Raw genomic sequence first — 136,966 nt, forward strand, 5'->3', positions numbered from 1 at the left:
AAACCTTTGTTTGGTTGGTTGAACTGTTGGGTAGAAAAAAATTCTTCTTAAGCTTATTTTTTGTTCCTAAGTTTATTTTTGTTCCTGTGGTTATTTTGGGATGGGATGAAAAGGCAATCATTACAAAAGTGGGATTAAAAAATTCACCCCACAAGTAATCATTACAAGAGTGGGATTAAAATAAACCTAGTGCTAAAAGGCAACCAAACATGGGATGGGACCAAAATTTAACGAACTCTTCCCGGGATAAAAATTTAACTGGCAACCAAACGGAGCACACGTCATCTGCACTAGTGAGCCCAGCCTCATCCTTTCGCCTATTGGGTTCGACTCCAGATTTTGGCATCAACAGTGAGTAACCACTGAGTCTATGTTTGGCTGCCATGAAATTTTTCTCCACGGAATTTTAGTTTATGAAGTGGTGAGAGACGGCTAGGGAGGGTGGCTGAAAACAAGGAAAAGAAAAAGTCCAATAAATAAAATAAAATAAATTTTCTGTTTTTTCAGCCACATCATCTTACCTTTTTAGGGACATCTTACCCTCTCCCTCAGCCTCTCAAGTCTCTTAATCTCCCATCCACCTCCATAGACCCCTCTCAACACTTGATAAACTAATATTCCATGGAAAAAAATTTCATGCTTGCCAAACAAGCGGCCTGAGTCTAATCGAATGCATTGGCTCCCATTATAATTGAATGATCCTATAAGCTTTGATTGATAAGGAATCTTTTTTAGCACATCAAGAAAAGTTCAACAAATGATTTTTGATAGTCTGGGCCCGTGGTCATGAGTCAGATCAACGAATCTGATCACATATACATGGTACACATGGGCCTAAAAAGTGTCTTATAGCCTACCACCTTCGTAGCAATTTTTATAGTTAATTAGGCCCTATTTGGATAGTAGGAATTTTATGGAAAAGCTTGGAAAGGAAGAATATTCCTGAAATTTTCTACTTTTATTAGGCACCAAAAAATAAATTGAACCAACCCTATTCAACTTTTAGTTTGAAGGGATAGTAATCAATACCCCTCTATATTAACCAAAATCTTATAGTAATTTTGTCGGAAATGTTTTTCTTGCAATCCAAACAAGGCCTAAATGGCAAATTAAACAGACGTGGCTTTTCCATCTTCAACTAGGTAAATAATTAGTCAGATTAGTGATGACAATCAATTCTAGAGTCCGACACACCGAGACATATAAATCCAATCAAGACCGTTGATCTTGTAGAACATTGTGAGGCAACGTACATGCCCTTGGTGCCAAATAGAACAAAAATCAAGCATTGAAGCTTTTGAGCATTTGTTGGCAGAACTCTAGAGGGGCTTTAATTGTAGACTTGTAGTGACAGTGTTTTCCAAAAAATGCTGTACGGCCCATGCCATAGGATGATCCAAACCGTCCATTGATGGGCCATAACGTAAATAGGTTTACCCCAAAAAACCAATTCCATAGGATTGTCTTAGCCCTTGGATCGATAAAGGAACAGCATATTATGGAAATCTTTGTAGAGCGGAGGGTTGGGATCATCCAATGGAAATGAGTTTTGGGGCATAATTCATTTACGTGTTCGCCCATAAAATGGACGGTCTGGATCATCCTATGCGGTAAAGCCGCAGAGTACTTTTAGCAAATCTGATATTTGCGGTCCTTTCTTTCCATTTCAGGAAGGGACGCGAGTTATAAAGATTTTTTCCGATATTTCCACCCCTCTCGTCGCATCATACGTGTCTTCGAGTTTTTATATAAAACGGTCGACCGATAGCGTCACCCTTTTCAAAGCCAAACCTTAACCCCCCTCTCAAACCCTATTCCCCATCATGCCTCCATCAAAACCCTAGAATTCTTCTTACAATTTCTCCAAAACCCTAACTTTTTTGTCAAAATCACGTAGATTTCTAACAAAATCAGTCGATTTCATCATGCCCAGATTCAAGAATCTCAGCCTTGAAGGTTCTTCAAGGGGAAAGGAGAAAGCTAGTCAGGATCAAAACCTCTTTAGAGATGATGATTCAAAAGAATGTTGGGCGAGGATATGTGCAAAGAAGATTCTTCCTGGGAGGTATGTTGTTTCACGTGATTTTAACGCATATGAGGTTGAAAAATGTTTTGATTTGTTGGGATGGACTCCTATTCTCCAAATCCGTGAGAATGTCTACCCACAATTGGTAAAACTATTTTATGCCAACCTTAGGATAAATACCTCTAAAAATATCATCACTTCATATGTTCAGGGTTTTCAGATAAACCTCTCATTAGATGATCTATGTAATGTACTTGATATTTCAAGAAAGGGAAATAAGATATACTTTTGGCCTAATGATAAAATTAAGGAGACGGGTTTTGAGCGTAATGAAGTTTATCAAAGGATTACCACCAAGTTCCACCATGGGAAGAAAGTGAAGGCAAAAAATCTAACCCATGTAGCCCGAGTTATCAACCTAATTCTCCAATTCAACATCACACCCAGAGGAGGAAGTAGGGATGATTTGAGGCCCTTGGACGCGTTTATCATTTACTCTCTGTTAGAATCAAGGCCTCTCAATCTTGGGTATATAATCATTAAGTTCATGAGTGAAGCGCGAACTAGGTCCAAATCCTCACTTCCTTATGGCATGCTTCTTACTAAAGTGTTCAAGCACTTCAATATCAACCTAGAAAGAGAATACGTAATGAAGACTCCTCCTCCGTTCAATCGTGTTTCTCTGAAGAGAATGAAGATTATACGTGATGAAGAAGAAGTCGAAGAAGCAGACACTGAAGATGAAGAAGAAGAGGCAGTGGAAGAAGAAATGACAGTTACTGAAGAGGCGGAGGCGGCCCCTAGTGCAGAGGCAGCCCCTAGTGCCGCTCGAGGAATCACCATTGAAGATCTGGCGACCTTTCAGGAATCCATCTCCACTGAAATCAGTGATCTTCGTTTCGTTATGAATTATAGGATGGACAGGCTGGATGGACGCTTGAGCAACATGGCGGCCCAGCTTGTAAAGCTGAAGGAGAAGCAGGATTCCTATGCTTCACCTTATCGTCATACTCCTTAAATTAGGAATGCTTTGGATGTGTGTCTTCTGAGACTTTATATTTTATTTCTTTATGGTTGTGTGTGACTTGAGACGTATGTCTTTATATTTATCTGACTTTGATCTTGATGATTATGCTTAATTTTGATATGTTACTTAGTTCATCTCTCTTTTATTACCAAGTGCGTGGAAATTTATTTGCTTCATGTCTGTGTTTGTGTTTAAAAGTCAAATATTAATGTTCTCTGCCTTTTTGTTGATGACAAAAGCGGGGGAAGTATTATGTGATTTCGCGTGCTGGATACTTTATTTATGTTTATGGCATGTTTTCTATATGACGAAAAGGGAAAATTAAAAATTAATTTTCTTGATATCTTAGAAATGCCACGTGCCTTGAATGTACTCGATCGTAACTTTCATTCGACAATTTCTCTCGGAGTACTACAAAGATTGTACCAAAACAATTTCATATGCGTAAATTGAGGGGGACTCTGTAAACCCATGTTTTGATGATAACAAACCCAAATTGATAATTTATTTAAACTAATAGACTAATGCTATGAATGTATTTAAGTTTGTTCTTAAAACTTCAGAGCAAGTTCAACTAGGCTTGGACCAAAAAGCCGGAGCAAGAGCTAGAAGGGAAGATCCATATATTGGAACTAAAGCATGAGTGACAGATGGTTCAAGTATTAGTCCCTCATAGATTCTTTGCAAGTCATGCCACACCACACACTTTAAAATGGATATAACATCTATTTTGTTTGTCTATTTTCGTGGGAAATGGGGTTATAAAGAGGTTTTCCGTAAACTTGATATTTCTAGTCCTGTCTTTCCATTTCATGCTATATAGTTTGTCCATTTTGGTTAAATTTTTTAGGGGTATGCTAAACTCATGGGTGCCCTTGCAAAAACAAGCTGAACGGGTGCCCCCATGGGCTGCACATCACCAAAGTGTATTTATCTCGTGAGGTGCAGCCAATGGGGGCGCCCTTTCAGCATGTTTTGTAAGGGTGTCCCTCAGTTTAGCATTCCTCTAAAAGAGGAATGCTAAACTCAAGGGCGCAGCACAAAAGGGGGAAAAAAGAACCTGGCCCTATTTGGATTGTAGTAATTTTCTAAAACATTTTGGAAAGAAATATATTTCTAAAATCCCTACTTATTTATAGTTGAAAGGGAAAAAAAATAGATAACATGAACCCATCAGTTGAAGTATAAATGATTAAATAACAGCTTAAGCTTTCGGAGTAATTTGTCGTGTAGTATTTAAAGGGTTCTAAGAGCTTTTTGAGAACCGTAATATCCTCTGACATCCTTTTAAATACTACACGACAAACAAGTGGAGTGCGTGTTTATCAAAACACTTGAGCGCAGAAATCATTTTTCCAATTCTAAGAGCTTAAGCTTTTGGAGTTATGGCTTGTTTCACACCACAATATTCAATTTTAATTAGCAAGGCCGTTAAATTTATGATTATATCTCTCTAAATTAACCATATTTATATCATTTCTCTTCAAATCTTGTAAAGAAAAAATCCCAAGATTGTTTTTTATTCATCATAAATATTTTTACTGCAATCCAAGGAGGGGCTTTCACTTTATATACAGTATCGATGAATCTTAATTCTTTCTTTAATATTAGATTATTGCATTCTATTGGTGCATATAGGTTAATAAAATTTATCAATGCAATTGAAGACAAGATTGACTCAACTTTTTGAATTTTATGTCTTCCTTGAGTACGAAGGCATTACAAAGAACTTGGTCAAACATGGCCAAAGTCTAACCCAGTGCATCTGGTCCCAATATATTTGAATTATCCTACAACCTTTGATTCATAAGGAGTCCTTTTTAGCGCATCAAAAGAAGTTAAACAATTGTTTTTTGTTAGGCAGGGCTTGTGGTCATGAGTGAGATCAACGGATCTGATCACATACACATGGTACACACGGGCCTAAAAAGTGTCCTAAAGCCCGATCTTCTTAGCAATTTTCATAGTTAATTAGGCCTGATTTGGATTGTAGGACTTTTATGGAAAAGTTTGGAAAGGAAGGACATTCCTAAAATTTTCTACTTTTTTTACGCACCAACAAAATAAATTGATCCAATAGTTAGAGGAGATAATAATCAGTATCCCTCTACATTAACCATAATCATATTATTTCTCTCGGGTCATGGAAAAATATTTTTCCCCAAAAGTAATTTTGCAGTCCATTTAGGGCCTGTTTGGATACCTCATTTTTTGTATTTTGGATTTGGAATTGAATTTTGAATACAAAATGAATAGCTCCACCCGCTCATGTTGAGGGAGACAAAGAGGGAAGGGGGTACTTCTTACTGGAGGGGAGAGGTTGAGGAGCAAAGAGGGTGAAGGAAACTGCCAGATTTGTGGATTTCCAATTACTTATTTCCCTAGCATATTTGGAAATCTGATTTTTTTTCACTGTCCGTCATTGATTTGGAAATCTAAGGATTTGATCAGGATCCAAATCACAATGCAAAATGGGTTGCAAATGTGAGAAATCTAAATCAAAATCTTCTCCGCATCCAAACGGGCCCTTAAGGCATTAGGGAAGTGCAAATTAAACAGATGTGCCATTTCAAACTCTCTGGATTTCATTTTATTAGTTTTACTAGGAGTAGGCAAATGGTAAGTGAGATCAGTGATGACTGTCAATTCTAGAGCCTCACACTGAGACATATATGTGCAATCAAGACTGCGATCTTGTAGAACATTGTGAGCCAACCCACATGGCATTGGCCCCAAATACAACAAAAATCAACGATTTAAGCTTTTGGGCTTTTGTTGGCAGAACCCTAGAGAGGCTTAATGGATCAAGAACCTAGTCTCACCCGATCAAACTGTTTCTCAATGGCGTATGGCCTGACTTGTGATGGCCGGGTAGACCAACAAATCAGATCACATAGATGTATCTCAAACAGGGCTCTATGAGTCTTTCAGGAGCAACATATCAACCATGTGGTTCTAGCATTTTCTAATTTTATGGTGGGAATGATATTTCTGCCCTCTTCATTTTTCCCAGCATTCTAACCCTCTACCCTTTTTGTTTGTCCATTGTAGAAGGGAAGTAATTTTCATGAAATGACGAACAAAAGGTAAGAGATAGCATGAGTTAGTGCAACCATCAAAACATGGTTGTGCTGATATCATTTCCCTTCGCTTAATGCAATCTCTTTCTTCCAATTTGGGGTGTCAAAGGATTGACTTTGGATCGGATCCACCTGTCTCGGTCACGCTCCATTCAAATCTTGATCGGTCGGATCGGATTAAGAGGGTTCTTTGGATCCTACTTATTGTGTCTTGGTCACAATCCATTTCAAATCGGAATGTCCATCAGAGTGTCCTAGTAGGTCCTACTAACATTGTATGTAGTTAAGTTTTCTAGAAGACTAGGGAGAGGGTATGTGCGTGCCGCAATGGCAGCACCATAGTGGGTTAGGGACAGGGTCAACGGTTATAGAAGGAAGAGAAGAGGGCGACACATGATTTGAGAGATAAATGATAAAATACCGAAACAGGAATAGTTTTAAAAAATGCATATGCCTTATTTTTACCAAAATACCCCTAAGACAATACTTAAAGTTACGAAAAGGTAAAAGAGTATTTTTCTAAAACAATATAATAAATTCGGATTTAGAACGGTCCCACAGGCTTTTGTTAGTTGTCTAGATCCTGGATCTAATTGGAAAAAAAAATTCGGATCCTACGGTAAGCATCCTAAATGTATCGACACATGGGCGTAGGCACATATAGCATGAGTAGGGCCATGGCCCCCAATGACTTGCAAAATATCTTTTATGGTGCATGGATTTACATGCATGCTTAGCTACTTCAGTGGCGTTGTCCCACAATGACCAATGAAGGCAAGTGTAAATTAGTCGCCCCCCCCCCCCCTCAAAGTGTAAATTCCTGGTTCCGCCTCCGCCTCTGCATCGACATATCCTGATATTGTGTCTAGATCCTACCTGTTGTTTAAGTTCGAATTCAAATGATCCATCTGACCGTCTAGGTCCACTGATACAGTACTTCCATATGTGTGCTGGCGTAGGATGCAACTCGGGGTTGGGTTGAAGCCAACCCAAAACTCTAAACCGTTAACTAGAACCCGACTCGACCCGACTCTCAACTAAAATATGGTAATTTTTTTTTTAAATGTCGGGTTTTGATGCCGGTCAGGTCAACCCGACACCTCAATCCGAGCCCAAGCCGTACCCGACTCAGGTTCAACTTCCTCAACCCGAACCCGACTCAAACACAAGCCAACCCATGTTGAACCTGAGGGGTTCGACCGGAGCTTTATCCCTATGGGGGGCTTATTGTTGGACTTGGTCCTCGATTATTAGACGTGTATAGTAGTACAAGATTGAATTCACCCTGTCTCTCTCTCTCTCTCTCTCTCCACGGGGGAGAAAAAGAAGAGAGGTGAAGAGGACAAATGAAGAAAATGAAACACAAAAGTCAAAAACCTCGCTTTTTTACTACCTTTGAAAGTTAGAGGATTCCATATTAAAGTCGTCGAACCAACTTTTTTCAAACCCCAAATCCTCCTCATCCTCTACAACAAACCATAACCCCCTCTCTCTCCCTTTCTCTACTTTTGGTAATCTCTCCAATACCCATTGTTTTCTTTTCTTAGTTCTCCACGAAAATAACCTCATCAAGTTATCATTATTATTCTTTTAATACCCACCCACCTTGTTTTTGATTCGAGGGTTTTTGTTTTTTCATGAAAATCGATGATATTGATCTTTGTTTAGAGGTAGGGCAAGGATACATATGGGTTCTGCTTGTTTTTTGTTGTTTTGTTAGTTTTTGATCTGCAGTTTGTAGGTGTAGTTTCATTGCTTTGAATTTTGAATCTGTTAAATCCCATTTGATGGGTTTGATGAACGAAAGTCAAAATTGGGTAAACAGAGATTTGGGTTTTTTTTGGTTTTGATCTTTTGCTGCTTTTTTGATGTCCAATTGCTTATGATGGTGTTGTTTGATGCTGCAAACTGTGAATGTTTCAGGTTTCCTTTAGGCCCTGTTTGGATTGTAGGAGTTTTCTAGAAAAAGTTTGGAAAGGAAAATTTTTTCTAAAATTTCATACCTTTATTACATACTAAAAAATATAACTTGAACCAACCCTATTCAATTTTTACTTAGAGGGATCTTTCATTTATGATAATATCCTTCTAAATTATCCATAATCATGTCATTTCCCTATAAATTGTGGAAAGTAAAATTTTTCCCAAGAAAAAGATTCCATCTTAAATGTTTTCTTTCAATCCAAACATGGCATTAATGGGTTTGTTTATCAATTACAGAAAATTGATTACATTAGGCCTGTATCTAGTCTTTGATTCATGATCTTTTATCTAGATGTAGTCTTCTCGAGCTAATATCGAACTAACAATCTTGCAACTAATCATTGTTATGATTTCTTCTTCATTCTTTAACTCATGGATCAAACACCTCATCTTTTACATGATATTGGTAGTAGAGAGCAAAGTATTTTGGACTGACACTCAAATATTTGTGGTTTTTTGTGCTGTTTAGAGGTAGCTGGTTAAGGGAGTAATATGGCCAATGCAGCAATGTGTGTGGAAAGGGCAACCAGTGACATGCTGATTTCCCCAGACTGGGCAATCAATATTGAGATCTGCGACATTATTAACATGGATCCAGGGTATGATTCTTGTACTCAGTTTCTTCTTTTCGTGCATATTATTTAGTTGATGGATAGGACAACTTTTTTGTTTGTTTCGAGGTTCATCCTCAACTAGTGTTACATGAAGTGGAACCATTGCTTGCTCAAAAAAATGAAATATATTACCTGAATTACCTTTTGGATTGTTGTTATTTATGTTAGTGTTATACGCCCTCTTAAACCAAACATTTGAATATTCTCTTTTTAATTTATTTGAGATACTGTTTTATTGACATTATTATTTGCAAACATGATCCTTTATGCGCATTTGGGAATTTTGACATTAGGAAACATTGCAAAAATACCATCCCTATGATTAGAGAATTTATGATTGGAGATATGGTGTTTCAAATCTGACCACATCCATTTTCAACACCCATTCCCATCACCTTCCACACATGAAACCAAATTCCCATCTTCCTATAGTAGATGTAACCAAAACCCACATGTCGACTCCTTCAAAACTCCATTCCTTCGCCCTCATTCAAAATCACAAACCACCCTTTTTTCCTGGTTTGATTTTCCTCTTCCCTTCAACATTCTCTTTTGTTTCTTTGTCTCTCTAGTCTTGCTTGAATTCAACATGTTATGGTTAATAAACTTGGTTGCTACTTCAACAATTTGACACACCATGATGTTCATGCATACATGGGATAAACCTGATCAAATTGATGAGTTCAGTCCATTGTGGCTGTTATGGTTAATAAACTTGTGACCTTAAAACTTCAAAATTTAAGCACTCAAGACAAAAGACATCAAAATGGTGTTTAGATTTGAATGCCTCCAACGATATGACTAGAGTGCAGCAGTCTTTCTACATTTTAGAATACATTGGTATTTATCAAACTGTTATGGCTAATGGTAACGTACTACCTATGTCTGGACTTGTTACTGTTTCCCTTCCCATTCCTTACGGCCAATCCCTTCATTTGAAGGATGTTTTCTTTGCCCTCATCAATCTGCCTATGAAGAACTACACTTCTAGAGTGTAGGAGGGTTATAAGCACCAAATATTTTAGTTGAAGAAAAAATTTCTTTCACCATGACAGTTCTTATTTAATTTGAGAAAGATGCAATATAAATTGTAAAGCTTCCAGATAGGGCAAATCTTGCAATTTGACCAGGAAGGCAATGCTAGAGTTGACGTTTATCAAACTTTGTAGTTACTTATACCGAAGTTGTGACTTGGTGTTGTGGTGTAGTTTTTCGCTTTTTGGTATTCTATCTGTTTTCTAATGAATTGTTTTCACTAGCTAATGAGAAATATTGGTGAGATCTATGGATGGGATGAAACAAATGGTATCGATTTTCTACTTCAGTTATCAGCATTGGCCATTTAACTTGTAAACAAGGTTTTAAATTTCGGTTTCGGTCGGAACGGAAAGGGAGTGGAAATTTCAATGGAAATCTTATATAATCATGTAAACGTACGCAAATGATGAAACTTTGAGATGAAACTTTGGGAAATGCTAGAATAAGCACAAATACATACTTAGAAACCATCACATAAGCAAGAAAGCCATCCATATGGATTAATCACATCGAACACCTAATGACCTGCGTTGCTGCACATGTTTGGACAGTAAAATCAATAACAAAGCACAATGTAACGAAGTTTAAGTACAATGGTCAGTCTCCCCTCCAAGGATCCCAACTTTATGTCAATACAATGTAAATAGGTCTATATGATGTCAATCACAACGCCTTTCCATTTTTTATTGTTCCGACCATTTCGGTTGAATTTCGATAATTTCGCTCGAATTTTGGAAACTGCGGTCGAATTTCAAGGTTTTTAGTTGAATTTCAGGAATTTTGGTCGGAAATAATGACGTGGAAGGAATTCGTTGTGATTTCGTTTTGGTGGATGTGGAAACAAAAACATTTTGGTCATTTAGGGGAAATTTAAAACCATGCTTGTAAAATAGGCATTTTTTTGCAAGATTTTGAGAGGATAGCTTGGGATTTATTTATGATTTATCTTTGTTTATCAAACTTTGTGGTTACTTATAATGAAGTTGAGACATGGTGTCGTGCTAGCTGTGTAGTTTCTCTTTTTTGGGTATTCTATCTGTTTTCTAATGAAGTGTATTCACTTGCTAATGAGAAATATTGGCGAGATCTATGGGTGGGATGAAACAAGTGGTAGGGTTTTGTACTTTAGTTATCAGTGTATTGCTCAATTAACTTGTAAATAGGCATTTTTTCCGCAAAATTTTGAGAAAATAGCTAGAGTTTTATTTATGAATTTTCATCTCAAACAACTCTTATTCCATTACTTGTCATGCTTTAGCTTTTATAACAAATTGCCTAGATGTGTGCTTGGCATCATTTTTTACATGAATTTGCTTGAGTGCAGGCAAGCTAAGGATGCCATGAAGACACTTAAGAAGCGCTTAGGAAGTAAAAACCCTCAAATACAACTTCTGGCTCTCTTTGTGAGTATTTGTTACTTCATTCTGCTGCAATTGTAAATATGGTTTTTTTCATACTCGTTTATATTGGAAATTAAAAATGTTTCTAGGCTCTATGATACTATTTATATGTTAGACAGTCTTGATGTTGTACAGAGTAAATCTATTTTAGTAGGATGATGTGATTGTTTCTGATCTTTATTAATCCCTTCTTTTATGACCTTTGGAGAGGCTATCACCGCACATTATATATGTACACATGGAATACCATCAATTTGTTTCATGCATGTTCTTCTGCTACAAAATTGCTGAAAATTTTGGGCATGGGGGGATTAGTACTTCCCTTTTTGAAGTGCAGCATATCCTGTACACTTAAAGTGGTTGATGAATGCATATACAGGGAATATGTGTAAAGCACTTAATGTTGCTCCAAAGGGATTGGTGAATGCATATTCAGGGTACATGCGTAAAGCTTAAAATTAAGGACACATCTATTAAGTATGATGGGTAACCTACTAAATGATGCTTTTCAATAGTAAATCATCTGCATAACTGCATATCTTTTCTCCTTGGTAAGGTAAACTGGTAAAGAGACTTTTCTCTTGTCATGCCTTCAGTCTGGACTTTTACTTGCACGAAGTGTTGACAAATTCTGTTTTGTGAAGAGCAATACTCGATATGTTATCGTAAAGTTTTTGTTGGGAAAAAGTTCTTTATATATGCTAAGTTGTATAGGAAAGATATGTGAAAACCATTAAACAAAAAACATGAGGTCATTATTTGTCCTTAACTTACAAAATACAAGGAGGGAAATATGTTGGGATGAAATCTAGTATTCTTCTCAAGTATTGTATACATAAGGTGAGCTCACATGCAACTGCCATGGAGTTTTTTGAGAACTGTTTGAGACCCCTTTAAATGCAAGCAATATTACGAGTTCTCATGTTATAGATATTTGATGTTGGAAATGCTGATCCAGGTGTTAGAAACTCTCAGCAAAAATTGTGGGGATCCCGTGCATCTGCAAATTATTGAACGAGATATTTTACATGAAATGGTGAAAATAGTGAAGAAGAAGGTTATCTAGTTTCTCCTTGTCTTTGTTAATATTTATGTTCTATCATCTATGTAATATCTATCTGGTTTTGTTTACCTGATCTCATTTTTTCTCTACTGATCTCTTCAAATTTGCTCTCTTCAGCCAAACTTAAATGTAAGGGAAAAAATATTGATTCTGTTAGATACATGGCAAGATGCTTTTGGGGGACCTGGAGGGAAGTATCCCCAGTACTATGCTGCATATCATGAACTTAAGGTGCTTAATTGAACTTTTATTTGTTCCCAGTACTGAAATATTTTTCTTTTAGAGCTGTAAGTTTTTTTATATATTCTACTTGGTACCTTCAATACTCCTTGCTGAGCTTAATTATTCATTAGGCACTGTATTGGTGGTATCGTATATTTAGGAAGGAATTTGGCTTCCTATTGAATTTTTTTTGGACATATTGCTTTTAAATTTTTTATAATTTAGTGCTGATCTCTCTTCATATATGTTTATGTACAATCAGGTTAAAGTATGATTTACATACACATATTTTTAGCTCATTGTTCTATATATTTCATTATCTCTGTGTATTTTAGTCTACACTGGTTGAAATTAATTTTCACTTCTAGCTCCTTTCTATGTTTACTAGGCTTAGATAGAGTCATTGCGAACCCCTCACATGGAGGTTCCTTGTCATTGATTGATTGATGAAAGGTAGCTTTAGCTTGCCATTGATTGACGGTAAAGGTATCATGAGAGCTGATCCACTTTGTTCTATCTCATTTTTCGCTTCTATCATGTTTTTCTCTTTGCCTCTAATGACTAATCGATCTGCTTTAATTCCAAAACTGATATAGGGATAAACTTTCAGAAAATTAAAGAATATTGCAGGTAATTTTAACAGCAATAAAACCCTAAATCTCCAATTGAATAGAAACATATCTTTCTCTAGATTTCCAGCACAAATCAAGAAATTATTTAATCATACAATCAACATTTCCAAATTTCAGTGATCATACCAGACAATGAAAAAAAATCCCTCCTATGCGGTTTGAGACATATGTAATTGGTAAACTGAGATTACAATATTGTTCGAAAGAGTTCTAGAACAATATCAAACCATTTATTAAGCCTATCTTGTTACTACAGAATATAGAGAAAATCAAGAATTTTGTTCTTATCTGTGGTAGTATGGATCTGTGATGCAATAGTTTGGTATAGTCACCAAGCTTCTAATAATATGATCCCCCTCCCAGATTTGATCTCCCAGATCTTCTGTATTGAATTACCAACTAATAATATGCTTTTATGAGGATTTAATATTCTTTCTCTAATCTTTTCTGAGATATGCATCTAGTACCTTTTATCTCAGAATCTTGTTGGGTTTTTTCATTTTTTGTTTATTTCCAGTGATATTATGTCGAAACATTCCATTCAATCAAATCTAATTATGCATTGCTATTTTAATGCTAATAATTTTTTTGATAGGTTTTAATGGTGATAAATTGATTTTTTTTTTCTAGATCCTCAAAATCTAACTTCACTGGGATCTGTTCTCATTGATAATTTGACAGTCCGCTGGAGTAGATTTCCCACCCCGGACGGAGAACGCTGCACCATTGTTTACTCCCCCCCAAACCCATGCTCTAGTACCCCACCCTGATCCGTCACTATATGATGGTGCTTCTGTTGAAGCCTCGCTTCAGTCCGACGCTTCTGCTCTTAGGTATTTTTGCATAATTTGCTTTATCCAATTCTATTAATTTCACATCCTGCATAACATTGTCTCTATACTTCACATTTTTCCTTGCTGTTTTCAATCTTAATTTCAAATTTCGGTAGTATGTTATTGTCTGTTGAATCTAGTACTATTTCACAAATATCATTCTGGAGAATTTCCCGGCAAGGGAAAATCTTTGGATATATTATTATTTTTTATATATTTTTTAGGTTTATATCGGGAAAAAACAATAAAATAAAATTATTTAAAAATATATAAATTAAGAAGAATAAAAAATAAAAAATATCGTAAAATATCGTAAAATATCATAAAATTATTGTGATATTATCGCAATAAATGAAAATATCGCTATATTTTTTAAATTCTCGAGATTATATTGGGATTTTGTCGTTTTATCAAAATATCGCAATAAAATTGCTATATTTTGAAAATATCGGAGATATTTGTGACATAGATCTAGTATGATGCAATTTTTTTATATGGAATCGGTTGCAGAACAAGATGATTCATTTTTGGATTGCATTGTTTTCCGCTTCTCTTTCTCTCACGATTTCTGCATTTTCCATTATTTGTTTTGCTGTGATAGCATCTGTTTTTTTTTTTTTATAATTTTCAGTGACTGATGATCAAAGCAATCTATTACTTTTGGTCTTGACTGAGTAAAATATCTGGCAGATAGACTCAATACCAATGAGACATGTTTTAGTTGGGGGGAGGACAATTTTCGGCTGGCTTTTAATCTGGTCTTCTTTTTTACTTTCCTACAATTAACTGTCCTGAATACGTGCATTGAAATTTTGCCCCCCATCCGATAGTACTTTAACCAAAGCAAAGTTGGACGGAGTCTCCAATTATTTCTTGATTGATGATTTGCCTTTTTTTGAGGCCAGATCATGAAGAGATTCATTTGAAGTAGGTATTTTCAGTTCACCATCAGTTATTGGGATCTGTTCAGATTTCAGAGAGGATTTAGATAACGGTCATCTATATGACTTGAATTATCTTTGTATTTTTTCGATGTCTAATTTCACGTGTTAAAAAAACAGAACGAAATTGGATGAACTATGAACTTTGACTATTTATCTTCCTAGTCTATCTTATTTTGCTTTGTTGCAATTCATCAGGCCTTAATGGATAAGATAGATTGGAAAGGACAACTTCTCTTGAATGTTTTTTTTTTTCTTTTCAATCTTGTAAAGAAATTACAAAGAGTTTGACAAGGTTTCTTATTCTCGCTTGAATAATTTGGTGGAAACGGATTAATGAAAATCTATGGAAGCGACTCTGAGTCACTTCGCAGAATCTCATCTTTCAATCGCACAAAAAAAGGGTGGCCTTACCCCTGCTTTTCAGAGAGGCTGTTTCCGTGACTCGAACCCGTGACCACCAAGTCACAATGGAGCAACCTTACCGTTGCACCAAGGGTCGCCCTCTTTGCGGGTCAGGGATGCCAAACAAGATTTTCGGGATTCTTAGTGCTTTTCATTCTCTGCACCTAAAAAATTGCTGGAATCCCTTACTATAATAGTTGCTGAACACGATCTTAAAAACTTACTGTCCATTTTTCAATCTCATTTTTACAGTCATTTTGGGTCCTTGTTAGTGCCATAGTATAAATTGTCTACAACCTAGATTCAGTTGGTGGTAGGTGTATTGTTCTCAAGGCGATGGATGTGTAAGTGACTATTCGAATATGACAGTAGTGGCTAGTTTTAAAGCACTTCCCTTGTATGTTGCTTTCATCCATTTTTTTTTGAATGTTAGCTTTAATCCATTTTTATTCTAATAGGGCATTTAACTTTAACTTTATGGAAATAATCATGATTATGTTTTGATCATCTAGCTAATGTTGTTTGCAATTCAGCTTGGCAGAGATTCAAAATGCTCGAGGAATCGTGGATGTGTTGACGGAAATGCTTAGTGCCTTCTATCCTCGAAATTCCAAGGTATTTTCATCATCTCTTTGACTTCTTTGAAGCAATATAAAAATTGTAGCCAGTGTGGATTTCGAGCGAGAGTTGCGCATTCATTAGTCATTAGATGTACAGCTATATTATTTAGTGGCATAATTGTGCGCTAATTATAAATGGAGGTTGAATTAAGTTTAGGTAAATTGATTTTGAGATCATGTTTTGGTTGTGTTGGGCACCTGGTATTCTAGGAGGGTTTTGCTGAGGATAACTTCAATAATTTATAGGTGGACCGAACTAGTAGTTTGACATTCACTGTTAAGGTGTTGAGAAAAAAAAATATTTTCTTGGTTTGTAAAGAATTCTATGTGCTACACTGTAGTTACAAAAGAAAGCACATGGGAGTGCTAAATGGTAATAGAAGCTTATTTGATGGCATTTTGGGCTTTGTTAGTGGTACACTGGTACCATAGTTCGATGTCCAAATGTGTATAATATAATAAGGGCCTGTTTTGTCATGGAATATAGGCAATTAGATTTATTGAATGTCATGGGTTTGTGGCTCTTTCTCTTCAGGGAGCATATGTAACAATAAAATGGAATCTATTCTCTGTAGGTTGGACTTGATCCTTGTTTATAAAGAGTGTAGTACTTGTTCTCTCCGTCAATACAACTACCTTGACAATGTTGACTCTTACCCACTGTTGTCACTTTTGCATTGTTTGAATCCTCCTCGAATCAAGCGTGTGCTCAGACTCCCTTTTACCATGGCTGAGTTCTTGTTCGGATCTCTCATTCGATACAAAGTCATTCGAAATTCTGTTGGCATGTCCGAGTAAATGAAAAATTGACCACTTTAATCATTGACTCTCCCAAGTCGGCTCCCTTTTAGATTAGCGAAGTTCTCATCTTGTTTTTAAATTTTCACTGAAACTGAGTGGTACCATAGTTCGATGTCCAAATGTGTATCATATAATAAGGGCGGTTTTTGTCATGGAATATAGGCAATTAGATTTATTGAATGTCATGGGTTTGTGGCTATTTTTCTTCAAAGGGGCATATGTAACAATAAAATGGAATCTATTATCTGTACGTTGGACTTGATCCTTGTTTATGGAGAGTGTAGTACTTGTTCTCTCTGTCAATGCAACTACCTTGACAATGTTGACTCTTACCCACGCATTGTTTAAAGCCTCCTCGAATCAGGCGTGCGCTCAGGCTCCCTTTTACCATGGCCGAGTTCTCGTTCGTATCTCTCATTCGATACAAAGTCATTCAAAATTCCATTGGCATGTCCAAGTAAATGAAAAATTGACCAATTTAATCATTGACTCGCCCAAATCGGCTCCCTTTTAGATTAGCCAAGTTCTCATCTTGTTTTTAAATTTCCACTGAAACCGACACGAAATGACCGAATGTTTTTTGTTTCCATGCCCACCGAAACCAAAACTGAAACGACCGAAATACATAAACCAAAATATTATTGGTAATAGTGGTATACTATATCAGTACGTATTGCATAATTATATTTATGACTTGTATGTGAAATGTGGTGCATGTATTATGTATTAAAATTTATATGATTTTTACACGAAATTTGGCATGTGCTAAATTATCTAACATACGCAACAATGCATGTCACTAGGTGTTCGATGTTCTTAATCCATTATGAATGGTTGTCTAGCTTATTTGATGGTATCTAAGTGTGTATTTATATTTATTCTAGCATTTCCTAAAATTTCTTCTTAAATCCTATCATTTGCAAATATTTCCATATATTTCTCTGATTTTATAGGATTTCCACCAAAATTTCCAACCTAAACCGAAACAATTCTGTTTCCCTAGTGATCGTAATCGAAACCGAAATTTCAAACCTTGGTTCTCATCCTAGCTAATGTTTTGAAAGATTGCGTTTTTGTCACTGAAGGTTTGGTCCCGTTTAGATTTCAAAATATGCAATTATTACATTTGAATTACAGGAGTTTGTGGATGGGAGTGTAATGAATGAGCTTGAAATAGAGTGAAGAAGGTTAGAGAGAAGAGATGGAGACCTTTCGTCTGTAGGAGTCTCTAATTAATTCCTTCATTAACATCATAAACTGTGTATACCAAAATACCCTTTTTGAGCACCTTTAGCACTTCCCTCATGCTGAACTGTTTTTTGAAACATGTTCAGCTTGTTAACATAGCTTGGACGAACTTCACCTTACTCAACCTTTCCTTGAAGAGTAGGTCAATATGCCTTATCCTTGCATGAAAAATAAGATCTTGGGTAAACTTGATCGTAGTTTGGTTATCACAATAAATAATGTATGAGTTTGATCTTAAATGTAACTTATACATGAGATAACTCAGCCAGGTAAGCTTTGTTGTGGTTGACCCCACGGATCTGTATTCTGCCTATGCAAGATGTCCTCTAGTTTTAGAACTCCCCCGCGTCCCCGTCGACTCCACTGAGTCGACTCCCTTTTACCCTGGCCGCATTACGCGCTGCCCCACATCCGCATCGCCTTGCATCCGCATTCCGTGTTTTGCCCTACAGTGTCAATAAAAACTTCCTTGACTCTCCCAAATTATGACAACGTCAACCGAGTACTCGGCCGTATTAACCAAGTACTCGGCCGTGTTGTGCCAAGTCCACTCTGATTTTTCTTCGGCCACGTTCCACGCCGCATTTGTGTTTTTGAACACTGTTCCGAATTAAAAGCTGGTGCTAGTGTGTGTGAAAGCTCTTCGAACATCATTTAAAAGCTCACCTAAGTGATTTCGTATCAGACGGTCAATATATAACTAATATGAGAAGAAATTTAAGTTCAGATTGTGCTAGAAGACTCCCGGGTTGGATTTACTCTTCTCACATGTTGGTAAGGATGTTCAAACATGCATGCGTACTAGGAAAGGCTATTGCTTGATGAAGCTAATATTGCTTGAACTTTGCAGCATAGTTTGCTACCAACTTACTAGATGTTCTCTACATTGTTTCTGGTCATAAGTGTGAGTAGAAAATTCAGCATTTTTTTCAATAAATATCTTATGTTTGAAGATACTGTATTCATCTCTCTAAGTTGAGCCTATTATATGTGCCCCCGACTTATATAATATTTAATTGGAACATAGGTTAGACGTGATATGAAGCTAAAATGTTTGCCCAGAGGCTAATCACACTCTAAGAGTCTAAGTCACAAATATCATTCTCGGGAATTTCTCGGCAAGGGAAAATCTTGGGGATATATTATTTTTTTTTCTGGATTTATAGCGGGAAAAACAATTAAATTAAATTATTTAAAAATATATAATTTAAAAATATGAAATAAAAATATCGCAGCATTATCGTGATCTTTTCATGATAATTGATGAAAATGAAGATATGGCTATATTTTTAAATCTCAGGATTATTTTGGGTGAAAATGGCGCGATAAAAGCACTATATTTTATCGCAGTATGTATTGAATAGAATTGACAAATTACATACTCTGATTGTAGGTTCTATTGCAGTATCAGGAGAGAGTGCTTCTATTGCTCTAATTTGTCTGATTGGTTTCATTGGGGGAGTAGGAGTTTGGAAGGGATGAGTTCGAAGGGGATAAATGCATCTATCTCCTCAGTCTCGCAAGTCCATACTTTTAAGGATTTAGGCTGTTGGCCAGTTTCTGAGTGGTGGCATAATCTCGCATAGGTGGTACATAATTGGGGGTTGGAAGATGTTGTAAAGAATACAGTTTTTAGGAAATACAGGGATGAAAACAAACTGATATCAATGTTCTGTTGATCTTTTGGACTGGTGTCGGCATGTCGGCCCAATCTACCTTAATATTCTGTATTGCAGGAAGGGACTACTGGTCCCGATTGCCATCTTAATATTAATGAATTATGTCAATTTTCAAAAAAACAAAATCACTATATTTTGAAAATGTCGGGGATATTTGTGACAAAGATCACACTAGGCGACTGTATTCTTATACTTTGGTGCATTTCTTGGGTGATGATAATAGCAATAAAGCTTAAATAAATTCATATCTGCGCTATGTGTGTGTGTGTATGTGTGTGTCTCAAATTTCCATTTGCTAACTTCTCTTGATTATGCTCTCATTGGCAGGAGGACTTAAAGCAAGAAGTATTCGTTGACCTTGTTGACCAGTGTCATACACACCAAAAGCGTGTTATGCTCCTTGTGAACAATACAGGGTATGGATATTATCCAAATCTTTTATAGATTCCTATCATTTAAAATTGTTTAACCATGACGGTGTTAGTTGATTATGATACAGAGATGAGGAACTTCTACATCAGGGTCTGATACTGAATGACGACTTGCAGCGTGTTGTTTGCCAATATGATAACATGTTAAAAGGAACTTCCACCATAGGAGTAGTAGGAGCAACAGAGAAATCAGATGCACCTCTTGTTAATGTCAACCATGAAGATGATGAGTCAGATGATGATTTTTCCCAGTTGGCTCATAGGTAACATAGTTCTGAACTTCCTCCTTTTCTTAACATCAAAGGGCTGTTTGGATACGTGGATTTTAGAATTCAGGTTTTAGTTTGAAAGCGGTGTAGAATTCTGGATTTTACAATCCATTATGCTGGATTTTAAGTAAGAAATCCAGGTTTTAGAAATCTCTCCCCTCACCCTGAGATTTCTAAAACCTGGAAACACGGGATGATCTACTATCTCGCTCGACTGAAAGAAGGGCAAGAAATAAGAAAACAATGGACGGTCTCCTTCTCTCATCTCCCATCCAAGATTTAGAGGAAATCCAAGATTCTAAAATCCGCGTATCCTAACGGCCCCCAATGTCTAGTAGATTAGCCTGTTATGAATATCACCTGTGCTTCTCTCCAAATCCTTTTTTTAATACCCTGGAACAAATTATGTAATGTGCAATGAATAGCAGGCCATTTTTGTAGTTGTTATTTTGATGCTTAAGGCATTTCAGCTCACGATTTTTCACTTCTATTTCTTAGCTTGTCATCCGGCTTGTTCATCAAGGAATGACTAAGAGGCTTTGTTAATAATAAAAAGAAAAGTGAAGGGTGTGTCATGTAACACTCATGCTTCACAAAAAAAAAGGGCGGCCCAGTGCACGACGCTCCCGCCATTGCGGGATATGGGGAAGGGCTAGATGTGCGCAGCCTTGTACCAGCCAACAACGGGGGACACCGTCATCTGAAGAGACAAGGTCGACAGCGGACATGACATCGCCTGAAGAGATAACCAACCGATGACATGGGACACAGTCGTCTGGAGACAAGGCCGACGACAACTCATCGCCTGAAGAGATAACCAACCAATGACGGGGGACACTGTCGTCTGGAGACAAGGCTGAGAGCCACGATAATGACCGAGCATATAACCTGACAATGAGAAGTGGATTGCAACGCAAACCACGATGAATGTGTAATACTACGCAAGGGAACTACGCGAACGTGCAGAAGAAGAATCAACAAGCAGAAGGAACAACGAACAATACGAAGAACTAACAATGCGAAGAAGCAACTCACAACACTGAGGACTGACAATGGGAAGAAGAGGCCAAACAACCAGAATGGTGAACAACATCAACTAGACAAGAAAAGGGAACCACGACGAATGGTGATACATCAACAAGACAAGAAAATGGAACAGCTAATAACACTCCCCCTCGGGCGAGACTACATTAGCCCGGAGACAACAACAGGACAAGACAAAGAACTTGGGATTATTTCAGGATTTTGTTGTTTTATCAAAATGTTGCGATAAAAACGTGATATTTTGAAAATATTGGAGATATTTGTGACGTAGACAAAGAACTCAAGGAGACAGAGCATATGAAAGCGTTATCAGAACCGGCAGGCTCCCAGTAATCTGCAGCAACATAATATCTTCTAGTATGCATTAAGCTATTTCCATTGATCCCTAAGGCTGTAAGAGATACATATCTTTGCCTTGCACAGACTCTGCTGGCAGGAAGAATCTGCAGGCAAAGGATAATGGAATTCTCATCGACTTCCAATAGTTTACAATGCGTCTCATAGAAATAGGCCAAACATTTCACAGCTCTGCTTCATTGGTTTAAGCTTCTACTAACACATGTCGATTGCAGCCGACATTTGTCGACTTCTGTGGGGGCCAAATTCCCATTTGTTTCCTTGCATGCACCCACAGAACCAAGAAACCCCACATATCCATAAATATTGTTGTTCAGTCCAATAATAAGATGAGTATGCTGAAAAATAAAAGAAGTGACTTTCAAAATACGTGAAATATCTATATTTAGAATGAATGTTAATGTTGCAGACATGGGCAACAATGCATGCCACTAGGTGGTAAATCTTGTTAAACCATTATGGATTGGTTATCTTGCTTGTGTAATAGTTTTAGATGTGCATTTGTGTTTTCATTTCCTAAAGTTTCATCTTGAATTTTCATAGTTTGCACGGGCTTCCATAAATTTTCATAATTTTACCAGAGATTTCCATGCACTTGCAAATATTTGTACGGAGTAATTTCACTTCTGTTGGGACCGAAGTCCGAACCAAAACCAATGGTTGCCAATTTACTACACCACACATAGGTCCTCCTCTGGTCCTGATTTGCATAATGTTATCATCAAATTTTTCTTGGTGTCTTTTTCTTAGCAAACTTAGCTGTTCTTCTTGAGCCTTTCTTCCACGCTGATTTAGTTTATCTACTATCCTTTGATTTGATGATATTACAGGTCATCAAGAGACAATGTGCAAGGGCAGGGTAGGAAGCCTACTAGCACCAAGAACGAACAGGTGTATTCTACTCCATTCCTGCCTCCACCACCATCATCAAAGAAGACTAATGCAGATTCTGTTACATATGATTATCTAAGTGGTGATGACATCTACAGATCCGAAGGACCCTTGGAACTATTAAACCCGACGTCCATTGCAGTTCCACTTCATACCAATTCTCACGTCAGCCCACCATCAACGCCTAAATTAACCCTGTCTTCCCCTCCTCGTGTAATAGATTCAATTTCATCTCCAGGATTCACTAAGCTGCCCAATCATATTGAACCTTCGCAAACAGCAAAATCCTTCGAGGAACGTCCACTGGCTCCATGGGAGGTCCAGCCTTCTGGTTTCCTACCACCGCCGCCATCAAAATACAATCAAAGACAACAGTTTTTCGAGCAACAGAACCAATCTTTATCAAGCGGTACTTCCCCTGCTAGTGGGTCAGGGAGCTCATATGATGGATTAGTAGGACGGACCCAGAACCTCTCTCTCGATCCTTCTGACTTGCGGGATTCATCACCCTCAACCAAACAAACCAAACCCGAGGACAACCTCTTCAAAGATCTGGTTGATTTTGCAAAGGCCAAATCATCGCCTTCGTCTAAACTCGGTAGTCAGAGGACACGCTGAGCTTAGTATGGACTATTAATTACCTTGCTGGAACAATGGACTTGAATATACTTGAATAAATGGGACTTCTGGTAGGCTCTTCATGTTCTACAAGTTGGGTTTAAGTTTGAAGGACGTGGGCTGCTTTCCACCATTTGGCAGTGTTTCCTGAGAGAGGCAGCCTTCATTTGATATTCATATCCATGTCTATGTATTCTGGTGTTGTTGGGGTTCTGGTTATGTGGCTAATGAATTTAGAAAACTATCAGATTGCACTTATATTCATGTCTAGGTATGCTAGTGTTGTTTTGGTGGTGGTTACATGGTTCATTAGTTTAGAAAATTATCAGATTGCACTTCATGCTAGGGACCATAGCAGAAAGGCATTATGCGGCCAGCTGTTGCAGGTGAGAGCAGCCACCTCGGATGAATTAAATGAATGAGACAATCTGTTGAAATGCGAGCCTGTGTGGCTACTCTCATGCAACAGCTGGCCGCGGAATGCCTTTCTGCAATGGTCCATAGCAAATCCTTTTTTTTTAAAAACATGTTTTGCCGTTTAATAGTAGAGCTGTCAAAGGACCCACGGATCGGATCCACCTATGTCTTTGTCCCTTATTGGTAGGATTAAGAGTGCTCTTCGGATCCTACTTCCCATGTCTCGGTCATGATCCATTTCAAATCGGACTATCCATTGAAAAGCTCTAGTAGGTCCTTACATCGTACAAGGTTAAAATTCTTTGAAAAGGGCAAGTGCGGTGCAGTGGGCAGAGAAGGGAGTGAAATGAGGATTGAGAGAGATTATTAACAAAATACTGAATAAAAATTGTTCGAAAATATCCAGACAACTTATTTTTTAACTAAAATACCCTTGAAATAATACTTAAAAGTTATATCGGGTCGGGTTGGCCCAGGGCAAAATCAGAAAAATAAAATAAAATACCAAAGATGGATATTGGGTTTGAGGGTCAGATTGGGTTTGGGTCTCAATAAATTAAATTAGGGAGACGATGTCGGGTTGCCCAAGGACTCAACCCTAGCCCAACTCACAATTTAATAGGGTTGGCTTTTCCCAATCCAACTTGATGGAAGGCCAACCCAACCTGAGCAGAAAATGGGTTAAACCCTTAAACCGTAGGGTACGGGTTGGGCTCGACCCAAGTTGTCGCCCTAAAAAAGGAGATGATATTTTCACCCTCCCTGCATTACGCGCACACTCCCCTGATAATAAGATTTGACATAAAAAAGAGTTCAAAGTTGCCCACTTTTCACGACAAATCACTTTATAAGAAGCATGCGCATAATGCTGGGGGGAGAGGGGGGATTGAAAATGTATCTTCCTAAAATTTGGATACGACAGAAAAGAGGAAAGCAGTGCAAACAATTGAGAAGAAAAGGAAAAACTCTCATCTTAAAAGAACTAGATCTATATCTCCTGGCACTTGTTTTGAGTGTATTTAAATAAAGGGGAAACTTTAACTATTAGTATCTGACATATCAATAATAAAACTTGGTAGTTTTCATGGTCCCAGAGACAATTCAACTGAAATGCAATAGCTTTTTCACAATTCCTCCTTTCATCCATAAACTTCTGAATATTTTTTCCAAAAAAAAAGTGCATTCCTCATTTGAAAATGTTTCCCTTATAGGCCAAGAGAAAGCTCTAATAACTTCATAGGGCCCATTTGTATACCACCACTCTATCACGACAACCCAGCATCTCACCACCATGGCTCTGCCTCTCCAATGCAATGGTTGCAATTTCTAAAAATAAGTTACCAAATCAATAGATTTGGAAATCCAAGTCTTCGAATTTTTTAGTCGCCAAGCAGAGGATTTAGAAATCCTTATTTTGAAATCCTTGTAAGCTTATAATGGATCCAAATAAGTAGTTTCTAAATCAAAAGATTTCAAATCCATTGATTAATAAATCTTCAGATCAAATCCAAAATCACGATTACAAGGCCATCCAAACTGCCTTCAATAGATTCCTAAAGATCCCTTTAACCCTAATCAAGCTCATATTAACATGAGGATTACAATCAAAATCTAGTTTTCAGGAATTAGTAGGCAACTATCGTCGTTAACTCAACTACAGTTGAAATCTACCTTTTCATTCAGACTGTCCACTACCTTCTAAGGGTGACACAAACTGAAAAGCCTCGACCTTTTCCTCTTATATGCCCACCAACGATGGTCAATTTTGTTAATGATTTTCCTCGATATAAGAGTAAAAATATGACGTACCTTGATTTATGTGAAAACAAAAATTCAATGAGTTTTAACCCTTTTCGATGCAGCGAGATGAGGCATGAACAAGGTCACTCTCTTTAAGGTGAATGTGTGTCTTTGTGAAAGAAACTCCAGAAAAGTAGATCCTAGCACAATCACTCCCAGGATACAACAGCTCGACGCACCATCAATCTCTGTACGATATGAGTAAAAATATAAAGAACAAGAAACCGAAGAAGGTAAGAGAGGAAGAAGAGAGCGTTTAAAAGAGGGTATTTTGCCAAGCTAGTTTCGACCAAGAGCGATTTTAATCTTTTCATTTGTGTGTAAAAACAAAAGACAACCCCTTATTATTGTATCAGTTCAAAACAGCCTTTGAAAACAACAATTAAATTTAAAAATCATTTTTAAACGTTAGTTAGATACATTTCCAAATTAAAAAAATGGACATGCGATTTCTCGTGGTTGTTGGAGTTTCAACTAGCGCCTGATCCAACGGTTAGATTTCGTACTCAACCACCAGACGATCAATGAATGGTCACCTTTATAAGAAATCTAATTGTCAGATTTTCATAAAAACATTTTATTAAATTTGTAAAATAAAAAATTAATAAAATCTTTGGTCACACATGCACAACCGAGCTGGGCCCAAAAGACGACAGTCAAAATCCCTACGATAGGCCCACATTATGGCCCATCTTGTCTTCTAAGTTTTAAGTAAGAGTAATGAGAATGTGATGCTTTATATACCCATGAAAATTTCTCCCACTTTCAATGTGGGACTAAAATTTTTTGGAGGGTTACTTAAGTACCAATAAACTATTGGAAATTGGGTGGCAAAACATAAACAACTCAAAACTTAGAAAAAAAAAACGATTTTTACTAGGGATTTGGCTAGGGACCATCACAAGAACGCATTTCGTTGAACGGCTGTTGCATGAGAGGGCAGTCACATAGGCTCAGATTTTGTCTTATTCATTTAATTCATCTGAGGTGGATGAACTCTCATTCAACAGTTGTTCCACAAAATGCCTTTGCATGGTCTTTAGCAATTCCCTTTTCATTAAAATACTAACAATCTTCCAAATGCTTAGGGCCTGTTCATTAATAAACGATTGTGACCCCAAACCGATTATTACTGGACGCATAGTCCAATAATTGGTTTGGGCTCACAGTCAGCTTCTCATAATCTTAAACAAACAAACGTTGGCCTTGGGCCTGTTTGTTTTGGATTATGAGAATCAATTTTAGTCCAAAAACTGACTTATTGACTCATAATTAAATGCAATTTTGAGTCCAATAATCAGTTTTGGAATCAATCGATTCTCAAAATCCTAAACAAACAGGGCCTCTTAACTACTCATGACTTTTTGATGAGCACATCAAAAGGTTCAGATTCTAGCACCTTCAAAAACAACTTTAGAGCCAATCCCATCATAAAAGGTCTTCTCACTGAAGCAGATGGCAAGAACACTAAAATTCAGGATGATCATTGGATTCCAGTCTAAGATCTCAATCCCCTCATTTTTTCAATTACTCCAACCACCTACCATGGGTGCATCCATGGATCCAATCAACAACTAGCTCTTTCTCTCCCTATTCATTATCTGGACAACGTAGAAAACAAGAAACCCAATTGTTTTGCAAATTTTTCAATGTGATCTCCAAATTCTCCATGAAATGATAAGAAAAGGAGTTGCAAAGTAATCCCAACTTTTCCTCAAAGGCCTACTCAGAACACTTGGCCATTGTATCATTTGGCTGAATGTATTGAACTTCTTCACAGTCTAGCAATGACAACCTCTATTCAGATGAAGTAATTGTGAATTGAGGGAGATTCAAAAGCATTCTGCAAGAACTCCGCATCGAAATGGCAAGCAAAAGACATAAAAGAAGACTGCCAGACTCGTTTAGTTAAGCTCAATAGTTGGACTGGTACTCATAATATTGCGAAACAAATAAAGTAGAAGAGATCCTCGCTAAGTTGGTGGCCACTTCTAATAATGAAGGGTTACGAAGAATGATAGAAGAGTCTTTAGAGGTAGTGGGATATTCATGGAAGTCATTGGTAATGCATGCTAATAGCTCAGAAAATTCAGTGTGTTTACCAAGAGGAAAAAGATTCATTCTCAAGAATGGAATAATAAAGAATGGTTGGCTTCGGAAGCAAGAAATAAAGATCATGTTCTAGAAGTGAGCTAATAGGCGGTTCGAGGTTCAGATCAATGTCCAATCGAGAATTAGCAGCCTCTCTAACCAGTTTACTCCGTGATCCCTAACTGCGAAGATACCCGACTTAAAATACACCCAATGGTGGATCCTAAGACTAAGATCGAATCTATAATAACTCAGTTCGAAGATCACACTCCCCTCCAGTAGACATTTTCTGGCGTGAGAACACATAATATATAGATATGTTTCCCTGACCTCGAAGAAAACATTGAAGCGAAGAAGGAAGTGTATGAAAATATTTGAGAAGGCTGACACATTCTTTAGGGAAGTTGATCGTGAAAAGAGCAAACCAGGATTGGGATTAGGTAATAGGTATCATTCAGAAAGGACTACACTGCAGGCACTGTAAGGATGGCTGAAATAACCACAAGAGTGATTTTTTGCTATGGCATCTTGACATGAGCCCATCAGATGAAGGGTCCAGATGATGATGGTGGATGTCATAGGAACATTCCCTAGAGATTATTTTTTGAAAGATGAACATTTCCTAGAGATAAAGATGCTTAGATGAAAAAAAGGGTAAATAAAGGCCAGAGGAAGAGAGTTACAAGCACAATAAAGATTGTATACATTGAAAACCTGCGTAAAAATGAAAAGGCATGTAAAACACAACACCGTGTGTAAGAATGAAAAGGCATGTAGAACACAACACCATGTACATAGCATGCAAAAACATGCCTCAAGGTTCTAAGTACCCGCGTATTTGAAGAACTTCCCGAGCTCCGCGAAGAGAAACTGTTGGTCCTCAAATGAAAGGTTCCCTTATCTGCAACATAACAATCCCACATATTTACCATACACTATAAACAAGAAGGGAGTACAATCCAGTGTTTTAGTTGACAATGTACGCAAGTGGACCCTTGAATGATGGAAACGAAGGCTCACCATATGCCCCCACCTCAAAAAAGCTAGCAAGTATATATGAAGTGGGCCGCATCATAATGGGCCCAGATCTTGATTATCACAGTTTTGGTAGACTTGTCCCGATGATTCTTTAAGTGAGTCAACCACTAGATCATTTCCCAAAAGAAGAAGGAAAGAAAAACAAATGCAGAATGAACAGTGTGTTTTTACCTGGTCGAGGATCATCTCAACTGAATAGCTTCGCTGCATGACAAATGATTGATGATAGATGTATGCAAACACGGCCATCACCATCTACAGAAGGAATAATCCAAAGAAAAATACATCACATCAATCTGGAAGGGCAATTAGCAGATAGGTGTCATGAGATATCCCAAAATTGAATCAGAATCATGAACAGCAAATGTGTCAACCAACAATAAGAGAACACCCAACCATTCAAAAAAGAAAAAGATAAAAAAAAAGACAGAGAACAACCAAATATGGGCCTCATATTGAAACATTTTTTTTTTTAATGGTAGGAAATTCATTGAAAACCCGAAAAGGCCGAGGCCGATACAGAGCAGAATAAAGAACGTACAAAAGCTTTTTTTTAAAAAAATTAAAAGGCAAGAATGTACAAAAGCTACAAAGGAAAAATAAAAGCTAAAAGAAATTCTTAAGGAGGCAAATGGTCATAATAAAGAGCTAAGCCTTCCTTGGCCTCATATTGACTAGTAAAGCGTGCTTCGACACAGATAAACAATAAAGCAACACAAACAATAATAGCGCGGTGTTCCACTTCAAGGATAAGCAAACATCATACAAACACTAGAAAATGAACAGCCAGAACAGACGCTTTCTATCTATAAATCATCATATTTTGTAAAGAGGCCGTTTCACCTACATCGCGACACACTTTAATGCGCTTCGTTGCCATCTCATAACCGTCGGATCTTTTGGACGGACGAGATTTAATGGCTGTAAATATTAGGGTCTGGAAGGAATTGCGTGAGGGAAGAAAACCCAAACCATGCCTCTCGGTCAGCCGAGTTCCTACTCGGACTGCTTGCCAAGGCTTTGGTAGGTCAACTGAGACAGCCAACCGAGCATGGTTTGGTCGGCCGAGCAAAACCTGGTTGCGTTGACCAGGTTCGCTTCTCCGACTTGGATTTTTTACCTCTGAGAGACCCTTTAGGGCAAGTTTAAGCTCTCCAAACCTACAACAAACCCTAGGTCCTAATATACGGATTATCTTGATTTTTAAGTAACAAGTTCATGGACGTGAGCGTGCCAGGGCCTTTCAACAAGGTCCGATTGCGACCCCAACGTATCTATAAGGTAAAGCTTAAGGCCAGGTCAATAGATCAGGAGTACCACCATGCCCTAAGTTGACTATTGGAGACTATATATCGGGAAATGATATTCCTCCCCCTTTTAAATGGATAAAATCCCGCCCTTTAACGGTTTCTGTGAGAATGGTTCATTGCTTGAGGATAAATTCACCCCGTTTAACGTTTTTCTTTATCTTTAAAACTCAACGAATAACGTTAAATGGGGGGATTTTAGCCGTCAGAGGGGGGGAAATATCATTCCCCTGTATACCCAAGTATTTTAAGCTTCTGCCTCCTATGAATCTTGTTTTGGGGGTTTCACCTGGTCCTGCTTATTTTCTGTGGATTTATCATCTCAATCTGGGATTTGATAACATATTGGGCTCTTAAATAAAATCTGTTGATATCCAAAAAACAGAAAAAAGAAATAAAAAACTAGAAGTACGAATGCCAAATTCAATATACAACAAATGAGAACATTGATCCGATCACAGTTTGAGGTCTCAATAGAGGTGTTTTCGAACGAGGCTTCCAATTCAGATAATGGTCTTGAATGACCAAAATTTAGAAGCAAACCATGAAATATAACCCAAATTGGAATAGAACAGAATTTCATTTCTCCAAGCTTTACATCAAATGACCAACGTGACTCCACATTTCTAAAACTACAATGCAGTCTTTAGCTCTAATGACTACGAATAAAAAGAATCATGTGGGCAGGTTACACTTTCTTCCATTCTCTGTTTTTGGTACAATGAATTGTAGTTTCATTTCTTAATTGAGTTGAGCTTTGGAACATAAAAGACTGTTCCGGCTTCCAGACACAGGCCCAACAATATAGGATCTGTTTTCAGGAATTGTATCTGAAATAGGAGACTCAACATAGATATGAAGAAGGATTCGAGAACAGAAGGGTAGGCGACAAATGGTTTTCCTGCCTTTGAATAACAAAATCACTGTGACTAAAAGAACTTGATTCTATTGGCTTGATAGTTGATAGGTTTATTGGGTGCTACAAGCGAGAGATAGGAATGTTGAGAGGGAATTGAGAAGCTGAAATTAGAGGCCGAACTTCTCTTCTTTTGGGGTTTTCCTTCAGAGGTTTTAGAAAATCATTATGGGAGGATACACGAGAAGAGGATGAACCAAAGCACTGGAATATGGCTGCTAAAAAGAACACCATGGTGTTTTTTTCCTTTCTTATTTGTGGTTGAAATGCCATAATCTTGTATGGGTTTATATAGTTGTTTTGGGTTTCTTGATGACCACGACTGTGTTTCACTGTTGTTTTCCATGTCTTTTAAAATTCAAAGTATGACCAAAAGCTACATGAGAAGCCTTGCACCTCAAGACAGTTGTTTTACTCGTGGGATCCCAATGCAATTACATTTTTAAAAATAGAAAAGTTTCCCAATTTTCATGAAAAATTGCAAGCTTACAATGCCATAGATTGTTTTCACATGGAGTATAGTCTCCGAGTGTACCTTTTGACATAGCATAGGTGGGGCCCACCATTTACTCCTCATGTTTTTATCTGTTTTCTAACTATTTCACACCTCACTTTTTGATAGGTTAGACTTAGGGTCCACCATCTCCACCCAAAGGCATGCATAGGGTGGGGCCCTCAATTTGACGCCTCTTGTTTGATGGGGCGGGTCCCAGCATCGCCACCCAAAGCGATGCATAGAGTGGGCCCACTGTTTTACACCTCTTGTTTTTATGGGGCGAGGCCCACCATTTTACCCGGAAACATAGCATGGGAGAGGAATGCTAATAGACAATAGAAGTTAACAAGACCCACATGGTAATGCATATTTGGTAGAGAGAGAGAGAGAGAGAGTATGGAAAAGGCTCAGGCGCATTCTTGTCATTCCAAAGAAAAGTTAGAGAGTAGCCGGGAAAAGGCTTACTGGCATTCCTGTTATTCCAAATAAAAGTTACTTTAGCTTTAAATCAGTTAGGCACCTAGGCATTATGACAAACAGTTTAGTTAGAATTTTGGCGTAATTTGAATGAGATGATGTAAATTCTGTCGTAACAAATATAGTTTCTGAAAAAGTGAACTACTAAACCATTTCACATTGCTGACGTTATTGTATTCGTTGCTGCTCAAATGTGGCTCTCATGCTCAAAGGGGTCCCACCCTCGGTCTCATCAGCCAAAGCATGGTCGGACGGCGGGTAGATGGCTTCATGCCCTGCACTTACAGACAAAGGTTAAGGACACACGCACCCGGAGTTGGAACTCCGGGGGAATCCTTCGACACTCAAGTCAGGCAACGGAATGAGAACTAAGCACAGAGTGAAAGTTGGTGGTGGAATCGCTAAGCGTGGCGGAAGCTAGTTTGCGTAAAGAACAAAAGTTCTTGATTCCAACTAACTCAGCCAATATCCTAGTTAGTATATTCATATTGGTGGTGAATTGAAACAATTTAAAATGTAAAATTGATTACCATTGGTATGATAATTGCTGCTCGATCTACTCTCCGCTATGTGTGCTCGATTTCTCAAACTTGAACTAACCCGTAAGTTGAAGTAGTGGTTTCTAAAGCTTGTGAGATCGCAAAGGCAACCCGAGAGGGGGGTGGGGGTGAATTGGGTAATTAAAACTTTTTTCTAAATCAAATTAGCTTTTTAAAAAGAACAAAGTAAAGATATTACCAAGCACCAATGAAGAAGAGAACCTTCTCACTACAAATCTTTGAGCAACGAAAGAGAAAACAATCTTAGCCTCTTTAATAGGTTTGTTGTACAAATGAAGCTCTCAAATCTCTCCAAAGTAGACATACAATGAAGTCCTATGGAGATCTTCCTCAAGTTGATTCACAAATTCAAAGTGTATGGAAGCTTTTCAAAGAAAACTTGTAAATTTAAAAGCTGAAGCTCAAAAATTGATTTTCAAGTGTTACAAAGAAGATTTAATGTCCATTTAATGTTGTATTTATAGCCATGGGGGGGTAATATCATTCCCCTATATACCCGAGTATTTTAAGCTTCTGCCTCCTATGAATCTTGTTTTGGGGGTTTCACCTGGTCCTGCTTATTTTCTGTGGATTTATCATCTCAATCCGGGATTTGATAACATATTGGGCTCTTAAATAAAATCTGTTGATATCCAAAAAACAGAAAAAAGAAATAAAAAACTAGAAGTACGAATGCCAAATTCAATATACAACAAATGAGAACATTGATCCGATCACAGTTTGAGGTCTCAATAGAGGTGTTTTCGAACGAGGCTTCCAATTCAGATAATGGTCTTGAATGACCAAAATTTAGAAGCAAACCATGAAATATAACCCAAATTGGAATAGAACAGAATTTCATTTCTCCAAGCTTTACATCAAATGACCAACGTGACTCCACATTTCTAAAACTACAATGCAGTCTTTAGCTCTAATGACTACGAATAAAAAGAATCATGTGGGCAGGTTACACTTTCTTCCATTCTCTGTTTTTGGTACAATGAATTGTAGTTTCATTTCTTAATTGAGTTGAGCTTTGGAACATAAAAGACTGTTCCGGCTTCCAGACACAGGCCCAACAATATAGGATCTGTTTTCAGGAATTGTATCTGAAATAGGAGACTCAACATAGATATGAAGAAGGATTCGAGAACAGAAGGGTAGGCGACAAATGGTTTTCCTGCCTTTGAATAACAAAATCACTGTGACTAAAAGAACTTGATTCTATTGGCTTGATAGTTGATAGGTTTATTGGGTGCTACAAGCGAGAGATAGGAATGTTGAGAGGGAATTGAGAAGCTGAAATTAGAGGCCGAACTTCTCTTCTTTTGGGGTTTTCCTTCAGAGGTTTTAGAAAATCATTATGGGAGGATACACGAGAAGAGGATGAACCAAAGCACTGGAATATGGCTGCTAAAAAGAACACCATGGTGTTTTTTTCCTTTCTTATTTGTGGTTGAAATGCCATAATCTTGTATGGGTTTATATAGTTGTTTTGGGTTTCTTGATGACCACGACTGTGTTTCACTGTTGTTTTCCATGTCTTTTAAAATTCAACATATGACCAAAAGCTACATGGGAAGCCTTGCACCTCAAGACAGTTGTTTTACTCGTGGGATCCCAATGCAATTACATTTTTAAAAATAGAAAAGTTTCCCAATTTTCATGAAAAATTGCAAGCTTACAATGCCATAGATTGTTTTCACATGGAGTATAGTCTCCCAATGTACCTTTTGACATAGCATAGGTGGGGCCCACCATTTACTCCTCATGTTTTTATCTGTTTTCTAACTATTTCACACCTCACTTTTTGATAGGTTAGACTTAGGGTCCACCATCTCCACCCAAAGGCATGCATAGGGTGGGGCCCTCAATTTGACGCCTCTTGTTTGATGGGGCGGGTCCCAGCATCGCCACCCAAAGCGATGCATAGAGTGGGCCCACTGTTTTACACCTCTTGTTTTTATGGGGCGAGGCCCACCATTTTACCCGGAAACATAGCATGGGAGAGGAATGCTAATAGACAATAGAAGTTAACAAGACCCACATGGTAATGCATATTTGGTAGAGAGAGAGAGAGAGAGAGAGAGAGAGAGAGAGAGAGAGAGAGAGAGAGAGAGAGAGAGTATGGAAAAGGCTCAGGGGCATTCTTGTCATTCCAAAGAAAAGTTAGAGAGCAGCCGGGAAAAGGCTTACTGGCATTCTGTTATTCCAAATAAAAGTTACTTTAGCTTTAAATCAGTTAGGCACCTAGGCATTATGACAAACAATTTAGTTAGAATTTTGGCGTAATTTGAATGAGATGATGTAAATTCTGTCGTAACAAATATAGTTTCTAAAAAAGTGAACTACTAAACCATTTCACTATTCAACTACTAGCTCTTTCTCTCCCTATTCATTATCTGGACAACGTAGAAAACAAGAAACCCAATTGTTTTGCAAATTTTTCAATGTGATCTCCAAATTCTCCATGAAATGATAAGAAAAGGAGTTGCAAAGTAATCCCAACTTTTCCTCAAAGGCCTACTCAGAGCACTTGGCCATTGTATCATTTGGCTGAATGTATTGAACTTCTTCACAGTCTAGCAATGACAACCTCTATTCAGATGAAGTAATTGTGAATTGAGGGAGATTCAAAAGCATTCTGCAAGAACTCCGCATCGAAATGGCAAGCAAAAGACATAGAAGAAGACTGCCAGACTCGTTTAGTTAAGCTCAATAGTTGGACTGGTACTCATAATATTGCGAAACAAATAAAGTAGAAGAGATCCTCGCTAAGTTGGTGGCCACTTCTAATAATGAAGGGTTACGAAGAATGATAGAAGAGTCTTTAGAGGTAGTGGGATATTCATGGAAGTCATTGGTAATGCATGCTAATAGCTCAGAAAATTCAGTGTGTTTACCACGAGGAAAAAGATTCATTCTCAAGAATGGAATAAAAAAGAATGGTTGGCTTTGGAAGCAAGAAATAAAGATCCTGTTCTAGAAGTGAGCTAATAGGCGGTTCGAGGTTCAGATCAATGTCCAATCGAGAATTAGCAGCCTCACTAACCAGTTTACTCCATGCCCTTTGCTGTTGTAGAGGCACAGGGGCAGGCAGTATTTTTTTTTTTTGGGGGTTTTTTGTTAAACGGAAATAAATGAGTTAGTAGTTGGTAAAAAAGCTGCATGAGAGCTTTTTAAATGAAAAAATATAAGCAAATGGGACTGAACTGGCTAATTTTGAGGAAGTATCAGAAATGATACTATGAGATGCATAACACACCTTTCGATTGCGTCCACCCACTTGATATCAGCATGATTGAAATCTTCCATCTAGTGATCCCTAACTGCGAAGATACCCGACTTAAAATACACCCAATGGTGGATCCTAAGACTAAGATCGAATCTATAATAACTCAGTTCGAAGATCACACTCCCTCCAGTAGACATTTTCTGGCGGGAGAACACATAATATATAGATATGTTTCCCTGACCTCGAAGAAAACATTGAAGCGAAGAAGGAAGTGTATGAAAATATTTGAGAAGGCTGACACATTCTTTAGGGAAGTTGATCGTGAAAAGTGCAACCAGGATTGGGATTAGGTAATAGGTATCATTCAGAAAGGACTCCACAGGCACTGTAAGGATGGCTGAAATAACCACAAGAGTGATTTTTTGCTATGGCATCTTGACATAGCCCATCAGATGAAGGGTCCAGATGATGATGGTGCATGTCATAGGAACATTCCCTAGAGATTATTTTTTGAAAGATGAACATTTCCTAGAGATAAAGATGCTTAGATGAAAAAAAGGGGTAAATAAAGACCAGAGGAAGAGAGTTACAAGCACAATAAAGATTGTATACATTGAAAACCTGCGTAAAAATGAAAAGGCCGGCATGTAAAACACAACACCGTGTGTAAAAATGAAAAGGCATGTAGAACACAACACCATGTACATAGCATGCAAAAACATGCCTCAAGGTTCTAAGTACCTGCGTATTCGAAGAACTTCCCGAGCTCCGCGAAGAGAAACTGTTGGTCCTCAAATGAAAGGTTCCTTATCTGCAACATAACAATCCCACATATTTACCATACACTATAAACAAGAAGGGAGTACAATCCAGTGTTTTAGTTGACAATGTACGCGAGTGGACCCTTGAATGATGGAAACGAAGGCCCACCATATGCCCCCACCTCAAAAAAGCTAGCAAGTATATATGAAGTGGGCCGCATCATAATGGCCCCACATCTTGATTATCACAGTTTTGGTAGACTTGTCCCGATGATTCTTTAAGTGAGTCAACCACTAGATCATTTCCCAAAAGAAGATGGAAAGAAAAACAAATGCAGAATGAACAGTGTGTTTTTACCTGGTCGAGGATCATCTCAACTGAATAGCTTCGCTGCATGACAAATGATTGATGATAGATGTATGCAAACACGGTCATCACCATCTACAGAAGGAATAATCGAAAGAAAAATTCATCACATCAATCTGGAAGGGCAATTAGCAGATAGGTGTCATGAGATATCCCAAAATTGAATCAGAATCAGGAACAGCAAATGTGTCAACCAACAATAAGAGAACACCCAACCATTCAAAAAAGAAAAAGAAAAAAAAAAGACAGAGAACAACCAAATATGGGCCTCATATTGAAACCTTTTTTTTTTTAATGTTAGGAAATTCATTGAAAACCCGAAAAGGCCGAGGCCGATACAGAGCAGAATAAAGAATGTACAAAAGCTTTTTTTTTTTGAAAATTAAAAGGCAAGAATGTACAAAAGCTACAAAGGAAAAATAAAAGCTAAAAGAAATTCTTAAGGAGGCAAATGGTCATAATAAAGAGCTAAGCCTTCCTTGGCCTCATATTGACTAGTAAAGCGTGCTTCGACATAGATAAACAATAAAGCAACACAAACAATAATAGCGCGGTGTTCCACTTCAAGGATAAGCAAACATCAAACAAACACCAGAAAATGAACAGCCAGAACAGACGCTTTCTACCTATAAATCATCATATTTTGTAAAGAGACCGTTTCACTTACATCGCGACACACTTTAACGTGCTTCGTTGCCATCTCATAACCGTCGGATCTTTTGGACGGACGAGATATAATGGCTGTAAATATTAGGGTCTGGTAGGAATTGCGTGAGGGAAGAAAACCCAAACCATGCCTCTCGGTCAGCCGAGTTCCTACTCGGACTGCTGGCCAAGGCTTTGGTAGGTCAACTGAGACAGCCAACCGAGCATGGTTTGGTCAGCCGAGCAAAACCTGGTTGTGTTGACCAGGTTTGCTTCTCCGACTTGGATTTTTTACCTCTGAGAGACCCTTTAGGGCAAGTTTAAGCTCTCCAAACCCTACAACAAACCCTAGGTCCTAATATACGGATTATCTTGATTTTTAAGTAACAAGTTCATGGACGTGAGCATGCCAGGGCCTTTCAACAAGGTCCGATTGCGACCCCAACGTATCTAAAAGGTAAAGCTAAAGGCCAGGTCAATAGATCAGGAGTACCACCATGCCCTAAGTTGACTATTGGAGACTATATATCGGGAAATGATATTCCTCCCCCCTTTAAATTGATAAAATCCCGCCCTTTAACAGTTTCTGTGAGAATGGTTCATTGCTTGAGGATAAATTCACCCCGTTTAACGTTTTTCTTTAACTTCAAAACTCAACGAATGACGTTAAATGGGGGGATTTTATAGGGAGGGGGGGTAATATCATTCCCCTATATACCCGAGTATTTTAAGCTTCTGCCTCCTATGAATCTTGTTTTGGGGGTTTTCACCTGGTCCTGCTTATTTTCTGTGGATTTATCATCTCAATCCGGGATTTGATAACATATTGGGCTCTGAAATAAAATCTGTTGATATCCAAAAAACAGAAAAAAGAAATAAAAAACTAGAAGTACGAATGCCGAATTCAATATACAACAAATGAGAACATTGATCCGATCACAGTTTGAGGTCTCAATAAAGGTGTTTTCGAACGAGGCTTCCAATTCAGATAATGGTCTTGAATGACCAAAATTTAGAAGCAAACCATGAAATATAACCCAAATTGGAATAGAACAGAATTTCATTTCTCCAAGCTTTACATCAAATGACCAACGTAACTCCACATTTCTAAAACTACAATGCAGTCTTTAGCTCTAAAACTACACTTTCTTCCATTCTCTGTTTTTGGTACAATGAATTGTAGTTTCATTTCTTAATTGAGTTGAGCTTTGGAACAGAAAAGACTGTTCTGGCTTCCAGACACAGGCCCAACAATATAGGATCTGTTTTCAGGAATTGTATCTGAAATAGGAGACTCAACATAGATATGAAGAAGGATTCGAGAACAGAAGGGTAGGCGACAAATAGTTTTCCTGCCTTTGAATAACAAAATCACTGTGACTAAAAGAACTTGATTCTATTTGCTTGATAGTTGATAGGTTTATTGGGTGCTACAAGCGAGATATAGGAATGTTGAGAGGGAAGTGAGAAGCTGAAATTGGAGGCCGAACTTCTCTTCTTTTGGGGTTTTCCTTCAGAGGTTTTAGAAGATCATTATGGGAGGATACACGAGAAGAGGATGAACCAAAGCACTGGAATATGGCTGCTAAAAAGAACACCATGGTGTTTTTTTCCTTTCTTATTTGTGGTTGAAATGCCATAATCTTGTATGGGTTTATATAGTTGTTTTGGGTTTCTTGATGACCACGACTGTGTTTCACTGTTGTTTTCCATGTCTTTAAAATTGCAAGCTTACAATGCCATAGATTGTTTTCACATACTAGTATAGTCTCCCAATGTACTTTTTGACATAGCATAGGTGGGGCCCACCATTTACTCCTCATGTTTTTATCTGTTTTCTAACTATTTCACACCTCACTTTTTGATAGGTTAGACTTAGGGTCCACCATCTCCACCCAAAGGCATGCATAGGGTGGGGCCCTCAATTTGATGCCTCTTGTTTGATGGGGCGGGTCCCAGCATCGCCACCCAAAGCGATGCATAGAGTGGGCCCACTGTTTTACACCTCTTGTTTTTATGGGGCGAGGCCCACCATTTTACCCGGAAACTAGACCTGGCAAAAGTGACCCGTGCCCGCGGGTCGACCCGGCCCACCCGCAAATTTGCGGGCACGGATCTAAGTTTCCGTGACCCGTCAAAAACCAACCCGCGGGTGACCCAACCCGCAAAAACACCGGTCGGGTCGGGTCAACCCGCGGGCACCCGCATTTTTACAGTATTTTTTAATCTTTTTGAGAATGTTATCATCACTGCTGTTTGTTTTTTATGAGTTACTCCTCACTTTATAAAAAGTACGGTATGTCCTGCACCGTAGGATTATCCAAAGTTCCAAACCGTCCATTAGATGGGCCATACCCTAAATAGGTTATGCCCCAAAATTATTTCCATCGGTTGATTCTAACCCTCCGATCTATAGAGGGTTAGGATCAACCCTCTAACATTCAGATTGGAGGGATAGGATCATCCTATGGAAATGATTTTTGGAGCATAACCTATTTAGGCTATGGCCCAACTAATGGACGGTTTGGATCATCCTATGGTGTGGGCCATACATAAAGTGAGAGTGCCCAGTAGTGTTTATAACATTTAAATGTGGTTTTTATTTTATTAGAATTTGCTATCAAGCTTCTCCTCTGGCAATTTCTCGGCAAGTGGCCTTTGTGTATGCAAAATGCGCGCATCCAAATGTTGCTAAAATGTTCCTAGTAAAAAAGTAATCATTACACCACAAAAAGTAAATTAGCTAAATTATAAAGTTTTGAATGAAAAATTACCTAGAAAGGGTTATAAAATTTAAAAATTACGAAAAAAATACCAAATCACATATCTGTCAAATCAAAATAATTATTACAATCCCATATTTGCGGCATATTTGCGGGTGACCCGCGGGTTGACCCGGCCCACCCGCGGGCCGCGCGGGTCACGTAAATTTTGACCCGCCAAAATGCGGGTCATTTTCTCACCCGACCCGTGGACCCGCACCCGCATCACCCGCGGGTTGACCCGGCCCGACCCACCCGTTTGCCAGGTCTACCGGAAACATAGCATGGGAGAGGAATGCTAATAGACAATAGAAGTTAACAAGACCCACATGGTAATGCATATTTGGTAGAGAGAGAGAGAGAGTATGGAAAAGGCTCAGGGGCATTCTTGTCATTCCAAAGAAAAGTTAGAGAGTAGCCGGGAAAGGGCTTACTGGCATTCCTGTTATTCCAAATAAAAGTTACTTTAGCTTTAAATCAGTTAGGCACCTAGGCATTATGACAAACAGTTTAGTTAGAATTTTGGCGTAATTTGAATGAGATGATGTAAATTCTGTCGTAACGAATATAGTTTCTAAAAAAGTGAACTACTAAACCATTTCACATTGCTGACGTTATTGTATTCGTTGCTGCTCAAATGTGGCTCTCATGCTCAAAGGGGTCCCACCCTCTGTCTCGTCAGCCAAAGCATGGTCGGACGGCGGGTAGATGGCTTCATGCCCTGCACTTACAGACAAAGGTTAAGGACACCCGCACCCGGGTGAATCCTTCGACACTCAAGTCAGGCAACGGAATGAGAACTAAGCACAGAGTGAAAGTTGGTGGTGGAATCGCTAAGCGTGGCGGAAGCTAGTTTGCGCAAAGAACAAAAGTTCTTGATTCCAACTAACTCAGCCAATATCCTAGTTACTATATTCATATTGTTACTATATTCATATTGGTGGTGAATTGAAACACTTTAAAATGTAAAATTGATTACCATTGGTATGATAATTGCTGCTTGATCTACTCTCCGCTATGTGTGCTCGATTTCTCAAACTTGAACTAACCCGTAAGTTGAAGTAGTGGTTTCTAAAGCTTGTGAGATCGCAAAGGCAACCCGAGAGGGGGGTAGGGGTGAATTGGGTAATTAAAACTTTTTTCTAAATCAAATTAGCTTTTTAAAAAGAACAAAGTAAAGATATTACCAAGCACCAATGAAGAAGAGAACCTTCTCACTACAAATCTTTGAGCAATGAAAGAGAAAACAATCTTAGCCTCTTTAATAGGTTTGTTGTACAAATGAAGCTCTCAAATCTCTCCAAAGTAGACATACAATGAAGTCCTATGGAGATCTTCCTCAAGTTGATTCACAAATTCAAAGTGTATGGAAGCTTTTCAAAGAAAACTTGTAAATTTAAAAGCTGAAGCTCAAAAATTGATTTTCAAGTGTTACAAAGAAGATTTAATGTCCATTTAATGTTGTATTTATAGCCATGGGGGGGTAATATCATTCCCCTATATACCCGAGTATTTTAAGCTTCTGCCTCCTATGAATCTTGTTTTGGGGGTTTCACCTGGTCCTGCTTATTTTCTGTGGATTTATCATCTCAATCTGGGATTTGATAACATATTGGGCTCTTAAATAAAATCTGTTGATATCCAAAAAACAGAAAAAAGAAATAAAAAACTAGAAGTACGAATGCCAAATTCAATATACAACAAATGAGAACATTGATCCGATCACAGTTTGAGGTCTCAATAGAGGTGTTTTCGAACGAGGCTTCCAATTCAGATAATGGTCTTGAATGACCAAAATTTAGAAGCAAACCATGAAATATAACCCAAATTGGAATAGAACAGAATTTCATTTCTCCAAGCTTTACATCAAATGACCAACGTGACTCCACATTTCTAAAACTACAATGCAGTCTTTAGCTCTAAAACTACACTTTCTTCCATTCTCTGTTTTTGGTACAATGAATTGTAGTTTCATTTCTTAATTGAGTTGAGCTTTGGAACAGAAAAGACTGTTCCGGCTTCCAGACACAGGCCCAACAATATATGATCTGTTTTCAGGAATTGTATCTGAAATAGGAGACTCAACATAGATATGAAGAAGGATTCGAGAACAGAAGGGTAGGCGACAAATAGTTTTCCTGCCTTTGAATAACAAAATCACTGTGACTAAAAGAACTTGATTCTATTTGCTTGATAGTTGATAGGTTTATTGGGTGCTACAAGCGAGAGATAGGAATGTTGAGAGGGAAGTGAGAAGCTGAAATTGGAGGCCGAACTTCTCTTCTTTTGGGGTTTTCCTTCAGAGGTTTTAGAAGATCATTTTGGGAGGATACACGAGAAGAGGATGAACCAAAGCACTGGAATATGGCTGCTAAAAAGAACACCATGGTGTTCTTTTCCTTTCTTATTCGTGGTTGAAATGCCATAATCTTGTATGGGTTTATATAGTTGTTTTGGGTTTCTTGATGACCACGACTGTGTTTCACTGTTGTTTTCCATGTCTTTTAAAAGTCAAAGTATGACCAAAAGCTACATGAGAAGCCTTGCACCTCAAGACAGTTGTTTTACTCGTGGGATCCCAATGCAATTACATTTTTAAAAATAGAAAAGTTTTCCAATTTTCATGAAAGATTGCAAGCTTACAATGCCATAGATTGTTTTCACATACTAGTATAGTCTCCCAATGTACTTTTTGACATAGCATAGGTGGGGCCCACCATTTACTCCTAATGTTTTTATCTGTTTTCTAACTATTTCACACCTCACTTTTTGTTAGGTTAGACTTAGGGTCCACCATCTCCACCCATAGGCATGCATAGGGTGGGGCCCTCAATTTGACGCCTCTTGTTTGATGGGGTGGGTCCCAGCATCGCCACCCAAAGCGATGCATAGAGTGGGCCCACTGTTTTACACCTCTTGTTTTTATGGGGCGAGGCCCACCATTTTACCCGGAAACATAGCATGGGAGAGGAATGCTAATAGACAATAGAAGTTAACAAGACCCACATGGTAATGCATATTTGGTAGAGAGAGAGAGTATGGAAAAGGCTCAGGGGCATTCTTGTCATTCCAAAGAAAAGTTAGAGAGTAGCCGGGAAAAGGCTTACTGGCATTCCTGTTATTCCAAATAAAAGTTACTTTAGCTTTAAATCAGTTAGGCACCTAGGCATTATGACAAACAGTTAGTTAGAATTTTGGCGTAATTTGAATAAGATGACGTAAATTCTGTCATAACAAATATGGTTTCTAAAAAAGTGAACTACTAAACCATTTCACATTGCTGACGTTATTGTATTCGTTGCTGCTCAAATGAGGCTCTCATGCTCAAAGGGGTCCCACGGTCCCACCCGGTCTCATCAGCCAAAGCATGGTCGGACGGCGGGTAGATGGCTTCATGCCCTGCACTTACAGACAAAGGTTAAGGACACCCGCACCCGGAGTTGGGAACTCCGGGGGAATCCTTCGACACTCAAGTCAGGCAACGGAATGAGAACTAAGCACAGAGTGAAAGTTGGTGGTGGAATTGCTAAGCGTGGCGGAAGCTAGTTTGCGCAAAGAACAAAAGTTCTTGATTCCAACTAACTCAGCCAATATCCTAGTTACTATATTCATATTGGTGGTGAATTGAAACAATTTAAAACGTAAAATTGATTACCATTGGTATGATAATTGCTGCTTGATCTACTCTCCGCTATGTGTGCTTGATTTCTCAAACTTGAACTAACCCGTAAGTTGAAGTAGTGGTTTCTAAAGCTTGTGAGATCGCAAAGGCAACCCGAGAGGGAGGTGGGGGTGAATTGGGTAATTAAAACTTTTTTCTAAATCAAATTAGCTTTTTAAAAAGAACAAAGTAAAGATATTACCGAGCACCAATGAAGAAGAGAACCTTCTCACTACAAATCTTTGAGCAACGAAAGAGAAAACAATCTTAGCCTCTATAATAGGTTTGTTGTACAAATGAAGCTCTCAAATCTCTCCAAAGTAGACATACAATAAAGTCCTATGGAGATCTTCCTCAAGTTGATTCACAAATTCAAAGTGTATGGAAGCTTTTCAAAGAAAACTGGTAAATTTAAAAGCTGAAGCACAAAAATTGATTTTCAAGTGTTACGAAGAAGATTTAATGTCCATTTAATGTTGTATTATAGCCATGGAGAAAATATGACCGTTTAGAGGCACAATGGGCATTTTTTAATCAAAAAACCAAATAGCTGTTATAGCCCAACGATGATATTCTCGCTGCAGGCAGACGTACGGGCAGATGTTTGCCGTAGCTACTAGAGAGGCTTTTTACAATCTGTTGCTAGACAGGCGTTCCGGTAGACGTCTGGCCCAAGGTCTACGAATGATTGAAATTCTGATTTTCGTCTTTTGTTGGCCAAACTCTTTGGTAACCTCCACGGCTATTCTTTTGGGGTTTGTGTAGACCTTTGGGACCTTTTTAAATGATTTTTTCACGAAATTCACTGAGTTCTAAGATGGTTTTTAAAATGGGATTTTAAAGCAGTTTGAAATGCAAAACCACTTGAGCTGATATCCAATACAATATAAAAAATAAAAAATAAAAGTACTTTGGTCCTTGGATTTCATTGGCCTTCAAAAGGTCTTCTTAGGCTTGGCTTGCTCCCATGAACACTGGGTTTTGAATCGGTTCATGTGAGTCCACCACTTGATGAATCCTTTACTTTGAGTTGCATGAGTAGGTCACCGACATTGGTTCATCTCCAAGCTTTGTGCTAGTTGTGGATTCCAAATGTAACCTTTCTGATGCACAACTTCTTAGAAAGCCATTTTTCTTTTTGTATGGTTGACTGATGAAAATTAATTTAAAATTATTTATTTGAGCCATTGAGTCACACTGTATGTACTTGATCGAATGAGTAACGAATCCCAATCAAGGTGTAGTTTCCGAACCATGCCCAGTCGATGGCAGTAAACGTGGGGAAACATAATGTTATGCAGGCAGGTCCCAAATATATTAGGATAAGTTCATTTCTCTCATTAAGTCATTTTCTGTTGTACATTCTTCAACTTAATTGCTTGCTAGCAAGAAAACGAGAGTTTTAGACATGGCCGTACATTCAAGTCACTTAGCCAAGGGAAAACCAGCCAAAGAAGGCATGTCCTGGAGCTCTGATTTAGCCTGCCACTTACCTGTTTGGGATGTGTTTTATGTGATAAAACAACATGGCCCTCCATGGATAAACTTAATGAAGCCTGAGAAGTGTATTTTAATCAACTCAATCACAATCTACGGAAATCTTAGCATTACAGCCAAGTCATGTAACAAGCATGGAATAGAAAATGTGCAAAGAGTGCTCTCTTATCAAGCCATTCATGGCAACTCCCTTGTATAAAAATAGCTACCAAGCCTCATATCCATCCATCCAATTCCAATTCCCTTTAGAGCATCTCTGCAACATGCACGACATGCCTTACCCATATCTCTCTCCATCACCACCTTCACCTTCATACCACACTCCACCACCAGCATACCCACCACCAGAATACACACCACCAGAGACGCCATCGCTGCCAATTACGGCCCCACCACCACCCTATTCATTTTCGCCGCCACCAACGGAAGCCCCACCGCCTCCAATTACGGCACCACCACCACCCTATTCATTTTCGCCGCCGCCAACGAAAGCCCCACCACCACCAATTACGGCCCCACCAACTCCCTATTCATTTTCACCACCACCAACAAAAGCCCCACCACCTCCCTATTCATTTTCTCCACCACCTCCCTATTCATTTTCTCCACCACCTACGAAGGCCCCACCACCGTCGATTATGACCCCGCCACCTCCCTATTCATTTCCACCACCACCTCCCCATTCATTTCCACCAATACCACCTCATATAATCCCCCCACCAACACCTTCGCCGCCATCAAACCATTCGACAGTTATAGTCATCGTATTCGTTTCATTAGGCGGGCTATTCTTCCTTGCATTCATGTCGATTGGTCTCTGTTGCTTCATCAACAAGAAGAAGAAGAAGATGGTGGTTCAAGAAACAGATATTGTGAACATCGAGGAGCATAGGAGAATCCAGGAGGCCATCGTCCCTGGCCCACATGGCGAACAGACTGATTTTATCGGTGGAAGACGATATTCAAATTCAAGAAGAAATCAAGAAGAGTGAAATTGGCGAAGGGGAGTCGTGCTTCATGCCTACACACAGCACTTCTCATGGGCATGACATGGGGGGCGCATCTTTAGGTGAAAGTCGCCGCCAGCTACTTGAGCAAAAGGCGCCTTGTTAAAATTTATTATAAGGTTTATATGTGAAATAATCTTCTTCCTAACAGAAGTGTGTTTTAATTTTTTGCATCATTTGTTACCCATTTGATAGTAAGTATATGACGCTCAATTGGCTTCTCATGGATACTCACAATCTCCTCCTATTAAGACTAATCCGCATTAAACTAGCCCTTCTCTACCTTAACTAAGATCTATACGAAGTTAGATTGCCCTTAAGCAGCCCACTAACCCAGCACGATAAAAGGAAGGCTAATATTTCCTGATCACAACAGAAGGGACCTTCCATTAGAATTATACTAGCTATCAAATGAGACCCCAACATCAATGACTAACCGAGGCTGATTAATGGCCAACAAATGGACGGTTTAAAAATCAAATAAATTTCCTTGCATAGTAAATAATAATGGCACGTCAAATAGGCCCAAACGTCAAGGGGTGATCACACTAATGACAATAATCTAAAGGATTCAATCCCAGGTTTCCTACAAAAAACTTTAAAAAAAAAATAATATAAAGGCGATAAACGATTTTACATGCTTGTTGGGACTTAAGAGATATATTAATTATTTCATGAGATGTTAGAGATATGATCCCTTACGTGAAGGAGTTGTTAGCAGAGTCCTTTTTAAAATAGTAGCTGCTTTGTTAACAATCATTTTTAACATAGTAGTTGTTAGTAGTCCTCATTAAAATAGTTAAATAGTTGTTAGCAGTGTCTTTATCAAATAGTAGTACGAGTTGTTAGTGGTCCTTAATTATTAAAACAGTAGTTGGAGAGTGATTTATCTATGGAGAGTCCTTTAGTTTTAGGAGTAGTAAGTTTTTAATTTTGCTAGGGTGTAATTGGAGGAATCAAAAGGGAATGCGATAAATGTAATGAGAGTGTTTTCTTTGAACAAGACTCTTTTTGGCACCCACAAAGTTTGAGATTCAAGCACAATTTTACCTATCTCCCACGGCGAATCCACTTTGGGAAGCCTAGGTCCACACTGATTGATGCGTTGGACCGCCGGGAAAGCTCAGACCACCTAATGGAATGTCACCGCAATCAAACGACTGTATCAACCACGCTGTAAGGGTATTGCCTGTTAGACTATATGCCCTAAAAGCTAGTCATAACGCAATGCATAAGATTAAATCAATGAAATTCATAACAGATAATGGGTACATTAAAGGAATGTGTTACATGCTTTATACATTGACACACGTTTGTCCTTAGGCAGCATCGGAGGAATATCATGCCCATGGATTCACAGATCCTAAGGGGTAAGGAGATATGATATTCCGGTTCTTTTCAGACCTAAAAGTTCCTAGTTGGGGTTGAGACCGGACATCTCTTCCTATACACAACCATCATCGAACCTTGGCTCCATACACGAATTTGGGTGGCCTATCTTGGATCGATCAAGGCCTCGGATTCAATATAGAACAAAAGTTTTCTTCCCTTGACCGAAATCTAGGATGCCTAGGTACTAGATTTTCCATTGTGGTCAAAATTAAATTAAGGAGATTAAGAAAACGAACCAAGTTAGTTACCTGACTAGCAACCTCTGATTGATCTACTCCTCACTTAGCTTTTCTCAAGAGATGAACACCTCGGAAGTCAAAATGATGGCCCCTCTTTGATTGCTTGGACTATGGAGCAATCTTGAAGAACTTTCTCTTCAATGGTTTGGACAAAGGTCACAATCACGCAAGGGGAGATAACTCTAAAAACCTATCCTAAGTTCGAATGGTAGGCTGCAACTCACCTGCATGAAGTCGGAATCTCTAATAATCGCCAGTCGCCATACAACGGTGAATTCATTTCCAGGACTGTAGATCAACCTATAAATATGAAAATTAATAATAGTAGTGAAATTTTTGAGCAATGGTGATATGTACCGCAGTAGCATATATAATATATGGTAGGCTGGCTCTCAAGCATAGTTATAAAACTCCCTGCGTCATTTTCAACTCGCCGAGTCAACTCCCTTTTACGTTGCCCACGTTTTTTGTCCGAGTCTGCATTTTGCCCCACAAAATCAATTAAAACTCCTTTGACTCTCCCGAGTTATGGCCCCATCAACCGAGTACTCAGAATGCACTAGGTTGGATGATGACATGTTGCAATTGTTGTGCATTCTAGCAAGATAGAGTTGTCTATTATGCCTTGTGAAATACTAGCTCTATTATCCAAAATCCAAAGCCAGCATCATCAACATTATTAGCTTGCAAGATAGAGTTGTCTATTATGCCTTGTGAAATACTAGCTCTATTATCCAAAATCCAAACCCAGCATCATCAACATTATTAGCTTCCCTCTAGTAAGTAATGTGTTTTTTATTCTCCACGGTCGAGAAATGACCCTCAGAAAAATCTATGCACTCTAGCACAGTGGGACCATCTAGATACACCTTATACAATGCAAATTGAACTATCCATAATCTTCACACAACATCACTGAATTTGAAATTTGCTCTAACATCTCTTGTATTTTCCTTATCTGTGGATGTGAAGTGTCCCGTTGGTAGAATCTGTGAACTTTGCCCTTCACAGTAATCCAACTACACCCAGGAGTCTTAACTAAACCCAATTCTTTCATCCTCAATCTGATCCTTGAAACACCATCCAATCTGCCAATAGCGTCATAGATACTACACAATGCAATATAGTTGCTAGAATTTCCCCTCTCAAGTTCAAAAAGCCGGTAGGCAGAAATTTCTCCATGCTCCACATTCTTGTGCATCGTAGAAGCACCAAGCAAGGCCCCCCAAACACTCGATGGCGGCTCCAGGGGCATCCTCTTTATCAAATCTAACGCTTCCCCAAGATGTCCAGATCGGCCTAAGAGATCCACAATACAAGCATAGTGCTCTACACTAGGTTCAACTCCATAATCAGAACACATTGAATAAAAAATCATCTGACCCTGATCAATAAGACCTGAGTGGCTACAACTAGCCAAAACAGCGGTGAACGTAATACAATTAGGCATAAATCCCTGAGCTTTCATTTTTTCGAAAAGAATCAAAGACTCTTCTCCCTTCCCATGAATCCCATAGCAAGATATCAATGACGTCCAAGTAACCAGATTCCGATCATGCATGTTTGTGAACACTCTACGTGAACCATCCAGAGATCCGGATTTTGAATACATATCAATCAAAGAATTCCCAATTGGCACATCAAAATTAAATTCTAGACTTTTTACTACTTGACCATGAATTTCTCTCCCTTTCATCAAATCCCCTTCCCTCGCACAAGCATTCAGAATGCTTGGAATCGTCATCGAATCCATCTTTACTCCTTCCGACTGCATTTTTCTGAAAATATCCAATGCTTTTATCGTAAACTGAGCTCTTCCAAACCCGGAAATCATTGAATTCCAAACAACAATATCTCTCGGTGACATATCCACAAACAAGTTATGTGCATCAATTAAACTCCCACATTTCACATACATATCTAAAATTGAACTCCTTATAATAACATGGTCTTCAAACCCATATCTAATGGCCCAATTATGAAGCGTCTTTCCAAGACAAAAATCTCCAACTCCCCCACAGGCCTTGAAAAGGGCCGGGAAGGTGAAGTGGTCGGGCCGAAGACCCGCATTAAGAAACCAATTAAAAACACTAAAAGCCTCATTGTAGAGAGAATTATGAACATAAGAAGAGATTAAAATGTTCCAAGAATGCATATTCTTTGTTGGCATTTCATCAAACATTCGGCGAGCGTCTTCGAGATGGTCGCAATTTCTGTACATTAATAAGAGATCGGTCTGAAGGGTGACGTGGGGAAGGACGCCAAAGACGAGGATTTGGGCGTGGGCTTGTTTTCCTTGTTGAGCTGCGGAGCAGTTTCTAAGAAGAGAAGACATGGTAACAACATGTCGTTGGGACATGTTCTAGTTTTCAAATTCAAAGTCAACGGTTGGGAACAACCTTCAAAGGTAGGGGTGTCAATAGATGGATACCCCGAATCCGAGCTTTGATGGATACGGTCGGGAACATACTAGAAAGATCAAAGATCTGTCTTGGATCCTCATCATATGATCCGAAACTTTTTAGGATCGGATCCGGACACTAAAGGGCCCGTTTGGATACCTCATGCATTTGTACTTTGATTTGGATTTGAGTTTTAGATACAAAACACATCAATCATCTTTATAATCATGTTTTAAGAGAGAGAGAAAGAGAGGGAGGGATGTCTCGCTGTTTCGGAGCAACATCGAGGAGCAGTGATGGTGAAGGAAGTTGCCATAAATATTGATTTCCAAATAATGTCTCGCGGAACAGATTTGAAAATCGGAATTTTTTGCGCTGTTGTAGCTGATTTGGAAATCTAAGGATCTGATCCAGTTCAAAATATCAACTAAATCTAAATCTAAATCTAAATCTTGTTGGTATCCGAACGTAGCCTTATAGAATATACCAATCCTAATTCAATATAGAAGTTTCATCATAACACATAAACTATTACAACTTACATAGATTGGAGGGCTGGGATCATCCTATGGAAATGATTTTTAAAGCACAACGTATTTTCGTTGTGGCCCATCAAATGGACGGTTTGGATCATCTATGGTGTGGGGCGTACTTTTTGAAAAATATTGGACTATATGGTCACACCATACAAAAACTCTACAAAAGATACAAAACCATGATTACAACAAATCCAGAAATAATTTGGGATTGAGCTCCTATCTCCAATGGTCAAAGCTTTGGTCTTCAACCTTGAGGTCGGAGGTTCTATCCCAGCTTACATTCAGCCCAAAAAAACAGTGGGGCCCACATTATATGGGTGATCCAAACTATTCATTTGTTGGTCCCTGACGTAGATTGGGTGTGCCTATAAAGTCTTATTCATAGGATGATCCTAACTCTACTATCCGTCGAGGTTTAAAATGGGCGCCACAGTATGTAAACCTCCATGCATCGAAGGGTTAGGATCATATGTGGAGAACATTTTCAGGGCACACCCTATCTACGTCAGGCCCAGAAGATAAATGGTTTGGATCACCCAAATAATGTGCACCATATAATTATTGGATCTGATCTGTAAATATTAAAGGAACCATAATAGTTATAAGCACAAATCAGATGTATACATGGCATGAGAAGTCACTTTAGACACATGATCTATGGAGTTTTAATCCAGTAAAATAGCAAATAACAGAACAGCTCTATGCAACAGAATGCTAAAATTCATCAACGATTAAATGGTAGGATGAGTTGGTAATCCACCAAAAGTTGTTGTGGTATGTCAAAATGTCAACTCCATGGCATACACAAGCTAGCCAGCACCCATAGTATCACGCCAAAGCTGTAGACCATAAATCTGCAAGAAATTAGTGTCCTCTTCAATATCAATTACAGACAAAATAAAAGGAATGAAAGGGAGCTCCTTATCAATGGTTCGTAAAAGAAACACAGCTAGTACTTACTCAGTGGATGTTTCATTTCTTAACACTTCTGGTGCCATCCATTCTGGCTGCAATTAAATGGAAAACACTTAATTTTGATATTACAATTGAAAAATAACAAAAGAAAGATACCTTCATTAAAGCAAAATTCAGATGTCTTAGACTAATTTTAAAGAAAGATAAGAAATTGCCTTATCCTGAATACATAATATTACTACCTAACAGTGAAATCCTACCTTTGAAAAAGTTGTTCCTAGACTGGAAATTGACTCAATAGACTATAGAAGATTAACCTTTATATGTAAGCGAAAATCTGTAAAATATGTGAATTGTTTAGCAAAACATAATTTGTTTTGGTTTTGAAACAAAAAAGTATCCGATTTTGGATAATTTCTTTGGACCCAACATATTCATATAGAGAAGTTGACCACGTTCTGAGGACCACCTGCACCACTAGACAATCAAATATGACTCAATGTAACTATATGCTTGAGAATAATGAGATTTAACCTTCGACTAGATCTCCCATTATCACATCTGCAACAACCAGCACTATTTACTTTGATCAAGGTGAAACAGAGTAACAGAAATATCACAATAGTCCTATTTCTTTGGAGCCAATATATTCATACATAGAATTGATCACATGAAGAGGATCACTGCACCACAAGATGACCAAAGCATTTCATTATAAAAAAAATTGGTTATATTCTCGAATGTCTACTGATCTAAAAGACAGCAAATCATAAACAGACAACATGAGTTCATAAGAAAAAAAGGCTTTTAAATCTGTAACACTAGCAACCAAATTGCTAACACCACATCAAGCAACTGAAGCAGCACATTACGAGCAATGATGCAACAGCAAGTGCGGAGTGTTAACGATAAACTCACCGGGAACATTTTCCTCCAACAAATCATAATTTGACAATTCAACAATAGCAAACCGTTCCTACAAGATCAAAAGGGCAAGTCCCATTCTGCATACTTACTGTCAAATCCAATCTGAGTTACAGCATTAAAGACAAGGGCAACAACAACTCTAGCTTTCTTTGTGGAAGAAGAGTCATTAAAGTCTTGGTTTCTTAAACTTCACCAAAATCAAATGGGTGTCATCAACATCTTTTGGAAACACAATATCCATTATTGAAAATTCATTCCATATAACAGTTAAAATCACTGGTAAAAGTTGGATTGGCATATCACCTTCAGTCATCTACGTCAGTACTTGTTCAAGTCGATAAAACTCAAGCAAGATTTGCCCAGTGAGTAGATCCTTTTCAAGTAATCCCACATCTCTAAGGTGCAGATTCATTAACCGAGTAATGAATACTCTAACATGCAGAGTTGAGCAAAATTGAATTTGAGAAATGTACAGTAAGATTGAATTTGAGAAAGGATTAAAATGAATATAGCAACTTGTTCTTCTACAGACATTTTTAATGTGTCTTGTAATAGATCTATTTCTCTAAGACAACAACACAACTTAATAAATACAGGTGGCTCTGTACAGCGGACATATTTACTTCTATTTTTATGACTGGAAGGGACTTGAAACCTTTAACTCCTCGCCCGGGGGGGAGGGTGATGTAGGTAGGATTTGGCCAGTCTAATCCGCACCATCAATAGAGATCATCATGCGCCGTCCAAGCTAACTATGTCGATCGAGGGGTGGAGAAGGAATTGTTCTTGCCTATGGCTATGGTGTTTTGTAAAAGAAAATAGAAAGTCCCCTGTGAAGAGAAACTGTGTTGTGTATGTAGCAGCCCCATGAGCATTAGTGTATCACTTAATAAGGGGTAAGTGAGCACGGCATGGGAGTTTGGTGATGTAGATGAAGGATGGATAGAGGCTGGCCAATTGGTGATTGTTTAAAAAGCCCCTATGGTGCTGGATGATCAATTGGAGAATGAGGGAGTCTTTGCAAGTTGCTGCCACATCACCCGCCAAGTAAGCAAAAGTCCAGCCATATTGTAGCTGCCCATGTGGAGTTTGTTACAACAATCTAGTGCCACATTAGCACTACTTGCATAGCTGTCAAGCCCCGACCCCACTGTGTAAATATTGTCCGGTTTTGGGTCTTCCCACCCTCGCCGGTTTTGTTTTCCAGCAGCTCTAACTGTGCCCGACCCATTCCACAGGGCACGCCCCTTGGAGATACTAAAAACACGTCTACACAGGGAAGAGAGTTCACATATATAGCCCAGGAACTTTCTCTCCCTTTTCGATGTGGGATATTCCAAGAACTACCAAAACAACTTGTAAATAACTACCCCAAGTGAAGTTTCTTGCTAACAAACCTTGCCACATCAGCAAGGTCCAGCTGGCCTTGAGCTGGCTTGCAAGTGGCCCAACTCTAGGATCTTCCTTCACTCCCTATAAATAGAATATAGCAAGAACATTTTTCTGTTGTTTTTTCTTTTCCATACTAATTTTTCTTAGTTTTGATGAATTCCGTTTGCAGGCTGTTGAGGACTGGTCGCAACATAAGAATTTTGCATTAGTTAGGTTGTTTACGTACTCTGCTGGCTCTTAAAGGTTATGTCAAAGTGTGGCCTGTTTTTCTATTGGAAACCCTTAGATCTGTATTTGAAAGTTGCATCGAGAAACAATGCGTGAGTGTTACAGTTCAGATCTTACTGTAACAGAAACAAATTTGTTTCTCTGATGCCTGTTCATCCTTCCTGGACTGAATTCAAGTCTTTATCTTAATATTGCTTGCTAGGAAAAGAACTAGTGTTAATCCATGTAACAACATACAAGCAGTAAGGATTTTAAACTAGTTCAAAATAATCTTCACTCCAGCTCTAACAATTCCATGATCTTTCCTCTCATTGAAATAATGAACTTGTTTTCATTCTGATCTTCATTCCAGTCCTCTCTAACTGGCATTCAATACGATTTTAACATGTGCTATGTTGGCTAACTCACGAGTGTACCTTTAGCTATTATTCCTCCATTTTTTTTTCATTTCAAAACAATCAGATTTTAAAAGTCCAGAAAGGATTACTGTGTAGTAACCGTATCAAAAGAGGCAATTAAAGATCAATGCACTTAAAATTCTAGATCCAAAGTTCAATCACAATTGTGAAAACCTAGAACCTCGGATCATGTAAATTTCGTGATCCTTGTTGTTACGACCCAGAGATCGGTTAATCTTGTCATTTCACTATTCTTGGTTCAAGATTCAAGAGCTTGAACTTCCTGAGTAGAAATAACACTTGAGTTCTGTTAGACTTCATTGAGTTAAATCTCTGTCGCCGATCTTGAATAATTGTATGGAATATTTTTCTACTAATCTTTTATCATTTCTTTTTTCTTCATCGTTATACAGTTTAATTGCAAATTTCTGCTTTCCATCCAGATTTTTTTCTGCCAAACTTGTAATCTCATAATTGGAATTCATGTTAATTTCTTGAATTAGCTCAACTCTCTTCACTTCAAGTTCTGGTTGAACTAGTTCTTTACATACACTATATCAAACAATTTCTGTCCGATTGCACAGTGAACATAACAGAAACTTCAATCTTGACTGTATTTTTTGGGGTTCTAATCCAATTCCTTGAATTCATGAACCCTGTCTTGTAGCCTGTCATTTCCTCTATATCATAATTGTTTGGTTAATTGTAATCCCTTGATAGTGTTCTTGTAATTTTGTGCTAAAATTTCAACTTGCTAACAACCTATCTATTTACAGAAATTTTTCTAATTCCCTGAGGAGTTTTGAGCTCTAACTGTTCACAGGATTCATCAAAATAAACAAGTTTCTGCTCAAATTTATCTACATCAGAATCAATCCACACTAAATCCTCTATTCTATTCACCTATGAGTTTCTCCACTCATATACCTGATAGGTTCAGGGAGGATATGAAGAAATATGACAGAATTCCATGGTCCAAAATCTACAATGTGCATGCGGTTTCAACATAGAACCAGTCCCCCAAATATACCTCCCATGCTGCCCATGTATTTGAGGTCACAATTGCATTTTCTTGTTTTTTCTTTGAGGGAGACTTGAGTCCTAACAGAATTTAACAGTCACCTTATGTCACAGGAAGTTTGGACTTCAAATTTTGGATAGGACTTTCTGACCAATAAGACGGCCTTATTAGAGCAGAAGTTCAGATATGTGCATTTGATTCCAGACTAGTAATTGACCAAATGGTTAAGTCATTTGCGTGGACAGTTGTGACATAATCTGCTTAGTGTAATTGTGGAATTGTTTTCTAAATTGGACTTTTACCAGGACAGCCCTCTCAACTTGAGAATAAAGCAATTGTAGTCATTGTTAAAAGCAAAGAGCTATCAACAACCGAGAGGACAGCTACAATTCAGATTTTGGGTTAACACTTCTTATCGGTACTCATGCATTGGTTAGCCAATGTGGATCGGGCTGACACATCTGGACACAATTTCCAAGCATTACTTGAACAATGCTTCTGCGTGTGAGTACTGAATCAGAGATCAGAGCAAAAAATAAATTTTTGGGTGCCTCATGGGGACATGTGCGTGAAATCGAACTGTTGGGATTGTATAGGGGTGCGACTTGGGTCGGGTCGGGTTGAGTTTTTGCTAAAAATTGAATTGGAATCAACCCAAACTAGACCTGATTTTATCATAAGAGCTGAACCTGAATTCCCAAAATCGACCCGAGTTCACACCTAGTATTGTATAACAGCACGAGGCAATCCACATGTCTTGGTCCCATGCAGAACAAACATCACATGCTTAAGATAAAAGGCCTACAAAGAAAATGAACGATTTAGGGAAGATATCTAAATGATGCTCGATTGATCAATAGCCTAAGATCATCTGATCAAGGTAGTCTCAAATGCATTTGGCCGGACCTGCAGTCGCAGGTCACAGGTCAGATCACCAGATCTGATCACTTACATATATGGCACAAGTGGCAACCCAAAAGGTGAATGCTAGGAAGGAGCTTACAACCAGTGTCATTTAAGCATTTTTTATGACTTAAAAAGAAGACTCCATTGTCACACTAATTTTTTTTCTGAATGTTGTTTGAGTTAATAAAAAGCCGGATGACCAAAGACTCCAAGAATGTCATCAACTTCATGCCATGTTGCCACACTATTGAAGATAGATAACTAATAATTATATACTTAAAAATGAAACAAGTTCTGCTTTTCTACATCCTTGTCGTAGCAAGCAGTGACTCTTGCCTTGTTACCTATAAATCCCAAGAACTATTGATCAAAGACATGAGGGTTGCCACTTTCAAGCAAAGGTTCTAGACTCAATATGATCTGTTGTACTTCTTCTCCTTTGGTCGAAGAGAGAGGGGGGGGGGGAGGGTTGATTCGATTTGAAAGGGATAAGTTAATTTAGGCATTACTGAAACTACAAAACCAACTCTACAAGATCCAAGCTTTTGATCTCCCTTACTAGAGGGCATGACACACTTAGGCCTTGTTTGTTTTGGACTTTGAGAATTAATTTTGAGTTCAAAACAGATTATTGGACTTAAAATTGTATTTGATTTTTAGCCCAATAATCAGATTTGGTCTCAAAATCAATTCTCTTAAAATCCAAAACAAACAGGGAGTTAATGGATTTGATATAGAAAAAAACAATACAGCATCAGAGAGTCTTATCACTTTTCTTATTTAGGATATCATCCTCTCCACTTCAGCTTGAAAAATGTGGCATTAAAAGGATGCAATCTGGCTGGGGATGGCTTGGTCTGTCTCATATTTAGATTGAAATTGTCGGCTTAATTTTCATGGGCATTTACTTATTGAGCCAAAAGGACCTTGAAAACAAAAGCCGATCCTTGAGAAAAAAATGATTTGTTAGCAATAACATAAGCATTTCCTATGCATCAACATCATGCAGACTGCCTATACCTAAATGTAAACAGATGCAATTGTCAAGCTTCTAACAAACATAATATCAAACACGTAAGGGGTTGTGCTTTTAAGCTAAAATCTGCTTCAAAATGGAATACCAAATTTCTTATTACTTTGAACATCCTTTGATGGGTAGAGAACTGGATGCATAATGCAAAAGAACAATAAGAACTAAGAGAGAGTGATACAACAATAATAATAAATTTAATCATAATAACAGAGTTTTTTCATGCTCTATAAGATAAGGATCGTGGAATCCATGTTGTAGTAACTTGGAATGCTATTATCTCTACAATAAATTAAAGGAAACACAAAAGGCATAATACTTCATTAGATAAGAAAGGAAATGAAATGAAATTTACCTCTTACTAAAACTGCAGTTACCATCACTCTGGAAATGGATGAAAAAGAGGTTGGAGGCGTGACATGTCAACTTCGTCCTCCCACTCCAACCCTTGAAACCATGCTTCTTGTCCTTGAATCTCTTCAAGTTTAGGTGCGTTGTTGGGTCTTACCGGAAACCTCTTTACATTCGGGCAATACGATACCCAAATAGATATCAAGGAAGGGAAATGGAGAAATACATTGGACCCTCCTCCTTTATTGCGATGGCAGCAGAGACTTGTAAGCTTTGGGAGTGCAAATAAGAATAAAGTCTCTAATCGAGGGAGCAGAGTCTCTTTATCCACCACACCCAATTCCTCTCCACTTATTATCACCTCTATTTCTTCACACCCATATACATGGAGGCATTCCAATTGTTGGAGGCCACGTGCTATGTTCCACGAGAAGACATCCTTTAACCTGGGGCAGGTTTGGATGGTTATTGTTCGTAGATTTCGGAAGGTTAGAGGTGGCGGCAATGAGGAGAAATTCTGTCTTGTCTTATTCACTTCCTCATCCCAGATTATTTTCTCCAATCTTAAGCAACCTTCAACACAAAGTAGCTCCACTTGTTGAAGGCACTGTGCGAGAACAGGGGAGAATAGACATCGCAAGCTAGGGCAGTCAACCGGGTTAGGTTGTGGAATGTCCCAGTTGATGGTATGGCCCCCTTCCATATACACGACAGTTTGGGCAGATATCCTAATTCCATTTCTTTCAATGCAGAGAGAGGTGATGTAGTAATAGCAGCATGAATCTCTTCTCTCATCCCCTCTTCGTACTCAAATACCTCCTCTAACTCTTCACAATTTTCTACTTCGAGTTTCTCCAAGCTTTTCAATCCTTCAAGCAGATCATATGATAGGATATTTTTTAATTTCCTGCAACTGTCAATGTTGAGCTCTATCAGGTTCCCAAAGAATCTTATAGGAAGCGGGCCGTGACAGATTTTCTCTAACTTCTCCATGCTTCTGAGGTCCAATCGTTGCAATATCCTAAAGGCATTTGGTGGAACCCGATGAGATTCTTCCACCGTATTGATGAAACGTTCCATTTCGTCACAGCTATAGAGATTGAGGTGCTTCACGCCGTTGAAACTGACACCTTCATCATCCAGGAGGTGTACAATATTGGAATCGGAGACGCCATTCAACTCAATTTGTTCGCTTCTTTCTAATAAGAGTCTAACCCACTTTGATAAAGGGTATGAAATTATGCTGATGGATGTAGACTTCTCGTAGTCGTAGTCGCTAGACGAGTACCTTCCTTCCCCACGCAGATGCGGAATTTCTTTAGTTTGTCCCAAGGGCCTGGGACTTCTAGAGATAAACGATTCACGTCTTCAACATGGATGTATAGAACGGTCAAGCGAGCCAAAGATGCCACCTCATCAAAGCTTGCTTTACTTCCATCACCGCTGCTGCCTCTTACCTCCCACTCATTGAAGCTATCTCCCATGTACAGTTCTACTAATTGAGACAAGTTTGAAATGACATTCGGTGCCACCATTGTAAGATAATCACTCCCTGTCAAGTCCAAAACCTTCAGATTGGATAATTGCCCCATTTCTATTGGTAATTCTTTGATCGCAGTTTGTCTGAGGCTAAGTACTTCAAGTTTCTCCAAACCTCCGAGTAGAGATATGTCATCTAAACACTTGCACTCATCTAACCCTAGTGTCTTGAGGGTTTTTTAAGTACCGTAGTGATGGGCGCAATGATGAAATCTTGGTATCACTTAGATCCAAGACGACAAGGGCTTTCATTCCTTCAATGAAATTATTTGGAATTTCTTCCCAACCATTCATTTGTTGTAGCAATAAGGTTGAGAGACGTGGGCAATTCGGCAGCTCAGGGAACATACCAATTGAAGTTTGCACAAGTGAAAGCCTCTTACATTCATCCAAAGTCTCTGGCCACTCTGTCAATTCCACTCCCACTTTAACTAGAAACCCATGCTCTTTTCTTGATGCGATCAATATGGCCACATCTCTAACAACAACGTGCATTTTTACACAACCTTCGGTGTCACCGTCTAACAACAAACAAGAAGCCTTAAGTTTGTCAACCAAGGTATGTATTCTATTCCACGCTTTCTCAAAATTGTTGACACCCTTGAAAACCCTCTCCCCCATCATGTATCTCATCAATAGACCCACTTTAATGTTGTGATCTTAGGGAAAGACGCAACAAAACAAGAAGCATAACTTTGCTTCCTCACTGTCGATGTAGTTGTAACTCAGCTCGAGACGAGAGTACACCTCTTTTTCAACACCCTCTATGTGTTCTTGCAGAAGATTGCTTTAATTCTTCAAGTGCATTAGCCCAAATCGAAGAGCCTTTGCCTTTTAGTGCCCTTGCAACTGTGACAATGGCTAAAGGCAAGCCCTTGCACTCTTTGGCAACTTCCCTTGCCAAACTCTGCAATTCATCAGTTTCAGCAACTTCTGCTTTCTCTTTGAATAGTTTCCATGAATCGTTTTTAGATAAGACTTTGACTTCGATATTTTTCTGGCAATTCATCGTGGAACAGACATCTAATCTCCGTGTTGTCATTATAATTTGGCAGCCCTTTTGTGTACCTCCACAAGGGATTCCGACCTTTGTTAACTCCAATCTATCCCACAAATCGTCCAAGATTATGAGTACCTTCTTTTCTTGCTTTAATCTCTCCAACAGCCGGCCGGCCCGCCCTTCTTCATTATTTTCTTTCAATTCCATGCCTAATTTCTCAGCAAGTTCACCTTGGATCTTTTGCAAGTCTTGGTTTTGGGAAACAGTGACCTTTACAACCTCATCACACAACTTTTTATCTTTAGCTTGCTTTCCCACTTGTTCCACTAGGGTCGTCTTGCCAACACCTCCCATTCCATATACGCCGATGATGTTGATTCTCTCCTCTTTTAATGCCTTGATGATCAGCTTCATAGCTGATTCTGTGGATTCAAAAGGCTCAAATTCTCCTGCTGGGTTAAAGCTTGGACAACGGAGGAGAGGTGATACATGAGTGAAATTCCCTCTTGCTAGTAGGCCATCAACATCAACCATCTTCTTCGTTGCTTCTTTACCAAGAGAATAGCGCGAGCTGAAATTGGGACACCATCCCTTGAAACATCTCTTGTTCTCCATCATCCCCTCATCCAATCTCTTCGTGATTGGCTCAATGTCATCTACTTGTTGTAGCCATAACTGCACTTCACCAGTGATTTCTTCTCCCCTCTTATAAGCAGCGTCCACTAATCGTTGCACAGTGTCTCTCCTCAACCTTAGATTTTCAGCTTTGAGTTTAAGATTTTCAACACTCCTTTTATAGTAAACAAGATAATCAACACAGCTCTTAAGAGGAGCAAATGAAATCTTCACCGCTTCTATGATGAGTGTAGGTAATGTTGACTTTTTATGTGAAAAAAGTCTTTTTGTAATTCAAACTTACAATGGGGTGTTTTTAGTCATTGTATGTATGCTTTTGGGCTTCTCATTCAAATTGCTTGGGCTTCCCTCCAAAAAGCCTAAAGTCATGAGAAAACTTTAGTCCTAGATGGGAAGTGTGAGAGGATGAGAGTGACCATATATATACTTTCACTCTCTTAGCCTTGTGAATGAGCACGAGGTCATGGGGATCCTACGCGCACGGATCTCCCACTTGGGTCCGGTGGGTTTTTGATCTTACCACACACGCGCGCCGCCCGGCCCGGCGCGGCTCGGGCGGCCGCGCGTGTGGACCTAAGGCTTTTCTTTTTCTAATATTTATTTTTCCTTTTAACGGTCAATAATTTATTTATTTTGTTTTAACTCTTTTTTACCGTTTGAGATTCCTTAATCGTGGTTTAGTGACCGTTTGAAAAATGTCTCTCACGCACTAAAAGAGTGCGACGTTTCACCCTAACGTGTCGATTACCTTTCTATATAATCGGTTTTAGAGAAAACAGAAACATATCATTGACGGATTCTTCTTCTGCTCTTTCTCTTCTCTGGTTTTCTCTCTGGTTTTCTGCTCAAGGCTTTTGGCAAATATAAGTGAGTTCTTAGGCATCCGGGCTGCGTGAGTGCACACCCCTGGAACGAGAGTTGTTGTATCATGGAGGCATACGCCGAGACGCCCATCTGCACCGTTGATTCGTCATAGTGGGGGCGATATTTGCCTTAAGGATAGCGAAGATTCTTCGTGCCTCAACTCGATAAGTGATCTAACAATTTCTCTTTTTCTTTACAGATTATTATTGCAGAAAATAGTATTATAGATCTGTGTCTTTAAGTTGTGAGGTTAATTTGTTATAAGGTATTCTCGAATCCTAAATTACAGATTTGCACATCAATTTTCTAACAGGTAAGACACCCATGATGTTGGACAAAACAAGGGATCTCAAAGAGGAAACTAACGGTGGAAGGAATAGCGAGTAGATGAGAAGTCAAAGGAACTGAAGAAATGCCTGTGTACGTGAGTTGTCTTTCTTCTTGCAAGAGATCACATTGAGAGGCAATAATAGAACCTTTGACAGCTGTAAAGAAAGAAGAAAAAGTCTCAAAAGCTATGCTAAATGATGAGTCTATCTCCACCATGCAATTTACAAACATTATGATTATTGCATACTTTCTTTTTCGACTCTTTCATTATATCCTTTTCTTTGCCATAATAGAACCTATGGCAAAGTGGTCTCATCTTTGATTGATCGGAACCCACCATCTAATAGGCCTAAATTTGGATCTCATATGGCAAATAAATCATGATTTTTTAAAGGCCTATCTAGGCTTTCCATTTATCACAATGGGGTCGCTCGATTTGTACAAGCTTTCAACTTAGGTTTTGCCTTAATATAAAAAGATTTTAGGAGTGGAGGTTTTTATATGGTTTAATCCCCTCTAGTCAAGTATTTTTTAAAATGTTCTGTACGGATTACAGTCTAGCATGACCCAAACCGTCCACTTGATGTGCTACAATGTAAATATGGTGTGCCAAAAAAAAATCATTTCCATAGGATGATCCCAGCCCTACGATCATTAGAGGAAATTCATGTTATTAGAACCTCTATAGATAGGTCTAGCCCTATGATCATTAGAGGAACTTCATATCATTAGAACCTCTATAGATAGGTTGGTTGGGATCATCCTATGGAAATGATTTTTTGCGGACAATGTATTTACGTTGCCGCCCATCAAATGGACGGATGGTGCAAGCCGTAAGGTACTTTTTTGAAAAAAAAATGGGAGTGAAATACGGGCTTACCCCATATCATTTCTATTATTTTCAAAAAATGGTATAAGCTCTTTTTTTCTACTAAAAAATGGGAGTGAAATTTGCTTTACGCCCGTGGAAGAAATGCAGTCTAGATAAAAATGGTGATGCTATGGTCCTGAGTTGGAGCCCGCCTAGCTATGGCACTAGGTGGGACCGAGCTTTATGTGGGATGGGACAGGTCTCTAAAGAGCTATTACGCCGTAGACTTGGCAAACGCGACCCGTGTCACCCGACCCACCCGCAAATTTGCGGGCACGGGTCTTAGTTTTAGTGACCCGTCAAAACTAACCCGCGGGTGACCCAAATTTTGGTATAGTTTGGTTTCGGACTTGACTAAAATCTGAAATTTCGGTTCGGCCCAATTTTAAAACCATGGCTATGACACATGCACGAGAAGACAAAGAAGTGAGCATGAATCCCCACGGAATGTCAAAAGCACTATGAAAATGAACGAATAGTCGGTCATCTAACACTTTCAACTTTATTTTATAAACGGAATTCCGTTCTAGAAGTGTTTTCCGAAACGAAAGCTCAACAGAAAAGTCATCTCCACAAATCAGAGTGTTAGGATTGTTTATTCGGGGAGGCATTTTATTTGTGGCACATCCATTGTTAGGCCAATAGGCCAAACCGTTAACACCATTTAATTAAAGCGTTTACTTTCTCAGTCACAACTCCTCCCTCAAGGTTCCTTGGCCCTTTTTTTTCTTCCTTTCAAAGCAACATAAGGTAAAGGGGGTTTTATCTTTTTGCCTCTTGTATTATGGTGGGTTAGAGGCAAGGTTTTGTGTCATCTTTTAACTTTTGTTCTCATTTAATAAAATTTAAGTTGCCACACCACACCACACCCACGAGTTCCCAAGTAAATTCCAGCTTAAAAAACCATGACAATTATTTCATGATTTTTTTCTTGTAAAATTATTTTTACCAAGTTTTGGCTAACCCCTTTTGTTAGGACTTAGGAGAGGGAATGCTAAAGTGTAGGGTGTCCTTGCAAAAATCAGCCTCAAGGAAGCCACCATTGGATTGAATCAGCAAACATTAGCAAATGCATTTAATATTCTTTGACTTTTACACTTTTTTTTTCAATGCTTTATAAATGAAGAGAGGTGATTTGGATCCAATGGCAGGTGAAATTTGAAAGTGTGCCTTCAATTTTGCACTTTCCTTTGTCACTGATGTTAATTCAGGTAAAACTTTCTATCGTGGTTGGTTTAAAAGTGAAATAGTTTTTACCCCTACTTGGATTGCAAGAAAAGTATCTCTGACCAAAAATTTTCTTGGGATTTTTTTTTCTTTCATCAATAGAGAATTGAAACGAATCAATAGAGAATTGAAACGATTATGGTTAATCTAGAAGGATGTTATAAAAAATTGTAGGTACCACTAAATGATGGCCTAATCATAGGCTGCCACTTGTCCAAGGATAATTAAGTAATCCAATCCTATTTGGAAGGTTCTAGGCCAAATCCTTGCCCAACCACAAATTGACACATGTCCAAGGGTATTAGGGTAATCTCATTCCTAATGCTCCCGAAGCCTCTAACTATAAATAGACTTTTAAGGCTTAAATCGACAAAAGCTATGAGTGAGGATCACTCTTTCGTAATAAACATTCTCTTCTATTTTATTTTAATAAAGATTTAGTTAAAAATTATTTGATAAACGTATGATATAGACAGCCGCAAGGTAAACGAGGAAACGTGTTTCAATCTATACCGATAGTCATAATGATTATCTATGTTTGTAATCAAGGAAAATGATATGGAGACCGAGAGTACCACCTAGCAGGGGACCTGCAATGAAAATGTGCCATGTGTTAAAAAAGATTTACTTTTTTATGATTTTCCGTAGGCCACATTTGGATACCTCATGGTTTTGTATTTGGATTTGGATTTGAGTTTTGGATACAAAATAAAACGTCAAAGAGCAACGAGGGTGAAGGCAATTGCCATAGATATTGATTTCCAAATAATTTCTTTTCACAGTTGTAGCTGATTTGGAAATCTAAGGATCTAATCCAGTTCAAAATCTTAACTGCAAATGTGAGAAATCCAAATCTTGTGGGTATCCAGACATGGCCTTAATTTCCCTATATTTAAGGGAAATCCCATGTCACTTGTGATGCTATGGCGTCAATCAATTTGTACGGTCCCTTTTTAGAGTCAGGCTTAAGGAGAAATTATATCGTGTCTTGCACTAGCGGGGCATCTGCCCTTGATATTGGATCCAACAACAGCCCCTTAAAAAAGTTGAAAAAAGTGGGCTGCTGTTAGATCAAATATCAAGGGTGGATGCCCCGCCGTGGGCAATGGGGCACCTTATAAAATCTCGGGTTTATGAATTTCAGGTTTACCCGTAAAAGAAGTGACCCAACCTGACCTGAGGTAAATTCTTAGGTTGCTTGAAAACCGACCGGTCTGACCCAAGTTGCGGCCTACATGGTTAGATGATCCAAACCATTCATTTAACTGGTCTCAACGTAAATATGCCGTGCCCTGAAAATCATCCTCATAGAATGATCCTAACACTCCTAACTAACTGTTGAGGGATGACAGTCTATGGAAACCACTTCATATCAAAGGGTTAGGATCATCCTTTGGAGATGATGTTTGAAACAGTATATTTAATAGTTTGGATAATCCACTGCTCACTAAATTTTTCTGGTTAAGAATTGTATAAAAATGAGGTCACCCTTTACTTGGGTTTTTATCATAGATTAGATGTTGTTTACAAAGGTGCATACCACAGGCACCTTAGACTCTTTTCATCACTATTGCGCTTCTTTGCTACAAAAATGCATAACAACCAAACATCTCAACCTCGGCAAACTCCTTCACTCCCTCCTCTTCAAAACCTCTCTAAATCTCGACATTTTCCTAGCAAATCGACTTATAGACATGTACGCCGAGTGCAGCTCCATTGAAAGTGCCCACATAGCCTTTTGCGATCTACCCACTAAAAACACCCACTCATGGAACACAATCATCTCAGTCTTTGCTACAATCGGACTCTTCCAAGACGCCCACAAACTGTTCGACAAAATGTCCAAACCAAATCTCGTTAGCTATAATTCGATGATTTCGGGATTAACCCGTCACGGGCATCACCAAGAAGCGATCAGTGTCTTTCGTAAGATGCAAAAACAATCTGAAAATCCTCTCATCGACAAGTTCACGCTTGTCAGCATTTCGAGTGCTTGTGCCGGCCTTACGGCAGCCAAATTGCTAAGGCAAGTCCATGGTGTGGTCATTGCAACTGGTTTGGAACTAAACCTTATAATGTGTAATGCGTTGGTGGATTCATACGGGAAGTGCGGTGATGCAGACTCCTCGCGCAGAGTTTTTGATCAAATGCTTGTGAGGGACGTTGTGTTGTGGACCTCGTTGGTAGTTGCTTATATGCAGGCTTGCAGATTAGAAGAAGCTTGTTGGGTGTTTGATCAAATGCCTTTTCGAAATTCTGTCTCTTGGACAGCTTTGGTATCTAGGTACGCGCAAAATGGACATGAAGAGAAAGGTAGCTGGAGGAAAAATGGGGGATCATCATCTTATCATAAGGATGAGGTTCTTCAGGAGTACGTGGCTCACAAACAGAGGACCATCTCAAAAAAAAACACTGAATCGAAGGTGGGCGCTTCTGAGAAAGAGACGGATTTGGCTCAGCCCGGTCAGACAATAGGATCACTGAATCCGCATGGAAATCTGCCCTCTTTGGACAAAGAAATGGATAGAGAGGGATCTCTGAATGTTTTGATGAGGGTGGATCCTAACAAATCACAGGTTGGGGAGGAGGCTCTTATGACATTGAAAATTCCTGGGGAGAAACTCAAAACAGATGAAGGTGTGTTGTCGTCTCCTACTCGATTACCACTCTGTTTCTCGGGTGTGGTGGGCGACGAGATCTGTGGAGATGATGGTACGGAAAAGCACCTTGCTGGTCTATCATCATGTCCTACGGAAAGTGTGGACAAGGGGAACCCAATGGAGATCAGGGGGGATAATTGTGGGGGGTCGCTGAATGAAACCATGTTGGGTGGCGATACGAATCACTTCCCCTTGATTCCGGTTGATGAAGCGGGGACAGAGAAGGTTTCTCAGGAGTCCTCGGCGGGTGTGGACTCTATGGAAATTGAGATACTAAACAAAATCACTGATTGCTTAAAGGATGTGGAGGACGGGGTCTCATCTGAGTCAGCGAGCAATACGGACAATGTTGATGCCCTGCTGAACATGGGTCGTGATTTTGGAATCCTGTTTGAAGAGAATGTTTCCAAGATTAAGGAGATGGCAGAGGCGATTGATAATCGGGAAGGAAAGAATAAAGCATCTGCCATGAAAGAGGGTCGAGGATCGAGGGAACTAAGGCGCCTTCAATAAGGGCTTTGGGGTGAGGGTGCTGGAATTTCTTGACGTTACAAATGAAGGTTATTTTCTGGAACATAAGAGGGCTGGGTTCGGATAGAAAGAAACTGGCCATCAAAGATCTCTGCCTTGTTAGAAAACCGGACATTATAGCAATTATTGAATCCAAAATTGAAGGGGTCACTGAACAGCTGATTGATGATATCTGGGGAAGATCAAACCGAAGGTGGGAGGCGAAGGATTCCAGGGGATCGTCTGGAGGAATAATCATAATATGGAGGGACAATATTTTCGATAGATTGGATTCTGTTATCAATGAACATTCCATTTCGATCAGGTTCAGATGCAGGGCAAGGGGGTGTCAATGGCTGATGACCACGGTTTACGGTCCATCTAGGGCAAGAGAAAGGAGGCTCCTTTGGCCGGAACTTATGAGTATCCGGGAGCAGTGGCAGGGGGCATGGCTCATTGGCGGGGATTTTAATACGGTCAGATTCCCTTCGGAGAAAAGCAGGGGAGGCTCGATTACAACCAGTATGAGGCGGCTCTCAAACTTCATTCAAGAAAGCGAGCTGGTGGATCTTCCTCTCGAAGGTGCAAAGTTCACATGGACTAACAACCAGGAGTCGCTGGTATTAAGCAGATTGGACAGGATTTTGATATCTAAGGAATGGGATGAGGAGTTCCCACGGATCTGTCAGCGAGCTCTTCCAAGGCCCATATCAGATCACAATCCTGTGATGATTTTATTGACGGAGTTTAATGGCAGACCGAAACCTTTTCGTTTTGACATGGGCTTATGTGATGTGGAGGCTGTCAATTCCAAAATCCCGGAATGGTGGAACGCTGTACAGGAGGGAGGTTGGAAAGGTATTGGTGTTTGTCAAAGATTAAAAGTTCTCAAGACACAGATTAAAGAGTGGGCGAAACATGCTAGGGAGGAAAGAGACTTCAGGAAGGGAGAGGTGTTGTCTAAAGTGGGCCACCTGGAATATAAGGAGTCTGAAGCAATCTTGGATGAGGAGGACAGACAGGCTCGTGTGGAGTTGATGGCTGAGTATGAGGAGATCATTCGCAGGGAGGAGATTAGTTGGAGGCAGAAATCTAGAGTCACCTGGCTTAAGGAAGGGGATAAGAACACCAAGTTCTTTCACCGGATGGCCTCTTTGCGGAGGAGGGTTAATGCAATTAACTGTATATCAGTGAACGGAAGCCTACTGGAGGAGGAGGAGGCCATTCGAAGCCACATAGTGAACTACTACCAAAATCTGTACTCCTCACAGGTTAGTTGGCGCCCTAAGCTAGCAGGTCTTAATTTTCAAAGGATATCTGGGGATCGGGGGAGATGGCTGGAAAGACCTTTTTCTGCTGACGAGATTGAAGCGGCGTTGAAATCCATGAGGAAAGACAAAGCGCCAGGACCTGATGGCTTCCCTATGGCTTTTTATGAGCGACATTGGGAAACTTTCAAAACGGAAATCCTGGCATTCTTCACTGAGTTCCATGAAAGAGGGATTTTGAACCGTGCCATCAACACAACCTTTATTTCACTTATCCCGAAAATTGATGGAGCCGTAGAGATTAAAGATTACCGACCAATCAGTTTGGTGCATGGGGTCTACAAAATCCTTGCAAAAGTGTTGGCTGGAAGGCTTAAACTGGTGATGGGAGAGATTATATCAAGATTCCAAGGGGCCTTTGTGACTAAGAGGCAAATGTTGGATGGTGTACTTATAGCTAATGAAATCCTTGATTCAACGAAGCGCGATGGAGGCAGCGGGCTTATCTTTAAGGTGGATATTGAAAAGGCGTACGACCATGTGGACTGGGGCGTTCTTGATTATATCATGGAGTGTATGGGGTTCGGTTCAAAATGGAGGCAATGGATGTCTGCTTGCATATCTTCGGCCACCTTCTCCTTACTTATCAACGGATCGCCGGAAGGTTTTTTCAATTCATCTAGGGGCATTCGACAAGGGGATCCACTCTCGCCATATTTGTTTATCATTGTGGCTGAAGTTCTGAATAGCCTGTTTGCAATGGCTGTTGAAAAGAGGTATGTGGAGGGGCTAAAAGTGGCTGAGAACTCACCGGGTGTATCTCATCTGCAATTTGCGGATGACACGTTGGTCTTCATCCGGAATAACGCAATGCAGGTCTCCAATATAAAACTTATATTCAGATGGTTTGAGATCTGTACAGGCTTGAAAATTAACATGTACAAGAGTACATTAGCTGGGTTGTGCGGCTTCTTCACTACCAATTTCCCATCTGGGGCTGCCGTTGGGATCCGGAATCTCGACAAAATCACAGTGGGATCCGGTGGTGGTGAGGATCGAAAAGAAACTAGCATTGTGGAAGAGGAAATATCTGTCGTTTGGCGGGAGGATTACTTTGATTAAGGCTGCTTTGGCAAACATACCGGTTTACTATATGTCGTTATTCAAGATTCCGGCTTCAATTGCAGCAAAATCGAGAAAATGCAAAGGGATTTCTTGTGGGAAGGTGTGGAAAGCGACAAGAAACTCAAACATCTTCTCAATTGGGATACAGGTTGCAGATCAAAGCGTAACGGTGGACTTGGGATTGGGAAGCTGCGATTAAGAAATAAATCACTGTTGGGAAAATGGCTGTGGCGTTTCGGATCGGAAAAAGATGCGTTGTGGCGGAATATCATAGGGAGCAAGTACGGTAAGGGATGGGGGGACTGGATATGTAGGGATCCATCGCGCGGCAAAGGATCGGGGGTCTGGAAATCAATTTGTTCTGTGAAAAACCAATTTCTGCCTCTCATTCGGTTCAAGGTGGGTCAGGGCGCGAATGTTCGATTCTGGCAAGATCTCTGGATTGGGACACAAAAGCTCATGGATAGATTCCCGGACCTATTCAGGTTGGCCCTTAACAACCTTGCATCTGTGCAAGACAACTTCCATAGAAGGGCAGGGACTGATAGCTTGGTGTGGGATGTTAAGCTACGGAGAAATCTGAAAGATGAGGAGATCAATAATTACACCTTCCTCCTCCAATTATTGGAGGGCTGTTACATATCCTGGAATTCTGAGGATTCAATTGTCTGGCAGCCAGAAGCGGAAGGTGAGTTCACGGTTCGTTCATTCCTACAACAAATGAACAATGAGGTAGGGGCTGAATCTCAGTATAACACCTTTTGACAGCAATCAATTCCGCCTAGGATATTGGCTTTCGCCTGGTCGGTCACCCATAGGTGTCTCAATACATGTGACCGGTTGAAAAGACGTTCCTTTCATCTCGCTAGTAGATGTGTCTTATGCGGTATGGAGGAGTCGTCTCTCGATCATATCTTCATTCACTGCTCTTTCTCAACCAGATTATGGAATGCTATTTTCCAGGCTTTTGGAGTTCAATGGGTTTTGCAGGCGCGAATATCCGATGTATTGCTTAATTGGGGAGGGGCCTTCCAACATTGCATAGGTGAAGCATTGTGGAAACCTCTTCCGATGGCCATTACTTGGTACATTTGGAAGGAACGGAACAACCGCATCTTCAATGACAAGGCGAGGCATTGGAGGCTCATTACTCTGGAAATCAGATTAGCCCTTATCTCCTGGGCAAAGGCGAACAGAAGCATTCCATACTCTACTGGTCTGGCATTGCAAAACTGGCATGTGATGGCACACGAAAGGCTACCTCGGAGGGAGATAACACCGATATGGGTTGCACCGGGGGAGGGATGGCTAGAACTTAATTTTGACGGCAGTTCCCAAGGCAACCCTGGACCTGCTGGTTTTGGGGGTTTGATTCGCGATTCATCTGGGAGAACTATAATGTCATATTCCGGACCCGCAGGGATTTGCGACTCGAACGAAGCCGAGGCTAGGGGTCTGCTTTTCAGACTCAGATGGTACTTCTCTCATAACTTTGGGCCTTTAATGGTGGAGGGGGATTCCTCTAATGCCTTAGCATGGGCGACCAATAACGGTGGAGGGCCATGGAGATTACATAATATCCTTGATGAAATCCGGGACCTTGTAAGGGCCATTCGCCCCACTCTCACACATCGTAGGAGAACTGCCAACTCCTCGGCAGACACGCTGGCAAAAGAGGGTGTCATCTTAATGTCTGTCATTGTAATATTTTCAGAGGCTATGACCCTGCATTGATCTGCTGTATAGTTTAAAACACCTTTATACTGGGACATCTTGTCCCCTCTCTTCTTTTTAATAATATTTCTGCTATCTTTCAAAAAAAAAAAATGGACATGAAGAGAAGGCAATAGATGTGTTTAACCAAATGCATGGAGAAGGAATCCCACCAAGTGTTTTAACATTTGTCAGTGTTCTTAGTGCTTGCGCAAATCTACCTCTTATCGAACGTGGAAAACAACTCCATGGACACATTTTGAGAAGTCCTGGTGGATGGGATTTTGATAATGTATTTATGCACAATGCTTTGATTGATATGTATGCCAAATGTGGAGACATGAATTCGGCTACAGCATTGTTTGAGGGAATGCGAGAAAGAGACATTGTCTCTTGGAATTCACTAGTAACCGGATTTGCTCAAAATGGACGTGGGAAAGAGTCGATCTTAATTTTCGAGAGAATGATCGAATCGGGTGTTATACCAAATCATGTAACGTTTCTTGGGGTGCTAACCGCTTGTAGTCATGCGGGTCTTGTGTCTGAGGGACGCCAGTTCTTAGATTCAATGGAGAGGAAATACGGGGTATGTCCAGGGTCGGAGCATTATGGATTCCTAATTGATGTTCTCGGGCGAAAAAATCGACTCGAGGAAGCAATGGAGTTGATAGAGAGTGCGCCCGGAGGGTCTGATAATGTTGGAATGTGGGGCTCACTTTTGGGTGCCTGTAGGATCCATGGAAACTTGGATCTTGCTAGGAAGGTTGCTGAATTGTTGTTTGATTTGGAGCCTTGGAATGCTGCAAGATATGTTATGTTGTCGAACATTTATGCTTCGGCAGGTAGATGGGACGATGTCCGGCGGGTAAGGGGGCTTATGAAGGAGAGAGGTTTAAGAAAAGAACCAGCTATTAGTTGGATTGAGGTAAGGACTGAAAGGTATGGGTTTGTAGCTGAAGACAAGTCACATGACTATACAGAAGAGATATATGAATTGCTAGCCAACTTGGTTGATCCTATGAAAGATGTAGGATATCTGTCAACCCAAAGACAATTTTCAATTTCTGATGATGAGGATGGACTGTTTTGATCAAAGTAAGGTGATTGTTCCATATGAAGCTGAGATTAGGGGCATTCTTTTCAACTGTACATTGTAATTTAAAGAAATATCTAATCTATATGTATCAAACATTCTGAATTTTAAAGAAATATCTAATCTTATATAGCTCTGGTTTATGTGCTTACTGGAAATTCTGAGCCAGGCGAGTGTGTATAACCTGCTGTAAGACATGCTGGAATGGTAGTAGCCCTTTTTTAGCTTTTGATGGCCAGCCAAGAAATCCTTACAAGAAGCCCCTTTTTAGAGAGAGAGGTAGACAAAAAGCCAAAATTGTTTTGACAAGATAGATCAAAATCTCATAAACGATGCCATATCGGCCTTTATTTCCCTACAGGAGATGATTTAGAAGCCAAATGACAAACAAAGCACCACCAATCTTCTACAGAAAAAGAAGCTTAAGATACAACCAATGACGCATTGATTACAGACACTATACAGTCGCAGAAATGAAAAGAGCACTTAAGAAATGGGAAAACACTTTGAAATGTTTTCCTAACTATAAAATAACGATGTTGTCCACAAATAACCCCCAAAATGATACATTTCACTATGTAACCCTCCACTTATATAGTTTCTGCTTTAATTGAACAAAAACAATCCAATATCTTTTCTAACTTAAAAAAATCGCATGTAAAACTTTAACCCTTCTACAAGGAACCTCATGCACTGCAAATATACAATGCATGTTTTAAGAGATTAAAAAATGATTTTGTATTGAGGAAACTTTGAATGCTCGTCTTTGAAGGGGATTAGAGCTCTTTAGATTGGGTAACTAAGTCAGAAATGGACAGTTTCAAATTTCAGTGAAATCTACATATTTACAGATAGAAATGGGTGATATCTATAAAAACCAAACAGACCACATTATCTACTTGAGTAAAGTAACACATGAAACATGGCTTAACTCCAAGATTGTTTGACTAAACTTTGAAGAGACTTCCCATAATTAGCATTGTTTCTGCACCCAACTACTCCCAAGACGTCTCCAACACCAACTACATCCGAAATCCATTTGCAAATACAAACTAGTCCAAAATGTGCATTCCCATACATTGTTTTAACCTTGACCATCCAGACCAACATAATGTTTAGTTCATCCTACAATTCTTTCATAAAAACATAACACAAGTAAGAAAATAACGCTAGACTTGAGCATTGAATCCAAAAACACCCGAAAAACCAACTGTGATGTCTTTTGTTTTCCTACTCCATTAAGTTGGCAAAGAAGATACCAAAATGTTGAGCATTTACCATCTGTAAATTCGAACAAAAAGTGTCGCCAACCTCCCGAAAAAAAGGGTTAACAACATTGCCACTGGGAGCCCTACGATGAGATATTGTCCCCTGAAATGGGTGATTATTTTCTTCCGTTGCCAAGATTTTGTCATGGGAAAAGACCTTCCAATGTCCATTGCGAACTCCTTCGGAATAAACTGCAACACAAAAACCCGAGTGATAAACAATATCTCACATGAATGCATGCATTAAACACTTTCAAGTTAACTCGACTCGGACTACTTCCAGGTTGAGCTGAGTCTCTAGTTTTTGAACAATAACTTTGAGCATTTTCTAAAAATAAATGTCGCATTGGACCCATACCAGATCAAGTTTCATTATGAAAGCTAAACCCAAATTATCTAAAAAAGATCCGAGATTCACCCTGGTCCAGACTCCTTGGAAATACACGACAATTTCAATGCAAACATTCATGTAGTTCCCGTCAAAGAGAAGAGAAAAGTTTAAAAGACTAACCATGAAGGGGAATAATGCTACCAGAAATCTTGACATAAAATCATAGAAAATCCTGAGCACCCATATGTTTTTACTGTAATCTGGACCCTTCATTACAGAGGCCATATTCTCCAGATGACACATTCAATTAAAATATTAACAGATTAAACATAGTGATTTTTCAAATGGCTTCAGCTTGAAATGATGTGGATGGTGCCAAGAAAAGTTTCTTTCCTACTTAGAGCTTTTCTAAAGTCAAATTACCGGTTACAGAAAAAGTCACAACCCTTTGAAACATGCACATGTCTCTCATGCTTCCTTTCTCTTTGTTTTTCCATCTCTTTCTCATAACGTTTCTCACATGTAGTTTTGTCAAATACAGCAAAAACCATATACCCTTGGTATTGAACACTAAAATCTCCCCAGAACAATTGTCATGGTCTGTAGAGATTTTGGTGTTCCGATACCAAGGAAAGATGACGATCTGCTGCAAAGTAGATGGTTGTGGGGAAAAGCTCTTGATTGGATTGACAAATGCACTAAATTCCAAGTGGGACATGGATGAAGGCTTGAGGAGCTCAGAAAATCAATGTCAAACTCTGAAAAAAACATTATCATTGCAAGAGAGGCAAGGCCTTTTCAAAAGGTCCTGAAATGTTGCACAAAGCAGGATAAGAGCCAGAGGTACAATACTTTTTTGAAGGTTCTGAAATGTTTCACAAAACAGGAAAAGAGACAGCAGTATGATACGATAAGATTGGCTTTATTATGGCTCTGAATGGTTGTACAAAAACAGGAAAAGGCATCTACTCCAAAGAATTCATGAAAAGTGATATTTCACCAAATAGGAAAATCCTTAGAGATACAGGTCAGAACGTATACTTACAGAAATATTTGAAATTCAAGGTGGGATTAAAGAAAAAGGAAAGTAGTATAATGTTGATCATGCTGACTCCTTGACAAAGGGAAGAGCTTCCAAAGCTCAAGAGGTAGAGGAAAAGTTAGGGGAAACCCCACCAAACGAAGACAGGGAAGACAAGAAAACAAAATAGAAAAAAAGAAAAACAGAAATGGTGCTCATTACTCTCAAAGCTGGAATTTATTGCACCATGTGAAGAAAGACAAGCAGCACTGGGCCCGTTTGGATACCTCATGCTCTGTATTTGGATTTGGAATTAAGTTTTGACTGCAAAATGAATAGATCCGGCAGCTGATGTTGAGAGAGAGAGAGAGAGAGAGAGAGAGAGAGAGAGAGAGAGAAGGGGGTACTTCCTAGTGGAGGGGAGAGGTTGAGGAGCAAAGAGGGTGAAGGAAACTGCCACATCTGTGGATTTCCAATTTCTTATTTCCACAGCAAACTTAGAAATCTGATTTTTTTCACTGTCAGATGGTGAATTAGAAATCCAAGAATTTGATCCCATCCAAATTACAATGCTAAAAGGGCTGCAAATGTCAGAAATCCAAATCAAAATCCTCTCGGCATTCAAACGGGCCCTTAATAGTTGTGAAAAGGACGATCTAGGGTTGGCCGGTTAGGTGGAAATCCAAAATAAACAGAAAAAAAATAAAAAATAAAATCAAACAAGCACATACTATAAGACGAATATTTATGTGGATCAATGGTGCCTATGTCTATGGGCGAAAGTGATCAAAGAGTTATCTATGCAATAATTATAAACTTATCTACAACCAAGACCGCCTATACCTAAATGTAAACAGATGCAACTGTCAAGCTTCTAACAAACATAATATCAAACACATAAGGGGTGGTGCTTTAAAGCTAAAATCTGCTTCAAAATGGAATACCAAATTTCTTATTACTTAAGCATCCTTTAATGGGTAGAGAAGTGGATGCATAATGCAAAAGAACAATAAGAACTAAGAGATAATGATACAACAAGAATAATAAATATAATCATAATTACGGAGCTTTTTCATTCTCTAAAAGATGAGGATTGTGGCAGTATTGGAACACTATTAGATCTACAACAAATTAAAGGAAACACAAAAGGCATAACACAACATTAGATACGAAATGAAATGAAACTTACCTCATAGCCATGGCTGAAAAAGAGGTTGGAGGCGTGACATGTCGCCTTCGTCCTCCCACTCCAACCCTTCAAACCATGCTTTTCTTCCACGAATCATTTCAAGTTTAGGTGCATTCTGGGGTCTTACCGGAAACCTCTTTAAATTCGGGCATCCCAATACCCTAATAAAAATCAAGGAAGGAAGATCGAGAAATACATGGGACCCTCCTCCTCCTTTATTGAGATGGCAGCAGAGACTTGTAAGCTTTGGGAGTTTGTCTAAGTGTATAATCTCTAATCGAGGGAGCAGAGTCTCTTTATCCACCACACCCAATTCCTGCTCCTCTTCCTCTCCACTTATTATCACCTCTATTTCTTCACACTTCTCTACATGGAGGTATTCCAATTGTCGGAGGCCTCGTGCTATGTTCCACGAGAAGACATCCTTTAACCTGGGGCAGTTTGTGATGGCTATTGTTCGTAGATTTTGGAAGGTTAGAGGTGGCGGCGATGAGGAGAAATTCTGTCTTGTCTTATTCACTTCCTCATACCAGATTATTTTCTCCAATCCATAGCAATTTTTAACATGAAGTTTCTGCAATTGTTGAAGGCACTGTGCAAGAACAGGTGAGAATAGACATCGCAAGCTAGGGCAGTCAACCACAGTCAAGTGGGTTAGGTTGTGGAATGTCCCAGTTGGTGGTATGGCCCCCTTCCATATACACGACAGTTTGCGCAGATATACTAATTTCATTTCTTTCAATGCAGAGAGAGGTGATGTAGTAATAGCAGCATGAATCTCTTCTCTCATCCCCTCTTCGTACTCAAATACCTCCTCTAACTTTTCACAATCGACTACTTGGAGTTTCTCCAAGCTTTGCAATCCTTCAAGCAGATCATATGATAGGATATTTTTTAATTTCCCACAACGGATAATGTTCAGCTCTATCAGGTTCCCAAAGAATCTATTAGGGGAGAATAGACATCGCAAGCTAGGGCAGTCAGCCACAGTCAAGTGGGTTAGGTTGTGGAATGTCCCAGTTGGTGGTATGGCCCCCTTCCATATACACGACAGTTTGGGCAGATATCTTAATTCCATTTCTTTCAATGCAGAGAGAGGTGATGTAGTAATAGCAGCATGAATCTCTTCTCTCATCCCCTCTTCGTACTCAAATACCTCCTCTAACTCTTCACATTCTTTTACTTGGAGTTTCTCCAAGCTTTGCAATCCTTCAAGCAGATCATATGATAGGATATTTTTTAATTTCCTACAACCGGTAATGTCCAGCTCTATCAGGTTCCCAAAGAATCTATTAGGAAGCGGGCCGTGACAGATTTTTTCTAATTTCTTCATGCGTCTGAGGTCCAATCGTTGCAATATCCTAAAGGCATTTGGTGGAACCCGATGAGATTCTTCCGCCGTATTGATGAAATGTTCCATTTCGTCACAATCGTAGAGATTGAGGCGCTTCACGCTGTTGAAAGACACACCTTCATCATCTAGGAGGTGTACAGTATTGGAGTTGGAGACCCTCATCAGATCAATTTCTTCGCTTCTTTCTAATAAGAGTTTAACCCACTTTGATAAAGGGTATGAAATTATGTTGATGGATGTACACTTCTCGTAGTCGCTACCCGAGTACCTTCCGTCCCACACGCAGATGCGGAATTTCTTTAGTTTCTCCCAAGGGCCGGGGACTTCTAGAGACAAACAATTCACGTCTTTAACATGGATGTATAGAACGGTCAAGCGAGCCAAAGATGCCACCTCATCAAAGCTTGCTTTACTTCCATCACCGCTGCTGCCTCTTACCTCCCACTCATTGAAGCTATTTCCCATGTACAATTCTTCTAATTTAGTCAACCTTGAAATGACATTTGGTGCCACCATTGTAAGAGAACCACTCCCTGCCAAGTCCAAAACCTTCAGATTGGATAATTGCCCTATTTCTATCGGCAATTCTTTGATCTCAGTTTTTGTCAGGCTAAGTACTTCAAGTTTCTCCAAACCTCCTAGTAGGGATATGTCATCTAAACACTCGCACTCATCTAAGCATAGTGTCTTGAGGTTTTTTAAGTACGGTAGTGATGGGGGCAATGATGAAATCTTGGTCTCACTTAGATCCAAGACGACAAGGGCTTTCATTCCTTCAATGAAATTATTTGGAATTTCTTCCCAACCATTCATTTGTTGTAGTAATAAGGTTGAGAGGCGTGGGCAATTTAGCCGCTCGGGGAGCATACCAATTGAAGTTCCCATAAGTGAAAGCCTCTTACATTCATCCAAAGTCTCTGGCCACTCTGTCAGTTCCAGCCCCACTTTAACTAGAAACCCGTGCTCTTTTCTTGATGCGATCAATATGGCCACATCTCTAACAACATCGTGCATTTTTACACAACCTTTGGTGTCACCGTCTAACAGCAAACAAGAATCCTTAAGTTTTTCAACCAAGGTAAGTATTCTATCCCATGCTTCCTCAAAATTGTTGACATCCTTGAAAACCCTCTCCCCCATCATGTATCTCATCAATACGCCCACCTCAATGTTATGATCTTCCGGAAAGACACAGCAAAACAAGAAGCACAACTTTGCTTCATCACTTCCAATGTAGTTGTAACTCAGCTCGAGACGAGAGTACAGCTCTTTATCAACACCCTCTATGTTTCTTGCAGAAGACCGCTTTAATTCTCTCAATGCATTAGCCCAAATTGATGAGCCTTTGCCTTTTAGTGCCCTTGCGACCGTGACAATGGCTAAAGGCAAGCCCTTGCATTCTTTAGCAACTTCCCTTGCCAAACTCTGCAATTCATCAGTTTCAACAACTTCTGCTTTCTCTTTGAATAGATTCCATGAATCTTGTTCTGATAAGACTTGGACTTCGATATTTTTCTGGCAATTCATCATGGAACATACATCTAATCTCCGTGTTGTCATTATAATTTGGCAGCCCTTTTGTGCACCTCCGCAGGGGATTCCGACCTTTGTTAAGTCCAATCTATCCCACAAATCGTCCAAGATTATGAGTACCTTCTTTTCTAACAACCGGCCCGCTCGCACTTCTTCATTATTTTCTTGCTTCAATCTCTCCAACAATCGGCCCGCCCGCACTTCTTCATTATCTTCTTCAAATTTCAAGCCTAATTTCTCAGCAAGGTCACCTTGGATCTTCTTCAAGTCTTGGTTTTGGGAAACAGTGACCTTTACAACCTCATCACACAGCTTTTCATCCTTAGCTTGCTTTCCCACCTGTTCCACTAGAGTCGTCTTGCCAACACCTCCCATCCCATATACCCCGATGATGTTGAGTCTCTCCTCTTTTAATGCCTTGATGACCAGCTTCTTAGCTGATTCTGTGGATTCAAAAGCCTCAAATTCTCCTGTTGGGTTAAAGCTTGGACAAGGGCGGGGAGCTGCTAGATGAGGGAAATGCTCTTTTGCTAGCAGGACATCAACATCAGCCATCGTCTTCGTTGCTTCTTTACCTAGAGAATAGTGCAAGCTGAAATTGGGACACCATCCCTTGAAACATCTTTTGTTCTCCATCACCCCCGCTTCCAATCTCTTCAGGATTTTCTCAATTTCAACTACTTGTTTTAGCCAGGACTTCGCTTCACCAGCCATTTTTTGTCCATTCCTTTCAGCAGCGTCCACTAGTAGTTGCACATCATCTCTCGTCACCCCTAGTTTTTCAACTTTGAGTTGAAGTTTTTCAACACTCTTTTTACAGTGAACAAGATAATCATAACGGCGCTTAAGAGGACCATATAAAATCTTCGCCACTTCTAAGATGAATGTAGCTACATCAGCCATGATGTTGGAGAAAACAAGGGATCTCAAAGAGGAAACTAACAGTGGAAGGAATAGCAAGTAGATGAGAAGCTAAAGGAGCTGAGTTGTCTTTCTTCTTGCAAGAGATCACATTGAGAGGCAATAATAGAACCTTTGACAGCTGTAAAGAAAGAAGAAAAAGTCTCAACAGCTATGCTAAATGATGAGTCTATCTCCACCATGCAATTTACAAACATTATGATTATTGCATACTTTCTTTTTCGACTCTTTCATTATATCCTTTTCTTTGCCATAATAGAACCTATGGCAAAGTGGTCTCATCTTTGATTGATCGGAACCCACCATCTAATAGGCCTAAATTTGGATCTCATATGGCAAATAAATCATGATTTTTTAAAGGCCTATCTAGGCTTTCCATTTATCACAATGGGGTCGCTCGATTTGTACAAGCTTTCAACTTAGGTTTTGCCTTAATATAAAAAGATTTTAGGAGTGGAGGTTTTTATATGGTTTAATCCCCTCTAGTCAAGTATTTTTTAAAATGTTCTGTACGGATTACAGTCTAGCATGACCCAAACCGTCCACTTGATGTGCTACAATGTAAATATGGTGTGCCAAAAAAAAAAATCATTTCCATAGGATGATCCCAGCCCTACGATCATTAGAGGAAATTCATGTTATTGGAACCTCTATAGATAGGTCTAGCCCTATGATCATTAGAGGAACTTCATATCATTAGAACCTCTATAGATAGGTTGGTTGGGATCATCCTATGGAAATGATTTTTTGCGGACAATGTATTTACGTTGCCGCCCATCAAATGGACGGTTTGGATCATCCAATGGTGCAAGCCGTAAGGTACTTTTTTGAAAAAAAATGGGAGTGAAATACGGGCTTACCCCATATCATTTCTATTATTTTCAAAAAATGGTATAAGCTCTTTTTTTCTACTAAAAAATGGGAGTGAAATTTGCTTTACGCCCGTGGAAGAAATGCAGTCTAGATAAAAATGGTGGTGCTATGGTCCTGAGTTGGAGCCCGCCTAGCTATGGCACTAGGTGGTACCGAGCTTTATGTGGGATGGGACAGGTCTCTAAAGAGCTATTACGCCGTAGACTTGGCAAACGCGACCCGTGCCCGCGGGTCGACCCTACCCACCCTCAAATTTGCGGGCACGGGTCTGAGTTTTAGTGACCCGTCAAAACTAACCCGCGGGTGACCCAACCCGCAAAAACACGGGTCGGGTTGGGTCAACCCGCGGGTCACTTGGCTTTTTTAAGGGTGGTGATTTTGTTATGCTAATCTAGTTAGATGGGTTTTTTTTCTAATGCAAAGGATGGTGATTTTGTCATGCTAATCTATTTTTTAAGGGTTTGATGCCTGAATAGGTTATGGCTAGCACCATAGGTTGATCCCAACCCTCCGATTTGATTGTTAGAGGGTTGATCACTTGATCCTAAAGCTCTATAGATCGGAGGGTTAGGATCAACCTATTGAAATGATTTTTGGGGCAACACCTATTTAGCCTGTGGGTCATCTAATGGACAGTTTGGATCATCCCACGGTGCCGGCCATACCGCCCTCATCAAAATCTAGTGATAACATTTCCCAAAATAAACAACTGTTTGAATTTGCGGGTGACCCGCGGGTTGACCCGGCCCACCAGCGGGCTGCGCGGGTCACCTAAATTCTGACCCCCAAAAATGCGGGTCATTTCCTGACCCGACCCGTGTGACCCGCACCCGCATCACCCGCGGGTTGACCCGGCCAAACCCACCCGTTTGCTAGGTCTATTACGCCGGTTGTCGCCTTGTGGGGTACTCTCTCTCTCTCTCTCTCTCTCTCTCTCTCTCCTATTATTCTTACTTTAGTCACCATCTATTGGGAATTTGGGCATCCTCTTTTCCCATCTTTTTTTTTTTTTGAAATAGCACTTTTCCCATCTTTCTTTATTCCTTTTCTTTTCTTTTTGGGAATTGGACCCCCAAAACATTGAACATTGCAGAATAAATATCTTGTATCAGAATTGCATACATGTTGCTTGCTTTAATTCCTAGTTGGGCGTGTAGTTGATTTGGATAGTTGTTACTGGATTTCCTCCGAAATTTAAGGGATTTCACCCAAAAATCTAGATTTTGAATAATTACTTAATATTTTCCTTAAATTTTGGCTGAAATTCTATACGGGATAAAAGTTTCTTTATTGTATTTCATTGGATTTCTAACGAATTTTTGAGCCCAAATTCGGCCGAAATTTCGTTTTCGGTGAAGGCTGAAACACATTCCGAAACCAAAATTTGAAACCATGGGAAAAATTGCCAATGAGGAGAACAAAAACGTGAATTGCCAACAAGGGACACTTTTGAAAAATTATAAAGGGGGTCAAAAACTGAATTTGCCGGAAAACCTTACCAAAATACCCTAGGGGTTATCAAGTCAAAAATGGGGCTATCAAGTCTAAAAAAGGATTATCAAGTTTATAGAGACTTGATAACCCCTGTTTAGACTTGATGTTGTCGCGTTGTGGGGTAATTTTGATGTAACCGCATACAACAGAAGTGCGAAAATAAACCACAAGAATAAGAAATCGTAGTACTATGATAGCAAAATAGAGAAAAAAAGAAGAAAACTCCAAGAATTGATGTCTTCTCTCTTAATTCATTAATTGATAATAAAAAACAAAAGTCCCATTACATGTCTCATTCACCCTCTTTTATATTATGAGGGATTATAAAAATGGAATCATACATGCAAAAAAGAAATATCTAAAATCGGCACCTTCATATTAAAGGCAACTTAAAAAGTAAACTCAATCATAAATGACCTTATTTATTTATGTATGGAATGGATATATTCCTTATTTGGCCAAGAAAGTAGAAATAAATCTGTCGGGCACAAAACAAAATGGAAATATATCTGTCTAATTGGAATGTTGGAAAATGGGAACAAATCAGCCCTACCATTTGGGCTGCATCAAATCTCTCTCTCTCTCTCTACTAGACTATTATTCTAACTTTAGTCACCATCTATTGAGCATCCTCTTTTCCCACCTCTCTTTATTTCTTTTCCTTTCTTTTCGTTTCTTCTTGGGAAATGAACCCAAAACATTGCTGAATAAATATCTTGTAGAATTACATATACAGTAAGAAACCCTGTACCACGCACGCACGGGGAAAAAGAATACCTCAGAAAGAGTGGAATAATAAATTGTCCCAAAAAAAAAAAAGCAAATGAAGGATTGCATTTAGTAATAATTTCCCCTTAAAATCACCCATCCTAAATTAGTAATTGGATGAGTAACTAAAATGTTTTAAATCACATACCATACCTAAATCTATTTCAGATAGTGCAAGATTATAAGGATGGTTTGGAGTCAATTTCAATTTCAATTTCATTAACTTTGTTAAATGGCAAGGACATAGATGAACACATGCTTTTTCAATAAAGGAAAGCCAAGTCAACAAAATAAGCTGGTGTGAATATCAACTCGTAGAGAAAAAAAAAAGAAAAAAAAAACTACATGGCAAGTATACTGAGGATGAATACCAAGAATGTTGTTAGGAATGCACTGTTCTTTGTACCAATCAACAGACCTGATTATGTGATACCATGACTATCTAGCATAGAATAGATGAAAAAAGTGCAATGCTGATCTTTAATTACCAATCTTCAAGTAGCATATGACCAGCCTCCACGATCATGTTAAGTTTGACAGCATCAAGGTTAACAAAAGCTAGAAATCGATAATTAGAGATTACATGTTACTGTGATTAAAAAGAAAGTAAATTTGATTTCCTTGTATACATGACAAAAGCAAACTCCGTATTATAGCAAATAGGCATATCGGTTAGGGACATCAGAGAAAAATTCAAAAAGGCAAATAAAAAGAAGATACAAAAGGCCATGATCATCCACCTGTTCCACAAATTCAGAGTTGACCCTCCCAATCTAGAACTATAATCCCATTTCAAATACACAGAAATATGGGTCCTGAGCCTATCAACTTATAAGAGAGGAAAACATAAAAACCTAACTTCTACAAACCAAAAAAAGGATGACACTGAAGAGGAAAAGATGAATCCCAAGAACATTCAGAGGCATCTCCTTACTATAAGAGTAGAATCTGGAACAGATGCATCACAAACAATCAGAGATTAAAAAACAGATTTAGAAAGAGAGAACATGAAAACAAAGGTATTATAGCAAATTGGTGACACCACATGGGAAGAAGTTGAAGTAAATTTTTTTCAAGAAATTTAAACTTCTGTTGATGTAGTAAAGAAAATTCCTATCAGCCATCAACAGTCTCAACAAAATAGTTGAAAAGCATGGAACTACATGATTATGTCATATGTAGAATAAAATGCATATTGAGAATAGTTAAAAAGGGAGAACAGTTAATGTAATCTAGACTATTCCATCTAGTGATCAGCATGATGGATGGACCATGGTCCAAATTAACATCACACCAATCGTATGATCCTAACCATCCGATCACAAAACTTTTGAGGAGCACAAATGCTCAGTTCAGAAAATTTTGAGCATTTGACTACGGTTATTTGTTCCGAATGGTAACCTTGTCCACAATCAACGGATAGAAATCCTCTAGTAGCAGAGTTAGGACAACATATTGGTGTTGATTTGGGATAAACTCCATCCATGATGCGATTCACAAAATTAAGAGTGTAGATCATCAAAGAATGAGAAGTATATATATATATATATATATATATATATATATATATATTATAGCAGAAGAGAAATTAGAGAATGTTTTTGATTTGTTTGTAAAATCTGTGGATTTAACACGTTAGCTGTCTTTGCTTTTCTCACAAAATACCCCTCCTTCAGTCCTACCCTGTAAGGCGATACGACAAGTCAGACATGTTGTTTTCCTTTTTCTTCAAAAAAACCATTACTTTAACACATGTACTCTCAGATGAATTAAATGCATGAGAGGAAAAAAACAAAAAAAGTGGCAAACAATGAAAGGGAAACCCATTTCGTCCTTGTCTTTTGCATGGGAAGGCATCCAATCCACATCAGCTGAATTATAATGCATAAAACAAAAACTTCTATATGATGTAAGTTCATATAGTAATACTCTTTAACCTCAATTGTTGCTCATCAGATGGGCGGTTTTGATCATCCTATGATATGGTATAATTCTAAGCTTTTATATGATGTAAGCTCTTAGAGTACTGTATGTCCCAAAAAAACTTACACGGAACATATGATAGGATGATCCAGACAGTTCATGTGATGGCTGGCAATGTAAATAGGTTGTTCTTCAAAACAAAGTTTCAATAGCTTATAAAAGAGAATTACTAGGGTCCATCGTAAAAGGCATTTTGCCCTGTCTGTCGCATAAACTTTTAAAGGGATTCTGTAGCCAACATCCAAGAAAGCTACATTGTGGCCCATGACATGGACGGTTTAGATCACCCTATGGAGTAAGCCTCAGTATTTTTTGAAAAACGCAGGACGATATGGGCTTACCGCATATAAAATCTCATGAAACAAACTCACCTTGGATTTCCCTTTCTAATTGGCTGCTTTGAGTTCTAATAGATTTTACCAACTGTTAAATGTGAAATATGGCTTTCAGGTCATTATAAATCATTGACGCTCCAAAATCAATGTGAAAACTTGAATCAAGATTTTAAAGATTTTATATGGTGTAAGCCCTTATAGTCCTATATTTTTCTAAAAGTATTGTACAGCCTCAACCACAGGATGATCCAAACCGTCCATTTGATGGGTGTAAATACATTGTCACCAAAAAATCATTTACTTATGATGATTTCAACCCTGCCATCTAGAAAGGTTTTCATAATATGCATTCCCTCTATAGATCTAAGAGCTATGATCATCCTTTGGAAATAATTTTTTGGGCGCAACCTATTTACATATTGGCCCATCAAATGGATGGTTTGGATCTTCCTATGGTGCAGGTTGTACAGTACTTTTAGAAAACATACGGGTTTATAAGGCCTTCCAGTATAGGCCGATCTTTTGTTGTAATGGAAAGATTTTTGATCATGTAAGCCCTTCGGTCCAATATTTTTACAAAAGGTAAAGTGCAGCCTCCTTTTAACCTCTTTAGATCAGAACTTCCTTCTCTTTTATTCTTTCTTATTGAAATAATTAGAATCAATGCATTTTTTTCCCTTCTTTTTTTTAACGAACAGTATTAAGGCTTCATTTTATAACTATTAAGTTTTTTTCCTCGCTTGCGCATCGCGTAGGGTGCTTTACTCTTTTTGACTTTTTTTTTAACAAAGGCACCCATTCAACACACATATTTTCAATTCTACCCCCTCCTTAATTCTTTTTAACAAAGGCACCCATTAAAGCCAAATAATTTCAATCCTACCCCCCTCCTTTATGCTTTTTTAATAAAAAAATCTATAGGGTGATCTTAACCGTTCGATTTAAGAGGAACAACATATTATGGAAACCTCTATAGATTGGAGGGCTAGGATCAGCCTATGGAAATGATTTTTGGGGCACAACCTATTTATATTGTGTTCCATCACATGGACGGTTTGGATCAACCCGTGATATGGTCCGTACAGTTCTTTGTCGGCCCATGCATCGCACGGGGTTTTTTACTAGTATATATATATATATATATATATATATATATATATATATATATGAGAAAAGTGTAGCTACACATACGTGTAGCTAACTTAGCTACACTGACGGCTTAAAATACAATGGGCTCCACATTGTTTGGGTGGTGCAAACCATTCATTTGATGGGCCCTCACATAGATAGGGTGTGCCCAAAAAATCAGCTCCATAGGATCAGCCCAACCCTACGATTTGTGGAGGCAAAAATGGACGTGTAAAAACCTTCACAAATCTGTCCATTTTTGCCTCCACAGTTTGAAGGGTTGGGATAATCCAATGGAGCTGATTTTTTGGGCACACCCTATCAAAGTGAGGGCCTATCAAATGAATGATTTGGATCACTCAAACAATGTGGGCCCACTGTATTTTAAGCCGTCGGTGTAGCTAAGTTAGCTACACGTATGTGTAGCTTCACTTAACTCTCTCTCTCTCTCTCTTTATATATATATATATAGAGAGAGAGAGAGAGAGAGAGAGAGAGAGAGAGAGAGAGAGAGTTTCTGCGCTCGAGAGCAGCTAAGCTTAGCTGCACTCGAGCACAGAAACAGGGTGGGGCCACATTTTGGGTGGGATCCAAAGCATTCATTTGATGGGCCCTTTCATGGGTAGGGTGTCCACCAAAAATCAGCTCCATTGGATCACCTTAGAGTGTCCATTTGTGGGGCAAAAAATGGACAGATTTGTGGACAAACAGCAGCTGTCCATTTTTTGCCCCACAAATGGACACCCATTGGTGATCCAATGGAGCAGATTTTTGGTAGGCCCCCCATCCATGATGGGGACTTCCAAATGAATGGTTAGGATCACCCCCCAATGGCCCCACCCCCTTGTTACTATGCTCGAGCGCACTGCGCTCGAGCACAACAACCTTTCTCTCTCTCTCTCTCTCTCTTTCTCTCTCTCTATATATATATATATATAACTCTCTCTCTCTCTAAATATATACAACTCTCTCTCTCTCTCTCTCTATATATATATATAGAGAGAGAGAGAGTAACAACAGTGAGAAGCCAATTAAATGAGTGAAAGACCAGTGGTCGAAGTGCTATTATCAGAATATGCTAGTATGGATATCATTAACCTTATATATAATGGTGACATTTGATGAAATGAAAAAGAAGAGGAAAATATGAGATTGGTGTGTAGGATTTGTCAAGGCCGGCAAAGAAGGAATCAAAACGGAGAAAAAAAAGTTTAGTCGTAGTATAGCCATTATAGGAGCTGCAAATTAGTTCTATAGCATTCATCCCATTTACCCAAAATTTTTAGTGGAAGTCCTTATTTTATCAATTACGCTCCTGCTTGTGGATTAATCCCTAGATCGTTTGAAGGTTCCATTTGCAAGTCATCATGTATAACTATAAATGGATTACAGAAGTACCGTCTTAATAAATTGAGCTCATCAATTAAACACATTAGTGTGGGAAAAAAGTCAAAAACCCAACAAAAACAGAAAATAGAGGAAATCTACTTACCTGAGAATAAGCATCAGAACCTGTGCATACACATCGACGCCACCTTGATTCCATCAACTAAATTCTCACCATCTAACTCCTCTACTAAACCCAAAAAAGAAATTCCACAAAACAAAGTGAAGGAAACCAAGATTCCTTCACGAAATCCAAAAACAGCATTAAAAACGTAAAACCTGGTCAAAATGAGAAACAACCCAAAATCATAAAAGTTAAATAAAAAGCAGAATTGGGTTTGCCAAAAAAGTATGATTTATAATATTATCTGGCTAAACCATCATTATAATAATTTTTAGTTCTATTAATAACAAAATTGAGGACGCAAATTAATAACCAGGAATAGTTAAGAACCAGAAGCAAAGTTTCTAAATGGCAATGTTTTCCAAAGCAAAACCATTTTCAGGTGAATGGTTTGCTGGCATCTACGTAGAGCTGCACATTAAGTGAAAAATAAATGCAATTAAGGAAAATATGCATACAACAAACCAGTAACCATTAAGCAAAAGTTATGAAGTATGAAACAGTACTAAAAATATAGATAACTCAAATTAGATAGGTCAGCTGCATAGCAGAGAATTACAAACTGAATGATCCTTTGTTCAATTACAAATGAAAAACAACAACTTAAACCATCCAAGTTGAAGTTTTAATTAGAGATGCCTTGAATTTACAATCATATCGCTTTAAATAAGCCATACCCATATCATTTCCCTTTAAATCATTGGAGAAAAGATGATTAAAAAAATTCTGCAAGACACGGTTTTCTTGCAGGCATTCTTTAAGAATAATCGAGTAAAATTCCATTGGAAATGGCAAAACAACAAATTTAAGGGTACTTCTTCAGAGAAGAGAGGGTCTCAACTGATTGCAAAAGCTTCATAGTGACGCGACTGTGTGAAGCGATATCTCCATCCTATTGTATTGTTTCTTGCAAAGAACCACTGAAACAAAAATTGGTTAATCTCCAATAATCGGTTTATCAGTCACAATCGGTTTTCATAAAGTGCAGAAATTAGATGAGATATGCAGAGCACTAAATGACCCAAATAATGTATTGGAGAACTGGGATATGAATTCAATAGATCCTTGTGGGCGGAGAATGGTTGCCTTCTTTGCTGACGGCTGTGTCTGCTCTGTAAGATGCTAATCCAAGCTCCTCTCTAACCTTCTGCTATACAACACAAAGTAGAAAGAACACCGACCATTATCCAATAGAAATGATCCTCTATGGCATGTTTTAGCTTATATATAGACACAATTCTTTAGACAGCTAAAATGGAATAGATAATGGAATATATAGACACACTTCTTCCTAGCCAATGAAAACTGTTGTTTGGAATAGTTGGGGGCCTTAATAAACCATCAGCTCTGCAAAATTTGTAACTCATGCTAGCAGAGTAGGCAAATCTATAAAATTGGAAGGCAAAACCAAGGTGAAATCTAAACAATTTCACCCGCTGTGTGAAGTAAGTTCAGCCCCTTCCAATAATTCTCTTTAAGCCACAAAACTAATTGCAGAAAACCCTATAGTTTAAAGACCACTTGCAAAAATACATGATCAAGGTCTGAAAAATAATCAAATTAAGAGCCCACACCTTGATTTGAAATTATCAGGAAAGATTAAGCCAAAGTGAGACAAACACATGCAACAACTTTAAGAAAATAGTAGATAGTTCGAATTGAAATGAAAGTTTCAATTCCCTATTTGATTAACAAATCCAAAACCAAAAAAAAATGCCATAGGTAGCTCTTGAAATTACCACAAATAAGAAAAATTAACGAAGACCCAAATATTGTTGGATTTTGTTCCAATTAATTAGTTTCAAATTATCAAAATAAATTAATGAGGCTTTAATGGTTACTTTTCATAGTTATGGATAAGTGAATGAGTTGTAGCAATGAATCTATGTAATGGCTCATATTAATAGGTTCATGAAAGCTTTGACTCTTTGTGAGCAACTCTTCACAATCCATGAACCTTTGGATTAGCCATTAATGGTGACTCTTGGTTTTGAGTACCCCCATTAGTGATGACTCTTGGGATTAATTAGAGATTCATGTATGACTCGTAGTAGACTTTGACCCTACGAAGAGTCATCTAGAATTCTATGAATCCATTAAATGTCACATTAAATGGGTGTATCTCTTCAAGGAGTCCCCTGGTTTTCCAATGAGACCTTTGGGTTGCTATTTGAACTCTATAAATAGAGCCCTCATTCTAGCATCCAAGAAAATAAAAAAGAGACTACTCAAGAGCCTCAAGAAAAATAGAAAGTATTCAATAGAGAGCTTGCCTTATAGGATTGTTGAGTGGTGCATTACAACAATTCATTCTCCTGCTGTTCCTGGAGGTGGTTCGGCCATGTGATCCTTGCACTGGATTTGGGCCGAATAACACTTTAAGGTGGGTGTTCAAGGACGTACGGCAATATCGCAATCAAGATCGTTATTATTCCATCCTTCATTCAAGTCAGTATAATTTTATATTTTTGCATTATTTTTCATTATTAGATCCATTGTTTTCAACCGCTTGCTCCAACAAATATTTCTTCGTAGAAGAAGAAATGCCAAATATCCAAGGGTAAAACCCCACATCAAAACCCTTTTTTATTACTGTATTCACATGCAGAGAAAAAAGAAGAAATGTTTTTGTAATCACATGCATGCAGAGAATTGAAGTAAATTGGAGGAAGATGACTTCAATAATTGGGGGTTTAAAAAATCAACCAAAACCCAAAAAAGTTAAAGTAGAATACAATACCTCCAAGAGTCTCGAAGTGGCACAGAGAAGGTAGGCGATGCTTGCGGTGGCCGGGGGTTTTTCATGCGCTGAGGCGTGGGAGGGAGGGAAGAGAGAGATAGAGACAGAAGAAGAAAAAACTGTCTATTTTTCTTCCGATATCTATCTTCTAATAGCGATGAGTCTGACATGTGTTTGGTTAAGCGGAGAAGAGAAAATATCTCTTGACGTGAGAGAGAGAGAGAGAGAGAGAGAGAGAGAGAGAGAGAGAGAGAGAGAGAGAGATGAGCGGACCGTTCACTTGCCTTCTTGAGAAAGGCTCTGTTCACTTGCCTTCGTGAGAAAGGAAAGGAGGAGAGAAAGTAAGCCAAATTTTCCCATGGTTTGACATTTTCCGCCGTTCACTCGTTTTCTCGGGAAAGCGGAATTACAAAGGAAAATAATTTCGTGGGAAAATTTGGATTAAGCGGAGAAGAGAAAATATCTCTGACGTTGAGAAAATATCTCTGACGTTCGACAGAGAGGGAGAAATGAGCGGATCGTTCACTTGCCTCCTTGAGAAAGGCTCTGTTCACTTGCCTTCGTGAGAAAGGAAAGGAAAGGAAAGGAGGAGAGAAAGTAAGCCAAATTTTCCCGTGATTAGACATGATTTGACATTTTCCGCCGTTCACTCGTTTTCTCGGGAAAGCGGAATTACAAAGGAAAATAATTTCGTGGGAAAATTTGGATTAAGCGGAGAAGAGAAAATATCTTTGACGTTGAGAAAATATCTATGATGTTCGACAGAAAGGGAGAAATGAGCGGACCGTTCACTTGCCTTCTTGAGAAAAGCTCTGTTCACTTGCCTTCATGAGAAAGGAAAGGAGAAGAAAGTAAGCCAATTTTTCTTGTGATTGGACATGATTTGACATTTTCGCCGTTCACTCGTTTCTCGAAAATATTTCCTATCCTAAATTCTGCACGTGAGTGACATTCCCCTCCATCCATCTATTATGAAAGGAATTTTCTCACAGTTTCTTTTCCTTTCTTTTCTAGTTTTCCATATTAGATTCTTTTCCTTTCTTTTCTTTTCCTGCAGTTAGAAAACTAGTGAGTATAGCAACCCCGGCCTAAATAAGGAAGTGGAAAATTTTAGAGGGGTAAAGGGGAATGTCACTGACGGGTTAAATTCACAGAATTTAGGATAGGAAATAATTAAAAAATTCCTCCTTCTCTCTTTTTATCCCATCTGTCGTCATTAAAAACCATATAGATATATGAATTATTTAGGGGCTAAATGGTCAAAACATACGAGAGAGAGTGCAGGACAAGAATCGAGAGTTAAAAAACAAGAAAACCTTTTTCTTCCGGCTATATTGTAGTGGATGTTGCTTGCTTTAATTTCTGGTTCGCCGTGTATTTGATTTTGAAGGGTGTTACTTTTTCTTACTTTTGATTTTTCTTTACTATCTCGGCTAGGCAATCTGCAAACATGATCATTGTTGAAGACTTTCTCTTTTGACATTTCCTTTTGTGTTTTTGGAAACCCTTTAAAGGAGGGTTTTGCCTTGTTCTCAATTTTTACGAGTGGAGTTTTTATACGTGTAAGCCCCTAAAGTCTAGTATTTTCAAAGAGTAGTGTACTACACTCTATGATGATCCAAACCGTCCATTTGATGGGGTACAATGTAAATAGGGTGTGCTAAAAAAATCATTTTCATAGGATGATCCTAGCCATATGATTATTAGAGGAACTTCATAATATGGTCTATGATGATCCAAACCGTCCATTTGATGGGGTACAATGTAAATAGGGTGTGCTAAAAAAATCATTTTCATAGGATGATCCTAGCCATATGATTATTAGAGGAACTTCATAATATGGGAATCTCTATAGATCGGAGGGTTGGGATCATTCTATGGAAATGATTTTTGGGGCACAATGTATTTACATTGTGGCCCATCAAATGGACGGTCTGGATCATCCTATGGTGCAAGCCGTACAGTTATTTTTGAAAAATACTGGACTATACGAGCTTACACCATAGCATTTCTATTATTTTGTAGTTTTTATATGGTGTAAGCCCCCATTTTATAATGAATCACTGGTTTGGAGAAATCTTCATCTATTGGTCTCACAATTGGTCATGGTGCAAAAATACCTCCAATAAATAATGATAACCCTCTAATTTGTGGAGTTTTTTTTGGCTTTTATGGTCATCCACTTTCAAGTGGAGAATTATTTTGGAACACGGCTTCTATTGATAGTGAGACTGACAAATCAATGGTTAGGATCATTGGAAAAATGGTTCTTATACTTTACGCGTACTTATTTCTCATTGTGCTAGATTTGAGTTTGTTTGGATGTACACAATATTGAAATAGAAGGAAAAAGAAGAAGAGAGATTCTGGTTACTTTCCTTTTCTTTATTTGGAAAAAGAGAGCTTTCATTTGGGAAAATTACAACCAACAATTACCATCGTGTGAATAAGGAAAAAAAAAACTAGAATTTCCATATTTTTGATGCAATCAAACGGAGACCCAGTTGAATTTCTGTTAAAAAGTTTCTTCCTATACAAGTGGAATTATAGTTGCAGCTTTCATGGTGTGCATAAAATAAAACATTGTTATTATAATTTAATTATCTTTTTATAGAGGCAAATTCAATTGGGGCCGATATGTTTGTCATTTTATGACCTCTTTAGTACTTCCGGATAAAATTTGCACATAATCATTAGTGGAAAAAGTTTATATAAGTTATATGTGATTATTTGGAAATAATGTTAGGGCCCGTTTGGATGCCTCATGCATTTGTATTTTGATTTGGATTTGAGTTTTGGATACAAAATACATCCATCATCTTCATGAACATGTTTTGAGAGAGAGAGAGAGAGAGAGAGAGAGAGAGAGAGAGAGAGAGAGAGAGAGAGAGAGAAGGAAGTTGCTACAAATATTGATTTCCAAATAACGTCTCGCAGAACAGATTTGAAAATCGGAATTTTTTGCACTGGAAATCTAAGGTTCTGATCCAGTTCAAAATATCAACTAAATCCAAATCTCAATCTCATGGGTATGCAAACATGGCCTAAAGAAAATCCGATGGATAGTCACGATCCAAAATATTTTTACAAAAATACCCTTATAAAGTCTGTAATAACATAAGAAATGTGTAGGGTATTTCTGTAAAAGCGAATAAATTTCACATTTCTGCAATTACGTGATTCACTTTCCTTTTCCTCCATTTTCATCGATGATATAGCTCTTCCTCTTCATCCACGTTTTCTTCCAATAACCCTAATCTACTCGGCCAATTCATTCACGCCATTGCTAGTCGCTCACCCATTCACCCATTCAATAACCCTAATCCACTAGACCACTCCATCCCGTCAATAGTCACAATCTTGGCTTGCATGTGCTCCATCCGAGTTTTGCAATCTTCGAGTTTTAGTCAAGATAAAAAAGAATCACATTTTTATTCATTTGTGTATTCAAAAGACCTGTTTCAATTTCATTTGGTGAACAACTCTGGTCATGGATTTCCATCATTGTGCAAGTACTATAGCTCTTACTCATTTGGCAGATATTACATATCACATGATCCAGTAAAGGATAGTGGTTTACTTATGGTCAACTAAGCATTCTAACTTCCTTTTAACATTTTAACCATGTACAATGTAAGTAGGACATACTAGAACTCTCCGATGGACGGTCCGATTTGAAACGGTTTGTGATCGGGACACAGGAAGTAGGATCTGAAGAACACTCCGAATCCGATCTGACCGATAAGGGATTTGAATGGATCATGACTGAGACATAGGTGGATTCAATCCGAAGTGGATTCGTTGACACCCTTATTCATAGGTAAGTGCTTAGTGTATCTAAAACGAACAGGGCCTTAGAATTGTTTCATCTTCAATTATAGAACGAAAGAATAAACAGATGTCAGACCTAGTTCACCAATCATCCAATTAGAAAGTATTCTTTATATACAACTTGTTGTGAATGATCGCATAACGTTCCAAGTATTAGGTTAATGAATTGCAATAGGTATTTAAATGCAATCTTAAGTACGACCTTCTATCAAACCCACGCACAGCAGTTGTATTTCAGACAGGCAATCTGTGTACTGAACAAACTATGGGATAAGTAATAAATTATAAAATGTGTCAACTCCATTTTTTTTTTTCATTTAAACATCAAACTCTTTTAAAAACATCTCAATTAAATGACTAGTATGTCCTCTATAACTATTAAAAGGGAAATGACGACCCACTTGTCTTTAATAATGACAATTATCTTTTTACTTTATGCTTTTCCAATTAGAAAAATGGTTTATGTTCTTCCCAAAAGATCACTTTTAAGAGGTAGCATGTGCAGTATGGAACTAATAGAGTCCTTGATGACCCTCTGGCAAGCCTCGTTTAAGGTTTTGTGCTCCTAAATAAAATCAAGTGTTGATTTAGTATTCCATCACCTTACACATGGGGTGTCCGTGTCCTTTCTGCATCTGACCAAGACCATGGGTCTCACCCATTCAACACTTCAAATAAAAAATTCAAAAACCTGGTGTGCACGCGTTTTTTATTTTCTATTCTTCGGTAACCCAGTGTAACCTATCCAAGTTAATATCTTCTAAAGAAACAATGGGATGGTATTAATTTAAGTATGGTACTAAAGGTTTAAAGTCTTTTTAAATAAAGGGATTTGCTGAGGACCATCGCATAAGGCATTTCACGGATGGTCTGTTGCATGAGAGAGCAGCCACATAGGCTCTCTTTTCCATGGAATTTGCCTTTATTCATGATGTGGCTGCTCTCTTGTGCAACAGACCGTCCGCGAAATGCCTTCTGCGATGGTCCCTAGCAAATCCCTTAAACATCTCTTTTAAATAAAACCAAGGCAGTATAGTAAAATAGGAGCAATGATAGATACAAGGGAACCCTTGCATGAAGAGCCGCAGAAGGGCTCTTGATTGGATCCACGTCATCTTCGGTTATATTTTAAAATTGGTTGAAAAAGTAAAATCAGTTACATTTGATGACGTGGATCCAATCAAGAGCCCTTCTGCGGCTCTTATGCAAGGGCTCCCTTGTATCTATCATTCCTCTAGTAATAGTTATTCTTTTAAGGAAGTATTGCAAAGTGTTACATCATTTTTAGGAAGACCACTCAGTTGAAACTGCACCACCAAGTCTTACATCCAATTGAAATTAAGGATGAACTCTCTTAGTAAATTTTCCTTTTACAAATACATAAAAAAAATTTGAAATTAATAAAAATACGAAAAATATTTTAAAATAATAACTTTTTAGTGTATTAACTTAAGCTTAAGCTGGAAGTTTCTTCCCATAAGAAACCAATCGTGTGTGACAGTGGCACGAAGTCGAATGAATCATCCATCCAATATTCCAAAGGCGAATAAGGGCCATTAGGTCATCACAGCCTTTCACCACTATTGCGGTCAAAATCAGAGCGCCGGTCACATGACGCCACGGGGCTCCCGAGTCCGCACGAAGCCTTGACACCAAATGGCAGGACGTCACCACTCGGCATAACGACCTGCGAGGGCAATATTCTTCTCCAGCACGGCACCGCCAAAAGCCCGTCCAAGATCTGAGCAGACCAGCGACGCTAGCAAAGTCACTAATGCCAGCCATCTCCGTAAATAGGTTATGCCCCCATCAAATGGACGATTTGGATCATCCTATGGTGTGGGCCGTACAATTCATTTTGAAAAATATGGGTGGGGCCTACCATGTTCAAAGATTTCAACAAATTAGGCCCAACGGTGTGAGAGAGAGACATGGCATGACAACCCAACGAAATTATGAAAAATGATTTTATTGGGGATTGTAAAAAAGTCAAATGACAACCCAAAGAAACATGACATGATTATGATGTATGATAGATGCGATCTGCTAGCTAATTTAGTGGAAAGCCATTTTGGGGCTGACTTTTGCATTAGCGAACAACCACTTCAGATGAATTAAATGAATAAGACAAAATCTACTGATTAGTGAGCCTGTGTAGCTGTTCTCTCCTGCAAAAGTCAGCTGTGAAACATGGTTTAAAATTTCAATTTCGGTACCGGTTTTGGACATTCCAAAAACCGAAATTTCGAATTTGGGTCAAAATTTGGTAATAATTAAAAAATAATATTTAATTCATTTCAAAATTTCGGACGGACCGAAATTCCGAATTTCGGCCGAAATTTGGTAAAGGCCGAAATTCAGAATTTCCGGAAATTTCGGCTTCGGTCCGTCGAAATTTAAAACCATGCTGTGAAATGCCTTTCCACGAAATTGCCTACCAAATCCCATGATGGATATAAAATATGCTAAACCATACAGTGTTAAGAAACCAGAGTTGGTTTTATTAAGGCTCGTAGTATATAACATTCAATACGACAATGGTTTTGAATAAAATAATATACTGTCTCGTGTATAAAACGCTCCCAAGGACTCAAATCTCTCTCAAATTCGAGCTAAGAGACTTACAGAGCTTTTTGAAAGAGATTAAGAAGAAGAAGAGAGATACATGCAAGAGATGTCGAGCACTGCTGGTCAGGTTATAAAATGCAGAGGTGAGAAACAGATGGTTCCTTTGATTGGTTTTTGATTCTTTGTTTGTTTCTTTTCATGGAAAAGAAAATGATTAATTCGTTTATTTGTTTGGCTCCTTATAAAGATTGGGTATTTGGTCTCCTCATTTGGTCTTTTAAGATTGTAATTAGACTCTTTTAATTTCAGATTTTGTGTTTCTCTTATTGAGTCCTTAATTTTATTGATGGGTTTTTTATTTTGTTCACATCTTTATCCAAAAAAAAAAACCCATTTAATCGATTCTTTGGCTCGGCTTTACATCTTGTAAATGGGTTCGATTTGTATATTTAGTAATCTACTACTTACTCCTATTGTTAATGCTTTTTCTTAATTCAAATTCACCTTGGTCATTTTATTTATCAGTTAATTGATCTTTGTTTTTTTTAATATGTTTCATTTTGTGGGGGCATTAGCTGCTGTTGCTTGGGAGGCAGGGAAGCCACTGGTGATTGAGGAGGTTGAGGTGGCCCCACCACAGGCCATGGAGGTCCGTTTGAAGATCCTTTACACCTCTCTCTGTCACACTGATGTCTATTTCTGGGAAGCCAAGGTATAAAAATAACTCTCTCTCTCTCTCTCTCTCTATTTCTGTTTTTTTTTGTGATTTTGGATACATGGATTTTCTAATCCTGGATTTTACAAGCTAAAACTTGGATTTTATAAGCTAAAACGTTGATTTTAAATGCAAAAACCTGGATTTTAAACGCGTAATTAAGGTGTGTTACCACTCAATCTCGTAAAATCCATGTTTTATCATATAAAATCCAGGTTTTAGCTGGTAAAATCCATGTATCCAAATGGCTATCTAGCGTTGGATGACTGAATGAAATTGGATTTGAATTTTGCAGGGTCAGACGCCCATGTTTCCTCGCATCTTTGGCCATGAAGCAGGAGGGTATGGCATTTTTATTCATCTATTTAATTTTTAAGTGCTTAAAAATTGTTATTGTTATGTATTTTCCTTTCTTTTTTCTTTTATGGCTCTTTTTCAAAATTTTTAGCTAGCGTGGTATACTGGTATTAATCAGATCATAATCATTCTCTGTGATCTCAAAGGGAAAGATTGGTCTTTGCATTAGAATGAGATTTTTTTTTTTTTACCAAATGAACATTAATATTTTGAATCTTTCATATAGATATTAATTTCAGCAATTACTGTCATTTCATCTTTTCCACTGTTGGGATGATCCGAGCTGCAATTATTCACGTTTTGAGAAGCAATTGTAAAGATAAATTCATAATCCAATAAAAGTGGCGCAAATTATATATTTATCCTGTAGAAAGGTCACAATTATCTTTTAGACTAAAGCATACTCATTTTGGTGTTCCTCTAATATGTCAAGGAGATCTAAAGTAATATTTCTATTTCCGAAAATATACTAGTTGTAAAGATAAATTCTTAATCCAATAAAAGTGGCACAATTTATATATTTATCCTATAGAAAGATCATAATTCTCTTTTAGATTCTAAAACATACTCATTTTGGTTTTCCTCTAGTGTATCAAGGAGTTCTGAAGTAAAATTTCTATATCAGAAATAATACTGTTACAGTGAATGAAAAACATAGAATTACAATTTCTAGTAAATTCTGGTTCATACACACAGAAAATTTGTTTCTTTATTCTACTTCATTTATTCATTCTTCTGAACTTATTAGAATTGTGGAGAGCGTCGGAGAGGGCGTGACAGAGCTTGAACCAGGAGATCATGTCCTCCCTGTTTTCACTGGGGAATGCAAGGAATGTGTCCACTGCAAATCAGAGGAGAGTAACATGTGTAATCTCCTCAGGATAAACACTGACAGGGGAGTTATGATAGGCGATGGGCAGTCGAGATTCTCTATCAAAGGAAAACCCATCTACCATTTTGTTGGCACCTCCACCTTCAGCGAGTACACTGTCATACATGTTGGTTGTGTTGCCAAGATCAACCCCTTGGCTCCTCTTGATAAAGTTTGCATTCTTAGCTGTGGGATCTCAACAGGTGAACCACCATTCCATCCAATTCCATTTGCTAAATTTATTTCCCAAATCAAGATTTTGATTGAAATAGATTTTCTTTTCAGGTCTTGGTGCCACTTTAAATGTTGCAAAACCAACAAAGGGTTCAACTGTGGCTGTTTTCGGATTGGGAGCTGTCGGACTTGCTGTGAGTTTTTTTTTTCCTTCCCTTCATCCCTCTCTTACTATGGAGGAAATTCTATTTGTATTCCTTATCCTACTATATGACATTGTATTATGTTCTTAACATGATTAGGCCGCGGAAGGGGCTAGGATAGCCGGGGCTTCGAGGATTATTGGTGTTGATTTGAACTCTATGCGATTCGAGGAAGGTGAACTACTGCAACTACCAATCAATTCACACTTTAGCTAGAAATGTTTAATCTGCTTTGCTATTAGGTTTGATAATAGTATTTCTCAATTTTACTATATTAGGATTTTGATTTGATATCTATATGCTTTTTTGATAAAATAAATATTACTTATCATCAATAATTTTTTCTGTTGACAGCCAAGAAGTTCGGTGTTACAGAGTTTGTAAACCCAAAAGATCATGACAAACCTGTTCAAGAGGTTTGCTTCTGATCATTGCCGTATAACATCGTACATTTGTAGTGATGAAAATCTTGTTTCTTATTGTTTTGTGTTAGATGGGTTTTCACTAAAATACATTAATTTATAGATTTCTTTAGCTTAGTCTTTTTGCTAGGTGTAGAATGTGATTCTAGTTAAATTTAGTAATTTCAAACTATTGGATTTCATCAGGTGCTTGCTGAGATGACTGGTGGTGGAGTTGACCGGAGCATCGAGTGTACTGGGAACGTTGATGCAATGATATCCGCATTTGAATGCGTTCACGATGTAATTTTCTGCCCTCCTAATTTCCTCTTTTAAGTCTAAAACCAATCCATAGTATATAACATTTTGTTCATGATGTTGTCAGGGCTGGGGTGTTGCTGTTTTAGTCGGCGTTCCTCACAAAGACGCTGTATTCAAGACCCACCCCATGAATGTGTTGAATGAGAGGACTCTCAAGGGAACCTTCTTCGGAAACTACAAACCACGCTCCGATCTTCCTTCAGTCGTTGAAAAGTACATGAACAAGGTACATGATCTAGACAATATAAGATTATATTTGGTATTTTCTCTATTTCTAATTAAAGTTATTGTAAGAACCCAGACATTAAAAAAAGTTATTCTAAGATCCCACATCAGAAAGGGCGAGAGTTTCTGGGGCTATATATGTGGACTCTCCCTCTCCCCATGTAGACGCAATTTCAGCATCTCCAAGGGGCGGGTCCCTAGTGGGTCAGGCACGGTTTGTGCTGCTGGAAAACAAAACCGAGGGGGGGGGGGGGACCCAGAACCGGACAATATTTACACAATGGGGTCGGAGTGTGACGGTTAGATTACCTGACGAGCTAGAGGGAGGTTCAGTAAGTGAAACTCCATAACAAATGGATTTCAATCAATGCAGTTCAAGGGGGAGGTTCAGTACCTGACGAGCTAGACGCAATTTCAGCATCTCCAAGGGGTGGGTCCCTACTGGGTCAGGCACGGTTTGTGCTGCTGGAAAACAAAACCGGCCGCGGGGGGTGGGGGGGGGGGGGGGGGGGTGGTCGGGGAAAACCCAGAACCGGACAATATTTACACAATGGGGTCAGATTGTGACGGTTAGATTACCTGACGAGGTAGAGGGAGGTTCAGTAAGTGAAACTCCATAACAAATGGATTTTCAGAGTCATACATAATGCATTTCACAAACTACACTTTAGTAGTAAAATTCAGAGTATAATAGGTATTTTATCATTGCTTTGTTTGTGGGTTGCATGGTGCAGGAGCTTGAACTGGAGAAATTCATTACCCATGAAGTCCCTTTCTCTGAAATCAACAAGGCCTTTGAGTACATGCTCCAAGGGGATGGTCTTCGGTGCATTATTCGCATGGATGGATAGAAAGGACTGCAACGGCATGGAATCAAGCTCAGATTTCCTTGGAAAATAAAAGATATGGAATAAAGGATGTATTAGTTTGATAGTCAGTACATCTAGATTTATAAGCTCTTCATTTGATCATCCAAAACAGGTAGTTTGGACTTTCAGATGGAAAGTTTTTTTTTTCTCTCCCATTTCCCTGGTATTGTGTTTATAACGGAGGAAGAATGTGTAATGTTATATGCAAGTTTTGTTAACTACTGTAGTTCCTCTCTTTTATAATATTCCAGTTTAGTGTACATATGTCTGTTTGGATGCAATAGACTTGGAGAGTAGCGTAATAAGAAGTCTACAGGGAGGAGACGAGCATTGGATTTGCCTGGAGTTATCTCGAAGAATAGTGGTAACTTGTGTTCGGTTGCGCAGCATAAACTAATAGAGTAGGAGAATACGTAGACGGGAGAGAGAGAGAGAGAGAGAGAGAGAGAGAGAGAGAGAGAGAGAGAGAGAGAGAATTTTACCTTACCAGATAGAAATGCAATAATTAGCTAGGAAACATGCGAAGGAATCTCCTGGGAGTTCAATGCGATATTGGCAGCCCTACAAGGAATGGCATTTGAAATTCCTTCAAAATCCTGACGGCGAGAGTTTGTGCAACCAAATTAAGTTTGAAGGTACCGATTTACAGGGTATATGGGACCCTATAGTACACCATATTGGCCAATATATCGTGAGTATGACAAAATATTCCTAATATATTGGCATATTGGACTCCCTCCGGGATAGTTATCCATATGCGAGTCCATATTTGGCGATAGTTAAATACATGATTTTAAACTATACATCCCAAATTTGTAAAATGAAGTCCGACAAGAAAACAATGCACTCTATGCCCCAAAAAGCTCTCTAAAAAACCAACTTAACCCAATAAAATCACAAAGAGCAGGTAATCAAAATCGAAAAAGGTCAAAGGCCCAAGTCCAAAAGCCCAAAGATGAGGCATCCTCCAAGCTCGTGACTTGCATCCAGCTCAAGACTGCACATCTTAACCATTAAACCCAAGTGACTCAGAGCATAATATTATTGTATCTTGGTCTATCTGGCCGACTAATACAGTTCAAGATAGTGCTACTCATTGCATTTTAGGGGCCCGATATGGCAAAATCATTTCATTTCAATGGCCCAAGATGGCACATTTATTACATTCAACGGGTCAAGCTTGGCATTTTTTCGTCTCACAGTAAGACCTTCAGTTTTGTAGAATAAAAGTCTGGTCACAATTCCTACTCGAATTTCACCACAAGAAATGATGATTGTATGAAAGATATCATCGTTGAAAGAGCGTCTCGGTCGACCGTGCGTCATGGTAGACTGCAAGTGTCTTTGTCTTTAGGGATCGATTCCCAATAGAGAACATCTCGGTCGACCTCATGGCACAGTCGATCTTGCGCGTGTCTATTCGCAGTGTCTTTGTCTTTAGGGATCGATTCCCAATAGAGAACATCTCGGTCGACCTCATGGCACAGTCGATCTTGCGCCTGTCTATTCGCAGGGTGTCGGATTTTGGATTTGTCCATTTTTTTTATTAATTTTGTGATCTCTTTCATAGGGAATAGTGGAATACACCATTTAAACCTCTTGATTAATGGAAAGATTATGTTTCTTTGACCATTTGTCCAAATTTTGCGGTGTCAGCGTTGTTGGACTCGAGAACACTGGTAATCACTAACCCCTTTCTTTTGTGGCTTTTTTGCTCTTTCTTCGGTCTGATTTCTCTCTCTGTTTTATTTTTTGTCTTTTCTTTATTCTTGTATAAGCCTTCTCGACAGTGCTCTCGTTGAAGTTTTCACTTAGGGGCTCCCATAGCTTCACGCCAGGTGACTGTGCCATCACTTGAGGAGGATTGAATTTTACCTTACCAGACAGAAATGCAATAATTAGCTAGGAAACATGTGAAGGAGTCGAGTTCAATGCGATATTGCCAGCCATACAAGGAATGGCATTTGAAATTCCTTCAAAATCCTGATGGCGAGAGTTTGTGCAACCAAATTAAGTTTGAAGGTACCGATTTACAGGGTATATGAGACCCTATAGTACACCATATTGGCCAATATATCGTGAGTATGACAAAATATTCCTAATATGTTGGCATATTGGACTCCCTCCGGGATAGTTATCATATGCGAGTCCATATTTGGCGATAGTTAAATACATGATTTAAAACTATACATCCCAAATTTGTAAAATGTAGTCCGACAAGAAAACAATGCACTCTATGCCCCAAAAAGCTCTCTAAAAAACCAACTTAACCCAATAAAATCACAAAGAGCAGGTAATCAAAATCGAAAAAGGTCAAAGGCCCAAGTCCAAAAGCCCAAAGATGAGGTATCCTCCAAGCTCGTAACTTGCATCCAGCCCAAGACCGCACATCTTAACCATTAAACCCAAGTGACTCAGAGCATAATATTATTGTATCTTGGTCTATCTGGCCGACTAATCCAGTTCAAGATAGTGCTACTCATTGCATTCTAGGGGCCCAATATGGCAAAATCATTTCCTTTCAATGGCCCAAGATGGCACATTTATTACATTCAACTGGTCAAGCTTGGCATTTTTTCGTCTCACAGCAGTAAGACCTTCAGTTTTGTAGAATAAAAGTCTGGTCACAATTCCTACCCGAATTTCACCACAAGAAATGATGATTGTATGAAAGATATCACCGTTGAAAGAGCGTCTTGGTCGACCGTGCGTCATGGTAGACTGCAAATGTCTTTGTCTTCAGGGATCGATTCCCAATAGAGAACATCTCAGTCGACCTCATGGCACGGTCGATCGTGCGCGTGTCTATTCGCAGGGTGTCGGATTTTGGATTTGTCCATCTTTTTTATTAATCTTGTGATCTCTTTCATAGGGAATAGTGGAATACACCATTTAAACCTCTTGATTAATGGAAAGATTATGATTTCTTTGACCATTTGTCCAAATTTTGCGGTGGCAGCATTGTTGGACTCAAGAACATTGGTAATCACTAACCCCTTTCTTTTGTGGCTTTTTTTGCTCTTTCTTCGATCTTCGATCTGATTTCTCTCTCTTTTTTCTATTTTGTCTTTTCTTTATTGTTGTATAAGCCTTCTCGACAGTGCTCTCGTTGAAGTCTTCACTTAGAGGCTCCCATAGCTTCATGCCAGGTGACGGTGCCATCACCTGAGGAGGATTAGGATGTTGAGAAAGAATTTCTCTAAACATCTTCATTATATTCTCTTCGAGGGATTGAATTCTCAATTTGATCTTTGCCTCAATGGCTTGGATTCGTGTTTCGATTCGCGCTTCGATCAGCGCATCCCTTGGATCCAACTTTGCTTCTAAGGCAAGTTCTTCTGAGGACAACACATTCTTATTTCCTGTAGTCATGGAATAAGCCTTCAAATCCTTGATACCAATCTTGTTCTTTTGACGGTGAGCAATAGGCATCCACCAGTAAACCGCTCTCATACCAACTTGATAGAACACCGTTCTATCAGAAAAGAAATTAGGGAAAAAGATGATAGGAAAAGATCGAAAGAGTAAGTTAAATCGAGGAAACTCAAGCCTCCAATGAGCTAAATCGAGGAAACTTGGCCTCCAATATGCTAACTACACTAAATTTGATTATCTCTTGCTGAATAGCCATACAACATTTGTATTATATAGAAATTAGGGGAAGCAAAATAAGAAAACAGAAATCAGCAGAAAAATACGTAAAAAGAGAATAAAGAAACCTAATATAAGGAAATAATAACGTAAATAAGGAAAGCAGCTAAATAAGAAAATTTATTTTTGACGATTGGCCATGTGGATCCCGTCTATATGATATGTGTAGGAACAAGTTCTGAACACCTTGGGCAGTCGGTGATAGCAATAACATGCCTTTTGGACTAGGCCAATGACCTTGAAGTGGATTCGTTCTTTATTCAACTTTGTTCTTCGAATGAATATGATATACGCATCTTTTGTCTTGATGCCTATGCTCCAAAGTTTGGGTTGACCATGCTATTCTTTTGCTTAGCAAATACAGGTGATCTATGTTACTTGACTCACGGCATTCTTCTCATGTGAACGCTTTGTACATTAATGTGACTCTGTTGATGGACCTTGTTCCTTTGCTCCCTTAGATCCAACTGAAGTAGCACATTATTATGTACTGGGCTTTGGATGGCTGTGGATTTACAATTTTTCAGATTTTGAAGCCCATAAATTTTCATATTTCGATCCCCATAGTGCGAACGAGGGAGCAGAGGCTTAGCACTTTCTATCATTTTATTAGTTCTATTTGAGTCATCACACAATGAATATTTTGTGAACAAATTTTAAAAGACAATGTTTAATTACTTGTGTTAGGGCTATTTCAAAAAAAAATTACTTGTGTTAGACTGTTAGGTAGAGAGAAAGAGGGTAAGAGATTTGTTATGTTATGGATTTAATTAGATGGATATGATATTGTTCACGTATGCGACGTTGTTATGTGCTGGGCCGTGAGTACGGATTGGGACGTGACAAACGGCTGATATATCAAGCTTAGCTTCTCAACAAAACCCATTTCCCCTCACCATGCACCTTGCTAATTCCACCACCTCTCTTTAGTGCAAGCATTTGAAGCAAGCTAAAATCCCAAGATAGCAAGATCTACGAGAAAAGAACTTCCTGAAGCTTCCTTGCCACGTACCTCAATGTATTCATTACCTTCCTTGAACGATCCTTCTAGGTAACGAGAGAAGGAGGCTCTCCTTACCTAGCCAAAAGAATCTCTCCTTCAATGCATTACAGCCCATGTGAAAGAAGTAATTCTCGCCCTTTTTATCAAATCGTTTCCTCCTTATAGAGAAAAGAAGCTTCGCTTTCCTTCTTCCTTTGCCATCTCCATTTGATAAAGCTCTGGTTAAAACCGTGGGATCGATACAAGTGAGGTTCCTTTTTTTAACGTGTACTAGGCCTCATAATTACTAATTCCTTCCTTCTTGGGTCACCCATCAAGATGACATTGAAATATACTTAGAAATAGCACTCTTTTGCAATCAAAATCTGTAGCAAATCCCATTCTTTAATTCCCAATGGGATCTTTACAAGTATTATCGGTGTAGAATCGTATTTTGAATGGACACTTGTTCATTATTTCCAAACAGATTTCCACTCACACTATTTCCTCCCTTAACTCAATCTTTTAAAACCTTTTTGGCATTCCATACGGCTCTCTCCATACTAGGCTACCTGATACTTTTTCCAATCCCTTTTTACTACAAACACAAGATTTAGTCCATTATTTGTCATTTAATCACAACCGTTTTCGTATTCTCTTTCTCTAAATAAAATCAATTAGGAAACCTCTCTTTCTGTTGGTTAAAAACTTAAAATTTTAATGAAAAGGTACCCAAAGTAGGCAAGCAAATCTTGAATTCTTAGGAGCCATTTTGATATAGACCCCCTTACAAGTTTCCTAAAAACTTCAGCTCAGTTTTGATAATGGCACCACATACAAGCTTTAAAAATTTATACCTAGTTTCTGATAAAGACACCCATTTAAAATAACTTCCTAATGGTGGGTCTCTCTCTCTCTCTCTCTCAGTCACACACAGTCACACACACACCCACACACACACACACCCCATTTGCTAGTCCTTGTAAAAGAGAAGCAGTTCAGTACCCTTTATTTTTTCCATTGCTCAAAAGTTCCCTTTCTCAGTGAGACTTTTAGCTTTTGCAGAGCCCTAAACTCGCAAAAGTAAAGAGGTCAATTGGAGACCCTTTTTTGATTCCAGGATTTTTTTCCCACAATTTAGTAGGAAATGATCAGGGTATGGCTTATTTAGATAGACATCATTCTAAATAGAAGGTCCTCAAGTTACTACTATCTTACATGAGTAATCAAACAATGAGAAACACGTTATTTTAAAAAAAGTTTTTTTTATCCTAAATGATTCAAGAAAATTCAAGCAATCCAACATATTAAAAGTAAAAAATGAACAAAAAGAGCTTAACGAAGACTTTCCATACAGAGGATATCATGATTTTTGGATATCAAATAAAAATATTAGAGGAGGAATCATGAACTTGTGTGTGATGATTGGTTCAAAGTCAAGAAATATAAAAGCAAAGTTGATGAAATAATTCTACTTTTCTTGAGTCAAATATTTGATACGAAGATCCACCGAATAATCCATTACATTATAATCCAGAAGAAATAATTCTACTTTCTTTTACCCTAATGATAACCCATGATACTATCATTTCCCTTTCGGCTACCACTAAACCATGTACTAAAACATAATCGATCACCTTGGAGGGAATGTGTCGTGTCAGATTACGATTAACCCTAACTTTTCTGGCCATTGTCTAGCTAGAGTGCCTCCATTTCTACAGTTTGCCTAACTCTAGAAATCCTAAAATTATGGATGCTGATGGTGGGGTCTTGCTTCTACTTTGGACATCTGGTTTGTGGGGAACATGTTGCACCATGTCTCGGGCACTAAACACCTTGGATTCTACCTTGGTGGTTCCCTACTGTTTTATTCAATGACAGTATCTTCCTTTTCATAGACCTAAGAAGATGTAGTAGAGGAGGGTGACTGGTAAGGAAACTAGCATGCCAAAGATGACCCTGCAAAAGCACAAGAAGAGAAAGTTGAGTGAAAGCATATGTAAGAAAAGAAGGGAAAAAGTACTAAATATCTAAGCACTTTTCGTGTTGGTTACTAATATTTTCATGGCAAAATGGTGTCTACACCCCATGTTTTGGTAATAACATACTTTACTAAACATGTTGCTAATAGTTTTTTTGGTAGGTTTTGATAATTATAATAACATTTAATAGCTAATCAAAAAATCCATAAAAAGGGAATGGAGTTTCATAGAATTTCTACTCATAAGATGAATAATGTGTGAAACTTACCCGGTGCTTAAAATGTCTGGATGCAAGCCATATTCCCTAGCAAACACAAACGGTACAATGCCTTGTGGAAGAGCAGCCTGTAATTTAAATAATAGTTTGTGTAAATAGAGATTACTGAAAACAATAATTGATGAATTTCAAAAATAAATGATTCCACTACAAAGTGAATTGAGTGAGTTGCCTCAACCTAGTCAGTAAACAGTTGATAACAGCTTGCCGGAAGTATTCGAGTGCAATATATACATAGATACTTAGAATTCTATATATTTTTCATTAGCACCTAACTTCCCATTGATTTAAGTTCACTCGGCCGAGTTTTGAGTTAACTCGTTACTTTCAACTAAAGATAATACAAAGTTGGTTAGTAGATTTGTTTGATAAATCAAGCAAGCATAAGGTTAAATGAGTATAACTGGACATATAAATCTATTAGTACCTGAACAATGGCGGTGCGTAGTTGGACTCCTCTTAATCCGACGGCAACCGATGCTGCTGACATCAATGTGGGTCCACTTACGAAACGAATCAACATCCCTAAGACTGCCATTTTCGCACCACAAGCAATGATCCTAGGCTGAAGAGCCATGAACAAACCTGAAACCTTCACTTGTTAGTTTATTCAGTGCTTGACCAAACAACAAGAGGTTGAAATGCAAGGAAAAGGTGGTGGAAATATCATTTCCATTAGTTTTTTTTTTTTTTTTGGGAGTTGCATGTGATGATATATACCTAGACTGAACATGGCCATCCCTAGCCCGGCATCTGAGATTATCTTGATCGAAGATTTAATTAGACTTGGCATGCCTACGTCCCACCTGCCCAATTAATGCATAATCATACCGTTATTTGCTTACAATCTCATATTATACGGCGATAAATCAAGGGATGTGCTTTTTTTATATTGGCACCCTCTTTATTCTATACTATATATTTTGATTAGATGATAGCGGTTTTGGGGGTTTATAACAGCCTTTAATAGGTTGGAACTATAAATGATTAAAGAACTCCGACTCGCAGTAGGCCTTGGTTTCAAAACCCAACAACACCTCGATGTTAAAAGTCCACGTGTACAAACAACCAAAAAAAGAGGGGCCACACTTGAGGAGGGAGTCTTGAAGTATAAATGATTAAGTAACACCAACTATAACAGATTAAGTTTTCGGCAACATGTGAAATGCAAGTAAAGAAAGTAGTTCCATTATTAAAAGAAAGGGTGCGGAATTCAGCTCCCTTAATCAAATAATATGCTACTATACCCTGGTTGTTCTACCCTCTTCCTTAGACATTATTCAAAGGATTGGGCAATGATCATGTTCCTGCTATTGTATCAACTTTCTTTATTTAATATACTGATAGGGGTCCGTCTAACCCAAGCCCACCCATAAAAAAATAATAACATGCTACATCCTCGCTCAATGAAAAGATGAGTCCTTTACCTGAAAGAAATCAAAGACCAAAGGAGGCCTAAAATGCTCGAGTAAGTGTTGGGATTGCGAGATAACTTCCTTCCAACCATAATCAATATCAACCTCACCAAAACGAGAGCACCTGGCATTTCTTGATTTGATGCCGTCTTGTTGAGCTTCAAATCTTCTTCCTCTGTTTTTATTCTAAAGCTGATATCTTTCTCTGCAAATCAATCAGAAGATAAAAAATGAAGAAGAAAATGTGGAGGGTCATGTTCAGAACAAGAGAGTGTTGAGGGTCATAGTCGACTTGGCACGATATGGTCGACTACTCGGTTGACGCGGTCATAGTTTGGGTAAGTCAAAGGAGTTTTAATTAACTAAGTAGCGCAAAATATGGTACAAAAGGGCAAAATGCGGACGCGGCCATGGTAAAAGGAAATAGTGGAGTTCACGATGACACGGGGGAGTTTTAAAACTATGGTATATAATCGGTAGAGAAATTTACCTGTTAGAAAAGGTACTAAATTTAGGAGACTCATGTTGTCACTAACATATCTGATGACGCACTATTCCCATGTTGTCAAACTATTTTATTGGATGTTGATAACACGTCTTGGGTATTGAGTATTGCAACAGCCGTAAAATGCTAATTAAAAAAGTGTAAAACAAATTTAATAGTGTCATTATGAAAATATCGTAGTGTGTATCTCCCCTTAATTTAATACCTAAATTAAACTTCACAATTATAAGGTTTTAAATATTCTTAAACATAAAATAGATTTATAATGTTCAAAGGAAACTTCACATCAAGGTTTTAAAGTTCGGTTTATAAATTCAAAATAGGAAAAGTAATATTTTATCCCGTTTCAGTCGAAATTACCGAAATTTTAGTAATTTCAGCTGAAATTTCGGGATAATAATAAATAACGACTAAAATTTAGTTTTTTAGGGATATTCCTTAAATTTTGGTCGAAATTATGTAACGTTTCGACCTAACCCAATTTCGGTTTCGGCCCCGACCGAAACCCGAAATTTCGAATTTCGGTTGAAATTTAAAACCTTGCTTCGTATTTATAATGATGTACAGGACCATACGCACAAATAAATCATCAATCATGACCGTCCAGCGTATGGGCCCATCATTTGTCTGTTTGCGGGTCACTTATCTGATAGGAACATTTGAATATTTGATCAATCCATCAATGGTGGGGGCCACTAGATGAATGGTCCAAGTCAATGAGCTCACCTATCACGCGACCAATAGACACCTCGGTCACACCAAAAGGGTTGCACCAGATTATTCCTGGGAGGTGATATTTTCACCCCTCTACAGTACGCATTCGCCCCCTTATAAGGTGAACAGTGGGCAACTTTAACGCTTTTTCACGTCAAATCACGTTACAAGGGGGGCGAATGCGTACTGAATGGGGTGAAAATATCATCGCCCTTATTCCTGTACTAATTTGTAGTATCATTGTCAGATCGGAGACAACATGGACAGAAAACAGGGAGCCGAACCCCTGAAAAGCTGATGTGAACTGAAATTTTACGTAGTAATTGTGTATCTGCAGCAACAAATTTGGCATTTTGACAAACTGATATGGGTACCAGCCTAATTTTGAGGGTGTTTATTGAGACTACTTTTCGTAAATTATTTTACAATCTGAAGTGATATTTCCACCCCTTTCACAGAGTTTCCACCAGTTTTGTTTGTTTCTTCCCAAGGGCCAACCGGCCAAGGCCTTGTTTGGATTGGGGGAAAATTATGTCTCGGAAAATATTTTCTTAGAAAATTTCTTCGTACAATAATTTAGAGGAAAAAGATAAATGAAAAAGCAATGTATTGAAAATTCTGAAAAGAGGTGGAAATATCATTTCCTTTATAATATTCTTTCTTGTGAGACAAAAGACAGTCAGAGCTGACCCACGTACCTCCTCCAACATCCTTGCCGTCCTGTCTCTGTCCAACACCCTGACACTTCCCCGGCGAATCCCACACCATTTTCAAGCCGGAGATTGCCGGAGAATGTGGCCGGAGTATCCTCCCACCTGCCGGAGACCTAACCCACACCGGCGTATTTGCTGTGGTCCCCATGATCGTGTCCAATTCGTTGAAATTCGACCTTCGTGGGGTTGGTTGGAGGGAGTAAGCGTCCGATGACGCGTACCCTGAGAGATGAGGACTTGTGGACCTATAGCCGAATGTTACATCAGCATTCCCGAATGCCACTTCGGGCGGTGGACCCTGATAAGTTTTGGAATTTCACTAAACTTAGATAAGTTCCATTAATCATAGCAAGTGCTTATATAGAGTACATAAAGATAAAAGATTTATGTAAGAAAGTATTCATATTAGCCGACCCCAGCTAGTTTAGGACGAAGGCTTAATTGAGTTGAGTTGAGTATAAGAGAGGAAATAGCTAGTCTTAATCTAATAAAATTACCGGTGTATTGATGGAGTAGATTTCAGCCCCGGAGAGATTGGAGGGACGTGGAGTGATCCCAATGGAGGATGATAGAGTTGAATCAGGGGCCGTAGATGTGGACCGTCTGATTCGGACACGGATCCGACCATTGGCGTCGATCTCGGATTCTGTTCGAAGGGGATCTCGACCGTCCAATGAAATCACATCCCCATCTATTTCGAATTTTGATATGGATGCAGCTGTGGGCCCCGGAAACTGGTCTCGGATTAGAAGTGTGGCAGCTCTGTATTCAAAGAGGAAGAGTAGAAGGGTATACCTGCAAGTGACCAAGGAATCAAAATCCTGAAAAGAAGAAAAGACACATGTACAAAATCATCTCGGGTTTTATACTAATCGCGCGTTTAAATTATAAGAATAAGAGATAAAGTGATAAGCACTTCATTCCCATTTAGAGTCCAAAATCATCCCTTGTTTGGTTATGTAACCAAAATCGAAATATAAAAAGTAAAGAAGTCCATTTTCTTTCTTATTCTAAAAAATAGTAAGCTTGAGTACAGCTCTATTTGGCCTCTTGATATGCTGCTGAAATTAATCTTATTTGCAAATAATGTTAGTTTAATTTAATCTTATACCAACAAATGGTACATTAAACTCGTAAGCCATTAGATTTATCATTTATAAAACTGTTGTAGCCAAATAATCATATTTAACTTCGAAAATCCCTTTTGCTAAAGTATTTTAGATTATATCAGTTGGTAGTCAGTGTAGATAATCATATTCAACTTCAAAATCATTTGAAAATATTTAGATATTATGCAAGTAAAAAGGAGCTTCCAAGAGGCTTTTTAGAATTTCTTATCCAAAGCTGGCTATTATAATCCCTTATTTCTAACTTTTTTTAGACTCTCAGTTGGAGGCTAGAGTTGGACTCACCCCATTCTCATGAGTGAGCTAGAACAACTGTTTCATGGGACCCCTATTCCTGGATTCTCTATCCCCGAAAATCAAACAACCCTTGTGCCATTAAACCAAAATGATCAAAATGATCGGATACACATTACTAAAAAGAAGTAAGGCCCTGTTTCTATTGGATTTGGAGAACCGATTCTGAGTCCGCAAATCTGTACTTATAATCCCAAACATTTCTTTTTATGACATAGGGTATCCTCTCCCCAATTTTTAGGGCGGGACTATTCCCTACGGATGCGCGCAATCACCCATAAACCACACGCATCGGTAAGCCGGGGGGAGTCCATGGGGAGTCCATGAGGAGCATACCCGTGACTTCAAGTCTTTAAGCCAAAGAGCCACACCGAATATGTTAATCTAAAACATAACCTAAAAAAATTATATAGTTTTTTTTTTTTTTTTTTCCAAAAACAAAAAGCAAAGCTTATATGTATGTTTACCATATAATGCATTGTAGAACAACGAGTTGCACCATGAGAGACTCCGTGAAATCGCCGTACATGGCACGAAGCAATGGAATGCCCATGACGAGAGTGTTAGGTAGGGTTGCGACCGAGAAGAGGGTGATTAGCCAATCTAATCCTCCATTTAAAAAGATGGCCCATATGGAGAGGAGGAGGAGTACTATGAGCTTAGACAAGGTGTCCGCCAGTATGAATTTGAGGTCCATTTTATAAGGGTTATTCTGTGAGATGAAGTGGAAGGAGAGAACCGGAACAGCAAAGACGGCAACAAAGCGGTTGATGCCGGAGCATTGCTCCGGCGAGAATATCTTCCACCATTTCACTGATCCATAAGCAACAAACATGGCAAAGTAGAGAGGGACCATAGCACACATGACCTTGTAGAAATCATCCAAATTTATCATTTTCCTTCTCCCTTTATAATAAATTTTTTTACAAGCTTAGCTCTTCTCACTCCAAAGAAGAGTGGAGAGAAAGGAAAGGAGATAGAGGAAAGAGAAAGAAAGATAGGAATGAGAGGATTTTGCAGCTCCTGAGTGGGGTGGGTAAAGTAAAATTGAATGGGTTTTATAGGATATTTGTGTTGTACTGAATTTACATGAATACCCTTGAGGTTGTGTTTTCAATAAATATAAAGTCATGGGGAATTTATATGTAAGCACATTTTTAGCACACCCTAAAGTTTTCAGGTGCTGTAACTCCTAGGCCTTTTTCGTTTGAGATTGTGGCAACCGATTGTGCGCCCAAACTGATTTATAGGTAATTTTGAGTCCTATAATCGGAACGAACGGGCCTAGTATGCAACATTGGGTGCCACGTTAGGACTTCTTTTTAACTGAGAGTGTTGATTTGGTTGATCATCAAGTGTTGACTCAGATGATCTTGGCCCGTACGAATGGAAATGCCATCGTTTTGGTTAAGGCTTACAAAAATCAACCTACACAAGGCGTTATCAATGTGGGGCTAGGATCATCCAATTAAGGTGAGACCGACATCGATGGGTCGCGTGTGCTCGTGGCTAGGTTCAAGAGGACCAAAAGTGTTGGGACCTGGGTAGAACTCACACCTATAAGCTAGGCGTTAACTAAAGCAACTTAGAGCTTCATGTAATGGCTCTCACCACTGTTGAGAAGATTCCAAGCTTAATGAAGATTATTTCAAAAGCAGATGAAGTTCAAATAGTAACTTAATAATCCTACTTATAAAACTTCTCTTTTTCATACAACATGAATCTTGTACCGCTAAAGAACTACAGATTCTTGCACCTCTTCTCAACTTCTTCCAAATCATGAATCTCCTTGTAATATCTACAAACTCGATGGACACACATGCACCCACACAATGACATATATAGTTTAAGCATGTAAGTTAGATTCTGACATTCGCACCAAATCAATATGGTAAGAGTATACACTGCCTACCAATAAAGAAGGCATGCCGCAACACAAAGGATAACATTCCTCTGAGCTTTATAAATCTGCAAAGCATCTCAACAATATCATCAAGTTAAATGCTGGGTTATGAAAGAGGAATAAACAGGGGGAAAGACAAACCTTATTTCCCAGAACTTATGTTGAAGATACCAAGAAATAATTCCGTTCAAACAAACCAGAAACCATAATACTTAATTTAAACACTCAGCAACAAGCCAAACACACGAAAAGGAGAATGGAGAAATGGAGAATGATATTTTGGGGGAAATGTTATCAGCACCACTGTACTTTGATGAAGGCACTCCTCGCTTTATTAAAACTACTGTATGGCCCGCACCATAGGATGATCTGAACCGTCCATTAGATGGGCCACAGCCTAAATAGGTTGTGCCCCAAACATCATTTCCATTGGTTAATCCTAACCCTCCAATCTGAATGTTCGAGGGTATTTCCTAAACCTTAATAGATCGGAGGGTTAGGATCAACCTGTAGAATTAATTTTTAGGGCACAACCTATTTAGGATGTGGCCCATCTAACGGACGGTTCGGATCATCCTATGGTGTGGGCCATACTGTACTTTTAATAAAGTTAGGAGTGACCTCATCAACATAGTGTAGTGATAATAACATTTCCTTTTTGGAAATGGCTATAACTCTATAAGTTAGCAGCCTTCTAGTGGAGAATATTTCTAACTTGAACTCAAAAATCGACAATTTTTTTCTGATATAGGCACAATTTATCTTTATTTTATTATTTCCTCATTGGCTATTTGGCTGTTACATTCCCTGGGATGCTATAAGTGGGGCTTGTTGGAAAAGTGTTTCAAATTATATTTTACAAATGTAATTTTGGAAAATTAATTTTGTTAGAAATATGTTTCAAATTATATTCTTGAAAATTAAATTTGTGGCTTTTTATATTCCTTGAAATTCCAATGCCCATTACTTGGATAAGTGAAGAGTTAGACTAATGAATCTATTTAATTGGTTTCATTAATAGATTCATGATAAGCTTTGACTCTTTGTGAGACTCTTCATGTTCTATTAATGGTGACTCTTTGGTTCTCTCACTAGTGGTGTGCCTTTAGTGCTCTCATTAGTGGAGACTCTTGGTTTTAGAAATGACTATTGGGAATTCTATGATTCCATTTAATTGTCACATTGAATGGGTATATTTCTTCAATGAACCTATATCTTTTCAAGAGATAAAATGGTTTTGAAGAGAGTATGAAAAATACAATCCTTTTCATAGAGTTTATTTTCAAATAGAAAAATCATTTGAACAAACACTTGTGATTGTTTGATCGATCGGAGGTGGATACACGATTCATTGTAGAGAAGTGCAACTCTCTTAAATGTACATGGAATCTGGGCTTGGTTGAATTCCAGAGATAGTGCTGCCATAGTTGTCTTCCGTTTGCATGTGGGAGAGGCTTGGTTCTTTCTATATATATTTTCGGGTAATATCTTATATATTTTATTTTGTGCTTTTGTTCCAACAAATTGAAGCTAGTTTAACTCTCATTGCTTCTAATGAAGTTAATAGGATTGTTCACCCGAATTTTGAGACTTTTGATAGAAAGAACTTTCAGAGATGGTAGTACTAAATGTTGACAAGTGTTCGGCATGCATGGTAGAAATTTGTGTCTCATAATTGTCTTCACAGTTGCATGAGAGCAAGTTTCTTGTTAGCACGGGTAGTAATCTTGTAATTGAATTTTTGGTCTACTATTTTGTTGATACTTGAAAGTATCTATATAACATGAATTGATTATCTTGAGTGAAAAATCATAACAAGAATATGCATTTTTTTGAAAACAACAATGTAATATAACATTCTATACAGAGAATGAGTCTTTATGGGTTACTCTAAATCTCAAGGGATTTAAGTTCCTTGACCTCAAAATTAAGAATCACTGAAACAAAATTCTTGAATGACAAAATTAATTTCAATTTCGAACAGGGCCAACCAGGGAAGTTGAAAATAAAGTGAGAAGGGCCAGCATCAAATCAGTTGGAGGGGGATATAACCTCATTAAATAAAATATGGCAAGTTAATAAAAAATGGATGCTTTAAATAGGCAGCTTTTCCACCCACAAAATTAAGGTTATAATGTTATATGTACAAAAATATATAAATTGGCCCAAAAGAAAATTCCCCAGCTCTTATATATATCTACTACTATAGGCTGGGAGGAAAAGCCCAGGCTTTTCTAATTTTCCTGAAAATTCTGTGGAATTTACACCTCAGCTGAAACAGATAAATGCCTCATATGCCCTCAAATTCACACTTTTTTGAGTTTTAAATACCTCATGTGCCCTCAAATTACACGCAGCTTCTGTGTATACATCAGAGATATTTTTGGCATCAGAGATATTTTTGGCAAATTTCTATTAGCTGATGTTGAGTTTTTTTGTAGAGTTGAACGAGGTCTTTACCAGACAATGCCCATCCTTCCTACAATCTCTACAGGCATGCCTGTCTTCCCATTCTTTTAAATTATTTTTCATTTCTTCATTTTTCAGGATGCTATTGAATTACCCTCCACCAGCAAAACATGTTCTTCAAGATTTTTTCTTTTTCGTTTTCTTTTTTGAAGATTTTTGCTGCCGATATGCCTATGAAAAATAAGATGAAGACATTAAAAGTGAAAATTTATAGAAGTTGAAGATACTTTAAATCTCTGCAGAACAGGGAGTTTTACACCACTTCAACTTCCTAGAATTATTTTTTGTCTATTTAGGATTTGAGGTTGTTTTTTATTCTCAAATTGATATATGATCAGTGATTTTTTTTCCTTTTGAGTTTCCTTTCATTTTAGTGCACCATATTTTCAACAGATTGGTTATAATGGAATATACTCTTGAACAATGCCAATGATCTTGATGCAACGAAGGAGATATCATCATTGGGGAAGCTTTCTCATCCAAAGGTTTGTCCAACCAGTTTTATTTTAATATTTCAATTTACTTCCATCTTTGTGTAGCCCGTTTTTCTCACAATCTATTGTATTCGTCCCACTATTATTTGTTTTTTCCTCACATTAAGTGATTTCATTCTGCTTTTGGATGTTCTTTATAATAGTGGGTTATATTTTTAACCTTTTCAGTTAGTTACAGATGAGAAGTTGGAAGAGGTGGGAAAAGGAAACCAAAGACATGGAAAACCAGTTTTCGCATGGTAGCATTATTTTTATTTCAGTTCTTTCAAGTCATACTCTGTTCCACCTATAGAATTCTAAAGACAGCATTCCCTGCTTGAGATTTAGAAATATTCGGATTCCAGGAATTTTCTCCGTCCCTCTCTCTTTCTCATTCAATCTCTCTTTGTTTTATTATAACTTTTTTTTATGTATAAGCTAATCTGCCAATCTGTTTATTATAGAATTCTTCATTCTTTTATTTTACTCTCTATGAGATCAAATCTTTGAACCTAACTTTATAATTCTCCCATCCCTTCCTAACCCAGATGGCTGCTTTCTCTTTCTTTTTTTTTTCCGATCAAGCTTATACTTAACATTTAGCAAAAAAACTACTTTAGCCATACTTAGGCTTGGTTTGTTTTGGAGTTTGAGAATGGTTCTGAGTATTGGACTCACAAGCTGTTCTCAAATTCTAAAACAAACAGGATCATACTTTTCCATTAACGCCGTGACTGTATTGCAAGCAAAATATTTTTTATGGAAAATTACATCAAGGAGGAGCTCAATAAGAAGCGCGGACACAAGGCATTGCCACATCGTCTACAATATTGGTATACGTTTCCCTTTTGGTTTGAATTATTTATGTGGATTGATGGGGTTTTTTATACATTTTGCGGCATTTTTTCTTCTTAATGATGATTTAGGTGCATTTCTTTCTTTCAGTGTTTGTGGATCATTGGCCCCACTTTTTTATCCATTTCACTTTTTTTTTTATAAATCCTACATGATTATAAATCCAATCGTGAGATTTATAATAAGAGATTTTGACTAATCTTTTCAATGTTTAAACATAAAATTATTGTACTTAAAACATGAGGTACCCATTTTTACCAGTCCCCCCACCTGCTTGAGTTCTACGTGGCGCCCTCCTCTTAAAAAAAGAATGAATTGGTTTCCCTCTCTTTATATATCTAAATTTCTATCTAAATAAAAGCTAAAACGTCTCCACTGGCCAGTCGATTTCTTTATTAAAATAGGCAAAATAATAGTCGGGATTTCTGCGTATAATTTATGCGCCTTTTCTTTGTTCAGGTTTATCTTCTACTCAACTGTGTAATACTGATTTCTAATCTCTATATTTACAAATATATCTTCCTTATGCATGTTTCTTCTTTCTTTTCTTTTCTTTTTCAGTTATAAAGCATTTTAATGAGCGCTCTGTGCATCTCACGGCGGGTCTTTACTAGTACTTTATATAGTGGAAAAGGGAATTGCAAAAGACTATGCAAAGGCCTTTTCCGGAACGACTGTTGAATGAGAGTGCATCCATGTCAGATGAATTAAATGTGACTGCCCTCTCATGCAACAGCCGTTCCAAGAAATGCCTTCTGCGATGGTCCCTAGCCAAATCCCTAGTAAAAATCGGTTTTTAAAAAGTTTGAGTTGTCTATGTTTTCCCACCGGGAAATGTTATCAGCACTACGCTATTTTGATGAGGGCACTCCTAACTTTATTAAAAGTACGGTATAGCCCACACCATAGGATGACCCGAACCGTCCATTAGATGGGCCACATCCTAAATAAGTTGTGCCCTAAAAATTAATTCCATAGGTTGATCCTAACCCTCTGATCTATAGATGGTTAGGATCGACCCTCTAACATTCAAATCAGAGGGTTAGGATTAACCAATGGAAATGACTTTTGGGACACAACCTATTTAGGCTGTGGCCCATCTAATGGACGGTTCAGATCATCCTATGGTGTGGGCCATACAGTAGTACGTTTTAATAAAGCAAGGAGTGCCTTCATCAAAATACAGTGGTGCTAATAACATTTCCCCCCAAATAGAATTAGCATTAAATAGCACTAGCATTCTCCTTTATCATTTTCCATTCTCCTTTAGTGCTCGGCCAGTCGGCTATCATTGGGTATATGCCGTCAAATACTTACCTGATGAGACCGTTGAGTATCTTCAGGCGCAGTTGGTTGCCAAAGGTTATACTCAGACCTTTGGAATTGATTACTTAGAGACGTTCTCACCCTTCGCAAAGATTCCTTCGGTTCATGTCCTCATTTCCCTTTCTGCCAACTGAGGATGGCTCCTGCACCAGTTCGATGTCAAAATTGCCTTTTTTCATGGTGAGCTCACTGAAGAGGTTTATATCGAGCAACCTCCTGGGTATGTTGCTTGGAGGGAGATGTCATCCTCAGTGTGTCGCTTGAAGAGACCTATCTACAGCCTAAAACGGTCTCCTAGAGCGTGGTTTGGGAGATATAGCGATGTTGTTATGTTGTTTGGCATGAAGCAATGTGCAGTTGATCACTCGGTCTTCAGCCATCAGTTTGCGGCTGGATGTGTTCTCTTGATAGTTTATGTTGATGTTATTATCATTACTGGAGATGATTAAGTGGGGATACAGAAGCTGAAGACCTTCTTGCAGAAAGAGTTTTCCACCAAAGATCTGGGCCGTGTTAGGTACTTTCATGGCAATGAGGTGAGGCCTATTCCACCAAAGGCATCTCCCTCTCACATAGGAAATATGTGCTGGATTTACTTGATGACACATGTTATTTGGAGTGAAACCTGCTTATGTTCCCCTAGACCCGAATGTAAAACTTTGTCCCGAAGAAGGAGATTTATTATATGACCTTGGTAGGTACATGAGGATAGTTGGCAAGCTCATATATCTCACAGTCACTCGTCCAGACATATCATTTGATGTTGGAGTCATCAGCCAGTATATGAGCTCTCCCCGTACTTCATAACACTAGGCAACAGTACTTCAAATTGTTAGGTACTTGAAAGGTGCTCCTGGAAGAGGCTTGTTGTTTAAGAAGCATGGTCATTAGAAAATAGAAGGGTTCACGAATGCTGATTGGGCAGGATCTCCAAGCTTCAATCAGTTATAACCGAACCGAAATAACCAAAATAACCGAAATTTGATAACCGAAACCGAACCGAATTTTACGAAAACCGAACCGATTAAAATTCGGTTATTCGGTTATAACAGAATAACCGAGTAGTGATAGAAAAAGAAAAAAAAATTTGGATGGTTTGAACGGAGGGCTATGATCAATCTATCGAAATGGATTTTTAGGCACAACCTATTGAAGTTATGATCAATCAAATGGATGGTTTGGATCATCCTACGGACTGTCCATACACCATTTTTTGAAAAAATATTGTTTATTTTTGGTTAATTTCAGTTATTCGGTTAACCGAATCTTTTTCCCGAGATTACGGAAACCGAAACCGAATAACTGAATTAACCAAAAATAAAAAATCGAAACCGAACCCGAATTAGCAAAAAACCGAACCGAACCGACCAAATCAATTCGGTTCGGTTTGGTTATTCATTTAAAACTGAATAATGAACACCCCTATCTCCAGCTGATAGGTGGTCTACCACAAGATATTGTACCTTCTTAGGAGGTAACTTGGTGTCATGGCGAAGTAAGAAACAAGATGTTATAGCTAAATTAAGTGCAGAAACCGAATACAGAGCCATGGCCCACACAAGTGGAGAACTCATTTGGTTGTGCTCACTTTTGTCAGAGATCAGCTTTCCGCCTTCCTCTCATTCTCAGTTGTATTGTGACAATAAGGCTACAATCCATATTGCTACAAATCCAGTCTTCCTTGAGAGGACTAAGCACATTGAGGTAAATTGCCACTTCATCCATCAAAGAATCGAGAAGAGAGAGATATTCACAATGTTGACTAGATCAGTGGATCAACTAGCTGATATGTTGGCCAAGATATTAAACAAAGCTGGGTTGAGTGACGTTTGTCACAAGCTATGAATATTTGATATATACATTCTAGCTTGAGGGGGAGTGTTAGAAGGTGTATATGTGCATAAGGGCTCTTTGGTCCTTGTACTCTTCTCTTTTATATAAATGCATAAGTGAGGGTACACCCTAACTCACTCTTTTCCTTTACTCTCTTCTCCTCTTTATTCCCTTCAACAAAAAAGGTTGCTCTTTCTCTTTTGTTTTTTCTGGACCAATTCAGATTACAGGGAAAATACTTTTCCTAGAAATTTTTTTTTCATTCCACGATTTAGAGGAAAATGATGCCGTTATGGCATATTTTGCGGGATCTCATCATAAATTGAAGGTCCCTCTAACTAACTTGAATCATGCTTTTTATTTTTTCTTTTATTTGTAATCAAACAATGTAAAAGCAGGAAATTTTTAAAAAGTTTTTTCTCTCCTTCCTTTTTTGGAAAATTCCAGCAATCCAAACAGGGCCTTAGTGCGCAATGTGATACAAAGAATCTTTAAATTAAATTAAAGCGGATAAAATGGAATACAAAAGAATGAAGAAAACCAATAGAGGAGCATAAATGCATACAAGGTTGGGCAAAATAGAAAAAAGACCCAACGAATAAAAATCACTCCAATTCTCACATCCCTGTCAATTAAAGAAGTGAGGGACGATAATATGTAGGGAAATTAGGCATTACAATGGCTGCACCCTTCTCACTCTTCTTCTTCTTCTCTTTCCCTTCGGTCTTCCTCTTCTCTAGTTTGGAATGCAAGGAAACATCTGTTACTTTACCTTGATTGGACTTAAAAACTGAAAAGAAGGAGACAATACGACCCATTTTCACTGTTTTTGCTCGTTTGCTCTTGAGTTGTGGGTTTGAGTCTGGTCCTTGGGCAGATTTATATAGATTTTGAACTAGCCACATGTTTGAACCGGTTCCATGGTTATCTCATTCTCAAGTTTTCTTGCCTCCCAAGTATTAGAATTGAAAAGTCAATAAACAGCACCAAGGGTGAAAACGAAATGGTATAGGAAAAGCATTAGAAGCCTCTTAATTGGTCGGATTTTGGCCGAATTTTTATTCATTATTTAATATTTCCCCATAATTTCAGCCGAAATTTAGTACAGAAAAAAAATATTAAATTTAATGGTTTGGTCGGATTTTGGCTGGATTTTGGCCGAAATTTCAAAATTTCGCCAAAATTTCAGTTTCGGTGAGGACTAAAAGGCATTCTCGAAACCGAAATTTGAAACCATGGATGTAATCTAACCCTACAAGTTTTTTATGTGGGATCTGATTTCACCTCATAATTTCATCTGGATGGATGCCAAAATGATCTTACAAGTCATATCATGGGCCTTATGGTGGACGCCTCATGGTTCAATTATATATCACCAAATAATGCAGTCTGGTAAAAAGCAAGTATGAATTCTTGGATAGAAAACGCCAAAGAAAATTTGCTATATCACCAAATGATGCATAGTCTGGTAAAAAGCAAGTATGTTGCTCGGAGGGAGATGTCATCCTCAGTGTGTCGCTTGAAGAGACCTATCTACAGCCTAAAACGGTCTCCTAAAGCATAGTTTGGGAGATTTAGTGATGTTGTTATGTTGTTTTGCATGAAACAATGTGCAATTGATCACTCGGTCTTCAGCCATTTGTCTGTGGCTGGATGTGTTCTCTTGATAGTTTATGTTGATGATATTATCATTACTGGAGGTGATTCAGTGGGGATACATAAGATGAAAACCTTCTTGCAGAAAGAGTTTTCCACCAAAGACCTGGGCCGTCTTAGGTACTTTCATGGCAATGAGGTGGGGCCTATTCCACCAGAGGCATCTCCCTCTCACAGAGGAAATATATGTTGGATTTACTTGATAAGACATGTTATCTGGAGTGAAACCTGCTTATGTTCCCATGGACGTGAATCTAAAACTTTATCCCGAAGAAGGAGATTTATTAGATGACCTTGGTAGGTATATGAGGTTAGTTGGCAAGCTCATATATCTGACAGTCACTCTTCAAGACATATCATTTGATGTTGGAGTCATCAGCCAGTATAGCTCTCCTCGTACTTCACACTAGGCAGCCATACTTCAAATTGTTAGGTACTTGAAAGGTGCTCCAGGAGGAGGCTTGTTGTTTAAGAAGCATGGTCGTCAGAAAATAGAAGGGTTCACGAATGCTGATTGGGCAGGATCTCCAGCTGATAGGTGGTCTACCGCAAGATATTCTACCTTCTTAGGAGGTAACTTGGTGTCATGATGAAGTAAGAAACAAGATGTTATAGCTAAATTAAGTGCAGAAGCCGAATATAGAACCATGGCCCACACAAGTGGAGAACTCATTTGGTTGTGCTCACTTTGTCAGAGATCGGCTTTCCCCCTTCCTCTACTTCTCAGTTGTATTGTGGCAATAAGGCTACGATCCATATTGCTACAAATCCGGTCTTCTATGAGAGGACTAAGCACATTGAGGTAAATTGCCATTTCATCCGTCAAAGAATTGAGAACAGAGATATACTCACAATGTTTACTAGATCAGTGGATCAACTAGCTGATATGTGTAGACACCCCATTTTGTTTTGTTTTAATCAACAAATAAATTAGTGTGTTAAATCCATGTGAGAACCCCCTCTATCATTGATTTATATGTTTTAGGTCATTAATATCTTGATCTGACTTTACGGATCATCAATCGGGACAAAATAAGCTAGGGTCACTTCATAGCCCGGACCCTGATTCCATTCCGAGACCCGATTTCCGTAAATCGTTAGATCAATGGCAGATCTTGACCTGGGTCTAACCATCCAAAACCACCTAACCTCTCCTCTCATCCTAACCATCCAAACCTCACCTAACCTCACCTAACCTCTCCTCTCATCCTAACCATCCAAACCTCACCTAACCTCACCTAACCTCACCTAACCTTACCTAACCCCACCTAACCTTACCTAACCTCATCCTCTCATCCTAACCATCCAAAACCACCTAACCTCACCTAACCTCCTATCCCATTCTCCTATAAATACCCTCTCATCCCACCATCCAAAGGGAGAAGAAAAAGAACCCCTCTCTTAGAAAATTCATCCCTCTCCCTCATCTCTTCAAGGGTTCGGCCATCCTTGCCGGATCGGGTGATTTTATACGTTGGGTGATATATATCAAAAGCAGTCATTATCAAGCAAGGAATCATCTTCAAAGAATTAACATCAAAGAAAAATCAAACACAAAGTGGGTTTCCAAAGAGGTAGGCATTTATTTCAATTCTATGTAGGGTCTGTTTTCATACATATCTTTTACTTTAAAAGAAAAACCATGTTAGGAAGCATGTAGGGTCTGTTTTCCCCCTGGTTAGCCTCTGGTTAGACCCTGGTTGCACCCAGGTTCGCTGCTGGTTGCACCCAGGTTCGATGCTGGTTGCACCCTGGTTCCCTACTGATTCGCACCCTGGTTCCCTGCTGGTTGCACCCTGGTTCCCTACTGGTTCGCACCCTGGTTCCCTACTGGTTCGCACCCTGCTTCCCTGCTGGTTGCACCCTGGTTCCCTACTGGTTGCACCCTGGTTCCCTGCTGGTTGCACCCTGGTTCCCTACTGGTTCGCACCCTGGTTCGATATTGGTTCGCACCCTGGTTCCCTGCTGGTTCGCACTCTGGTTAGACCCTGGTTGCACCCAGGTTCGTTGCTGGTTGCACCCTGGTTCCCCTGCTGGTTCGCACCCTGGTTCCCTGCTGGTTCGCACCCTGGTGCACCCTGGTCCGCACCCTGGTTTGTACCCTGCTTCCTCCTAGTTAGACCATGGCTAGTCTCGGGTTTGCTCCTAACTTAGACCCGACTCACTTGACCCTAACCATTAACCCAATCCAACCAAGTCATATCCCAACACAATCCGAGTCGCATGTCTGAATCCATTTGGCCAAATCTCATAAGCCCGCCCACTTTGAATTCCGAAAATTCAAACCCTTGATGATTCCTATATGCTCAATTCTTTGATGCAAATTCCCAATTCCAAAATCCCATTGCTAGATCAATGTTTCTGAATCTCAAGTCCAATGCTCAAATACAAACCCGATTCCAGATCCAAATACCAATTCTGTCTTCCAAAATCCAAGCAACCTCCCCAGTGGAACTACGTGTGGCTTGATCCCCATCACGGGGTACGTAGGCAATTTGGCACTCCCAAGTTCAGTCGCACCTTTCTCTATCTTTCCCATTCCCTCACACTATTCATCATCTCGATTCATCTCGTGTCTCTCGGAACCATTGGATTATGGTTTCCGTCGTAAGAACCCTTAGAGCCCAATTTAGGAACAATGGTGTCGTGTCGTGTTGTGTCCTAAGTTTTAGGGAGTCCTAGAGTTAGGAGTCCAGCCTCATCACGGACGCTTGCTATGTATAGCAACCGTGCCATAGGTCAAGTTACACTAGTCATCCAGTTTTTCCCTAGGACAAGCCTAGTAAACTAGGATGTAGGCTAACCTGCATTAGTCTAAGGGACAACTTGCATTTAGATAGGATCATATAGCATCTTTGATGAAATCCTAAGATAATAAAATCCTCAACTTGAATTAAATAACTTCTCTTAAAACTGTTGAAACAGTCAATCCCGTCTAGATCGGTGTCCTAGTTGAGTTAGGCATATGTAGCTTAGCTTAGGTGCACCGAACTACGTCGACTCTGATCCCAGTGAGGCTTGGGTACGTAGGCAGCTTGGATGTCTGACGGCATACCACCCGCGAGTCGGCACCACAACAAATTGTGGTGTTTTGTATATTAATTTTCTTGTAAATACTTAATCAAATCAGTTAGGGTTTTCCATGAGATTAGAATCTTAGGAGAACTTGCACTTAGATTGAATCCAGACAAATCAAGAAATCAAAATACACATTTAGGATTCACATTGAAATTAAATCATAGGATGCATGTCCCGTAGATAACATATTAACATAGAGTTGAATGAGCCATTTAAAATAAATTTAAAAGAGTTAGCTTTTGGAATCGAAGACCGATTATCGGGCAGGAATGGTGCATGTGGTGGATAAATCCCCATACCTTCCATTCTTGTAACCAGGTAGCGAGTCTAGATTTCTGGTTAATTACGGGTCCTAGATCCCACATCTAGGTGGCGACTCTGTCAGTCTCTTTTATGTGGAATTCGGATTGCCTTAGTGATCCCAAGTTCACATAAAGGACGAATCTAAATCAACACTAAGAAGCACACGCCAATCGCGTGGGTACTAGAGACCAAGAGAGTGCATGGCGGCTCGCGCCCCACCCCTCTCGCGGGATCGGGTACCACAGTTTGGCGACTCTGCTGGGGATCACCTAACTTCATTAAAACTTCAAAAGATAATTCATTTGAATTTAATTTTAAATGGCTCATAAAAACTCTATACTTGTTAGATTAGTTTGTCTTGTTTTATTTTCTCATCACATTTTACTCAAACTTAATTTAACAAAACCTGAAGGCATCATAGATTGCGCAAACATATTGCACACACTTACATCACTTGCATCTAAACTCTTGCATCTCACGTGCACACACGTCCTATTTTAGGAACCCGGAGTGTTATCTAGCATGGTTGACTGGGATTTCATCACCTGGTGCCTCTGTGCTAGAGAAGCATTCCACCCTTAGCCTAGTACCTTTATGGTACGTAAACGGATCTCTTGTTCACGTACTGATACGCCGGACACTGGTACAGTATATCGAACAGGGATTCGCGCTAAGGGAACTCTTGGCCTTACCCCTAGATTAACCCACACATGCATGTAGTATACGAACACATGTGCATCACGTGTGTGAGCCTAGTTTAGGATATCCTACCCATTGGTGTCTAGATTAGGCCGTGGTCCATCTTCCAATGGTCACGATCGGTCCTTAGATACACGAACAAAGTCATAAGTCGAGATTCTCTCTCCACTCCGATAGATTATGATTAGGGTTGATGCCTTCAGGTAACACTGATAAAATGTGAAAAAAAAAAAAAAAAAAAATTTCCCTTTGGGTTAGGATATAAATCCCATCATTTCCAAAGATCTCATAGGATTAGTCATTCATGATCTATCCGTTGAAAGCAATCCTATGCTATCTCATCTAATCTCTTGATCGTGCGTCTTTCATTCTTCTGCCATACGATTCGATCGTATCTTCATGCCATCCCCTAACTGGCAGGAGCACAATCTCACAATCTTTCGATTATGCAATCTCATGATCTGATCATGCCTGGTCCAGATGATCCAATCTTGCTTGTACTCTTAGTCTTTCTTACTCTAAGGACAACCTTCTTCGAGAATATTTTGCTAAGTCCTTCAGAGTTCACTCTCATGATCCATGAACTAGGGGCATTTCCTTATACGATTTTATTATCATTGTCATATCTTGGTCTTTTGGGATTCACTCTATTGTCCCAATTACTTGCTTAAATGAGTAATCTTTGTTTTAGTCATTGAGAATGAACACTCCATGAATGTCAAGCTCATATACCTCGTGTTCATTATTTCCATCACAGGAAGTTGGCACAATAGCTAACCCCACTGCTCCTTGGGTTCGGGTATCTTCACGATTGGAGAGGAATTCTGTCTCTCTACCATCCTCTCTGAGAACCCCAGCGTCTCCTTCTTTCTCATCCTCACCAATGGCAGATAACCAAGATGGCCTTCCACCTGCTGCAATTACCGATACTCTTACCTTAATTCTCCAGCAGCTTCAAGAACTCAAAGAAGAAAACCAAGTTATCAAGGCTCAGCTTTCTGAAAAGTTGGGACCATCGTTGTCCAAGGATAAAGGGCCTATGCACCAAGCAGCTACTTCAATAGCACCTGCCCATCCAGTGTTCATCAATATCCATGATAAAACCGAAGAAGATTTGGAAAAAGAGCAATATAGCGAGAATCGCAGTAGGCCTTCTCAGTTCATGGTTGATAAGTCTGTTATGGAGAAATTAGAGACTCTTACCAGGAAAGTTCAAGACATTCAGTTTCAAGACCAGGGTGGTTTCAATCCCAGTGATCTTACTCTATTTCCCGAAATCCGCCTTCCTGCCAATTTTCAAATGCCCGATTTCGACAAATATGATGGTGTGGGTTGTCCAATCACACATTTGCAAATGTTCACCATTATGTGTCAGCCTCAGGGCTTATCTCCTGAGCAAATGGCTCAATTGTTCCCAGTTTCCTTAACCAAGGTTGCTAGGAGATGGTTCATGGTCTTGGACAAGACTCGTTACAGGACATGGAAGGATATCGGCGAGCAATTCATCAGGCAGTTCAAATATGATGATGGGACAGAAATCACCAGAAAGGATTTAGAGAGAACAAAGCAAGACTCGAGGGAATCCTTTCTGATTTTTGTGAAAAGATGGAGGAGAGTAGCAGCTCAGATGATGGAGCGCCCGTCTGAGGAAGAACAGGTCCAGATAATCATGAAAAATATTTCCCCCCAACTCCAATATCACATGTCGTTGCAGTATTATCCGGACTTCAAACACTTTATCGTGGCAGGCACCCAAATAGAGGAGGCTATGGCTCAAGGTGTATTCAACCGAAGTAACCCGAATACCAGAGAATTCAGGAAGTCTCCATCAGCTGAAATTAATAACCTTTCCCGCTCCAATCCTCAGCCTTCCAAATCTCAGAACCCCATGGTGATGGACTATACCCAACCTGCTGTCGCACCTCGACCACAGGCCCAGACAAAATTTACCCCTCTCCCTCTTCCACCATCTGAGATACTCAAGGAGTGTCTAGCCTCAGGTCGCATAATCCTGCCCGACATTAGGGCTCTTCCCAATCCTTTACCAGCAAATTGGCGAACAGATCAACACTGCGAATACCATAGAAATTCCGGCCATCTCACTGATAATTGCATTGCCCTAAAATTCAGGATCCAGAGGTTGCTCGACAACAAAGATCTTGTGTTCGAGCCAAAACCTGATAACTCATTACCTGGTCATGCAAACCCTGCTGCTGCTGTTAATGCTATAACCATAGGGGACCCAAAATTTGATCCTCTCACTCTTATCTGTGCCTTAGAACCTACCTTTGAAACGTCTGGGTCGGAACCTTTTGAAGAAGAGGAAGATGCAGACAGTGGAGATGTTCTAGTAGCTGCTATCCCGATACGAGCCAGCCTTCGCCGAGCCTTCAACGCCAAACAGTTGCAGCAGTTAAAGTTTTAGTCACTTACTATTTTATGTTGAGTCAGTCATCATGGTCAGTATAATTGTTGAGTCCGGTCTTACAGTTCAAGGTCAATGCCTAGTCCAGGCAAGTTATCTTCTGTTTCTCTTTAGAGTTGTGAATCCTGAGCATGTTCAGGATAGGTCGTCAAATGTAATAGCTTTTCTTTAAATAAAAATTTCAGTTCCAAATCCTTAATGTAATTCACTTGTGTCTGTTTCTTAAGTATGCTTCTGATCTTAAAGTAAGACTCCCTCCTCAAATGCGAACAAAATTGACGAAACTCCACTTGAGTCAGCAATTACTTGAACAAGAGGAGGAGCGCCAATCCCAACCTTTCAAAGATGAAATTGAAATGATAAACATTGGCACTGAAACTTTGATTCAGTGAATGCCGATTGAAAATACATTACCCTCTGAAGAGTGTGAAGAATTGATAAAATTATTTCAAGAATAAGAAGATTGTCTAGAAAAGCTACAACCGATACCAGGGGCAAGACATGGATGGAAAGCTCAAAGAAAATGAAGAAAGTGAGAAGATATATGCTATACAAGGGGCATAGAGTGGAAACAACTTTCATATTTTCAATCAATGACCTTGGTTCTCAAATTCATAACATAAAGCCAACAAATTCAAGATAAGAAGTTCAAGAGCAAGCATTGAAAAGTGATCATCAGATATCAAGAGTACGAATCCATAGATGGAGGATGTCAAAGAACAAGTTTCGCTCTATGAAAGTCTAAAGCACGCTTTAGAATCTTGGAAAAAGAAGATCCATTATCTCTTACCTGGAAATGCCGTCAAACTCCGTGAAAAAAAAAAAACAACAAAAAAAGAAAAAGAAAAAAAAGAAAAAAATAATCACTACCAGACGGACTCTAGTAACCCAGATCGATTCCCAATCTGAACATCGAAAGGCCTCCTTTGGCCGATTAAATCCCAAAATCAGAACCCAATGTCAAAAGAATACCGGTTTGCAAACCCTTCGAGCCTGAATAAAATTTTCTTGAAAACCCATCAAACCAGGGGCATTTCCCCGAACTACGCGAGACCTGATCCCTATACTGGGGTACGTAGGCAACTCGGTTGAACCGAGTTCGGTCGATTCAAAAAGGAAAAGAAATTCAATCCTTTCAAAAAAAAAGAGAGGGACAAGTTCCAAAAGAAGAGAAGTTAATTGTTCCAGAAAGAAAAGGAGGAAAAAAAAAAAAAGAAGAAAAAGAATCCCTCTCTTAGAAAATTCATCCCTCTCCCTCATCTCTTCAAGGGTTCGGCCATCCTTGCCGGATCGGGTGATACGTTGGGTGATATATATCAAAAGCAGTCATTATCAAGCAAGGAATCATCTTCAAGGAATTAACATCAAAGAAAAATCAAACACAAAGTGGGTTTTCAAAGAGGTAGGCATTTATTTCAATTCTATGTAGGGTCTGTTTTCATGCATATCTTTTACTTTAAAAGAAAAACCATGTTAGGAAGCATCTAGGATCAATCTTTACTCATTCTTCTTGATGGTAGACTTTGAAGTTATACATGTTTCCCTCTTCTCTTAACCCATCTTATCTTCATTTTTATTTTTCCCTAATGGTTCACACCCTGGTTCCCCCTGGTTAGCCTCTGGTTAGACCCTGGTTGCACCCAGGTTCGTTGCTGGTTGCACCCAGGTTCGATACTGGTTCGCACCCTGGTTCCCTGCTGGTTCGCACTCTGGTTAGACCCTGGTTGCACCCAGGTTCGTTGCTGGTTGCACCCAGGTTCGATACTGGTTCACACCCTGGTTCCCTGCTGGTTCGCACTCTGGTTAGACCCTGGTTGCACCCAGGTTCGCTGCTGGTTGCACCCAGGTTCCCTGCTGGTTGCACCATGGTTCCCCTGCTGGTTCGCACCCTGGTTCCCTGCTGGTTCGCACTCTGGTTAGACCCTGGTTGCACCCAGGTTCGCTGCGGGTTGCACCCAGGTTCCCTGCTGGTTGCACCCTGGTTTCCCTGCTGGTTGCACCCTGGTTCCCCTGCTGGTTCGCACCCTGGTTCCCTGCTGGTTCGCACTCTGGTTAGACCCTGGTTGCACCCAGGTTCGCTGCTGGTTGCACCCAGGTTCCCTGCTGGTTGCACCCTGGTTCCCCTGCTGGTTCGCACCCTGGTTCCCTGCTGGTTCGCACCCTGGTGCACCCTGGTCCGCACCCTGGTTTGTACCCTGCTTCCTCCTAGTTAGACCATGGCTAGTCTCGGGTTTGCTCCTAACTTAGACCCGACTCACTTGACCCTAACCATTAACCCAATCCAACCTAACCATTAACCACACCTAAACCCATACCCATAAGCCTTAAACCCTATAACCATAGCCACACATCATACACCACATGCCTTTCATTCATCCACCCAACAGTACCCTCATACACCCCTACAATAGACCCGGCCAACCCAGTTAACCCGGCCATCGGGCCCATTCGGCCCAATTAATTCATTCCCCTTAAGAGCCACTTTGCCCTATTGGTTCCTAAGATACTCCAACCACCCAAACCTCAAGCCGCACCCCAATCCACGCTCAACCAGTTCCAATCCAGTCTAAGCCAAGTCAACCCACACTTGACCTTGACCATTAACCCAATCCAATCCAACTCAACCATTAACCCCACCTAACCTGACCCTAGCACAACTCAACCGAGTCACATCAACCCAAGCCATACCTTTGTCCACTCACTGAGGCACACCATTTATCCATAAATCTGGTTACATTAAATCTAACCCAGCCAGGCCACCTGCAGCTTAAGTCAAATCGCCCCAATACAATCCATCCAAGTGGGATCCCAACCCAGCTCAACTGAGTCAACTCTAGCCAACCTCCCTAGTCGAGTTGACCCAACTCTCTAGTCGAGTATGCTCAACCTCTTTAACCGATTGGACTCTCCCCTTAGTTGACTCAATCCAATTCCTTAATCAACCCATCCCAATGCAACCGAGTCGCATTCGACCAAGTTGCGGCCTTCCATGTCACAACCGAGTCATTCCCCTATTCTACTAATGCCCTTTTACACCTAATAGAACTTCCTCCCTTTTGCCTAACCAAGTCATATCCCAACACAATCTGAGTCGCATGTCTGAATCCATTTGACCGAATCTCATAAGCCCGCCCATTTTGAATTCCCAAAATTCAAACCCTTGATGATTCCTATATGCTCAATTCTTTGATGCAAATTCCCAATTCCAAAATCCCATTGCTAAATCAATGTTTCTGAATCTCAAGTCCAATGCTCAAATACAAACCCGATTCCTGATCCAAATACCAATCCTGTTTTCCAAAATCCAAGCAACCTCCCCAGCGGAACTACGTGTGGCTTGATCCCCATCGCGGGGTACGTAGGCAATTTGGCACTCCCAAGTTCAATCGCACCTTTCTCTATCTTTCTCATTCCCTCACACTATTTCATCATCTCTTCCATCTTTTTTTTTCACTAACCTCGAGAATTTAAATCGATTTGTCTTGTGTCTTTCGGAACCGTTGGATCACGGTTTCCGTCGTAAGGACCCTTAGAGCCCAATTTAGGAACACCGGTGTCGTGTCGTGTCCTAAGTTTTAGAGAGTCCTAGAGTTAGGAGTCCAGCCTCATCACGGACGCTTGCTATGTATAGCAACCGTGCCATAGGTCTAGTTACACTAGTCACCCAATCTTTCCCTAGGACAAGCCTAGTAAACTAGGATGTAAGGCAAACCTGCATTAGTCTAAGGGACCATTTGCATTTAGATGAGAATCATATAGCATCTTAGATGAAATCCTAAGATAATAAAATCCTCAACTTGAATTAAATAACTTCTCCTAAAACTGTTGAAACAGTCAATCCCGTCTAGGTCGGTGTCTTAGTTGAGTTAGGCATATGTAACTTAGCTTAGGTGCACCGAACTACGTCGACTCTGATCCCAGTGAGGCTTGGGTACGTAGGCAGCTTGGATGTCTGACGGCATACCACCCGCGAGTCGGCACCACAACAAATTGTGGTGTTTTGGATATTAATTTTCTTGTAAATGCTTAATCAAATCATTTAGGGCTTTCCATGAAATTAGAATTCTAGGAGAACTTTCACTTAGAATGAATCCAGACAAATTAATAAATCAAGATACACATCTAGGATTCACATTGAAATTAGATCATAGGATGCATGTCACTTAGTTCGCACATTAACATAGAGTTGAATGAGCCATTTAAAATAAATTTAAAAGAGTTAGCTTTTGGAATCGAAGACCGATTATCGGGCAGGAATGGTGCATGTGGCAGATAACTCCCCATACCTTCCATTCTCGTAACCAGGTAGCGAGTCTAGATTTCTGGTTAATTTCGGGTCCTAGATCCCACATCTAGGTGGCGACTCTGTCAGTCTCTTTCGTGTGGAATTCGGATTGCCTAAGTGATCCCAAGTTCACATGAAAGACGAATTCAAATCAATAATTAAATGCACACGCCAATCGCGTGGATACAGGAGACCAAGAGAGAGAGAGCGGCGGCTCGCGCCCCACCCCTCTCGCGGGATTCGGGTACCACAGTTTGGCGACTCTGCTGGGGACCACCTAACTTCATTAAAATTTCAAAAGATAATTCATTTGAATTTAATTTAACTGGCTCATAAAAACTCTATACTTGTTAGATTAGTTTGTCTTGTTTTATTTTCTCATCACATTTTACTCGAACTTAACCTAACAAAACCTGAGGGCATCATAGATTGCGCAAACATATTGCACACACTTACATCACTTGCATCTAAACTCTTGCATCTCACGTGCACACACGTCCTATTTTAGGAACCCGGAGTGTTATCTAGCATGGTTGACTGGGATTTCATCACCTGGTGCCTCTGTGCTAGAGAAGCATTCCACCCTTAGCCTAGTACCTTTATGGTACGTAAACGGATCTCTTGTTCACGTACTGATACGCCGGACACTGGTACAGTATATCGAACAGGGATTCGCGCTAAGGGAACTCTTGGCCTTACCCCTAGATTAACCCACACATGCATGTAGTATACGAACACATGTGCATCATGTGTGTGAGCCTAGTTTAGGATATCCTACCCATTGGTGTCTAGATTAGGCCGTGGTCCATCTTCCAATGGTCACGATCGGTCCTTAGATACACGAACAAAGTCATGAGTCGAGATTCTCTCTCCACTCCGATAGATTAGGATTAGGGTTGATGCCTTCAGGTAACACTGATAAAATGTGAAAAAAAAAAAAAAAATTCCCTTTGGGTTAGGATATAAATCCCATAATTTTCAAAGATCTCATAGGATTAGTCATTCATGATCTATCCGTTGAAAGCAATCTTATGCTATCTCATCTAATCTTTTGATCGTGCGTCTTTCGTTCTTCTGTCATACGATTCGATCGTATCTTCATGCCATCCCCTAACTGGCAGATGCAGAATCTCACAATCTTTCGATTATGCGTTCTCATGATCTGATCATGCCTGGTCCAGATAATCCAATCTTGCTTGTACCCCTGGTCTGTTCCTCCTCTAGGGGCTACCTTTTTCAAGATTATTTTGCTAAGTCCTTCAGAGTTCACTCTCAGAATCCTTGAGCTAGGGGCATTTCCCTATGCGAATCAGTCATCATTGTCCAAAATTGAAAGTATCAGCCATGATGATGTTCAGAACGAACCAGCCTTCGCCGAGCCTTCAACGCCAAACAGTTGCAGCAGTTAAAGTTTTAGTCACTTACTATTTTATGTTGAGTCAGTCATCATGGTCAGTATAATTGTTGAGTCCGGTCTTACAGTTAAAGGTCAATGCCTAGTCCAGGCAAGTTATCTTCTGTTTCCCTTTCTTATTTAGAGTTGTGAATCCTGAGCATGTTCAGGATAGGTCGTCTGATGTAATAGCTTTTCTTTAAATAAAATTTCAGTCAGTTCCAAAAAGTTCACTTGTGTCTGTTCTTAAGTGTGCTTCTGATCTTAAAATAAGACTCCCTCTTCAAATGAGGACAAAATTGACGAAACTCCACTTGAGTCACAGCAATTACTTGAACGAGAGGAGGAGCGCCAATCCCAACCTTTCAAAGATGAAATTGAAATGATAAACACTGGCACTGAAACTTTGATTCAGTGAATGCCGATTGAAAATACATTACCCTCTAAAGAGTGTGAAGAATTGATAAAATTATTTCAAGAATAAGAAGATTGTCTAGAAAAGCTACAACCGATACCAGGGGCAAGACATAGATGGAAAGCTCAAAGAAAATGAAGAAAGTGAGAAGATATATGCTATACAAGGGGCATAGAGTGGAAACAACTTTCATATTTCCAATCAATGACCTTGGTTCTCAAATTCATAGCAAAAAGCCAACAAATTCAAGATGAAAAGTTCAAGAGCAAACAATGAAAAATGATCATCAGATATCGAGAGTACGAATCCATAGATGGAGGATGTCAAAGAACAAGTTTCGCTCTATGAAAGTCGAAAGCACACTTTAGAATCTTGGAAGAAGAAGATCCATTATCT

The 136,966-nt window shown here is 39.0% G+C and overlaps 8 protein-coding genes, 1 long non-coding RNA gene and 2 pseudogenes across 10 annotated transcripts; 5 read left to right on the top strand and 6 right to left on the bottom strand.

Moving 5' to 3' along the window:
• The first annotated feature begins 7,436 nt into the window (after nucleotides 1–7,436).
• On the top strand, nucleotides 7,437–23,520 carry LOC143848163 (TOM1-like protein 3). The gene is made up of 10 exons (XM_077357024.1): nucleotides 7,437–7,644; nucleotides 8,586–8,715; nucleotides 11,093–11,171; nucleotides 12,127–12,225; nucleotides 12,349–12,462; nucleotides 13,767–13,918; nucleotides 15,798–15,879; nucleotides 19,940–20,028; nucleotides 20,112–20,306; nucleotides 22,544–23,520. Exons 2-10 carry the CDS (start codon nucleotides 8,609–8,611, stop codon nucleotides 23,220–23,222), a joined length of 1,596 nt encoding a protein of 531 aa, XP_077213139.1. The 5' UTR covers nucleotides 7,437–7,644; nucleotides 8,586–8,608; the 3' UTR covers nucleotides 23,223–23,520.
• Nucleotides 23,521–28,168: 4,648 nt separating this feature from the next.
• Nucleotides 28,169–37,636, bottom strand: LOC143849154 (phosphatidate cytidylyltransferase 3-like). The gene is made up of 5 exons (XM_077358202.1): nucleotides 37,334–37,636; nucleotides 36,658–36,741; nucleotides 36,280–36,349; nucleotides 28,740–28,823; nucleotides 28,169–28,431 (listed from the first exon to the last, which is right to left on the bottom strand). The coding sequence occupies exons 1-4, from the start codon at nucleotides 37,364–37,366 to the stop codon at nucleotides 28,756–28,758; spliced, it is 255 nt and encodes an 84-aa protein (XP_077214317.1). The 5' UTR covers nucleotides 37,367–37,636; the 3' UTR covers nucleotides 28,169–28,431; nucleotides 28,740–28,755.
• A 7,730-nt stretch (nucleotides 37,637–45,366) lies between these two features.
• On the top strand, nucleotides 45,367–46,468 carry LOC143849115 (uncharacterized; annotated as a pseudogene).
• A 2,171-nt stretch (nucleotides 46,469–48,639) lies between these two features.
• Nucleotides 48,640–50,471, bottom strand: LOC143848613 (putative pentatricopeptide repeat-containing protein At3g11460, mitochondrial pseudogene; annotated as a pseudogene).
• A 918-nt stretch (nucleotides 50,472–51,389) lies between these two features.
• LOC143848564 (serine/threonine-protein kinase EDR1-like) lies at nucleotides 51,390–77,109 on the bottom strand. 2 transcript variants are annotated; one of them, XM_077357521.1, is made up of 4 exons: nucleotides 75,459–76,106; nucleotides 74,093–74,274; nucleotides 51,771–51,817; nucleotides 51,390–51,664 (listed from the first exon to the last, which is right to left on the bottom strand). In XM_077357521.1, the coding sequence occupies exons 1-4, from the start codon at nucleotides 75,517–75,519 to the stop codon at nucleotides 51,598–51,600; spliced, it is 357 nt and encodes a 118-aa protein (XP_077213636.1). In that variant the 5' UTR covers nucleotides 75,520–76,106; the 3' UTR covers nucleotides 51,390–51,597. The 2 variants fall into 2 exon arrangements, 1 of the variants encoding a protein (XP_077213636.1); XR_013235414.1 differs by lacking the exons at nucleotides 51,390–51,664; nucleotides 51,771–51,817; nucleotides 75,459–76,106 and adding an exon at nucleotides 76,624–77,109 and having other exon boundaries at nucleotides 73,765–74,274.
• LOC143848864 (uncharacterized) lies at nucleotides 66,181–67,618 on the top strand. Its single transcript, XM_077357924.1, has one exon. The coding sequence runs from the start codon at nucleotides 66,284–66,286 to the stop codon at nucleotides 67,616–67,618; it is 1,335 nt and encodes a 444-aa protein (XP_077214039.1). The 5' UTR covers nucleotides 66,181–66,283.
• Nucleotides 77,110–77,183: 74 nt separating the features above from the next.
• On the bottom strand, nucleotides 77,184–80,413 carry LOC143848850 (putative disease resistance protein At4g27220). The gene is made up of 2 exons (XM_077357910.1): nucleotides 77,326–80,413; nucleotides 77,184–77,215 (listed from the first exon to the last, which is right to left on the bottom strand). Exons 1-2 carry the CDS (start codon nucleotides 80,411–80,413, stop codon nucleotides 77,184–77,186), a joined length of 3,120 nt encoding a protein of 1,039 aa, XP_077214025.1.
• An 8,611-nt stretch (nucleotides 80,414–89,024) lies between these two features.
• LOC143849078 (uncharacterized) lies at nucleotides 89,025–91,340 on the bottom strand. The gene is made up of 2 exons (XR_013235538.1): nucleotides 91,263–91,340; nucleotides 89,025–90,898 (listed from the first exon to the last, which is right to left on the bottom strand). It is a non-coding gene; the product is annotated as an uncharacterized LOC143849078 (long non-coding RNA).
• Nucleotides 91,341–97,620: 6,280 nt separating this feature from the next.
• On the top strand, nucleotides 97,621–102,057 carry LOC143848125 (alcohol dehydrogenase 1). Its single transcript, XM_077356955.1, has 10 exons — nucleotides 97,621–97,804; nucleotides 98,237–98,373; nucleotides 98,672–98,718; nucleotides 99,482–99,807; nucleotides 99,890–99,972; nucleotides 100,081–100,156; nucleotides 100,336–100,397; nucleotides 100,590–100,685; nucleotides 100,768–100,929; nucleotides 101,663–102,057. The coding sequence occupies exons 1-10, from the start codon at nucleotides 97,759–97,761 to the stop codon at nucleotides 101,777–101,779; spliced, it is 1,152 nt and encodes a 383-aa protein (XP_077213070.1). The 5' UTR covers nucleotides 97,621–97,758; the 3' UTR covers nucleotides 101,780–102,057.
• Nucleotides 102,058–107,887: 5,830 nt separating this feature from the next.
• On the bottom strand, nucleotides 107,888–114,475 carry PIN6 (Auxin efflux carrier family protein). Its single transcript, XM_077357715.1, has 8 exons — nucleotides 113,925–114,475; nucleotides 112,534–112,831; nucleotides 112,022–112,334; nucleotides 110,117–110,309; nucleotides 109,410–109,495; nucleotides 109,117–109,274; nucleotides 108,681–108,757; nucleotides 107,888–108,389 (listed from the first exon to the last, which is right to left on the bottom strand). Exons 1-8 carry the CDS (start codon nucleotides 114,350–114,352, stop codon nucleotides 108,323–108,325), a joined length of 1,620 nt encoding a protein of 539 aa, XP_077213830.1. The 5' UTR covers nucleotides 114,353–114,475; the 3' UTR covers nucleotides 107,888–108,322.
• Nucleotides 114,476–125,343: 10,868 nt separating this feature from the next.
• Nucleotides 125,344–130,671, top strand: LOC143848641 (uncharacterized). The gene is made up of 2 exons (XM_077357634.1): nucleotides 125,344–125,546; nucleotides 128,810–130,671. The coding sequence occupies exon 2, from the start codon at nucleotides 128,936–128,938 to the stop codon at nucleotides 130,475–130,477; it is 1,542 nt and encodes a 513-aa protein (XP_077213749.1). The 5' UTR covers nucleotides 125,344–125,546; nucleotides 128,810–128,935; the 3' UTR covers nucleotides 130,478–130,671.
• Nucleotides 130,672–136,966: the final 6,295 nt, after the last annotated feature.

The sequence above is a fragment of the Tasmannia lanceolata genome, unplaced genomic scaffold (genome assembly GCF_043159265.1).
Source record: "Tasmannia lanceolata isolate RefF3 unplaced genomic scaffold, GAP_Taslan_0.1 ptg000016l, whole genome shotgun sequence".
NCBI lineage: Eukaryota > Viridiplantae > Streptophyta > Magnoliopsida > Canellales > Winteraceae > Tasmannia > Tasmannia lanceolata.

Bases quoted from the DNA above. Each gene is read 5' to 3' on its own strand.
- PIN6 (XM_077357715.1), bottom strand. From the start codon at position 114,352: ATGATAAATTTGGATGATTTCTACAAGGTCATGTGTGCTATGGTCCCT. The intron at 112,832-113,924 runs GTAAACATACAT...GGTCACTTGCAG, and splicing joins GTTCTACAATGCATTATATG to GTATACCCTTCTACTCTTCC. The intron at 110,310-112,021 runs GTACGTGGGTCA...ATTGATTTGCAG, and splicing joins CGGCAAGGATGTTGGAGGAG to AGAAAGATATCAGCTTTAGA.
- LOC143848564 (XM_077357521.1), bottom strand. From the start codon at position 75,519: ATGATCAACATTATACTACTTTCCTTTTTCTTTAATCCCACCTTGAAT. The intron at 51,818-74,092 runs GTAAATGCTCAA...ATTTAATTGCAG, and splicing joins TTTGTTCGAATTTACAGATG to CCAGAATGGATGGCACCAGA. The intron at 51,665-51,770 runs GTAAGTACTAGC...AATTTCTTGCAG, and splicing joins AGAAATGAAACATCCACTGA to ATTTATGGTCTACAGCTTTG.
- LOC143848850 (XM_077357910.1), bottom strand. From the start codon at position 80,413: ATGGCTGATGTAGCTACATTCATCTTAGAAGTGGCGAAGATTTTATAT. The intron at 77,216-77,325 runs GTATATGGAAGG...GTTCTTGCACAG, and splicing joins ATATCTGCGCAAACTGTCGT to TGCCTTCAACAATTGCAGAA.
- LOC143848641 (XM_077357634.1), top strand. From the start codon at position 128,936: ATGGCAGATAACCAAGATGGCCTTCCACCTGCTGCAATTACCGATACT.
- LOC143849154 (XM_077358202.1), bottom strand. From the start codon at position 37,366: ATGGCAACGAAGCACGTTAAAGTGTGTCGCGAT. The intron at 36,742-37,333 runs GTAAGTGAAACG...TTCCTTCTGTAG, and splicing joins ACGTTAAAGTGTGTCGCGAT to ATGGTGATGACCGTGTTTGC. The intron at 36,350-36,657 runs GTAAAAACACAC...GTTATGTTGCAG, and splicing joins TTGAGATGATCCTCGACCAG to ATAAGGAACCTTTCATTTGA.
- LOC143848125 (XM_077356955.1), top strand. From the start codon at position 97,759: ATGCAAGAGATGTCGAGCACTGCTGGTCAGGTTATAAAATGCAGAG. The intron at 97,805-98,236 runs GTGAGAAACAGA...TGGGGGCATTAG, and splicing joins TCAGGTTATAAAATGCAGAG to CTGCTGTTGCTTGGGAGGCA. The intron at 100,398-100,589 runs GTTTGCTTCTGA...GGATTTCATCAG, and splicing joins ATGACAAACCTGTTCAAGAG to GTGCTTGCTGAGATGACTGG.
- LOC143848864 (XM_077357924.1), top strand. From the start codon at position 66,284: ATGTCCAAACCAAATCTCGTTAGCTATAATTCGATGATTTCGGGATTA.
- LOC143848163 (XM_077357024.1), top strand. From the start codon at position 8,609: ATGGCCAATGCAGCAATGTGTGTGGAAAGGGCAACCAGTGACATGCTG. The intron at 11,172-12,126 runs GTGAGTATTTGT...ATGCTGATCCAG, and splicing joins TACAACTTCTGGCTCTCTTT to GTGTTAGAAACTCTCAGCAA. The intron at 20,307-22,543 runs GTAACATAGTTC...ATGATATTACAG, and splicing joins TTTTCCCAGTTGGCTCATAG to GTCATCAAGAGACAATGTGC.